The following is a 144179-nucleotide window of genomic DNA, read 5'->3' as shown; positions in this document are numbered from 1 at the left end:
TTCCAACAAACATTTTAATGAGTTCATACTTCTCTTTCTCAAGGTATTCAAAAAAACTAACAGGAAAGAAAGATTCCAAACTCATTCTATGATGCCATAATTGCATAATACCAAAACCAGACAAAGACACCACACACACACACACACACACACACACACATCACTGGTCAATATCCCTGATAAACCTTGATGCAAAAATTCTCAACAAAATATTAACAAACCAAATTCAACAATACATTGAAAGGATCATACACCGTGATAAAATGGGATTTAATCCAGAGATACAAGAATGGTTAAAGAATGGTAGATTACTAATAATATACCCACCATTTGCTTCAACATGGATGGAACTGGAGGGGTTTATGCTAAGTGAAACAAGTCAAGCAGAGAAAGACGGTTAACATATGGTTTCACTTATATATGGAACATAAGGAATAGTGTGAAGGACCACAGGGGAAGGAAGGAAACACAGAATGGGAAGAAATCAGAGAGGGAGATAAACATGAAAGACTCTGGACTCTGGGAAGCAAACAGAGGGTTACAAAAGGGAGGAGTGTGGGAGGATGGGGTAACCAGGTGACAGGTATTAAGGAGGGTATGTATTGGGATGAGCACTAGGTGATATATGCTACTACTAGTTGAATAGTTGAACACTACAACAAAAACTTATGATGTACTATATGCTGGCTAACTGAACATAAAAAATAATAATAAATAAAAAATGAATGAATGAATAAATAAATAGAAATGGGCAAAGATCTGAATAGACATTTCTTAAAATAAAATATACAGATGATGAACAGGAACATGAAAAGATGCTCAACATCACTAATCATCAGGGAAATGCAAACCAAAACCACTGTGAGATATCATCTTACATCTGTCAGAATGGCTATTATCAAAAAAACAAGAAATAACAGGTACTGGTGAGGATATAGAAAGATGTGAAACTTTGTCCACTGTTGGTAGGAATGCAAAATAGTGCAGCCACTGTGGAAAACAATGTGGAGTTTCTTCAAAAAAATTAAAAACAGAACTGAAACTAGTATAGTATTGTATGTCAACTACACTTCATTAAAAAAAAAAAGTTTTGTGAGATTAAGAGTCATTTATGGTTTGTCTCCCTCCCAATCCCATCTTGTTTCATTTATTCTTCTCCTATCCCCCTACCCCCCATGTTGCTTCTCCATGTCCTCAAATCAGGGAGATCATATGATAGTTGTCTTTCTCCGATTGACTTATTTCACTAAGCATGATACGCTCTAGTTCCATCCACAAAACAAACTGGGGGTTGCTGGGGGGAGGTGGGATTGGGAGAGGGGGAGGGAGCTATGGACATTGGGGAGGGTAAGTGCTATCGTGAGTGCTGTGAAGTGTGTAAACCTGGCGATTCACAGACCTGTACCCCTGGAGATAAAAATACATTATATGTTTATTAAAAAAAAAAAATTTGGAAGGGGAGGCGAACCATAAGAGACTATGGACTCTGAAAAACAACCTGAGGGTTTTGAAGGGTCAGGGCTGGGAGGTTGGGGGAACAGGTGGTGGGTAATGGGGAGGGCACGTTTTTCATGGAGCACTGGGTGTTGTGCAAAAAGAATGAATACTGTTACGCTGAAAAAATAAATAAAATGGAAAAAAAAAAAAGTTGCTGTGACCCACTACTATGGACACTTTTTTTTTTCCAAATAAAAGGAGTCAGCATTACAGATAAAACAATATGTCTTTTAAGATCTTTTATAAAGTGTTATCACTAATTGCATAAATATCTGTAGCTATCACAATCAAGTTGCTTCGGGAAATTTTAAAATTAATAGTAAGTTCTTAATTGGAATGATAAAATATTCCCTGATACATTTAATATTTATTTTAATGAAGGTACTATTTATAAAACTTATAAAAGATTTGGATACCCTGGAAAGGGTTTAGAGTCATGTAAATAAATGGGTTTACAATGAAGTCCAGGAAGATTTGTAACTAGGGTTTTAATTTTTTTTCATATTTGTTTTTGTTTTGTATGTTTTGTTTCAGTTCGAAGAAGATAGCTGTGATTATATTAATATCTATTGAAATATTTTGATAAAAATAATTATACTTGGAAACCATAAGAATATTTTTTCTGTAATGGTCTGGAAACTCATGTCTTAAAGTAGACCTCTAAAAGATGATTCTAAAGTTCTTTAGAAAAAGGCAGGTAATTTTTATAATAGTAAAATTAACACAGGCACTTGATTTTTCTTGCTTGATCTGTATGGGTTTTTATTTCTCTAGACTGTACATAAACATGAGGAAAGTCAATCATAAATATTATATATATATGTATATTTTGCAAAATCTTATTTGATCGTTACTGGATTTTTAATCAGAACAAAGTTTATGGAATTCTAAGGGCTTACATTTGGTTCCAAACACATTATACATTTACAGAATTTTCTAATGTTTTAAATAATTATTGCTAGTTTGCTTTTCTGAAACAGATGTATAGCTCTGATAGCAACACCAAAGAAATGTTTTAACTTATTAATTAAAATGCTATAGCTTCTTCAAGGCTGGTACCTAAATGCAAGCAAAAGCAGTGATCTGTGAATTAGTTTCTCTTCTCAGCGGTAGAGTTGCCATGGATATTTAAATAGGATTTAACTGCAAGAGAAAGTTCTATGGCTAAATCAAAGCATTAAAACATTTTAGTGAAGTTTAGATTTTGTTTCAGTTTCCAAACTTGCAAATGGATTTCCCTAAGCATGAAAGGCAGAAGTTGAGAAGGCTGGGAAGAATGCTGTCACTATAAAGCAAAACATAGTCCCTGATTTCTGTGTAAATGCCACCATTCCATTTCAATGCTGACTTCCAAAGTCTGATCATGATTCCCTTTGTGGTCATCTACAACGGAAAACATCAAACTGATAACAAGGTGGCATAACTGTTGTTTTCTTAACAACTGGATGGAAGATCATTCATTTGGCTTAAGAGTTTGGAGGAGAATCTGAAGAAGGAACTAAGGCAAATTCCCTTCCCATAATTACGTTCCAAGATGATCTTTCAAGATCAAACTTCACTGAGAAAATTCCAGACAGCATTGGCACCGTGCAAGGGGGCTCAGCAAATGGTTCTTGATAGGGTCAGTCACTCATTCTCTGACTAGATCTGGTCTAGATCAACTTAACAGATGCAGAGAGGGGATGACAAAAGATCTAGGCTAAATCTGTGGTATACTTATAGCATTTATCTCTTTCATTGTTGGTTTTATGAAGACTGACAGCTCTGATCAAATTCAAGTTGATGTTACCTTTCATATTCTTCCTTCCTCAAAGGACACACCTTAGCAAGCCAAGTGTGGGGAAAGAGTGCCAACTACCAACTACAATATGCATTTTTGAAGGTTTCTTTGCCATTCCCTTGCTATCTATAAATGTACTCCATTTCTTATCAGCCTCAGTATCTAATGCTTTTCTTTAACCTTAAAATGAGTGTTCTATTTGTGATTTAATAGAACTTATAAGTTCAATCTTTACAGTTAATGGACAAAATATAGCAGATAAAAATAGAGAAATTATTAAAGTTAAGTTAGTTACTGGGGAATCAAATGCAAAGATGTGAGGACATTGAGTTATGATAGATGCAAGTTGCTGTCCATAATACTTAATAAATATGACCTTGGAAAACACTAAAGACTATTTAATCATGTACCGCCAATTAAAATGACACTATAGTCAAAAAGAATCCTGGGGGTGCCTGGTGGTCAGTCAGTTAAGAATCTGACTCTTGGTGCTGTGAAGTATGTAAACCTGGTGATTCACAGACCTGTAACCCTGGGGATAAAAATACATTATATGTTTATAAAAAAAAAAAGAATCTGACTCTTGGTTTCTGCTCAGTTTGTGATCTCATGGGTTGAGAGATCAAGCCCTGCTTCAGCTTCCACACTCAGTGGGGAATCTGCTTGAAGATTCTCTCCCTACCCCTCCTCTGACCTGTGTTCCCTTCCATGTCTCTCTCTGGAATAAATAAATAAATCTTAAAAAAGAAAAAAGGAGAATCCTAGATTGCTAAAACACTCCTAAAGATACACAGTGTGAGTAAAACTCATCTAAAGTTTCAGTATATCAGTACATGCCAGAGATATACTGATATCTATATCTATACCTATATATAGGTATAGATATATATAGGTATATATATATAAACACACACATATATATATATACTGATATGTAGCTAGATATACCAGTATATCAGTATATACCAGAGAACTTACAAGTATAATGGTTTTGTAAAACTCTTCAAATTAACCCGGAAGAAATAGAAACTGATTATATTCTTTTTGATGGATTAATACAATTTATGAAGGAATCAGTTACATCTAGGAACAAAATTTATGAATCCGAGTCTCAGATCTGTATCTCTTTTTACCACTGGCTCTTCAGAAAATGGAGTCTGTGACCAAGCTCACTTGCTAGGCAGAACCCTAGAGCAGCAGGTCTGAGGAAAGGAAAATGAGGCAGGGAAAGAGGGAATGCACATACAAAAGGATATATAACCAAGCTGGCCATAGCTTCACAAGAAATACTGTTGATAGCTTGGTTCTACACACTATTTTCCCAGTGGGCCCTGCATCAGAGTTGTCCTTTTAGGGCAGGGATCCAAAAGTCCAAACAGTAAATACTTAGACTATACAGGGCATATGGTTTCATTCACAATTATTCAACTCCATTGTTATAGCATGAAAATTATCATAGACAATAAGTAAATAAATGAGCATGTCTATGTTTCAATAAAACTTTACCAAAATAGGAGGAAGGTCAGAATGGCCCTTTTACTATTTGACAAACTCCATCTTAGAGGGAAAAGGGAAAGGAATTTACTCACCCTTTCTTTTCTGTCTCCCCTCTTTCATTGGTCAAAGTTTACCTCATGGGGGACTAATTCTTCTGGACTTTGTCCCACCCCTCCCTATAATCACTGAGTAAATAGATTCTACATACCACAGCATGGTTGGTGCATTATTTGAGCTTGGAAATGTTGGAGGAGTCCTAGCCTTCATAGATCTACTCAGGTTAAACCTGATTCCAAGAACCACTGCGACAGCCACCATGGTAGCAAGGATGAGATGCTGAGCTGAAGCAATAGTGATGGAAGCTTGGGCTGTCTACATGGACTGGAGCCTGGAATCCTGATGAGGCTGACCCAGTCTTGGGAACTCCCTAATCTGAGTATGATAATGTGTAATATTCAAATAAGGATTCAAACTTTTCATAAAGAAAATGAAAGTGAGAAGGGTCGATGGACACATATTTGACCTATGTTCTTTGCTCTAATGTTTGTTACATTACCACCACTGAGAAAAGTGTTAAGAACATTCTCTGGAATGTTGCTGAACCTATTTCTTCATTAATGTTGCTGAACCTATTTCTTCATTAATACCTAAGCCTTAAATGGCTACTGAGAAAATTGGGATAAAAACAAAAGTTGAAAATAATATCCAAAAAGAAGCAGGGGTCCTCTCAGGTGTCTCTGGAACTCTTATTATAGGCAGGAGAGTTGGCTAGATGACCATCAGAGATCTTTCCTGTTTTTTACATAGCCAAGCCCAGGCACTGGTATCAGAGAGCCTGGATTCCTATCCTGGTTTTGTCTCACGGAACAGTGCGACTCAGCAAATTCATCCTTTGCTGAGCCTGTTTCCTTGATTGTAAAGTAGGAAAATAATACCTATTGCTGTAAAGATTAAATGAGAGAGTAAGTAAACTGAAAAGTATAGTGCCTGATAACACTGGGCATTCAATAAATGGAAATTATAAGCTACTTTGTGTGTATGCCTGATAAAGCTACTCTTACACTCATGGGACCTCTTGAGAGAAAGATTTCTGTGGATGACAGAGTTGGTCTCCATTCCTACCTTTACCATGTACTATTGTTGTAAACATGCATCTTGGGTGACTTCATCTTTGTGGGCCTCAGTTTTTCCATCTGTCAAATGAGCATATTTTATACCAACTTATAAGCTATTATTGGGAGCATAAATGATTTAAATATGTGTGTAAAGTGCCAGTACTTTGTTTGACATATAGTAGGAGTTAACTCAATGGTAGCTATTATAATTATATAGTTATTATAATTAATACTTCTCTCATATAGAAGTATAATCTAACAAATAGAGTTAATCACTAGTGTCTTTCCTAACTGCCTCTTCTTATAAAGATGTAATATATCATGAGCAGAGTAGGTAAATCTGTGACTTTGTGATTTTTCTGTTTCAATCTTTATGAGAATTGTCTGATAACATCAGTACTGTCCTAAGCACTGCCCTATGTAGTGGGCTAAATAGCAGACTGAAAAAATACAAGCTGGACCTCTAGTAGCTTTCACACCATGATGCTGTGATAGTGGAAAAGAAGTCAAAACTCCCCTATTTCAAGTACAAACTACCCCCAAACACTCTATTGTTTTCCTTTACATATAGTCAACAACTACAACAATGCTATAGGTAGGCACTCTTATTTTTGGTGTACTAATGCTTAGAGAATTTATGTAACTTCCCCTAGGCTGTAGAGTTATACTAAGACCCAGCTAAAACCCTGAGTTGTTTGTCACCAAAGCCCTTGCCTTCAATTATTCCATACTAAGTCCTTGCATGAGAATAGAAGTCACAAAATTTCCAGTTCTGCCTGGGCCATACATTTGATTTGTGGCCTTTAACAAAACATCAATTTCTAGGCCTCAGTTTGCTAATCTCTAAAATGAGATGATTGTATCGTCTTGACTTCGTTCACTCCAAATCTATAATTTTGTGCACACTGATTAGAAGAAATAATGATAATAGGTGCATCTGTGGTTGGGAAGAGGTGGTGGTCAAGATGTTCTGGAGAGAGGGGATAGACAAAGTATGCCGTTGTTAGCTGTCTTGTCCCTCTAGCGGGAGGTACACATGCCCTCAGCCAGCTGACAAGCTGACGCTTTTCAAACATAAGATTACATCACTCCAGTATCTTTCCATATTACTTCAATGGCCTATCAGACTCTACTTGATTTTCCTGTCACTCCATTATCCTACTAACCTCACCTTCTCCTCTGGTTCTTGCTCACTCCTCCTTACTGGTCCTGGAATACATCAAGCACACTCCTGGCTCAAACCACCCCACTTGTTATTCCCTTGCTTTGATATCCTCAAGACCAGGTCCCTCATCTCCTTAGGGTCTTTGACAAAATGACACCTGTATTCTGGGGCCTTTATGGACCATTTGTTTAAAATCATAAACCACTCCTTTTTCAGCTATCCTCATACCACCTCCTGTTTCATTGTCTTCATAGCATGTAACCATCTTTGATATATTTATCAATTACCTCTCTCTCCTCTTGTAGCATGGAGGAAGCTTTTGTCTGGATCTCCCATGCCTTGAACAATCCTAGAATATTTTTGAATGAATGAAAAATCAACACTTGAAAAATAGAGGATAAAGCAATATAGTATTTTATTTATATATATATAATTTGTGTGTATATAATTTATATGTCTATAAATTATACACATAATTTTATATGTATAAAATGTACATATTTTATGTACATATATAATATAAATTTTATATACCTCTGTGTGTATGGCTTATAGAAATAATTAATTGGCTCTGATCCAAGATGGTGACATAGAAAGATGCTGAACTCACTTCTATGAACACACCAAATTATACCTATTTATAGAGCAATTCCTCCTGAAGAACTGATGGCAGACTGAACAGCACTTGAACAACAAAACAAAAGATAGAGAGAATGGCAAAAGAGACAGAGGTAGAGTAACAAAAGGAACCCCCACCTTCAGTACTGTGAACTGCAGTGGGGAGGTATAGCACAGAGGGACCAGGAACAGACTCATTTGTCCTTGTGCATAGAAAAAAAAAGTTTAAAATAACTGGTAGTTTATAAAAGATCCAGCCCTAGAACTCTGCCAAATGGTGGGGGAGATCTCTGGGTTGGAGGAGCTGGTAGACATGGTCTCTGCTCTCATCTACCTTGAAAGTGCAGGCCAATGAAAGGTCTAGGTGCCCTAACCTGCCTGCTGCTTTAATAAGTCCCAGGCCCCTGGCCCACATCAGCCCCAGCCATCCCACCAAGGAGACCACAGGACTGTGTGCACCGGAACACCCTGGTCAGCACTTGCTATAGTTACAGCCTTTGTTCCAAGGTCACACAGGCACAAAGCACCCCAGAATACCCCAGGCCCCTACCACTTCTGCTTCAGATGGCTTGCTAGGGTAGCTCTGACACAGAGCTTTCCAGTACCTCCTGACTGATGCCTGCTCCAGATCTAGCTGCTCTGTCAGGATGCCCCCTGCATGGAACATCCTGAGAACCCCTGCCCTATGCCAGCCTCAGTTATAGCCACATGTCAGGGTACCCCCCTACCCTGTGCAGAGTACCCTGGAACACTTTCACCCATGCTGGGCTCAGCTTCCAGTGCCCATCCAGAGTGCCCTCTGTGCTGAGCACTCTGAAACATGCCAGCATATATCCACTCCAGCTTCACTGTCCTGCCAACGCACAATTTGTGCAGAGAGCCCAGGGACCATACCAACTCCTACTTTAGCTTTAGCTGTCCTTCCAGGCAGCTGCCTGTGTGGAGTACCCTAAGCTTGCACCTTGCCCTGGCTCCAGCCACTCCTCCAGGGAAATCTCTGTGTGGAGAATCCTGAAACACCTGCTTCAGCTATTCTTCCAGGGTTCCCTCTGCGCGCAGAACATAGGAGTTCCTGGCATGGACACTGCCTCAGCTCCAGTTGCCCTGCCAGGGCACATCCTGCATCAAGTGCCTTGAGACATCCCAGCTTGCACCCACTTCAGCTTCAGCTGTCCTGCAATGAGCATCTGCGACACAGAGCCCTAGGATTTCCTGGCCTGAGCCCTGCCTCATTTCCAGCGACCTTCACAGGACACCGTCTGTGCAGAGAGCCCTGTGATAGTCTTGATTACACCCATTTTGGCTTCAGCTATCTTCCTTGTGCAACTATCTTCCTTCCCCTGTGCATAGAGCCCCAGAACCACTTGGCTTGCAACCTCTTCAGGTTCAGCTGGCCTGTCAGGGCACCCACTGAGCAGAGAGCCTCAGAGTCACTCAGGCCCACATCTACTGCAGCTCTAGCTATCCCAGCATAACCCCAAAGAGAGAACAAGACAAAACCCACAGAAAAAGAACTAAATGAAATGGAGACAACCAATATGCCTAATAAAGAATTTAAAAATGATCATAATCATGCTTACCAAGCTGGAGAGAAGAAGGAAAGAATCAGTAAGATTTTCAACAAACAGATAGAAAATATAAAAAAAAGAACCAATCAGAGTTGAAGAATTTAATAACTGAAATGAAAAATACAGTAGAAGGAATTAACAGATTAGTGGATACAGAAGAATATAACAGCAATCTGGAAGACAGGATAATGGAAAATAGCTAAGCTGAACAGCAACAGAGAAAAGAGTAAAAACAAATTAGGTTAGGTTAAGCAATCTCTTGGATGACATCAAGAGAATAAACATTTATATTATAGAGATTCCAGAAAAAGGAGAAAAAGAGGCCAAAAAAAAATCTTATTTGAAGAAACAATAGGTGAAAACGTTCTAAACTTAGGGAAGGAAATATGCATCCAGTTTCAAGAAGCACAGAAAGTTTTAAGCAGGATAAACCCAAGGAGTTTCACACCTCAACACATAATAATTAAAATGTCAGATGTTAAAGGTAGAGAAAGAATTTTAAAAGCATTAAGAGAGAAGCAAAAAGTTATGTACAACACTGTGGAAGGAGCCGAGATGCCCTTCAATAGATGAATGGATGAAGAAGATGTGGTCCATATATGCAATGGAATTTTATTCAACCCTCAGAAAGGATGAATATCCAATATTTGCATCAACATGGATGGAATTAGAGGGGATTTATGCTAAGTGAAATAAGTCAAACAGAAAGCAAGTATATGGTTTCATTTATTTGTGGAACATAAAGAATAGCATGGAGGACATTGGGAGAAGGAAGGGAAAAATGAAGGGGGGCGATTCAGAGGGGGAGACAAACCATGAGAGACTAGAATAAACTGAGGGTTTCAGAGGGGAAGGGGTTGGGGGGATGGGTGAACACTGTGATGGGTCTTAAGGAAGACACGTATTCCATGGAGCACTGAGTGTTATGCAAACAATGCATCACGGAATACTACATCAAAAACTAATGACAGGTGGTGGGTAATGGGGAGGGCACGTTTTGCATGGAGCACTGGGTGTTGTGCAAAAAGAATGAATACTGTTACGCTGAAAAAATAAATAAAATGGAAAAAAAAAGAAACAAAACAAAACAAAAAAAAACTAATGACTAACAATATAATAAAAATTATAATAAAAAGAAATATTTTAAAAAGTTATGTATAAGAGAAAAAAATATAAGGCTATCATCTGATTTTTCAACAGAAACTAAAGGCCAAAAGAAAGTGGCAAGAAATATTCAAAGTGCAGAAAGGAAAAAAAGAATTTACAGCCAAAAATACACTATCCAGCAAGGTTATCATTCAAAATTGAAGGAGAGATAAAGAATTTCCTAGAGAAGCAAAAGTTAAAAGTGTTTATCACCACTAGTGCCATATCAGAAATGCTAAAGGGACTTCATTAAGTGGGGAAAAAATGGCCATACTTAGACATAAGAACATTATAAATAAAAAATGTAAATTATGACAGTATTTACACAAAAGGTGGAAGAGGGTGTTTAAATAATGGAGGCTTTTTTTTTTTTTTAAAGAATGTGTTTGAACTTAAATGACCATTAACTTAATATAGACTGTTACATACTTAGGATGTTATATATGAATCTCATAGTTTATAACCCAAACCCCAAACCTATGATAGATACATAAAAAATAAAGTGAAACATAAACACTACATAACATATACATAAAATAAAGAAAGCCAAACATTATACTACAGAAACTCATCGATCACAAGTAAAGAGAGCTATATCCTGCCTACAAGGGACTCACTTTGTATCTAAAGATACTTACAGTTTGAAAGTGAAGGAATGGAAAAACATTCACCATGCAAATGGGAATGAAAAAATAGCCAGGATATCAATACTCATATTAGACAAAATAGACTTAAAGCAAAGACTGTAACAAGAGACAAAGAAAGGCATTACATGATAAAAGGATCAATCCAATAAGAGTATATAACACTCTAAATATCTATGCATCCAACATTGGAGCACCTAAATACATAAAATAAATACTAAGGAACATAAAAGGAGAAATTTACAGTAATACAATAATAGTAGGGGACTTTAACATTCCACTTATAACAGTGGATAGTTAATCCAAACAGAAAATCAATAAGAAATTGTGTCTTTAAATGACACCTTAGACCAGATGGATATAACAAATATATACAGAACATTCCATCCCAAAACAACAGAACACACATTCTTTCCAAGTGCACTTGGAACATTCTCCAGAATAGTTCATGTGTTAGGCCACAAAACAAGTCTCAATAAATGTAAGAAAACTGAAATTTTACCATACCATTCACCTTTCCAATCAGAATGGTACAAAACTAGAAATTAATCACAAAGAAAAAAAATTGGAAAAAACACAAACTTGTGGATGCTAAACAGCATGATACTAAAGAACCAATGGGTATCAAAGAAGATATCAAAGAAGAAATAAAAAAAAATACATGGAAAAAATTGAAAATGAAAACACAATGGTCCAAAATCTTTGGGACACTGCAAGAGCAGTTTTTTTTTTTTTTAAAGATTTTATTTATTTATTTGACAGCGAGAGAGAGATCACAAGTAGGCAGAGGGAGAGAGAGAGGGAAGCAGGCTCCCTGCTGAGCAGAGATCCCGATATGGGACTCGATCCCAGGACTCTGAGATCATGACCTGAGCCGAAGGCAGCGGCTTAACCCACTGAGCCACCCAGGCGCCCGGCAAGAGCAGTTTTAAGAGGGAAAGACATAGCAAGATAGACCTACTCCAAGAAACAAGAAAAAGTTCAAATAAACAATCTAACCTTAAGCTAAAGGATGTAGAAGAAGAAAACAAACAAAAAAGAAGAACAAACAAAGCTCAAGATGAGCAGAAGGAAAGAAATAATAAAAATCAGAGTAAAAATAAATGGCATAGAGACTAAAAAACAATAGAAAAGATCAGTGAACACAAGAGCTGATATTTCAAAAAAATAAAATTCATAAACACTTAGCCAGACTCATAATGGAAAAAAAAAGGAAAAAAAAAAGAGAGAGGGCCCAAGTGAATTAAATCAGATGTGACAGAGAAGTAACAACTGACACCACAGAAATACAAAAGATTATAAGAGAATACAGTGAAAAATTTTATGCCAACAAATTGGACAACCTTGAGAAAATGGATAAATTCCTAGAAACATACAGTATTCTAAAACTGAATCAGGAAGAAATAGAAAATCTGAAGAGACCAATTACTAGTAGTGAACATGAGTCAATAATAAAAGAAACTACCCCAAAATGGAAGTCCAGAACCAGAAAGATTCACAAGAGAATCCTATCAAATACTTAAAGAAGACTTAACACCTATTCTCCTCAAATGACACCAAAAAATAAAATAGGAAAGCAAGTTTCCAAATATATTCTACAATACCAGGATACTAGTATTTTATCAATACTGTGATTTAAAAAAAAAACACAAAGACACCATAAAAAAAGAAAACTACAGGCCAATATCCTTGATAAACATAGATAAAAAATATCCTCAACAAAATACAAGCAAACAACTTTCAATAATATATTAAAATGATCATTCACCACAAGTGTGATTTATTTTAGGGATGTAAGGATATAAGGGATCTAGGGATGTTTTAGGGATGTAAATTTCAACATTAACAGATTAGTCAATGTGATACATCATACCAACAAAACAAAATAAAAACCATATGATAATCTCAATAGATGCAGAAAAAGTATTTGACAAAATTGAATATCCATTTATGATTAAGATGCTCAAGAAAGGTGTAGAGGGAACATACCAGAACACAATAAAGGCCATATATGAAAAACCCACAATTAATACAATACTCAATGGTTAAAAACTGAGAGCTTTTCCTCTAAGATCAAGAACAAGACAAAGATGTGCACTCTAACTGCTTTTATTCAACACAGAACAGGAAGTCCTAGCCATAGCAATAAGACAACAAATAAAAATAAGAGGAATCCATGTTGGTAAAGAAGTTAAACTGTCACTATTTGCAGATGACGTGATACTATACATAGAAAACTCTAAGGACTTCACCAAAAACTACTAGAAGTAAGAGTGAGTTCAGTAAAGTTGCAGTATAAAAAATTAATGCCCAGAAACCTGTAGCATTTCTACATAGTAATAACAGAGTAAAAGGAAGGTAAATTAAGAAACAATTCCATGGGGCACCTGGGTGGCTCAGTTGGTTAAGCCTCTGCCTTCGGCTCAGGTCATGATCTCAGGGTCCTGGGATCGAGCCCCGCATCCGGCTCTCTGCTCAGCAGGGAGTCTGCTTTCCCCCCTCTCTGCCTACTTGTGACCCCTCTCTCTCTCTCTAATAAATAAATAAATAAAAGCTTAAAAAAAAAAGAAACAATTCCATTTACTATTGCACGAGAGAGAATAAAATACCTAGGAATACACATAACCAAGGAGGTGAAAGACTTATTGTGGAAACCATGAAACATTGATGAAGGAAATTGAAGATGACACAAACAAATGGAAAGATATTCCCTGCCATGGATGAAAAAAATTAATATTATTAAAATGTCCATGTTACCCAAAGCAATCTAGATTTAATGCAACCCCTATCAAAACACCAACAGCTTTTTTCTCAGAACTAGTACAAAGAACCTTAAAATTTATATGCAACCACAAAACACTTCAAATAGCCAAAGCAATCCTGGGAAAGAACGAAACTTGAGGTATCACAATTCCAGATTTCAAGATATCCCACAAAACTATGGTAATTAAAATAGTATGGCACTGGCACAAAAATAGACACAGAGATCAATCAAACAGAATAGAAAACCCAGAAATAAACTCACACTTACATGACCAGTTAATATATGACAAAGAATGCAATAATACACAATGACGAGAAAACAGACTCTTCAAAAATCATGTTGGGAAAACTGGACAGCTACATGCAAAAGAATGAAAGAGTACCACTTTCTAATGTGATACACAAAAGTAAAGTCAAAGTGGATTAAAGACACAAATGTGAAATCTTTAACCATAAAAAGTCTAGAAGAGAACAAAAGCAATCATTTCTTTGACATTGGCCATAGCAATATTTTTCTAGATATGTCTCCTAAGGCAAGGGAAACAAAAGCAAAAACAAACTATTAGGACTACAATAAAATAAAAATCTTTTGCATAAGGAAGGAAATCATCAACAAAACAAAAAGGTAACCAATGTAACTGGAGAAAATATTTGCAAATGATGTATCTGATGGGGGTTAATACCTAAAATATAGAAAGAAGTTATATGACTCAACATCAAAGAAAGAAAACAATCCAGTTAAAAAATGAGCAGAGGACCTGAAAAGATTTTTCTTCAAAAAAGATGTCCAGATGGCCAACAAACACATGAAAAGATACTCAACATCGCCAATCATCAGGGAAATGCAAATCAAAACCACACTGAGATATCACCTTACATCAGTCAGAATGGCTAGAATCAGAAAGATAAGAGCGAAAAAATGTTGGCAAGGATGTAGAAAAAAGGAATTCTCATGCTCTGTTGATGCGAATGTAAATTGGTATAGCCACAGTGGAAAACAGTATGGAGGTTCCTCAAAGAATTAAAAATAGAGATACTATATGATCCAATAATTCCACTACTGAGTACTAATCCAAAAAAAAAAAAAAAGAAAAGAAAAGAAAAGAAAACACTAATTTGAAAAGATACGTGCACCCTTATGTTTACTGCAACATTATCAACTATAGTCAAGATATGGAAAAAACCCCAAGTGTTCATTGATAGATAAGTGGATAAAGATGATGTGGTTTACATATATTATGAAATATTATAAATATTATAGCCATAAGAAAGGATGAGACTGTGTCATTTGTGACTACAGGGATGGACCTAGAGGGTATTATGTAAAACGAAGTAAGTCAGACTGAAAAAGCAATGATATGAAACAATATGGCATCAGTCATAGGTGTTATCTAAAAAAAAAAATGAGTAAATGAAGAAAAAGCAGAATCACACCTATAAATACAGATAAGAAACTGATGGTTGCCAGAGGGAAGGGGGTGTGGGGATGGGCAAAATGGGTGAAAAGCAGTGGGACATACAGGCTTCAAGTTAAATGAATGAATGAGTAAGCATGGGAATAAAAGACACAGCATAGAGAATATTGTCATTGATATTGTAATAGCATTATGTGGTGACAGATTAGTCACACTTGACGTAAGCATAGTATAATATATAGAGATGTTGAATAACTATGTTGTATACCTGAAATTAATTAACATTGTGTGTCAGCTGTGTTTGAATAAAAATATTTTAAAAATGAAATAGTCTAAAAGTTCACATTTCCTAGTTAATTTTGCAATATAATATAACATTTACTCAATTATTAACAATCTGTAATATATTTACAAATTTTAGGTGAAGGATGAAAGACTTCTAAATTAAGAATTATCTGCAGATTTCAGTTTTTCCATCAATAATGCTCAAAACTAATTATAATTTATTTGTGAGTAAATGCTTAAAATTTTGAGTTTATATATTCAGAAGAAATTGTATATCATGGCTATCAAAATCATTAAAGCATCTTCAAACTATTACCATATATTATAGACAATCTTCATATTACAAAAAAAGAGAAAGGCATCAAAATTTTTTTGAGATAAATCACATTAAAATGATCTTGATGTATTGCTCAAATCAGTATTAGGGGACTGTCTGTTATGTATTTTAGTAGAAGTTCTGATTATTTTAACCAGTGCTTCCCAAACTTTAATATGTATATAAATCACCTCAGGTTTATGTAAAATGCAGCTTCTCATTCACAAGTTTTGGTACATGATCTGACATTCTCCATACCTAGAAGGCATACCAGTGATACTGATGCTGGTCCTCAGAGCATCTAAAGTGGAGCCAAATTTCTAGTGCATCTGCCTTCTCCTAATATTACCGTTATAGAGTCAAATGAACTCCAAATAGAGAACATTCTCTAAATAGAACATTCTCTTCAGAAAAAGCTTCATGGATACATTGACCAACTGGTGTCATTTGGTGCTGGAATGAAACAGAAAATCTTGCTATTACAGACCTCACATCAGCTGGAGAAACAAGAGGGAGAGGACTAATTCCCAGGCATTAGGTGCATCTGATATCTGAAGAAATGGAGTGGAGCATCTTGACTCTTCTTCATGAGTAGAAAGTTATTTCATTGCTATATCCTAGCCTCAAACTGGGTTTTTAAATTTTAATATCTTTAAACCATAATTCTCTTACTCTCTAATAATACAGCAGAAATGGAAGGGAACGGGAAACTTCAATTCTTAAAATATGCAGGAAAATTAAATAAGGGCTTGGAATGAGAAGAAGGACTACAGGTTTAGTTTTTAACACAAGCAGGTTAGGAATTGCACAGACAGGAACACAGGCTGCCTCTTTTTGCCATTGCTTTTGTTCAACATGGCTCCTTGAACTTTGGGGATATACTCAAGTGACTTCACACACCTAGGGCTCAGTTTTACAGGTGGAGTGATGCATAGTACAGCAGCAATTCTGTAAGATAAGCGTCTACCACTGGTCTCCCTGGAAGGAGTTCTGTTTGAAATGGGCACACCAAAACTTCTTTAAGTGGTTATGGACAGCACCCAGAATCCCGTTTCTTGTTTGGATTGACAGGACTCTGAACTGACAGGAAAATATGAGAGATAGTGGGGTAAAATTTGTCTTTCTGTGTCCAGAAAGCTCCATTGCTGGCAGTGGAGAATGAAGGGGATAATCAATTAAAATACATCTTTATGCTCCTCTTCAACTTGTGAAAGAGGGTTTTAATTCTGCAGGCACACTTTACTTGAATTATGTGGTATCTTGCCTTCCTCCTGGCTTCTTGCACTTGCTTTTGAGCCTTTCAAAACGTGTACCAGACCAAACCATTAGTAAAGAGAGAGGTGAGATGCAATCCCTCTATCTGCTTCTAGGTTGGGTGGCACCAAAGTCATTCTGAATTCACTGAATGTGCCATCTCAGATTCCTGCTTTCTCCATGTCCAGAGAAGGGAGGGTAGTTGTCTTCATTTTCCAGCGTTAACTATGATACTATCCAAACCTGGGGATAGAGTAACCTCAGTGTTTCTCTTTTCTTTTCCCCTGTCATGAAACCAGCTCCTCAATTTTGAGGAAAGCTATGATCTTAGTTATTGTTGTTGTTTTAGAGAGGGGAGGAAGGGTAGAAAGAGAAGGGGAGAGAGAGAGAATCTTAAACAGAGTCCACATTCAGCATGGAGCCCCACAGCGGGCTCAATCTCAGGACACTGAGATCATGACTTGAGCTAAAATCAAGAGTCAGATGTTTAAACCATAATTCTCTTTATGAAGAGAGCTGAGCCACCCAGGTGCTCCTAAGATCTTAGTTTTATCTGTTCCTTTAAGGAACATCAGAAGTGAAAACGAATTTGTTCCTTCTTATTTTCACATGCAAAACACATGTGATATATTATTTCTTCAGCAGAGCTGATCAGGGGTCAGTGTCAAACACTGCACAATTTGGTATATTTCTTCAAGTAGTCTTATTACGGTCATAACAAGTAAGCCAATATTGCCTGTGTTCTTCTGCATTTTCTCCTGAGTACATAAAACTTCTATTTGTTAAAATTTCTTAAATGTAAAGAACCAGGGCTGGGAGATGATATATGATTTTAATACAAAGCAGTGTTACTTCTTTCCTACAGAAATTTTCTTTTCCGTTTAGTCTCATCATTACCCTCCTCATCAACACAGTTAACACTCATTTAGCACTTATGATATATGAGGCATTGAAAGGATTTTTCATTTATTAACTCATTTAAGCTGTAAAACTTCCCTGCAACACAGATACTATTTATCCACTTTCCAGATGAGAAAGCTGAGGCTCAGAGATGTTGAGTAACTTGTCTAAAGTTACTCAACTTTATTGACTATTATGTGACTATTACAAGTGCTAGAGTTGGGATCTGAAACAGGCAACCTAACAGCTTAGTCCTTATAGCTCTTATCTGCTGAGCTATAACTTTTGTCACCAACTAAAACAAATACATGCACTTCAACTGCTATTTTCCATTAATTTCCTTGCTTTCTTTCTTGAGTCCTGTTTGGTTCTATGAAGTTCTGTGATTAAGTGGTAATTAAGGGATTTTTTTCAAACACACCAATGGCTTGTTCATTTGATAAAACTCTGGTGTTTATGCTGTCTCAGGTTTTCCCCCTAATTCTTAAATTTTTTATGTCTCAGGAAAAATAATTCTGTTTCTTGCTTGCTGATAGAGATCATGACCATATAAATGAAAAATATTAATTTTACTTTATTTTATTATTTATTTATTGAATTTATTCTCTGTGTGTGTGTGTTATGTTAGTCACCATAAAATTCATCATTAGTTTTTTTGATGTAAAAATAGGTAATTTTAATGAAAACCATAGAAAATTTATTCGAGTATGTTTCAGCATTTGAAAAGAGTCAAATAATTAAAACATTGGTAAGATGTGAATTGAAGGCAACACGTCTTAGGAAGGAGCCTGTGTAGCAGAAATCCTTTTTCTCTTTTCCAGGCAGCAATGGGCACACAAGCTTTATATGACACAGGAATATGTTTGCTTAATGACTTGCCAGATCCAACGCCAGTTCTGGTTTATGAGAATGGCCCTGTCTGTTGCTATGTAGATGATGAATTGTAATAAATGTGTTCAAGGACATAAGATAACATCAGCAGAAACTGTCAGAGAATATCTACTACAGAGTGTAAAAGAAAGTTGCAAACATTTCTGATTTATAAGAAGATATTTTGGGGAGAGGTATTACTTCATCTTTCTGTCCTTTAATCTTTAACTATTTGAAAATTAGACAATCAATTATTTTGTTATTAAATTAGCTTTCAAATCTACCAAAATACATCTTAGTATACAAGTGGTTACAGTTAGATGATAGCTACGTTTAATTTTACCTCATAACCTTTACTTTCTTTCATTTTATTTTCATCAAGCAGCATACTGAATGAATGCATTTTACAAAACAGTAGTTGTTGAGTGCTGTGTACACACATGTATGCACATATGTATGTTTGTATGTGTGTGTATGGACTGCATCTAGGAACAAACTGTGTTTCAGGGTGGAAACTTGGCATTCCAAGTTTCAGTTGAAATTATTTTTAACTTAGTTACAAACCCACAAAAACATGGCATTATAATGTAAATGCTGACATAATCTTTACATATACCCAGCAATAAATCAACGTGCTATAAAATATCACATTTGAAAAGTCAAAGTAAGTAAAAATACTGAGTTAATGTTTGTAGAGAGAAAGAGAAAAGTTAAACACTTCTAGTTTCAATTTTGAATAAAATATAGAACCTTTTGTGTATCTTCTATTAAAAAAATAAAATGTAAAGTGGCCATCATGAATAAGTGAAATTAATGTTAAAAGTACTCTCTATAAAAAATAAAGGATACTTCAGTTAGGGGGTTACTATTTTCTAATCCAAAAGCAAATCTATGAATGCCACCGAGAGTCACTTCCCTAAGGAATTAAATTTCAGTCACACGTGTTCTGCTGTGTGACTCGGTTGAAAAGGTACTCGGTTCCCACTGAGTACTGTGGAAGGCTAAGGAGTTTGTGGAGTCAAATGGAATATCATGCCACAGATTTCTCATTGAACACTTGATGTCATGCGTCATCTGACACTGGCTTTTCCATCAGGTCATTTCAGGATAAGGGAGTACTGAAAAAGCATAACCAACTTAGCTGGTGAAGTGCTGACAAGTTTTAGGGGTTTGGCTGGCATTCCAAAATTTATTTGAGTTAATTTTCATTTTCATTGGCTGGCAAAGCTCAGTGAAAACTGGGTTTTCAGGGAACACTTTCATTACTTCCTGATTATACTGGTATCAGAAACACCACAAGAAAAGTACTTGAGAGATGGGTTTTTATCAGAATAATTTTCAGGTGAGGAAGAACTTTCCGTTCAAAGGTACAAAGAATATCTGGTTTGTGTTTATTTGTAACACATGGCAACTGCAGGCAGCAGTATTTACCAAAGCGAGTGTAATTGGTGTGCTGATGGCTTGTTCCTGGACATTATTTGGAATTTATACTTTCTGTAGTAGGTGCCGAAGAATTCTTGTTGATTGGTTAAATAGGTAGACAGCACCAACAGATAAAATCAATTTAATAACAACACTGAATCTCCAGAAATATTAGTTGTATTTTTAAATTTAATGGGTGACGATTGAACAGAAAGAGTGTTAGTCTAAGTAGAATATATCACATTTTACTGACTCTTAGGGCCCGAGGGTTAAAGGACATTATAAACGATATAATGATTCTCAAATTTCCATATATTCTATCTCACCATTTGCAAGGAAAAGGCTGGCATTATCTTCTGAAGATAAAATGCACATACTTAAAAGATTTTGCTTCTGCTTTAGTAATCACTATGGAAAATCCAAGTTCTGCTTAGACCCATCTGTGGCAGCATCGGTTTGGTTGGGTTTTTAAGGGAGAGTTTGATAGCACATGTAAAAATAATAGCTAAGTGGAAAAGAAAGAACCAACTTGATTAGAGGCAGGACAAACAGAAACGTCCCTACTACTGGATTTTTTAGAAGATTTGAGAACACAGTTTAATTCTGGAAGCCTAGATGAGGTCTCTAGCTACCTCTTAAGGAAATTTTAAATCCCAAGGGTCTCATCCCTGCAGTATGACGGAGGCTAATCTGTTGTACCTACTTACCACAAGAGAAAAGGGGAAAGGTAGCACCAGAGTCCCCTACCCACTGATGGCTCATTTCAAGCTGGCGTATTCTATTTACCCCACTGCTAGGCCTGACTTCCTGTGTGGCAAGAGAAGAAGGGGAGCAAGGCTCGGGCCTGCTGACATATAAAGCAAAAAATTATAGAACAAGTAGGAAAGACCTGCTTTCAGCCGATATAGGAAGACAAAGAAGGAAGTGGGACATGCCCATTTCTTCTCAAGACACAGTAACACTACCCTCTGTTAAATGTGGTGCCAAAGACGTCAACTTTTATCCAATCCAATTGGAATATACTCCTTCCACAGGGCAGCCAAAGGAGCTGAAGCCCAGACAGATATTTTCATCTCTATGGGCAGAGATGGGAATACAACAAGAGGAAGGAGAAATGTTCCTTTTCCCCAATGCCACACTTCCCTTCTGACCATGGAATCCTTTGCATAATTTCTACACCAAGTGACTATGCAGAACTTGCCTGACTAACTCCGGAGCCTGGACAGCATTCCTGGCAGTTCAGCGAGATTCAGAATACTGATAGCAAGTTCTTGTATAGAAGCTAACTTGCCCCATGAGTTCTGTCATGTGTGTTGGTGTTTCCTTTGGAGCAGCAAAGAGCTGGTCTAATTATGCAACTCATTTCTAGACATTTGAGATAGTTATCTCTCTCCACAGAGCCCTCCTGACCTTCAAACAGCATGTCTATCCATGAAATCTAAAAGGGAAGTGGGAAGAATTTTTATAAATGTAAGGATATTTAAAATAAACTTCTTCTTAAGAGCACTTTCCCTTATATCATATGGAGGAGAAGTCCAACGTAGAGACTACGGGAGAAGCAACACTGATTGTCAGGGCCCCCAGTGGCACTCTGGGGAATGTATCATGCCTCTTCTTTACTCTCACTACACAGTAGTGAAGGCTCCTGTCTGTCTCTGTATGTCTTCTGCCTCTGCTCTTAAAAGTGAAATTCTGCATTGTTGGGAGGACTGGTACAGAGTTAAGACTCGTAGAGCCAAGAAAATAAAGAGTCAGATGTCCCAGCAGCTTTCAGTGCGTCCTGATTCTCACCACCCCCAGAGCAACCATGAAAGTGGGAGGGACCAGATGAAGACATTTAAAAATTGGTTCTGCTCCACAGTGATCCAGAGCAAGCTGGGGCTCGGCTGCTTTGAGGTAGTTTGAGAAGCTTCTCTCTGCGGTTGGGACATTAATGTAGCAGATTTGCTCCCCCTTTGAAACCTCCCTGACTCGCCCCCCCCAAAATAAAACTTTTTCTTTTTTAAAAACATATTTAACTTAACATACAATCTAATGAAACCAAATTCCATGGAAATCCAACAGAAGTATATATTCAGCATAGCCATGGCCAACTTCTGGTCTTTAGCATGGATCTGTAACAAGGGAAGTGTGTGGGTGTTTGTGTCGGATCTGTGCCATTCATTGGGTCTACAGCAAGATCTGTGTGAGTTAAGAATTCCATTTATCCCATACGTTACAAGGGGAGAAAGGAAGTGCACTTATGTGCAGTGTTAAGAAACAAACAAAACAAAACAAAACCCCCTACAATGTAAAGGCCCACATTTTAAAAACTGTGTACCAGCTTCTGGAGAGTGGATTACATAAACTTGGGATCTGAGGTGGATCTGAGATGGCATATACATTGCTATATGGTCACTTATGTAACAATCATTTTGTTGGGGAATTACCTACTGAGGGCTTTGCATGACTATTACACATTTATAGAAAATACCAAGTGTGATATGAAATGTAGAGAAAGTAAACTTACTCTTCAGCCTCGTGCATATGACTTGGCAAAGTGTGAACTTCTGTAATCACCTGGTGGGAATCTAAGATCTTCCAAGTTCTTTAGTAACCTTGGGAATTCATTAAGATCGTCAGGGTCTGTCACAGGTAAGCATTGAGTTGATAAGGTTGAAAGAGCATTAGATTAAACTTCCTTTATTTCGTTCTCATTACATCACACAAATGTCTGGGTTCCTGACCAAATACATTAAGAAAAAAAAAAATAGAAGAGGAAACTCTAAATCATGATTGATAAAATGCCATGCAACTTTAGAACTTTGTTGATATTTGCTCTCTTAAATCGTATCCTAATGCCTATATGTCATATAACTCTAAAGTAATGTAACTTTTTAAAAAACCCTCCAAACATACCAGGAAAAATGTTCATTATTTCCTTGGAACAGGAATGATAACACTTAATGGGATAATAACACTTAGCTCAATAATCCCAAAATTATTCAAAACCATTGCTATACTGTCTCTCTGCAAGCATCTAATCTTGTACAAGTTCCACCCACATTGCTTTGGATATCGGTATGCCTGGGCCTTACACTTTGGCACATGCATCTTCTCTAGCATCCTCATTATAGAGAAACTTAATCTGGAAAGTTCAAGAGATTTGTCCAAAGGCACAGAAAGCTAGAACCAGAACCAAAATCTCTTTTCCAGGATAACATTTTTGCCACAACATCCTTCTGCCTTTTTACTTCGTGGGTGGACTTAATTTTTGGGAAAAAAAAGAGAGAAAAAAGCATAAATTATTCAAATACAAGTTTAGTGAATAAGATGGATGATCAGCTCAATGCAATGTGGCAAGCATTAATTGGGCACCAACTAGATACAAGGCATTCTGACAAGTGCTGCACAGGATACAAGAGATTTTACAGTGTGGAGCATGACCTTAAATTAATTCTAATAGATGGATCTGAAAAATGAGCCTTGATTACAGTGTAACTGAGAGCAGTTTTCTTAAGTTCTCAATTCTGTATTATACCCTTTCAATCAATAGATTTGGATTTACAAAACCAACAGAGAAAGCACCTACTTCAGTTAAGTACCGATTTGTTGTGCCCTTCTTTCAAATTCACAATGAAAGGATTGGAATGAACAAAATTATTAGCTTATGAAAAGCATTATGAGCCTTTAAAATTAAAATGGGACCCAACATTTTAGGTAAGAGTACAATTATTATTTTCTGTAAAAACTGTTAGAATTTTTAGACTATTTATGTACTGCCAAGTTGCTATGTGGATACCTTCAGGGAAGCAAAATCAACACATCCAATCTGTGGTGACAGACCTTTAATCAATCCTGTGCTATTCTAGAGTCTTTCAAATATGGTCAGCTCCTAAACCTGCTGCTTTTTAAAATCCTGAAATAAAGATAATAAATACTTTGTTAATCTAATCTGTTTCAATTAATTTATATCATGGTGACCTAACTGGCCTAAAAACACAAGTTCATTGTCTACACCTTTTCCTGTGGTTTATGTAACAAAATAAATGTCTTTTCATATGAATATCTTACTATTGACCTGTCATCAATAGAATTTTGAGTTAGTTTTCCAGTAATAATGTATGCTTAGGAGATTAACAGTTGTTGAACATACATTAGATGTCTGTCACATTTTACAAACTACTAATTATACCATTTATACACTTAATCCTCATAATAACTTCCTGAAGTAAGTGTTAGTAAGGACATTAAGGTTCCGAGAGGCTAAATACATTACCTTAATACACAGAATGAAAAAGTAGGTATGCTGAGACTCAAGCTCAGATCTGTGAGTTGGTAAGCTGTGCTCTTGTGGCATTAGCTGTACATGCTTCTTGAAATCAGAGTGCTATGTGACCTTTCCCTTTTATAATCAAGGGTGTACATTGTATGATGCCTGGCCTTGGGGGAGGAGGAAGTTGAACATAAATGGTGTAGAAAGAAACAGTAATTAGTTAGGTGGTCTAGGAACTTCCAAAGTTGGTCCTTGGCCTCCCATACTGCCCTGAAAGAAATTTGAGGGATATGTATGCAAAGAAGAACATGTCTGGCAGACCTGAATGCTTTATTAATATTTGGGTCTTTGACCACACAGTTTCCTGCATTTTCTCAGGATCTAAGCTGGTCTTTATGAGGAACCTCCAAACTCTTGCTAAGGCCAAAAGCCATCCAAGTTTTCTCCTTTTTTTCATCAGCCTCTTTCTGATTCGCACTTGTATTCTGAGGGGAAATGGAGAAGAGAAGAGAGCACTTATTCTTCAGTGAGGACAGGGCCTGATTCTATTTTACTGTGCAGGCAGGAAGCAAATCTAGAGACAAGTGTTTGTGTTCTTTCCAAGAAAGCAAGTCCTAGAGCCCTATATTTCCCAGTTCTTGACTTTTGACACACTCATATTTTGTCTCCTAGATAACCTTGTGAAAATTTTTAGCCCCCAAACCAAAAAATGTTCTTTTTTTAATTTTAAAGATTTTATTTATTTATTTGAGAGATAGAGAGAGCACACAAGCAGGGGCAGAGGGAGAGACAGGTTCCCCTGCTGAGCACGGAGCCTGATGCAGGGTTCAATCCCAGGACTCCGAGATCATAACCCAAGCTGAAGGCAGACGTTTAACTGACTGAGACACTCAGGTGCCTCCCAAAAATGTTCTTGTCCCTCAAAACATCCATAGCAGATGGATTAAGCATAGTGGAAATGGAAATAGGCTAGTACAAAGGCTATTAGTTTCTCTCAGCTATCAAGGAGCAGTATGCATTGATTTGAAGGATATCTAGCTCATGATGCTATCATTATCCAGTGTCCTAATCGTCTGAGTTAACCAGCCTAGATCTACCTTAAGGTTAGGTGTTTCATTTCAATAGAGATAAGGATAGAAGAAATGTACAAGAATTGCATCTGACCATATCCTTTCTGTACTTGGTGGAGTTGACTTGACAGGCAATCTGAGAGCAAATATCTTCAAAGAAGGGAATCACTCACAAATTGCCAGAAAGAAATATTTTCTAAATCTGTGGTTAATGAATACAGTAATTATGGTAGTTCTAACCTTTTCCCCCTCAAACCTATCAATAAGTTTATGCCAAACTTCCAAACACATATCAAATCTAACTGATTAACCCATAAGAATAGTTTCTAATCTATATTGTGTAAATAGGGCTTCATGTGCATGTGGGTCTATGAAGCTAGGCCCATCTTTTCCATGTATAAGGATGGAGCTTCATTTATTGTCCTAGTCAGGATAGACAGGTAAGCACAGGTAAAGAGTTTTAAAGATGTCCTGATGACTTGAGGTAACTGTGTAATAAAATACCTATTTGAGTCCCAACAAAAAATTATAACTTTTTATCACCACACATAACCAAGTTTTCATTGCTCCTTTTATTTTACTTCCTATTGGTGTAATTTTTTTTAATTTTTTTAAAATTTATTTATTTTTTCAGCGTAACTGTATTCATTGTTTTTGCACAACACCCAGTGCTCCATGCAACACGTGCCCTCCCTATTACCCACCACCTGGTTCCCCCAACCTCCCACCCCCGCCCCTTGAAAACCCCCAGGTTGTTTCTCAGAGTCCATAGTCTCTCATGGTTCGCCTCCCCTTCCAATTTCCCCCAACTTTCTTCTCCTCTCCATCTCCCACTTTCCTCCATGTCATTTGTTATGCTCCACAAATAAGTGAAACCATATGATACTTTACTCTCTCTGCTTAACTTATTTCACTCAGCAGAATCACCTCCAGTCCCATCCATGTTGCTACAAAAGTTGGGTATTCATCCTTTTTTTTTTTTCCCCAGGGGTACAGGTCTGTGAATCTCCAGGTTTACACACTTCACAGCACTCACGATAGCACATACCCTCCCCGATGTCCATAACTCCCTCCCCCTCTCCCAACCCCACCTCCCCCCTCAACCCCCAGTTTGTTTTGTGAGATTAAGAGTCATTTATGGTTTGTCTCCCTCCCAATCCCATCTTGTTTCATTTATTCTTCTCCTATCCCCCTAACCACCCATGTTGCATCTCCATGTCCTCATATCAGGGAGATCATATGATAGTTGTCTTTCTCCAATTGACTTATTTTACTAAGCATGATAATATTTAAGAATATGTTTAATATTTTTATTTTGTAAAATCTAAGTGTGGCAAATATTATCATTTTACTGCCCAAAAGCTATAGTCTCTTCCTGGCTAACAAAATGAATCAAAGTTAGACCAATTTGAACAATTTTTTTCTGCATTATATTTGCCATATATTTGCTCTTCTAGGCTTTCTTGCAGTGAGGGATGCCATATGACAACCTCTGGCCAATGAAGCATAACAGGAGTTCTCTAATTAAAAAAAATAGTAGCCTCCTTCTACCTGCTGCCTTCTTCCTCCCTACTTGAGACACTGAAATAAGGATGTGATTCGTGATTCCTCAAATTTCTTGCTATCATAGTGTACTAAGCCTAAGGATGAGAGTCTATGTACGATGGCGGCGCAGTAATGCAGCTAAGCTTCTACACCCAAAATGAAACTGTAAGTTTCCAGAGTGGGAGAGGGTCCTATTAGTCAGATTAGAGATGTAGATAATAGCAACACATTTATTATGTGTCATATAGAGGAAGCCTACAAGGCTAAGAAAGCGTGAATGAGGGATAAACATCTCAGGCATCCAAAATATGGTGTAGGCAGGTCTGGAGTTATCCAGACCAAGGTAGGCAGAAAAATCCTATAAGGAAAGGAATCCAAGCAGAGATACCAGTGTGTGCAAAGGCAGGGTGATGAGCTAGAATATGACTTGGTTGCTGAATGTCTTGTCTGTAGTTTAGGAGTGTCACAAGCCATGGAGTCAATGGTGAGAGATGAGGTTAAAGATGGGGCAGATCCTAAAAGTACTTTTATGCCAGACTGAGGATTTGGAGACAAAGAGATATGTTGAGATGAGGAACAACATGAGAAATAGAATGGATTTTTTTATCCTCTAACAAAATGTGGAGGTTTAATTGAGTATTTTTTAAAGATTTATTTATTTTATCAAGAGAGAGAGAGAGCACAAGATTGGGGGAGAGGGGCAAAGGGAGAGGGAGAGAAAGAATCTGCAGCAGACTCCCCACTGAGCCCACAGGGGGAGGTGGGGGTGGGGCTTGATCTGAGGGGCTTGATCATGACCCTGAGGGAATTGATCATGACCTGAGCCAAAACCAAGAATTGGAAGATTGACCTACTGAGCCAACCAGGTACCCCAGCTATGTGTTATTCAGAGCTAGTGAGGTCCTAGGAAAATCTCCTTGTAGTATCAGTGGGAAGTTTTCATAAGTAAAGATTCAGACATCATTTCTCTGGGTATGAAATCCATGAGGAGATTCTTAAGCTAGAGCATCCTTATGAGCTGGGAGCACTGGCCTTTTCTGAGGAAGGGCTCTTCCCTCCAAATCCAGGCAAGTTTCCAGGCATCTAAGAAGGAGGCTTTACTGGGTCCATTTGGATGCTGACTCTGTGTTCTCAAGGGCCGTTGATAAGCAGAAATAGTATAACCACAAGAATGCCTTCTGATAACAGTAAAGTAGGCTGCTGCATTCCTGAGTCAAAGCTGGTGCTCCCTCATCCACTGCCAAGCTATAGAAAGAGACAAATTATTTAAACCTGGTCTACCTATTTCGGCTGGCAGCTCTCAGGAAATGAGAAATGAGTAGCAGCATATGTGTATGTGTGAGATTGAAGGAGAGAGAGAGAAAAGGGGAGAGAGAGAGAGAGAACATACCAGAGTTTAGGCACAGATCCTGGCCATGTATGTGGTGCTACAGTGTCTGGTTTCCTTACTCTAGAGGCTTGGGGCTGGGGCAGGATACCACTTGACCAGTTGATCACTCCTGTGCCAGAGATGGAGCCTGCCAGAAGCCTGCCTTTGCCTTTTAGTACTTTGACTCTCACAGCCTGAAAGAGCTATGGCCAAACTACTCACAATGCCTCTGCCCACTACTCCATCTTCCTTCCTGCGACTTCTCTAAAACCAAACTACCTACGATGAACACAGACTTGCTTTGCACATGCTGTCTTGCTCTTCCTGGGATCTCCTTCCTTCTTTGTCTGCTTGGCAGAATCCTATTTAGCCTTCAAACCAGATCATGAGTCACTTTGTCTATGAAGGAGATTCTCTTTCCTCTTGATACCACATGTGAAAAGTTGTTGTGCCTCCTTTTGGTTCCTTTTATCCCTTAAACGGTTTCCCTAAACCCTTTGGATGACTATGTCTATGTCTATGTCTGTATATATGTATGTGCATGTGTATGTGTATGTGTAAAAGAATATATTCATGTATATAAATTTTAAATTGTGGTAAGTCATACATAACATAAAACTTACCATCTTAAGCATTTTGAAGTATATGGTGTAGTAGTGTTAAGTACAATCACATTATTGGACAAAAAATTCTTCAGACATTTTCATCTTGCAGATCTGATATTTTGCACCCATCAATCAACACTCATTTCCCCCTCCTCCCAGCCCTCACAACCACCAGTCTACTTTTTGTTTCTATGAATTTGATTACTTTTATTGCATCATATAAATGGAATCATGCCATATTTTTGTGTGTATGACTGGTTATATTACATAGCATAATGTCTTCAAGGCTTATTGATGACATAGCATATGTCAAATATATCAAATCAAAAGGATTTCCGTCCTTTTCAAGGCTGAATAATATGCCATTGTATGTATATATCAGATTTCATTTATCTATTCACTCATTGATTGACATTTGTCTTGCTTCTGCCTCTTGGCTATTGTGAATGTTACTATGAGCATGGGGATAGAAATATCTTTTCAAGACCTTGCTTTTCATTCTTTTGTACATATACATAGAAAAGAAGTGCTGATTCATATGGTAATTCTATTTTTAAGTTCTCGAGGAACCCTCATATTGTTTTCCATAGAGGTTGCACCTTTTTACTTTCCTACTAACAGTGCTCAAGTGTTCTGATGCTCCACATCCTCATCAACACTTATTTTCAGCTTTCTTTTTAATTGTAACTATCCTAATGAGTGTGAGTGATATCACTTTTGTGGTTTTGATTTGCATTTCTCTGATAATAATGTTGGGAACCATTTCATAGCTAATTAGTCATTTTTATATTATCTTTGGAGAAATGTCTATTCAAGGCCTTTTTCTATTTTCGAATTGGGTTTTTGTTGTTGACTTGTAAAAGTTCTTTACATCATCTGAATATTAACTCATTATCAGATTGATGATATACAAACATTTTCTCCCATTCAATAGATTGCTTATTCTTATTGTTAATTGTATCCTTGGTACACAGAAGTTTTAATTTAGATGTAGTCTCATTTGTCTACTTTTTATTTTGTTGTCTGTGCTTCTGGTAAAACAACCAAGAGGTCACTGCCAAATCCAATGTCATGAAGCTTTTCCTCTGTGTTTTCTTTTAGAAGTTTTATAGTGTTAGGTCCTATGTTTAGGTTTTTAATTCATTTTGAGTTATTTTTTGTATGTGGAGTAAGGTAAGGGTCCAACTTCATTCTTTGGATATGAATATCCAGTTTTCCTAACAAGAAAATGTATTTGTTGGAGGTACTGTCCTTTCCCATTGAATTGTCTTGGCACCTTTGTCAAAGATCATTTGATCATATATATGAGGGTTTGTTTCTGACATTTTTATTCTATTCCATTGGTTTATGTGTCTCTCTTTATGCCATACCACACTGCTTTGATTATTGTAGCTTTGTAATATGTTTTTAAATCAAGAACTGTGAAATCTCAAACTTTGTTTTTCTTTAACATTGTTTGGCTATTTGAGGATTGCATATGGAAATATATGCAATCCATTTAAGGTGGATTTTTTTTTAAATTTCTGAAAGAAATTCCAGTAGGATTTAGTTAGGGATGTCATTGAATGTGTAAATAACTTTGGGTGGTCTAATAGACTGAATTGTGTCTGCCCAAAATTCATATATTGAAGTCCTATTAAATTTGGAGCTAGGGCTTTAAAGAGGTAATTAAGGGTAAATGAGGTCATAAGGATAAAACTCTAATCTAGTATGACTAGTGTCCTTATAAGAAGAAGAGGCCCTAGGATTGAATGTGCATAGAAGAAAGGTTGTTTGAGGACAGAGGAAAAAAGTGACCATCTATAAGGCAAAGAAAGAGACCTCAGGAGAAACCAAGACTGTCCAAACCTTGATCTGGCCTTCCAACCTCTAGACCATGACAAAATTAATTTTCGTTGCTTAAGTCACCCAGTCTATAGTGTTTTATTACAGTAGACATACCCGACTGATACAGGAAGTACTGATATTTTGACAGTATTAAGTCTTCTAATCTTTGAACAAGATGTATCTTTCCATTTATGTGTGTCTTCTTTAATTTCTTTCAACAATGCTTTGTTGTTTTCAGTGTACATGTCTTTTGCCTCCTTGGTTAAGTTTATTCCAGAGTATTTCATTTTTTTTTTAACGCTGTTGTAAAAGGAATTATTTTATTACTTCCCTATTGGGATTGTTCATTGTTAGTATAGAGAATACAACTGAATTTTGAGTGTTCATTTTGTATCCTGCAACTTTGCTGAATTTGTTTATTAATTCTAAGGGCTTTGGAGGTAGAATCTTTAAGGTTTTTAAGATCATATCATCTATGAACAGAGATAATTTCATTTCCTTCTTTCCAGTATGGATATCTTTTATTTCTTTTTTTTTCCTAATTGCTCTGGCAAAGACTTCCTATACTATGTAGAATAGAAGTGGTGATGGCAGGCATTATTTAGGGTTTTATATGTCTCTCTCTTGCATTAGATTTCACCCAAACCTCTTGAAAGTAGGAATGAGTCTTATTTATACCTATATCTTCAGTGCCTGGGATTGACTAATATATATTTAATATAATTCCCTAGAGAAAATTAAAGAATGAATAAATTTTTGGAGAAAATAAAAGGTTATTTTGAGATTGACTGGCAATCTCTTTGGAGTGACTTTGGGAATACAAATATAATCATTGATAAAACTTTTGTTTAAAATAGAGTTCATTGTAGCTCACCCAGGTTTAACATCAATAGTGACATCATACTGATAGTATGTACCTTAAATACAAGGCAGAAGACATTTCTTTTGGCCTGGTTGATTTCACAGTAATACTAGCATGATGAAATAGGGTATCTTTCTTATTTATTGATGTAGCCCTATTACTTGAGATAATCCTGAGATATAGTAGGTACTCAAAAAATGTTTTTTCACTAAATAATATGAAACAAACAATGTGTGGCAATGTGCTGATGGCAAGGAGTTCAATGTACATTGTCAGACCTGTGCCTCTTGAGACCAGTGTTAGGGATTCTCAAGGTCATAGATCTAGTAATGGGCAAAGTCAGAGCTTGAACACAGCTCTGCATGCAAATTTCATGTTCTTTCAGGGCTCACCTGTTGCTTTAATCCCTTTTGTGTCCTTAGAACTTTATAAGTAATAGGTATTCTACAAGTATTTGTTAAAATGAATATGTTCTTTGCATAAATGTTATTTCTGAGCTTTTATTTTTTTTTTTCATGTTATTTATTTTTTCAGTGTAACAGTATTCATTCTTTTTGCACAACACCCAGTGCTCCATGCAAAACGTGCCCTCCCCATTACCCACCACCTGTTCCCCCAACCTCCCACCCCTGACCCTTCAAAACCCTCAGGTTGCCCCAACCTCCCACCCCTGACCCTTCAAAACCCTCAGGTTGTTTTTCAGAGTCCATAGTCTCTTATGGTTCGCCTCCCCTCCCCAATGTCCATAGCCCGCTCCCCCTCTCCCAATCCCACCTCCCCCCAGCAACCCTCAGTTTGTTTTGTGAGATTAAGAGTCACTTATGGTTTGTCTGAGCTTATGGTATTTCTGAGCTTTTAGTAGATAATTTGTTCTGAACTTTTTCTGTCAATCCAGAGAAGCAAGTGTTTGTAGCTGTAATATTCTTACTCATTTGCTCATAACCACAGATCCTGGCCCTACTCAGTTACTCAGTTAAAGACAACAATGAACCTAATTAACAATTTTGGCCAGGGTATAATTTCATCTGAAGCTATTCATTTTTAAAATTACCATACTCAGTCACTGCTTTGTCACATATAAGACTTCAGCATACATAATATGAACCTATATATAATACATATATATGTATAACATGTGAACATATATATGTATATATATGCCTACATATAATGCATGTCTAAGGTATATGTGCATGTGTACACATACATGTGTATATATACAGTTTACACACACACACACCCCAACTGGCCATCTGTGTCTGACTTCCAGGACTGGTGGGCTGGGATCCCTTCAGGAGATACTGTTAGAACATAATCCTGCCTCAGTCTCTATAGATAGAGTGAGTAGGGGACACTTGCCAATGGCTCTGGTACTCCAAAGACTGTGGTTCTGGAAACCATGCATGTCCTTGGCATGGACCTTGAGATAACTAGAAGATAAGTTTAGTGAGTGCTGCAGTCCAACAGTTTTGAAGATGGGAGCAAAAAGCTGCTGTAGTTTGGAGAAAATGTTACTAAGACTTCACATAAGAAGGAGGCTTGGAAGTATTCAGATTATAGAGATAGCTATTAAACAGTGCTTAGCGTATGCACACTTGGACGTTAATACAATTACCACCAGGAAAGGCCTAGTAGGAAAAAAAAAAAAAACAAGCTTCTTTGACACAGGGAAAGTAACTTAGGGATTAACAAGTGAGTAATAGTCCTGGCTGGTTTGGGTTTACTAAAATTTAATGGGATTGGTGTAAATGTCATCACTTCATTTTCTTGGTAAGTGGTTGATAACAAGTATTAGCAAGAAAGTTTTGCAATAGTAAATTTCAGCGTTAAAAAATAGCAACCAGTCCTCTACACACCATTATTTTAAAATAGTGATGGTTTCTCTTGGTTAGGAGTACACCAAATCTTTGCTGGCTCTAATTGTTACTCTGAAATCTCTCTCTTCCTTTCAGGTGGTCATGGGACAAAATTATCCTGAATATGTTTTCTTCCAAGACCTTCCAAGCCAGGCAGTTGGGATTGGCTGGTGGTCAGTCACAGTCTGGAACAAGAAATTTGAGAAAATAAATTTTAGTGGGAGGTAGAGAACCAAAAGGAAATTAAAAAAAAAAAAAAGAACACAAACAAAACCACACATTCAATACATTTAAGAAATTATTTCTCATGATTTTCAAATCCTCTCTGAATTAAAAGGAGAAGAATAAATGAAACAAGATGGGATTGGGAGGGAGACAAACCATAAATGACTCTTAATCTCACAAAACAAACTGGGGGTTGCTGGGGGGAGGTGGGATTGGGAGAGGGGGAGGGGGCTATGGACATTGGGGAGGGTAAGTGCTATCGTGAGTGCTGTGAAGTGTGTAAACCTGGAGATTCACAGACCTGTACCTCTGGGGATAAAAATACATTATATGTTTATTAAAAAAAAAAAAATTGGAAGGGGAGGTGAACCATAAGAGACTATGGACTCTGAAAAACAACCTGAGGGTTTTGAAGGGTCAGGGCTGGGAGGTTGGGGGAATAGGTGGTGGGTAATGGGGAGGGCACGTTTTGCATGGAGCACTGGGTGTTTTGCAAAAAGAATGAATACTGTTAAGCTGAAAAAATAAATAAAATGGAAAAAAAAATATGGTTGATGGGTGGAGATTTAGAGAAATTAAGTAGTCTTCAAATTATAGCTTTATGAATCTTCAAATTCTGCAATGAAAATTTTAGGCAATTAGAATCAAATTGATTCAATTACCAGTAAGCTAGAAGTAGCAACTTTTATAATTTTCTGATTAAATGGTTATTTCCAATGTCTTTGTTTTGATAAGATATTTCCTTCATTGTTCTCATTGAGTTTTTTCCTTCTAGGCTGAAGGATTTTGAAATTAAGATCATTGTGTCATCTTTATAGGTTTCTCATTGCTTTATCTGTTTTAGGAATTTAGGGTACCCATCTGCAAATCTTTCTGTCTCACCTGGTTTGCAGCTCACATGGTAGGAATTCCATAACTGAGTGAAGGCTGAGAAAGTGGCAATGCTTGCCTTGTAGATGGTGAAATGCTATGGTCATTTCCTTTCTTCAATCCAGTATTTGATATATATATATAATTCTGAAATACATTAATTTTTATCTTTGGAATTACCAGGATGCAATGAACCAAATTTGGAATTGCTGAAATTTAGTTTATTAATGAGACACCAATAATTGCCTTGAAAATCAAAACTATTTTTGCTGTAACTCTACTTCTAAGATAGGGCAGAGGTTCCTCCATAAGATTTTTTCAATTATTATTTCAGTGATGTAAAGAGGTTAAAATAGGGAGAAGAAGCAATAAATATGGAGCAATATTACTTAACCAAGGGAAGTTGGGCACTGCTTTGAAAAAACCCACATCAAAAGTGTAAAAAAAAAAAAAAAAAAGTGTGCACTGACATTGCTTTATGGTCCCTGGCCATTTATCTCCGCTCTCTTGCACATAGTACATTGCTAAAAATATGTTTTTCCAAATTTTTATTTCACTCTCAAGATTGTCCTGGAAACAAGTTAATCATTACTTCTGGAAGAAATTGAAATTAATATTACTCTTGAGGATCAGGAGAGAGCAGGTGAAACCCAGAAAGCATAATGCGCTTCATATGGTCAGGAATCCAATACCAAACCAATCATGGTGTGGCATCTGAAATTAAATCTTATTGTTCCTTTTTGTAATAGAGTTTCCTCTCCTGTACTGCCTCTGTGCCTTGAATAAATGAGGGTGCTCACAGCTGAACTGATTGCTATGGTTACAGGCAATCTGTGTTACATCTCAAGGAAGTGAAAAAAGGGTAGTTTGAGGTAAACATTACCCCTCTTTTACAGAGGACAGTTCTCTCACAACTGCGCTCCTGACTCAGGCTTCTGTTGAAAATATACGAGGAGTGCATCAAGGACCGAGTTCTCACCCACCCTCCTGCCCCACTCAAAAATGCATACCCTTGATGCCCAATCCTATTATCATCTCCAGAGGATGAGCTAATTTGGTTTCCAGAGTTTGGGGGTTGGGACCATGTTTAAAGTTGCAGACACAAAGAAATCTGTGAGACCTATAAAGTTATATTTATTATTATAACATATTTAGTAAGCACTGGTATTATTATTGGCACCAGCCAACTGAGCCCTAATACTTCCGATGTTGCAATAGCTAGCACTAACAACCCTGGTACTAACAGTGGGGCATGCCTGTCCTCCAACATGCTCAGTCCCCAGGGCTAGATGTGGACTTGGGCTGTTACGTTCTGTGGGTAAAGGCATGGTCTCTATGACGTCTGTTTGGCTGAGTTCACCTCCCAGGCATAGATCGAGAGCCTTCTCTTGGCCAAGTGCTCTCCTAGGTTCTGGAAATGGGAAAATGAATAGGTCTTTTCCTTCTTGGAGAGCTGTCAGATAATTAATATAATTCCAAGGATGAAATCAGGCTATGAGAGACCGCTTTAGAGGTTTTTCTAGTTTTGTCTTGTTTTGCTTTTTGTTTGTTTATGTGTTTTTAGGTTTTCCAAAGAACTTGACTGTGACGGAGAGCTGATTTTCTGTGAAGAGAAAGGTTGCAGATATAGAGACGATGACCAATGGTAATATTTCAAAGACCCTACAGGCCCAAGCTAGAATCCTGCTTTTTACTGATACATTTTTGTACATATTTTAGTCTATATTTCATAGTTCCTTGTGTTTCTCTTTTTAGTTTAGTTTATTTTTTCCTTTGTTTCTCTTCTTGCCCTCTTGAAAATATATTTATAGATGATTTTAACCCAGCCCCCTTCTCTCTTAGTTTAGATAATTCCTTGATAATTGTAGCTCTGTTGAAATTGGAATTGAAATAGGGAAGTTAATTTTGTAATTCATTACTAATGAGTTCATACTTTTCTTTGCATAAGAAAGATATTAATGGCATGAACTAAGCTGACTGGTTTTGCTCTCTGGAAGGAAGAGGTTTTATTTCTTGGTTACAAATACAGCTTTGGGCAAGGGTTTCTGTTTTGTACAAAGCATATTTTAAGCCTGATTCGGTTGGACAGGAGGTGATCCAAGGAAAGCTCAGTATTTGAGACAAATTGGTCAGTACCAGATCTTGATGGAGATGTATCCATTCTCTATCTTTTGGTTTAGAGAGCGTCTGGTTTGTCCTGTAGCAACAGGTCAATATTCAAACTTGAGTATGAGCAGAGAATCTCACTGTTCCGACAGTGAAGGAAGAGCAGCTTTGGAGAACTGGGCACTTATTCCAACAATTTAGCTTCCATATCAGAAGGCCAAGATTTTTAAAGCTATCTAGGAGAATTTTAATATTGATTTAAGAATTTCAGCACATTTAACATTTATGCTAGTTACTTTCCTCTTCTAAAGTGGGGTAACTTCTTCTCTCTCTTTTTCCTTCCTTCATCCCTCCCTTCTTTTCCTTTTCTTTTCTCTGTTCTTTTCTCTTTTTCTTTTCTATTTTCTCTTTCTCTCTCCCTTCCTTCCTTCCTTCCTTCCTTCTCAGTCCCAAATAGCACATTGTTTAGTATTAGGCTGTTCAGGTAAGTGTGCCTCTGATTTCAGAAGGATCCTTCTGCCTCTTCAGTTCATACTGATATTATTTAGGTTATTTCTGGAAGGACGTGAAAAGAAAAAGTGCAGCATAAAATTGGTGCTGTCATAAACATTCTGCCTTTTTGGCGACATGGACTGCAACCCCAGCATTTGCTTGTGACAGTGCTCCTACTAACTAACTTACATTGGACAGAGCTATTTCTTCATGCAATGGAGGAAATCTGTGAAGATCATGAGTTTGGGCTGAATTATTAAAAGTACATTTTTTTTCTTTTTTTCCCATTTTATTTATTTTTTCAGCGTAACAGTATTCATTGTTTTTGCACAACACCCAGTGCTCCATGCAAAATGTGCCCTCCCCATTACCCACCACCTGTTCCCCCAACCTCCCACCCCTGACCCTTCAAAACCCTCAGGTTATTTTTCAGAGTCTATAGTCTCTTATGGTTCACCTCCCCTTCCAAAATTTTTTTTTTAATAAACATGTAATGTATTTTTATCCCCAGGGGTACAGTACATTTTTTGAAGAACTACTGTGGATCATAATTTTTGGGGCCGTAACACTTTACTGTGTCATCTCCTTGCTTTTTCAGGATAATGATTAAGAATGGTACTAATCAGTTTCAGAAATGGGAATATTTGGAAACCTAGTAGGTCTCTTGGGGTTTTATGCAGCAGTTAGTTATGCTTTAGGGCTCCACTTTTGCTCTTTCTCTTTCTCACACACACACACACACACACGTACACACACACACGTGTACACACACACACACACACGCACAGACATAAATACTATCAAAATACTATCAAGCATCTTAGAAAGCAACCCAGTATGAAATTTACTCCTGGCAGTCCACATGAACAGAAAGGAATTGGCAAGGATTCACTTCTAAGGAAGCTTTATAGAGATGTTTGGCTTTCTGGTACAAAATTTTTGGGGTGGTTTGTGGAAATGATTGAAGATTAGATATAATGACTTAGTGGATATTGAAGCAACTATGAGAAGACATTTCATATAAAAGAAAAAAATTATGTAATATTTAACAGTCCCTAAACATCAACATAAAAGAATTCTATATTAAGATTCTGGAGTTATATATTAGTTTCCCAAAATGAGCTCTTGAGTTGTGCCCTGGCTATATTTTAAAATTAAAACAGAAATAGTGCATCTCTTCTTCATTATTTCATTGCCCAAGCCAAAAAGATTTAGATGCCTTCCTTGAATATGGAATTCTTTCCAGCGCTCCCATAAACAAATTAAAGGAGATTATGGGTTTTGTGTGCATGCTGGTCAACCAGCCGCATCCTCTACAGGTTCTTTTAAATATTTTGTTTTTCTCAGGAGATTTTATTTTTGACTCTCAATTTGTAATGTGGACATTGGCTAGGTATCCCCAAATTGAGAGTAGGTAGCTAAAATATTCCGAAACAGGCAAACAAACAAAAAAGAAGTCTGAGCTGTTTTGTTTGTTGGTTGGAAAGGGAATTGTTTTGTTTTCCACCAAACACTTTATATTCATTCCTTGCTTTCCTCATTCCCTGAGTAACCATAAAGGGTGACTTTCTCTTTATAAATTTAAATGCTTGTCTTAAAACTTAATAAAGTGTTCATGAAAACTAGGCTTTTTCTTCCTGGTTTTATGTTTGTACTATTTCTTTAATCTTTGCTTTTTTGGTTTTACTTGACTCTACAATCACGTGTAAAACCAGAATCCAAATCAATTTTTTTTTTTCCAAATCAATTTTTAGTAGTGTCATTTTGACAAAAGGATAGAGCCCTACTTTTCATGTAGCCATTCTTAAGAGCCAAGTCTTCAAGTAACCACATTCATAGAAGAAACATGGTTTTGTTAAAATGGTCCTTAGAGACTAGTCAATAGATACAAATTCTAGAAGTGAAACTTCCATTAGATGTCTGACAAGGTGGTAAACTTTTCTAGGTCTCTGTTTTCTCATACTGACAAATGAGAATGCTGTGTTAGATGTTTTCTCTTTTTTTTTTTTTTTTTTTTGTTTTACCCTATTCTACGGTTTGGAAATTTATAACCCCCAGATAGTGATTAAAATAACTAAAATTCTCTATTCCTACCCAAAGTACTATTGTCATATTAACTACGATGATAGAAATATACCTCTGTGAAAGGAATATTCTTAATTCAGTTAAACTAAGGCTTTCAAGAATCCCATGTTTAATAGTTCAAACTGAAAAAACAATTCACTTCAAATTAAAAGAAAACATTTCTAAAAAGGCTGTGGATTTGTGGACATTTGAAATGAATCCCCTTCCACCTTTTCTTTTCTTTATTACTTTTTTTTAAAGATTTTATTTATTTATTTGACAGAGATCACAAGTAGGCAGAGAGGCAGGCATAGAGAGGAAGCGAAGCAGGCCTCCTGCTGAACAGAGAGCTCTATTCGAGGCTCGATCCCAGCACCCCAGGATCATGACCTGAGCTAAAGGCAGAGGCTTTAACCCACTGAGCCACCCAGGTGCCTCCCTTCCACATTTTCATTGCTTTTCTTCCCACCCGAGGAATCCCAAAGCCAGCATGCTCTTAAACTTCTTATTTCTGGATTGTAAATACATGGGTAATGGTGTTAGAGTATTCACTCTGAAACCCCCATGGTCACAGGGTCTTGAAGTAGTGTTTCTAACAACAACAACAACAACCCCATCTCTATTTAAAAATAATATTTTAAAAGAGCACTATAGAATTTTTTTAAAGAGATATCTTAAATAAAAAATTACTGCTAAAGGAACTCTTAAAGTAGTTGATAGTAAAAGACATTTTCTATATTTGTTAGGACAAAATTCCTTAAGTTATAATATTTGGAAAAAAGAAAATCTGATTTAGTTAACAGTTATATTCAAAAAGGGTTAATTTGGAAGATACCATGTTCTAGGCACTTTGGCAGATGCTTGATTTTCGTCTGGCTTAATCTTCACAATGGTACCGTAAAAAAAGTATTATATATATTTTTAGATTATGAAAGTGAGCATTGATAAATATACTTGCCCAAGGATTTAAACTGAGTCTTTGGCTGTAATTACCACAAACAATCATCACCTGAATTCTTTTTTCCCAAGAAATTAAATTACTCTTGTTCTTACAATTACTAATGGTGTGTTAACCAAGTATTATCTAAGAGAAGCTTTACACTAAAAAAGACAAATGATTTGGAAGCAATACATCAAAACAGCCAACCGATCTGTTGCAATTAGAGAAGTTGTGTATAATGGATTCACTTAGGTAAGCACTCTCCTTATGGGTTTGCCCATGCCATAGTAATTTGCTTAGCTAGCCCTTTTTTCAAGAGATAGTATAAAGATAAACATCAACTCACATCTCAGCAATTACTGGATTAATTAAGTCCATATCAGTTTGGATTTATCTTTATGTCATTATGGAAAATGCTACAATTATTATATAGTCGACCCTTGAACAATGTGCTGACACCCCCATGCAGAAAAAAATCTGCATATAACTTTTGACTCCCCCCAAATTTAACTACTAATAGCCTGATAACATAAATGGTTGATTAACACATATTTTGCATGTGATATATATTATATATTGTTTTCTTATAATAAAGTAAGCAGCAGGGCACCTTAATGGCTCAGTTGGTCAAGCGTCTGCCTTTGGCTTAGGTCATGATCCTAGGGTCCTGGGATCTAGCCTGCATCAGGCTCCTTGCTCTGTGGGGAGTTTGCCTCTCCCTTGCCCCCGCCTGCCACTCCCCCTGCTTGAACTTTCTCTCTCTCTGTCAAATAAATGAATAAAGTTTAAAATAAATAAATAAATAAATAAATAAAGTAACCTACAGAAAAGAAAATTTTATTGAGGAAACCATAAGGAAGAGAAAATACTGAAAATATAGTACTGCACTGTATTGATTAAAAAAAGACTGTGTTTAAGTAGACCAGCACATTTCAAGGGCCAGCTGAGTCTATATTCTAATATATCAGTTCGTCTTGGGTGTTGAGGTTGTATGATATTAGATCTATGTCTTGGAACATGTTAAAGTTGTTACAGAAAACACACTTGTCCACTTTTCAAAGTTCAAAATAAGAAAGCATTTTTCTGATTTACATGAACAAGTTAATAAAGCTTTACCATCTTAAAATATCTTTTAACACTCAGAGAACTTAGAAATCAGTGCCAAAGTTCCTATTTTAACATCGAAAAGTGTCCAAAAGTGTGGGCGCTAGATTGATTTGCTTCTCTTTAAGCCTGTCTGATTGATTAATGAAACATTTTCAAAGAGAGAAATGTCTTGCTGCGTGGTTTTTCTGGGCCCTGCCTGGAGGAAGTAAACCTTGGGAGGAGCGGTTTATCAGGAAGAAGAATGAAGCTTTTCACCAGCATTTCATCTTCTATTCAGCACCTTCCTGATTGCTGGAACCAAAATGCTGCAAAGGCCCAGGTACTTTGATGCGGACATGCAGGATCATATGCTTACTGTCCAGTCAGAGAGGAAGAGTCTTTTTCCCTTTATCCCCACACAGAAAGGCATGGATCAACAGTGTGATGGGAAAAACCAAGTCACAACTTGAAAAGCAAAACAGAGAAACCAATGGAGAATAATAAAACAGAGAAACAAACCCTCTAAAGCTGAGGGTTTTGGTGGGGGGGATGGGCTGGCCTGGTGATGGCTATTAAGGAGGGCATGTATTGCATGGAGCACTGGGTGTTATATGTAAACAGTGAATCTCGGAACACTACATCAAAAACTAATGACATACTGTATGGTGACTAACATAACATAAACAAAAATAAAATTTAAAAAATCACATTTTAAACTATTAAAAAAAGCAAAACAGAAAGAGATACCTTAATTAAGTGTGATTTAATAGACACAAATTCATATTCATCAGCACACCATAATTGTAGCTTATTTCCCTGCCAGCAAGAAAACGGATCTCAAGGAAAGTCTACCCATTGAAGAAGACTGGGTGTACTCTTCTCCTTAACTGACTGCGACCTGGATTGAGATGAAGCATATTCATCAAAAAAACCTCAGTTGATGGGGGTGGGAGGTTGGGGGAACTAGGTGGTAGGTAATAGGGAGGGCCCGTGTTGCATGGAGCACTGGGTGTTGTGCAAAAACAATGAATACTGTTACGCTGAAAAAATAAATAAATAAATTTAAAATAAAAAAAAAACCCTCAGCTGAGAGAGTTCTCTTTCTATTTTTTCAAAGATCTGTCTGATGCTTCGCGGAGTGACTTCATAAAAGTTTGATCCTCCACACACACATTCATTTCTCTATCCCAAAGGACTTTGGGAAACAAGAATGAACCAAGAAATCTCTTAATTTCATTGAAAGCTGGACAGGAAAAATTTGAAGGAATACCACTCTTTCTGGGTCTCTTCAGTGAATAAAAGAAGAAAACAAAATAAAAACAAAAACACATACCTCTAGGTTCAGTCATCCTCCTGTTTAAATCTCTGAGAATGCCCTCACTGATCTATCTTATTCCCCAGGAAACACCTGCCTCTCCAGTTGGCCCTTTGTTGGTTAACAACAGTGTGTCAAGGGGAAATAGAATTTCCTCTGTGTTAGATGTTTCTTTGTTAGAACTGTATCACATTCAGGTATTTTTCTTTCCTTTTTTTGATGGAGGAAAATGCAGGATGATGAGAAAGTACTGATTGACATCACCAGATTACCTTTGAATTATAAAGCCATTCCAGTCCGATCACTAATGCTGAGTATGCCTCAGGCTCAGAGACTTAATTGGAGTTTTCTCTTGCAGTTCCATTTCCTTCTTGAAGGTTACCGAATTAGAGCTAATAGAGAAAGAGTATTTCAGAACATTCCATTTAATTTGGTAAGATTGTCCATTTTGTAATATTCATGTCCCTCAGCCCCTTCACATGCACTTCTTCTGTTGCTTCATTTGCCATTTTGGGGGGGGGGAAGGAGCGGTGCATATAATTCCATTATCAAATTTTCTTTCCCCTGCAATGTCTTTTCCATTTTGGAGTTCTAGGGGATTGTGCTCATTTTTGTTTTTAAACTACATAACCATTGGCTTTTGGGTAATAATGCTTATAAGTACTTTTTTTAGTATAGTAAAACTTCGATAGTGCTTCCTAAAAACTTCTTGGGGACTGTAAGAGGAAAGATTTACACCCAATAGGTTCCCTTTCATACCTTTGCTTCCAGTGATATTTGAAACTCCCATGCTTATCCTCAATAATCAGAGTGCTGATGGCTTTGACTTTCAACTAATCTCCCTCGACTCTAGAGTCTGTGGTCATCTTTATTCCATAACCAGGAATGAGAAATTTTTGTGATGTGCAGCAGTAACTTAAAGAAGTTCCAAGGGGATAAAAAACACAAAGGGAGAATTAATGTACCTACATTAACATAATATAATGGATAGCTTGTTGTTGTTGTTGTTTTAAATGAGGCAAAAATAAATAACACCTCAAAACAAATTAGGGCAAAATGACAAAACACAGAATTCATTAGTTGACCTGGAAAACACAAAAGCAGACCAATAAAAATGATAGACCTGATTTCCTGTCCTCATGGAACATATGGTTAATTATTCAAATAATTAAAAAATAATGATTTAACTACAAACACAATAAGTGGTATAAAGGAAATCATGAACTAAAAGTGGTCTTTATATTTTTAAATAACTGAGAAAATCAAAAGAATGGTCTGTGACATATAAAAATTGTGTAATATTTCAAATGTTAGTGTCCATAATTATAGTTTAATTTGAATGCAGTCAAGCTACTATGACCAAGCAATTGCACCCTTTACCCAAAGGATACAAAAATACAGATTTGAAGGGGTAATGCACCCCGATGTTAACAGCAGCATTATCAACAATAGCCAAATCATGGAAAGAGCCCAAATGTCAATTGACTGATAAATGAGTAAAGATGTGGTAATACACACACACACACACACACACACACACACACACACACACACACACACACACGAGATGGAATATTACTCAGCTATCAAAAAGAATGACATCTTGCCATTTGCCATCAGCTAGAGTATATTATGCTAAGCAAAATAAGTCAGTCAGAGAAAGATAAATATCATATGATTATGCCCATATGTGGAATTTAAGAAACAAAACAGATTAACATATGGGAAGGGAAAAAAAGAGAAATAGAGGGAGACAAAACATAAGAGACTCTGAACAATACAGAACTGAGCTGATGGAGGGAAGTGGGTGGGGGATGGGCTAGATGGATAAAGTGTATTAAGGAGGGCATTTGTCATGATGAGCACTCGGTATTATATGTAAGTGGTCAATCACTAAATTCTATTCCTGAAACTAATATTATACTATATGTTAACTACTTAGAATTTAAATAAAAATTTGGAAAAAAAAAATGAATGCAATCATGTTCATTTGCTTGCATACTGTCTGTGGCTCATTTTGCACTATAGTGGCAGAGTTCAGAAAGACCAAATGGTTCACAAAGCCTAAGATATTTGTTATCGGGCTTTGTACAGAGAACTTTATAGACCAGTGCTCCAAGGGAATGAATTTAAAAGTTGGTTTTGTTCCCTTGGTAAAGGAAACACTGGTTGCAGTACTTATAAAAATAGAGTCCCTAGAGGTTGTAGACCTTATTTCTATAGAAATTGGAAGTGCTAGTAGAACTGAATGAATGGAAATGGAAGAAAATTAACAGTTTTTCAGGAAAGCTCATTTGAACAGCAGAGAAACCTAGACTGTGTATTTGTATTATTTTAATAAATTTGTAGTTTTTTTCTCCTGAACCATCTATCTATAAACACATAAATATGTATACATTTATACATGTATAGTTAAGTCTAATTTTGATATTTTTCTTCAGTTATCAGGTTCAATCTATAATAAATGAAATTGGTTGACAACTGGTAGATATTACCAGTCTTATTGAATCATTATTTTATTTAAATGTGATTGTGTTTATGCCATGTGCGGTTTTACATTAGTGAAAAGAAACCATGACAAGTTAGAGAAAATGATAAAGACATGGATTTTGGAGTCCTGGGTCTAAATAACTTTGAGCAAGTTACTTAACCTCTTTTAGCTTTTGTTTCTTTACTCTAAAATCAGTATATCATTACCTCTTTCATACTGTTATGAAGATCAGATTAGGTAAAACATCTAAACTGTGTGGCATAGTGAGTAGTACTTAGACATGCATCTTGAATGTGTTAGTTTTATTACCATTATCATCACCTTTACTCTAAGCCCCTTGAAGTCGGGAACATGTCTCATTTGTCTTTAAATTCCCATTGCCTATCATATAATAGGGGCTTAAGTTTGTTTGGTAAATTATAGGAATTTTTATGTCTCACATCTCAAAACCTTTATAAGACAAAATTTTTCTTTAGAATATATTATTAGTATTTTTAAATAAAGAACAAAACAGTATTCACTTTTTGGCAACATTTGCAGAGAAATAATACATTAAATGGTCATTAGAATGTACCAACTGAATTAAAATGCACACTGAAGTCTAGTAATGCAGAATTGATGCTGAGAAAAATCAAACCAGTGAGATGCAGAGGAAACTGAGAAATTCCCCCAGTGCATATTTTTATGCAAAGAAATGAAAATGATGAGATCAAGATAACAAATAAGAACGCTAATGGATAATCCCTGGACGAGAGAACAAAACAATTAGGAATGAAACAGTTATCAAAGATATACTGGAAGAAAAACGTTCCCAGTTAAAGAAACACCGATATAGCTTTTTTTTTTTCTATTTCTTAGTTTTCCTTAAGCCATCAGATCTTACTACCTTGCTTATCTCACTTGTAAAATTACATAAGATTTTCTGAGATTTCATGGATTATTGATTATGCAAGAAGTGTACAGCTTTCATAATTTTGGAAGAGTCAGGATGCTTTTAAATTTTATTTGTGTAAAAGCCAATCCAACTTTAAACACAAATGACAAAATCTAAGTTGACTTATAAATTTTAGTTAAATTTGAATTAAGTTTGAATTAAAGCACTAGATAAAGCATTGGTTTATTTAACACGGATAATAGTGATAAAAGTATGCATCCTGTTTAGGAATCTAAAATATTAGCCACTGAGATGTGTGGGTGGCTCAGTTGGTTAACCATCTGCCTTTGGCTCAGGTCAGGATCCCAGAATACTGGGATTGAGTCCTATATCCAGCTCTTTCTTTGCTCTGTGGAGTGCCTGCTTCTCCCTTTGCCTGCCACTCCCTCTGCTTGTGCTCTCTCTCTCTCTCTGACAAATAAATGAATAAAATCTTAAAAAATAAAATATTAACCATGGAAGTTATTAACATATGTGTTTAATAGTAATTAAACATATATATTTAACAACACTTCCTAGCTTGGGAAATGTAGGCTAACAGGTGAATAACACATCAAAGATACTGATAACCTGGTTGGAAGAAAATGTGTGCATGAACAATAAAGAAATGACCAAAGAAAGGGTTATTAAAATGAAAAACTTTGAATAAGTAATCGAGAAGATTCAAAATTTCATATTAGATCAGGAAGGGATGCTGTACTTTGTCAAATGCTTTTTCAGCATCTATTGAGAGGATCATATGGTTCTTGTTCTTCTTTTATTAATGTGTTCTATCACATTGATTGATTGGCGGATGTTGAACCAACCCTGCAGCCCTGGAATAAATCCCACTTGATCGTGGTGAATAATCCTTTTAATGTACTGTTGAATCCTATTGGCTAGTATTTTGGCGAGAATTTTTGCGTCTGTGTTCATCAAGGATATTGGTCTGTAGTTCTCTTTTTTGGTGGGATCCTTGTTTGGTTTTGGGATCAAGGTGATGCTGGCCTCATAAAATGAGTTTGGAAGTTTTCCTTCCATTTCTATTTTTTGGAACAGTTTCAGGAGAATAGGAATTAGTTCTTCTTTAAATGTTTGGTAGAATTCCCCTGGGAAGCCGTCTGGCCCTGGGCTTTTGTTTGTTTGGAGATTTTTTTTTTTTCATTATCTTCTTTTTTTTTTTTTTTTTTTTTTACTCTTTCTATTTTATTTATTTTTTCAGCGTAACAGTATTCATTCTTTTTGCACAACACCCAGTGCTCCATGCAAAACGTGCCCTCCCCATTACCCACTACCTGTTACCCCAACCTCCCACCCCTGACCCTTCAAAACCCTCAGGTTGTTTTTCAGAGTCCATAGTCTCTTATGGTTCGCCTCCCCTTCCAAATTTTTTTTTTTTTAATAAACATATAATGTATTTTTATCCCCAGGGGTACAGGTCTGTGAATCGCCAGGTTTACACACTTCACAGCACTCATGATAGCACTTACCCTCCCCAATGTCCATAGCCCCCTCCCCTATCCCAATCCCACCTCCCCCCAGCAACCCCCAGTTTGTTTTGTGAGATTAAGAGTCATTTATGGTTTGTCTCCCTCCCAATCCCATCTTGTTTGGAGATGTTTGATGACTGTTTCAATCTCCTTACTGGTTATGGGCCTGTTCAGGTTTTCTATTTCTTCCTGGTTCAGTTTTGGTAGTTCATATGTCTCTAGGAATGCATCCATTTCTTCCAGATTGTCAAATTTGTTGGCGTAGAGTTGCTCATAGTATGTTCTTATAATTGTCTGTATTTCTTTGGTGTTAGTTGTGATCTCTCCTCTTTCATTCATGATTTTATTTATCTGGGTCCTTTCTCTTTTCTTTTTGATGAGTCTGGCCAGGGGTTTATCAATCTTATTGATTCTTTCAAAGAACCAGCTCCTAGTTTCATTGATTTTTTCTATTGTTTTTTTGGTTTCTATTTCATTGATTTCTGCTCTGATCTTTATGATTTCTCTTCTCCTGCTGGGTTTAGGGTTTCTTTCTTGTTCTTTGTCCAGGTCCTTTACGTGTAGGGTTAGGTTGTGTACTTGAGACCTTTCTTGTTTCTTGAGAAAGGCTTGTACCGCTATATATTTTCCTCTCAGGACTGCCTTTGCTGTGTCCCACAGATTTTGAACTGTTGTGTTTTCATTATCATTTGTTTCCATGAATTTTTTCAATTCTTCTTTAATTTCCTGGTTGACCCATTCATTCTTTAGAAGGATGCTGTTTAGTCTCCATATTAGATTATTAGTTCTATGAAAGGGACATTTTAATGTACAGTATTATGATTGATTTGAAAAAAATTCTTCAGGTTCTAGAGACCTGAAATGATTTTGATAGAGAGAACTGTTTTAAACCTTGTCACAGTTGCACTTCTGGTTTTGGATCGTTATTATCTACCTTGGAATGAAGCCATTGGATCTGTTTCTCCTCTCACTCTACCTCTTCTGGGTTCCCTCTTCTTTTTCATCATCATCACAATAGCTATCATTTATTAGATTGTTTTCAAGTAGTAGATAATATTTGTAAATTCTGTATTCTGTACTGGGCACTATTTCAAGTATATAATCTAATGATCAGCATGCATTATTCAACAATCCTCGTAACAGCCTGATGAAGTAGGTTCTCTCTGTATTATCATTTTTCAGGTGAGGAATCTGAAGCAAAGAGAATTCAAGTAACTTGTCCAAGGTTACAACTTAAAAATGGCACATCTGGGATTTGAACCCAGGCAGCCTATTTCTAGGCTCTGTGATCTTAATTGTTAGACTGCACTGCCTATGATCAAGCCCTGCAATTGATGTTAGGGTAATCTTCTTGAGAACCTGCCAAGATAGAGATTATTGTCTTTATTTTCATAAGAGAATACTGAAGAGTCATTGAATCTCTTGAAGTTTCAGCATTAGTAAGTGACAAAGATGGGACTCAAACCCAGGTTTGGATAAATCCAGTGTCTATTTCATTGTTTAATACTACCTTTTATTGAATTTTAGATAAGATATACTTTAAGCAAGAATTTCAATCTAAACAAAAAATTCACACAGTAGGAATATGTAATACAGATAAGTGATTTTCTTTCAGGAGATTATTTTTAGACAGACTTTCAAAAGCAGATTATTTTTTGTGGGGGGAGGGATAGGAATACATTTAACGTCTGATAACAAAGGCTTTTGTTTATAAATACAGGATTGTAAAAGATACAGGTTTCTTAGCTTGCTCCCAAAGAGGCCTTTAAGAATAACAATAAAGTTCATCATAAATTTTTAAACCACACTCAACTTAAGCTACTGTAATTTTGGAGCAAATGAACTGTTAGACTTTTATTATACTTTGTTATCCGATATTAGAAAACTCCTTTGTATAAGTGACATATACAAACAAAGGAAATAAGCGTTTAAATCACTGTATCAAGGCAAAAAAAGCCTGTATATATTAGTAGGAGTGGTTTCTATGAAGAATAGGGTTTTTGCATCAGAAAGATAATTGTACTAGTGTTCTTAAATCGTGTATAAATGATTTTGAGAAGAAACCTTCATGTAGACTTGAAGCTAATAACCTCGTAAGATTTGTGCTATAAGCTTTTGCAGAGACAATAAAGGGGTTTGTAAGTTGTCATCATTTATACTTGGAGGCTACTAGTGTCATGGACTAGCCATTTGTATGACAGCTAGCTGACATTAAGTTATCTGTGGTAAACTAGATGAAACCAACTGGTTCGCCATATAGAACGATGTTTTAGTTTCACATTTTGTTCATCATTCTTCTAACTGAAGGGTCTATTTAATCAATTTCCTAATTTGGTTTATTCACTTTGGCTACTTTGTGTGATTATAAATAATTTTTTCAATTGTAACACTTTTTTATGTATAAATAAAGCAACACACTACTTTTGCTTATTTTGTGTCTTTGAATAGTAATTTGAATAAACACTTTTTTTTTAAAGTGTCAGGTGAGTGTTACAAAAAGATTTTTTTTTAAAAGAAACCACAGTTTGCCTGTTCAAGTTTGAGCCAACTCAAGTTCTTTGGGTAAAAGCCAACTCAAAATAGATCTCCAGTTCCTGACATGAAAGCAGCATTTAAAAGCAAGAAATTTAAGACCACCTAGTGATTTTTAATATCACAGGGAAAAGTTTCATTGATTTTTGGTATCTTTTTCTCTTTAGAAAAATAGATTTAAAATGCTAATAAAGCCCAGTCCAGTGTTCCTTTGAAAATGAAAAAGGAAATGGGGGCACGGTGTTCATTTAATGATGGATATATGAAAATGACAGCATCCAGGGAGCAAGAGCAATGATATAGATCTTTTAAAATGAGGATATTAAAGACTTTTTCTTGACATGCTAAAGGCAATGTGTAGAGGGAATAATTATAATGCCTACAAGAAGGTAAAAAAGCTGATTTGGTTTGCTGGAGTAAGTATTATCTTTTTTTTTCTGATTGGGCTCAAGTAAATGATTGATTAAATATGTCAAATATTGATTTTTGAAAAAAATATACACATTTTTATTTTTCAGATGATTCTTTTTTTTAGATTATTTTTATTAATATATAATGTATTATTTGCCTGAGGGGTAAAGGTCTATGAATCATCAAGCTTACACATTTCACAGCACTCACCAAAGTACTTACCCTCCCCAATGTCCATAACCCAACCATCCTATCCCTATTTACACCCCCTCCCTGCCCCACAAGCAACCCTAAGTTTCTTTTGTGAGATTAAGAATCTCTTACGGTTGGTCTCCCTCCCGATTTAGATGATCCTTTTTTGAAGAGATAATATGTGCCCACTGTTCTTGGAAATTTTTCTTTTATCTTATTTATTCCTTCCTAGCTTCACAATTATGCCATTGGTTTACTCTCACCCTTCAGCCATCTTACATGTTCCCAATACAGAGTATTGGGTTGTGATGTCTCTCATTATACACAACACGCAGATATGAGGATTGGAGGTTCATTTGTTCTTAATTCCTTTTTTAATAGCATTATGGATGTTGCTAAATAGTCTTTTGGGTGGTTATCTCTGAGATCTGTGCTTATCTGAGCTTATGCACAATTTGTCTATCTATAAGTAAATGCCTTCCATGTCCTTAACTTCTATCTGAAAAATTTTTATTTTGAAACTTGCCTTAAATTTCATAGGACCTAAAAAGCCTTAAGACCAACTGGTAGTTATAGAGTTTAAAAAAAACAATAACATGATGACCACATAATCTCTTTTACAAAAAGCAGAGGTTATTGAAAATATTTGGTGTACTCTCTATGCAAGACTGTAGTTCCACTTTGTCTTATAATATGTACCACATCTATCCTTGAGCTAGTAAATTCAGTTTTAGGTGATGCCTAACCCTGACACATGAAGAGGTAACACTGACGAATGAGTTTGAAATCACACTCCAAAATTGGAGGATGGGTTCTATAAACCCATTTATGCTGGAGGAAACAGGAAATGAGAAGCAATGACACACCGAGGTCAGTGCACACCACATACTCTTGTGTGGATTTGCAATTTGCAAGGGGTGGAGCGGCCAGATCAAGAGAAGGCGGTCAGCGGCTCTTCCATCCCTACTTTCACAGCAGATCATTTTGTAGGTTTGAACTTACATCACATCAAGGCTTTGTTAACTGTTAATTCTACCTGCATAGCCCTCTGCTTGACCCAGGTGTAAGCACATCAAAAGGGAAGCATGGTGGGTGTAAAAAGAAGAGCGTCATTCTTTTAATTTGCGTGAGTGTAATAATTACACGCTTGGGGGGGGGAGAATCTGGAGGAATATTATTTTATTCCTTTGTGAGGGCCTCTCAATTTTCTTATCTCTATAACACATATACTCTTTTACCTTTGGAAATTTCAGCATGCCATCACTTTTTATCCTTAGCTTTCCTTTGCGATGCAATTATTAGAAATTGAGAAAACTTTCACATCAGATTCCAAGTTGAAGAAAGTCATTTAAGTAAGCTTCACTGATGTAAATACTCATTTTCACTAAATATTTTTTAAAATTAGCTATTTCACTAAAAAGGCCCATGTTTAAAATATTATCAATGAATAGTCAGTCATACATTAGCAGGAGATTCTTCCTGGCGTGAGTCCAGGCTTGCCTTTGCGAATGAGAAGAGAACATTTTGTATTCTACCTGCCAGGTGAGAATCTGAGTCATACCTCCCAAACTGGTGTTTTTGGAGGCAGAGAGCCAAAGAAAAATTTAAAACGTAGCAGTTCTTCCTTCTTAATATAATGCATAAAATATTGACAGAGTGTGTAATATGGATGGTTTTTAATTTCAAGTTCTGGTTATAAAGTTCTAATAAACGATCAAGAGGAACACTAGCTAATTTAGAACATAATTCTTGGAAGAGTGTGTTATGCCCCAGGGCTTTGGCTTTGGAGAGACCTTTGACAATATTTAGCATTTCTTCATTGAAACTCTTGAGTAGCACAATCTAGGTAGCATTGTGTTAAGATATTTCATTTCATTAAAACATTTCTTCTCTATTAGCACTCCCAAACTTTTCTAGTGATTATAAGATGTGACTGGATTAAGAAAAGGTTTCCTAGGAGATTGTTCAATTCATTAACAGAATTTTTATCATCAAAACTAACATTTAAACATATTTTGAAACAATTTAATGTAATGAATATGTTAAAGTATATATTTTTAAACTAACATTTTGGTTTTAGTTTTAAAATTCAAAACTTCACTTTTTTGAAGTAATAATGCAATTGTTGATTCTGTCACTTATTTTCCTACTCTTATCCAAGCTTTAATCAAACTTTAACAGTTAAAAATACTCATACTGCTAGTCACCATTATTATGGGAATCTCTGATTCTGTAAACTGTATAAATACCTAATTCTTCCTGTTTTCATTGTGGTACTATAACCCTGACTCCAGTTCTAGTATGTGCCTTTTCCAACACCACCAAGCATCTTACTAAATTCTGATACTATCTGCCTAGAAATGGCATCAGATCACACAGGTCAAAGACTCAGTGCCATTAAGATCCTCCCATCAGGGTGCCTGGGTGGCTCAGTGGTTTAAGCCTCTGCCTTTGGCGCGGGTCATGATCTCAGGGTCCTGGGATCGAGCCCCGCATCGGGCTCTCTGCTCAGTGGGGAGCCTGTTTCTCCCTCTGCCTCTCTGTCTACTTGTGACCTCTCTCTCTGTCAAATAAATAAATAAATAAATAAATAAATAAAAGATCCTCCCATCCCCTACCTTCAGACACAATTGTAACTCTTGGTTGCCAGCTGTGTTCCAGACTAAGGTTTAGGAGGTTGCAACAAGTTCCTCCTTGGGTTTGGTTAGTTTGCTAGAGGGCCTCACAGAACTCAAACAAACATTTTACTTACTAGATTGTTACAAAAGGATGTAACTCAGGAATAGCTAGATGTGAGACATGCATATGCCAGTGTGGGGGGGAAAAGGCAAAGCTTCCATGCTCTCCCAGCACATCATTCTCTCAACATCTCTGTGAGTTCACAGATGCGGAAGCTCTCCAAACTCTGTCCTATGTAACTGTAACTCTCCAATTACATGGGCATGATTGATTAAATCACAGGTCATTGGTGACTGGACCTCCTTTCTGGGGGAGAGGGCCAGGTAGTGCTAAAAGTTTTAATCCTCTAATCACAAGGTCAGTTTTGCTGGCAACCAGCCTCCATCTTTGGATGTTTCTTAAAAGTCACTTCATTAATACAAAAAAAGACATCTTTATCATTCTCATCACAGGAAATTTCAAGAGTTTTAGGAGCTATGTACAAGGAACTGGACAAAGACAAAATATATATTTACCATAAATTACAATATCAAGGTACTTTGGCCTACAATTATTTACTCTTCTTTAGAAACCTTATTTCAACTCAAACAGTCTAGTAAGGAAACAAGTTTTGTTTTCCATTGCCTACATCAATGACCAATAATTCTTCTTAGGTTCTCTTCTATATTTCTTGCCCTGCTTGAAGCTCCCTATCGCCGAGAGCTTTAGACCAAGAATTATCCTGCCATTGAAAGTCTTCTAGTATATGGCCTTACTCTACTCTTCCAAACTTAACTCTTATGACTCTTCCTCAGGAAACAGACTTTCAGCAAAGCAAGGTATTCACTGGTGTTAGAGTACCATACATACACCTATACTTCTATTCTACATTTCCCCCAGCTTTCATCATCCTTCCTTTCCCCTTCATATTCTCATCACCTTCTTACATCCAGTTCAAAAACCATGTTTTATCTCATGTATCTCCACATGAATTCTGCTCATATCTCTCTCCCTGTGCACTTTGGACTTTAGTAGCATTCACTGTTTACCCAGCAAGAGTCACCAGGCAAATACATGAAACTTTAAATGTATCTTTTTTTTTCTGGGAGTATAATAAGTTTTTTCAGGGCAAAAACTGTCTCATCTTTCTTATTTACACATCACACACAATGTGTGCTCTATAAAAGGCTCTCATGGTTTGCTGAAAAAGAATGGATGGAAGGAAAGAAAGGGAAGAAGGTTGAGAGGGATAAGAAAGAGAGAGAGAGATAAATATACAGATAGAGCTTGACTTATCTTTCCTATCATCAGCAGAAATGTAAGTTTTTGAAAGATAAGACTATAGGTTTGTGGGAAAAGAAACCATAAATATACATCATAGTACTGTAGGTGCTCGAATATTCATTTATTCAATGATTATCACTTGTTACTCCTTTTCTTTTTCCGTGAAGGAGTTTCTCCCTCTGTAATCAAAGAAGGCACCTCCCTGCTTTTAGCCTTTTCAGCTCGACATTTTGGGAAATGACATAGTTCCTTCTCACCAGTTTTTGGAAATACCTGTTAGCTATGTTGTCCATGCCTTTATGGTATAAAAATGAATGTTTCCCTCATCAAATATTCTCATGTTTAAATAATTTTATTTAAGACTTCAAATTAGAATTTCCAAAACATCTTCTAAATATTAAGTATATATCACATAGCTAGACAGATTGATGAAGGCTCAAAATACCCTTAATCTTTCTGTGATGATAAACACCTACTCTTAGAGTGCTGCACAACAGCAATCTAGACTTATAGAGAAACATATATACAAAGGATGTATATTCTTATCTTAGTGGGCTGGTTGTTTGTGTGTTTTAATTCTCTATATTTTTTTCTTCCTCCATAGCCAATGCATAAGGAAATTGGAGCATAGATTCATTTTTTGTTGTTGTTGTTTAATGTCATCTATTACCAAGGCAGTGATGGATTTCCTAGCCAATTCCACTTATAAAAAATCATCAGAGATCAGGTATATTTCACTGAAATCTTTTTTACCAAACCTGTATCACCTTTTGTACCAAACCTGTATACCCTATCACATCAGCCAGAATATGCTAGAATTAGAATGTAACAGACTGTAATAAAAAACTCTAATACAAGTATGTGGTTTAAACATTATGGTGGCCAGGCTGATTAGTTTAGTAGCTCAGTGATGTTTCTTCCATTTTTCTGGATTACTGTTCTAGCCAGGTTGGCTAGCTCCTCTCCACATTGCTAAAGCTCTAAGTGTCAACATATTCATCAATGCCAGAGAAAGATAAAGAACAATTTCTTCCCTTGGTATTAAAAATTTTATTAAAAATAAGAAACTTCTCTGAAAAACATTTTCTATTAATTTTGTCTCTTGTCTAGTTAAAACCTGGGACTCGTATGGGCAGAGATGTTTCTACTTTGTCCACTATTATTTCCCTGGGACCTAGCGACTGCTATGTCGTGTGTAAATATTTGAGGAATGAATGGGTGAATGTATCCAGGTCTTACTGGCCCAAACTGGATTGCACGCCCTTTCCCCAAACCAATCGTATACAAGGAAGATGGAACTCTATAACTGACTATGTGCCCTTCACAGTTTATCTGAGTTAAATGAGTAAGGATAGACCCCAGGACAAACTGGGACTTACAACATGAAAAAAGGGGCAAATGGCCATTAGGTTGACATACATATGGTCTGCTTCAAACATCATAGCTAGCAATTTTGTGGAAGCAGAAGTCAGTATTTACAGTAGGTTTTCAGTAAAGTAGGTTAATGAAGAAAGAAGAACTATGAGCTAAGTACTATAGAAGATCAACCTAGGAAAAAAATGAAATACTGTATGTCATTATGTGACTGCGTCATGCAGCTTGAGATTGCCCAACTCTTCTGTATCTTTATGTACTATCTACTTAAGGCTTTATACATGTCCAGTGTAGTGTTAGCTATTTAATTAAACTTCATGGTAGAACTTTGCTTTGTTTGTCCTGTTTTTCAGATATTATCAGAAATGCTCAATCATGTCATTAGGAGGTATTATCCAAAGTTACTTGGGGAAATAAACTGTCTCAGGTATTTTACTTTTATTATCTACATTAAATTTGATCTTTCTAGGTTTAGGCCAGGACATCCTACTTAAATGTTTAAAGCCTGAATCTGCTACTTACTGTATTTGTTACAACTCATTATTAGAAACTTTAATTTTGGACATATTTGAGCAATTAACCAACAATCTACAGTTTGATGGTTGAAATGGTGAGACTTTGAGCAAATCGCATATCATTGGCCTTGTGGTTTCTGTCTTGTATACCTCTATCATGAAAGCTTTTACTAAAGACTTTGCTGTAAAATGGCAGGGACTTCAGCAATGCCCAGGTAAACTGGCCCATCACAAACCAACAAACAAACAAATACGGAAAAAAAAAGAAAAAATGAATTTCCCCCCTTAAATCTGTAGATCTGTCTAGAGATTTTTGCTTTGTTTTCATGTAAGAAATGGTTTTGATAATCAGCCCTAGAATTCTGCTCATCTTTGCTAAATATGCCCAGATAGAAATTTCCAAAATCTTTCTCCTCTTTGAGTATCAAATCTTTGTCTGTTTTCTACTATCATGTATTTATTTCATTCTCTATGATTTCTCAAAGATTTCAAATTTGATTCAACAGTCTTCTTTAGTATTCCTTTAGAAGAAAAATCTCAAATACATTTTGAAGGGCTAACTCTTCTCTTTACTTTGGACTTTAAGGCCTCCTCACCAATACTTTGCTTCTGACAATCTGAGAATTAGTTTCCCTGACAACTAAAATAGTTCCATTCTCATTGCCATATGTATTAACAGTTTCTATCACTCTAATCTTAAGATTTCTTCCTTGAACATTCAGAAAAAAAATAGATAATATCCTGGTGATACACATGGGCTCTAGAGAGTGTCCACCTGGATTGAAGCCTTCGTTCTGCCACTTGTTAACACTGATCTCTTTGAGTCTGCATATGAGAATAATTGCATTGATTTCCTAGCACTGTGAAAGCTCCATGAGTTAATGTCTGTAAGATACTTAGCATAGTACTGGACACATTACAGTTGCTCGAAAATTGTAGCTGAACTTCATGTTAAAGAAGATATGACATTGGAGAGAGGAGAAACAAAGTTTGGGGGGAGGTTTCCAACATATGTCAGAAATGCAGTGGTGCTAGGAGATTGAGTATTCTGTCTATGATCAAAGTGTTACTTTCATGGGACATTTCGCACTGCTATTTTTGTATATGGCACTTGCTATTAGAGTCTACTACAATAGTTGAAAATTCATGACAAGGGATGACTACAGTAATTTTGAGGGCGTGTAACCCCTAAGAAGCCAGTAAATTTATATGAGCTGTGACCTTTGCTTCCTGTAAGTGCTTGGGAAGTGTCAGAGTTTGTTTTCTGCTTTTTTTTTTTTTCTTCTGAATCTTACCTCAGATGGCCTTTGGTGTGTTTGATATTTTAGGCACTACCCTTTGAGATATTCATTTTTCTCCTCCCATTTATTCCCTCCCTTTATAAACATGAACTGTGGATCCTATCCTGTATCTAAATGGGCTCTTTCCTTGTTAAGAGTATATTAAGACCCACTGATCTTCAGGGTCTTCAAGTCATCTGTAGCCCACTGTATTAAGGTGCATGCTGTGTGTTTTAGTCCCTTGTAGGATGTTGCTCAGTTGTGTACTCTGCAGTTAAAACTTGGAAACAGACAGCGAAGTGTTTGTTAAGTTTGCGATTGTGGGTTTGTCAGATTTTTTAGGGGGAATGGTAAAAATAAACATGTCATAATAATTTATATACAAGGATGTTTATTACAACATTATTTGTAATTGTGAAAAATTGAAAACAGACTAAATGTTTATCAACCAGAGAACAGTTAAACAAATTATGGCACATCTATAAGATGGAATACTAGCTAGACATTAAAATAAATGAGGTAGATTTGTAAGTAGTTTTATAAAAATGTTTTAGTAGCATTGAGTGGATAAAAGCAAATTGAAAAATATTATGTATATGATCCTGTTTCTGCGTGTGTCTGTGTGTATGTAAAACCAAAAACGCCTAGAAGTGTAGCTATTAAATCATTAACAGTGGTACACTTGAGCAGCATGGGGTAGGGGCATATAAAGAATGAAACTTTAGCTTTTATTTAACACACTTCTATTATGTTTGAATGATTTACAGTGAGCATGAAATCCTACAATAATTTAAAAAATAAAACTAATCGAGTAAAAGCTGATTTTTTTTACTTTATCTGTTAATTATCAATTGCTTATTGATTAAAAATTAATGAGAAAATATTTTACATCTATCCTTTTCCCATCCATAATCCTGGAATCTGATGATAAAAATTAATCTAATGACACTGGAATTATCTATTCAATTTAATACTAACTTATATTTTAAAATACAGGATAAAAATCATAACTAAATAATTGAATAATTGATGTTATCAATTTATATTAAAGAAAAATTTTTTAAAGGAAAGTAAGGGGAAATATTTTCTTATACTATTTCTATATTTAAATTTTAAAAGGTTATTTGTTTGAAGAGAAATAGGTCAGAAACTAATTGTACAAAACAAAGGACTCTGTGTACAAGAAGTAAATTGGATATTGAGATGGAGTATGGGAAAACCCAGTGCCTGGCATATCATTGCCAGACTTACATTTTTTTTCTATTATTTTAATAAACTTAATTATGAATGCCTGAGGACAAGGACGCAGGCTATTTTAATTCTGTGTGTGTGTGTGTGTGTGTGTGTGTGTCTGTCTGTCTGTCTGTCTGTCTGTCTGAATGAGATAAGGGAAAGCAGAGGGAAAGGAAGGAAAAGGAAAAGGAAAAGAGTGGGAGAAGGATAAAGGGGGAGGGAGAGACTGAGAACTGAGGAAAGAGACATGGAGAGAGAATTGTCCTTACCTTTCAGAGTTTACCCTATATTCTGCTGTAAGGTTAGAGAAAGTGAGCTCTGAGAAAACCTAGAACATGAAAAATTATCAAAATTATCAAAAATTAAAGATCTGAGACTTCCAGTTTCTGGTCCAGCATGTGAAAAGCTTGGAAGTTGCCACTCTGTCCTAACAAGTAAAAAGCTGAATAAGCTGAAAAATCAACAATCCTTCCTAGAATCCATAAGAGAAGTGAGAATACAGGGCAAACCACTGTCCCCCAATATTGGTGTGACTGATAGGCAAATACAACAAATTAAAACTTAGTAGAGAAGAAACTCACAAGCTGAAACCTCTCAGAAACCAGTCCAGGGTAGAGAGACATGGACTGTAATTGATGAATTGATGGAGGTTCTGTGTGAACACCTCTGAATGTTAAAAACTCCAGGGAACACAGTCATGGTGGTCATGGTGGTAGGGAGACGCCCATCCACTCTTGAGTTCTACCTCCTGGATGTATCTACCAGGTTCTCAGAGTAAATATTGGAGATAAATCCCCTTGTTCTACTGGCAGGGAGCAGAGAAAAGAGCCATTTTGAAATATGCCAGAGAATTATGATCTCCCTAATAAGGTCTGTCTCCAGGAGAAATTAGTTAATGGGAACCAAAACTGATGGCATTCTATGAGAGCCTTATTAACCTGGGGGATGGGAAATACTCAACTCCTGCTGAGTCTAGTTTCCAAGTGAAGGAAAGGAAATACCAAACTCTAGCCCCCTCTCACCTTCCATGTGGGAGAAGGGAAACATCCAGCTCCACCCAACCCTAGCCATCCTTTCCCATCTAAGGGGAATGAGAAGATGGGGGAATTAAGATGCACAGTCCAGAATAACTGCTTCGCTAGAAGACAGAGACCTAGTCATAGGAGTAGAAAATACTTCCCTTCCACCTATACCCTACCACCACATTACTAAACAACTGTTTATATCAGTTCTTTTACCCAATATATCATGCCCAACTATCAAGAAAAAATACGAAATATTCTAAAAGGCAAAAAACATAGTTGAAGAGAAAGAATAAACATCAGAACTGGACTCAGATATGGCAAAGATGTTAGAATATCAGACCATAAATTTAAAATATTTATGATTAGTATGTCAAGGATTCTAATGGCTAAAGTAGATAACATTTAAGAACAGAAGGGTAATATAAGTAGAGAGATGTAATGTGTCTTCCATTTCTGATTTTATTTGAGTCCCGTCTCTTTTATTTCTTGTTAAGTCTAGCTAAAGGCTTGCCAATTTTATTTATTTTTTCAAAGAACCAGTTCTCAGTTACATTGATCTGTATTGTCTTTTTAGTCTCTATGTAATTTATTTCTGCTATAATCTTTGTTATTTTCTTTCTTCTACTAATTTTTATGGGCTTTGGTTGTTCTTTTTCAAGGCCTTGAGATGTAAAGGTAAGTTATTTGAGACTTTTCTTATTTCCTGAGGTAGGCATTTATTGCTATGAACTTCCTTCTTAAAACTGCTTTTGCTGCATTCCACAAATTTTGGTGTACTGTATTTCTGATTAAGTTTTAGAATATAAGTGAGGTTCAGTGGGGGTGGCGTCCAGAGCTGATGACCAAGAAAGAATTCTTGAGGTGTCTTTGGTGCAAAATGGTGGTTTGTTAAAGCATGAGGCCAGGACCCATGGGCACAAAGGGCTGCTGCCCTGGGGTTGTGAGGGGTGGCAGGTTATGTATGATGGGGTTAGGCAAGAAAGAAAAAGGGAGGTTTCAATAGAACTTTCATAGGCTAAATAAGACCTACAAGATACTGGATACCAGAACACTTGCCATTGTCAAGGTCGTTTTTTTTTACCGTCTTAGCAAGGTATTAGCATTAAGATAGTTGGGATATTCTTAAAGACTGTCACATATGTCTCACCCAGGAGTGGGGGTGGGGGGAGGTTGCAGGGTGTCAGCTTTTGCTTGTCCTCAGCCAGCCTTCTCTTCTCTCATCATGTCCACTTAGTCATTTATTTTTAATTGGAGAGGAGGTAATGGAAAAGTGTCTTTAATTGTATAGCCTAAAAGAATTGGAGAGATGAAAGGCAGCTTTTGGGTCTTTAAATCCAAATTTCCATCCCTACAAAAAATGTTTCTATAATATTTTTAAACATCACATTTCTATTTAAACATTTTCTGCAGCAGGGAATTCATTCCTTTATTCTTGTTTATTTATTTTTATTCCTTTATTTTAGACAGAATGTTCCAGAACATGGACTTGTCTTAGAGAAAAAATGGTGTCTACTCCAATCTCTGATATCAACTAGCAGAATAAATTCTAGCAAGTCATTTAAACTCTCCAGGCCTTATTTTCTTCATCCATCAGATGAGGTAGTTGGGCTCAAGAGGCCATTAGAGTTTCATATATCTTTAAAGGACTATTTGAACTTCTATTCTATGATTTTCATTTGGAGTAGAAATGTGGTACAGCAGAAATAGCATGGGCTTTGGAGTGAGGGAAACTTGGTATGACTATTGACTAACATTTTCTGGGTGGTGACCTTGGGCAGATCCCCTGATCTCTTAGTCTGACTTCCCATATCCTTAGAGTTAACAAAACCTACTTTGGAATGTTGTTCTGGCTGTTGATTGAAATGTTTTTAAAGCACTTTGTATCATACTGAAAGCCTGATAGGTGTTCAACAAATGTTAGTTTATTCTTCCTTTCCCTTAAAACAAGAAATGTGTAGATTAAAATGAAACAAAATGAATACTTTTTACAGAGAATAATTTTTTAAGATATAGCTATAATGATGTATATTAATTGGGTAAAATTTGTTACATGTTGTTTGGATTATTCTTGAATCCAGAAAGATTGGATTATATTGGAAATTTACTCCTCCTCTCTGATTTATCATTATTTTAATAGAGAACATTAAAATATAACATAGTGATACAAAAACATAATTAACATGTTGACATGACTCTATGGCCAAGATGGAGCCATTCCTGCCTGAGGGTGTCACATGAGCAGACTGAAACTTAGATACTTTCTGTCCCTAGAAATGCTATTCTTGATCAGAACTATAGTAAGTGGTCAGCCAATCCCCCAAACACTAAGGCAGCCTGGGGGCCTTCTAACTCCGAACAAGATTGACTATGTAGCCCCAACCAATCAGATGTTTTCTATTTTTCTCTTTCTTGTTCCTTATTCTTTATCCTGTAAAAGCTTCTTGCCTTCTACCCCATTTTGCAGTTCTCTGAATGGAGACTGCTTTATAAAGTATTAAGTAAAATTTGTTTGTATCACTTACACTGTCTTCTTTAATCATTTTTAACTACAATTACTAATGAAGAGTTAGGTACTTGTAATATAAAGCCTTTGCCATGGTCTACTGAAATTATTCTTCTATATAAGCTTGCTTTTCGAAACAGTCCTTGAGGAAGGAATTCCAATTAATTATTATTATTTTTAAATATTTTATTTATTTATTTGACAGACAGAGATCACAAGTAGGTAGAGAAGCAGGCAGAGAGAGAGGAGGAAGCAGGCTCCCTGCTGAGCAGAGAGCCTGATTTGGGGCTCCATCCCAGAACGCTGGGATCATGACCTGAGCCGAAGGCAGAGGCTTAACCCACTGAGCCACCCAGGTGCCCCCAATTAATTATTTTTGCCCCCACCATGCATCATGATGCCAGGCCTGTGGTAAGGATCATTACATATTTATTATTCTAAGTAAGTATTCAATACAAATTATACCTTCAAATACTTTAAAAGAAATAACTACATACGGAACCAATTGACAGCATATGTGATCTATTATTTCAGATCAAGAATCTTAGGTCCAAAAAGATTACTAGATTTGCCAAAGTTCAAAAAATGCCTTCCTAGCTGGTGACTCAGCAACCAATTGGACCACTCTGCTTTTCCTTTCAGGGGCTTCTTGATCCAATAGAGAACACTAAAACCAACCCAAAGAAAATAAAGGAATTCAAATGTAGACCACACTGGGAAATAATATAGCTCTAGGCATACTACTAATAAAAAGAATAAAGAGACAAAGCAAACTAGCAAAACAAAAATGCTCAGATATAGCAAGGGAAGAGAAAAAAGAAAAGTACTGGAGATTAACATTTTGCCAACTAAACTACAAAAAAAAAAAAAAAGAGTTGAATGAAACAATAAAGAACCAGTACTTAAGAATACATACAAGGAGAAGGAATATATAAAAGAAGAAAAGGACTCCCTGGGGCACCTGAGTGACTCAGTGGGTTAAAGCCTCTGCCTTCGGTTCAGGTCATGATCCCAGAGTCCTGGGATGGAGCCCCACATCAGGATCTCTGCTCAGCAGGGAACCTGCTTCCTCCTCTCTCTCTCTACCTGCCTCTCTGCCTACTTGTGATCTCTGTCTGTCATATAAATAAATAAAATCTTTAAAAAAAAAAAAAAGAAAACTCCTATTGCTTTCTATGAAGCAAAAAAAAGTATTCTGGAGTAAAATTTCAAAGCTAGATTCTTACCCCATGTAACTTACTGGAAATTCTCCACCAGAGTTATGCAGCACTGTAGTGAGGATGGCATTCACCCAGAGATTCCAGACCTCTGAGATATGCTTTTGTACCCATGTCACATTTGTACATTGCTTGTCAAAATTTGTCCATAGAATAGTGATGAATGAGAATGTAGACCTAAATATAAACAACCATGTAATACTAGTTATTACATTAAAAAGTCATTTTAGCTCAACATTCAAAACCAAAGGAAACTATGTTGAAAAAAAAAAGAACATCTGTTAAATTAGGAAATTTGGCTGCCTTGAAGAAAAATAGCAAAAATTAACTTTCTGTGGATTTTCATGGGATGAGGCTGAGAACTGTGTCCTTTGTGGAAAGACACATTACAAAATTAATTCCTTCATAACTAATCTTTAAATCCTCACTGAGAAAGAAATACATTTCTAATCATTGAAAAAGAGGAAATAAATGTGGGAAGTCGTAAATTTGGGGGTAATTACAACCCTTTCATATTAAAAGATTTCAAGATTATCCAGATGTTTGCACAGATCCCCAGAGAAAATTGAAGGCCATTTCCTGCCAAAATGGAATGAGTTATATAGTGTATATGTAACATTTATTCTGTCATTAAAAAAAAAAAAATCCCACAAGTTTATTCAGAAACAATGAAACATTGTTAATTCTTGGAAGATAGGAGAAGGCACCTGGGGGCCTTTTATAGTTAATTTATTTCACACAGAAGACTCCATTCACAGTTTACCTGATTCTCTGTAATGCCCTTTTACACCCCTTAGGGCAACTTTATCTTGATGGGACTTCAGTTTACCTAATCCAACCAGTCTGCAGGGACTGAGTGGAGGGTTGGATCTAAGTGAAAACTGGAGCTTGGCGTTTGAACACTCAGGTAAAATCAGAAGGAAAATATAATTACATACAAAGAATAAGACTCCAATTTTACTCTAAGAAGCACTATTCTTTAAAGAAGTTTAGAAAATAACTATGTTGCCAGCCTGTCTTCATATTGGTTTTAAAACACTGCTTCCACAATGTATGTGGAATAGATTTAGAAGCCAACACATGACCCTTTTTTTCCTCTTCACCTCATTAGACTTTAATGAGGTGATAAAAGGAGGGAAAGATTGTCCCACATTTTGAGGCAGAATCAGATCTTCAAAAACCCTGTGCAAAATGGGAAAAAAACAAAAAACAAAACAAAAAAAAAACCCTGTGCAGAGTAAGAATTGAAATTTGAATAGAAGGGTGAAATTTAAAAAAGCATGAACTGCATATTCCTATAGAAAGGGTGAAATTCTCCCAGATTTATCAGTTGAGATTCTTTTTTACGTTGGTACTAAACATTCCATAGCTTACTTATTATAGTTTTGAGAATCTATTCTCATAATGTAAGTAGTCTGATTTATGTAAAACTGATATGAAATAGAAAAGATAATGTTAAACAAAGAAAGTGTTACCATCCATGTAAATATATGGATTCAGTCTCAGGAAATGACACTCAGCTAGCACATGGTGGGAGGCCTGGCAAAGGGGGACTTACTCTTGACCATTTAGAGAAAGTTTCCATACATAGTTGCATTTCCTAAAGTTCTCTAAATGATGCCTTTTACATCATAGTATTTGACCCAATGTATGTTGAAGGAGCGATGCAACAGAGAGACCTATAAGGGGAGAGAACTTCTGTGAGGGAGAGCTGTTGGCTCAGTTGGGGTGAAGGTACGGGTTGGGGTGTGGGTGAGAATAACAGCCATGAACCAATGAACAACTGTGCTGTAGTTCTTACTATGAGTGCAGACCGAGTTTGTTTGTTTCTGTTTTGCTGCTTAGTTATGACATTTAGTGCATTTAATGCTTGTAAGAGTGCTGTGAAATAAATATATATTTTTTAAGGATTTATTTATTTTGGAGGGGGAGGGACAGAAGGAGAGGGAGGGTCTTTAGAAAACTCTGCACTGAGTGATTCCAACCCCAGAGCTCGATCTCACGACCCTGAGATCAAGACCTGAGCCAAAACCGAGTCTGACCCTTAACTGACTGTGCCAGCCAGGTGCCCCGTAAGTATATTACCTTTGTTTTAAAGAGGAGGAGAAAGGTGAGTGGGTGGCTCTGATTCTAGGGCAATCTCTTCAATGGGAAAACCTAGGCTCTTCATCCTGAGGCCTCTTGTTTCCCTCAAAGAAACTTGCTTCAGCAGAGTGAAACAAAAGACATGGGAGACCAGAGAGAGAGAAATTACTGGGCATGCCTACATGCCCAATATATTCACTCTCCAGAGTGAGCGTAACTTCTGCTCCCGGGCTTTTGGTATGTTTCCCTCATGTATTTCACTTTGAAATTTAATGGGAATGCAGAAGGTGCAAGAAAAATGAGAATAAAAGTGAGTCCAATTCACAAATGAGAATTGGAGAAAAAAGGAAGAAAGCTGAAAATGGCTGAACCCTTTCCCCAGTAGTGACAAAGTGCAGGGATTGAAGGAGAGATTTCTGGTCTTTTGGCTGCCATTGACTCATTTGACAGCAGTGACTGCTTAACCTCAGTTTCTGTCACCTTTAAAACAGTGTAAACAATATCCTTCGCATCCACAAATATTATAAATCTGGTGTGACATTACACGAATTAAGTTAATGACATTTCAAGAAATAATATTCCATAATTGCACAAAATAAACTCAGTGCCCTCAGCTATGTAAATGTCCATATGGGAAGTAAAAAAAAAAAAATGGAGTAAATGGTGTGTAGAGCCAACTGAAGTTCATAAAGTTTTGACAAGTTTTAATCTATCTTTGTGCTTTTCTATAAATTTTGGGAGGAGGGCTGCTCTAGGAACACAAAAAAAGTAAACCAAAATATTCAGGGGTTTGCCTGATGTTGACCTACTTCACAAAATGGTAGCTTCTAAATATAGTACATTGAGATTATACATTTTTCAGATTGAATACAATTATAGAATGCTTCCACCAGCATTTAACCCTGTAAATCTCAATTTCCCATGAAGGTTGATTTCAATGCCTTCCAATCCCTCTTATTCTACCTCTAGATGCTCCCAGCCCCTCCTCTGATTCAGGAGGAATCATATCATTGTGCAGTGGAGGCAAATTGGGACCAAAATTCAAGGAATCCAACCCGACATGAATAAAGTGTGATGCTATCATATCAGCACAAACCCAGTTACAGTATGATTGAAATGTGAAGGTACTTTTTGCATATTTATGGAATCAAGCAATACACAGCACCATGCTAGTTTTATTTTTATTGCTTCTTATTTCAGGGTCCCAAGATCTGAAACCATCAATGCAGATATTAATTTATATGCTAACTTTAAAACAGAACTATAGAATACATTTATAGATCTTAAAAGTGATTTTCTAAGAAACTATTCAATCATAGGAAGAGGGAATAATACTTTGTTTTTTCAGTGCCTTTTCTTAGAGAAATGCATGGTAAATTTGGTACTCTTTGTTGGCTGCGTAGATTACAAGTCTAAATAGCATTTTTAACAAAATATAAATTTGAGATAATGGTATGGTGCTACATGATCATATATTACATCAATGAATTTTAGTTACTTGTTCTATGCTTCTCTAAAATGGAAAGATAGGCATGAATGATTAAAGTTATAAAAAATAGTATGTCTTTAGTTTAATCTTAAATCATTAAAAAAGAAATACTTTATAGGATCTACATCAATACTGTCATTACTTTATTTGATAGGTAAAACTACTTATTCACTATCCATGATGCCATAAAATCCCCGAGATATTACTCATGTTACTCATTGGAAGTTGGTTTCATGTGACTGAATAGTTTACAGGATGGAAATTCATACATAGTTTCCTTGGTAGCCATTCTAATAGATTTAATCATGGTGACTCATTTTGGCACTGTGTGGCTATAATAAGTAATTCCATGAAATCCTAATGTAATTCAGTAATAATTAAAGTCCACTAAACAGAAAAACATTCTGGGCAGCATCAGAATACAGAGGTTAGTTGTCCTTAGGTTTAAAAAATTGTGATGTAAAAACGCAGAGAAAGCATGTGCATAGAAGGCCTTACAAAGAGGACGAAAGGAAGAGGTTTACCATAAATCTCTTTTCATAAGTTTGATTAGTGATTTCCACACCAAAAGTAATACTGATAACAGCTACCGTTTATTGGCTATTTATGCGTCTAGGTGTTTTATATAATGGTCTTACTGAATTCGGGGAGCAACCATGAGACAAATGTATTCTAGTGCTCATTTTACAAAGACAGAGGAATGATACTTAGGTTAATCGATTAACCTAAGTGGATGACCCCACTCAGTTAGAAGATACATACATGAGAAAGTCATGGTCATCAGTTCAACTATAGGTGCTGGGACAGAGGAAGATTTTGGATTCAGAAAGCCTGGTTTTGGATGTCAATTCTGCTTCTCACTGAGTGGGATCATGGGGCTGTAGGGATTTGGATTAGTTCTTTTATCCTGATTTATTACTTGTGAATCATTTGAGGCTAGGAACCACGTTTTAGTCTGTCTCTCAAGCATTTATCCCAGTGCCTGGTCCCATCATTAATTTCTAGGTTGAATAAGAGGGATTTTCAGGTCTTTTTTTATCAGAACAAATTTGGGAAGAGAAAGAAAAAGAATCTAAAAATCCTGAGTGCTTAGGTTAGGGGTAAGTTTCACCTGATAGGATTTTCAGGATTGGGGAAGAATAAAGAGAGACTTGAAGTATAGGATACAAGTAACAGTAAAATATAGTTATAGGACAATTCAGGCAAAGATTTTGGAGTCAGATAGAATCCCGGTCTCCCTCCAATAAACATAAGGCCTTGTGCAAATTATTTAATCTAGGTCTCAGTTTCTCATCTCTAAAGTGGGAGTTGATAATTCTATCCATCCTTGCATTCATCCATCCATCCATCCATCCATCCATCCATCCAATTATTTAGAGGGTAGTTGTGGACAATGAATGAGATAATGCATGCAAAATAATTAATGTCATACCTGAAACATATAGAAAGCACTCACAAATAACTATATTTTAAATCTTAATCCTCATGTTGTGTCTGTGATGGGGACGTTATTATTTCCACTAAACAAATTAACTAACACTAAGAATGACTAATTTTCCCAAGGTCACATAACCAATACATATGATGGGTCCCCCCCTATCCCCACCCTAGGCTCTAAACCAACATACTATATTGATTATTTGAAAAAGACAAACTGCAAAGACCTCACAATAGGGAAAGGCCTCGTATTGTAGTCTACAGCACTATGGGTTATCGTAGCCATTCACTCACGTAGGTTTATTTATGATAGAAGTTACTGACAATAAATTTCAACTTTAGAAATAAACTTGTACTTGGACTTCTATTTTCTGATTTTGTATGTTATGATAGCATGGCTGCAAATGCTCCCTTGTATTTCCTGAACACATGCCAGGCAGAAAGAGGCTTAGATATTAGAAGAAATCTGTGTTATTATCAGTTACATGTTACATGAATTTCTCTCTTTGCTCACCGAGGCATTGGTAGCTCCTTTGCTTATTTTGAGGCAAGTTAGTTTAATTTTTCATTATGGCAGGTTTTTGTCTCCAATTCTTTATTTAGAGCATGGTTCTCAAATTTTTTTTCATTCTGTAATCCCTTTGAGGGTTCCCACAACCCACAAACATAGCTTGAACCACTTTGCTATCAAAATAAAAGCATGGAAGAATAATTCAGCTGTTGGGAGGGGAAGCGGATGACAGTTTTTCCTTAATATTGAAGAAGGGAGGAAAGTGCTCAGGAGAAGGTGGGAAAGGCACAGAATGTAGGGTGGACAGGAGATCAGCCTTATGGTTCCAGTAAAAAAAAAGGAAGGTGTTTTGTTGCAAATCTGAAACTGTCCTTGCTTAACAGATGTTAGGGAGGATGCATCTCTGGTCCTGTGACTCCCTCGGACTATCCCTGGGGAAAGGACATCCTCTTTGAGAAGTACTGATTTGAAACAGCAGCTTTTTCTCCTTTTGTCTACATTCCTTGCCTTCCTTCTCAAAATCCCCTCCCTTTCCCTACTTTCTCTCCTCCCCTTCCAACTCTGGCCTCTCTCCCTCTTCATCCTCAGTCACCTACTCCTATATGGAGAAATCCAAGGATTTGATCCAAGGGTTTTTCAAATGATCTCACACTCATGACCCCATTGATTCCTAGAGCTAACTTTGACCTCTGATACAGAAAACCTCAATTCCCAATTCAGCTTTTGCCTTTCACACTAAATATAGAACAGTAACACTGGGTTTTCTGTCGTGTGTGTGTGTGTGTGTGTGTGTGTGTGTGCACATGCATGCAAAATTTAGCTTGCAGCAAGTCTGAGTTGGCTTTCTCTTTCACTGGCTCTCTTTATTCGTACCTGCTTTTCTTGAATTGATCAAGTTGCAGCTGTTTTTCTCTCTAACTTCCCGTTCAGTTTCAGCGAAAATAAACTACTTCCTGACTTCAGTGCCTGGCCATAGAGTGATGTTATCCTGAGTGAGTAGCTTAACTGTAAAGTTAGAGGAAGTGAACTCTCAGCATTGTTTGCCTATTGGGTAACGTTTACTTTTTCCTTTGGTACAAAGAACTTAAATCGACTTTTGAGAGCATCAGGCTTATGTTTTGCCCCCATGGAAAGATTGCGTGTGGTCACCAAAGGTTCAACTGCCACCCAGACTATACATGTTTGCGCTGGCCCTCTGCCACTTGTTCGTTCCAGCATCCTCTCTGATGTCTGGTTCTCATCTGGTCCTTCCTAAGGCCATTTGCTATGTGATAAATCACTGCAATTTCTGTCATCACGTGCTCTGTGATTCCCTCTTCTAACTGCAACTACCATCTCATGCTCAGTGACAAATCAACACGACATCAGCTTTACTGCCTTTCTATATCTTTATACAGTTTAAAACTGTTCTTCCTGTTTATTTCAAAAGTCTGTGGACTTGCCACACCCTCAGCTTCTATCTACTTAAATTGACTTCTTTTTTTTTTAAGATTTTATTTATTTATATGACAGACAGAGATCACAAGTAGGTAGAGAGGCAGGCAGAGGGGAAGTTGGGGAGGAGGCTCCCTGCTGAGCAGAGAGCCTGATGCAGGACTCCATCCCAGGACCCTGAGATCATGACCTGAGCCTAAGGCAGAGGCTTAACCCACTGAGCCATCCAGGCACCTAAACTGACTTCTTCAATATTCTCATTTTCTATATTCTTTGTCTTCTCTCTTATAGACCTCAGTCGGATTGTGTCTCTCGGTCTGCCATGTAGGCAGTCTGGCCTCCTTTTCCCTACTCTGAACAACTCAAATTATTTCCTCTTCTCCACACTTACTTTTGATCTTTCTGGGATAAAGGCAATGTGTAATGTGAGAAACTTCTTATTGCTTGTTCCACAGGTAATTTATTTTTTTCATTTCTCTTCCTTTCTCATGTCTCCTTTTTTCCCTTCTTCCTTAAAAAGAACTCTGTCTAGTCATTTCTGTCCTTATGTATATACATTAATCCTACAATGTAATCTAACATCCAGATGTGGTTTATCTTATGTCACATTCAATTTTAAAGTCTAATATTTTAGCAACAGGCATCAAGCGTCCAAATACAAAACTCTAAATCAGCCTTAAAAAATAAGAACACATTTACCATCTTACAAATTATTTCCACTCATTTTCTGCTTACTTATCCTTAAAAATGATCAATATGCCAAGATTCTAGCTGATTTGTTTGGCATAAACCATTACCTGGGTGGATGAATGATATTTTCTCTCAAATATCAAACCAATCCATTATCAAGTGTACCTGGATGTTCTTTAAGACATTGGCTTAAATGTAGAATGTACAAATCACTCATTTCCCTTTTTATTCCTGAGATGATGCAAATTCTTGCATCTGCTCTTAGAAGATGACCCAGAATGTGATTCTTGCCAGGTCACTGCAGAGAATTTTCCTGCCAAGGGAAGTTTATGGGGACATACTAGTGTCCCCACAACATTTGAACTGATAGCATCATTTTCTCCTAGGTAAAATGGGGATAACAAGTCCTAACTTTCCATCAGGATTATAGGATTGAAGATACCATATGAAAACATCTAACATTGTCTGGGAAATAAAATATATGAATCAAATATTAGATTATTTTTATTGAGTTATACTACCCATTTTACTCATAAACTGATACCTACATCAATATTACAGGTTTAGGCACAGGTCATATCCTTATATGATTTCTGGAATACTTGAAAGCTCCAGAAAATGTCCAGAAATCCCTTAATGACTTACTAGCCTAATGTCTCTATTCCCACCCTCACTGTGTTCTTTCTTTACTGTAAAGTTAAGTTCATTGTTGAAATGTAAACACCATTAGGAAGATTAATCTACAGTTACCTTTTGATGTGAGTGGATTTAACAGGGATCTTTTCAGTGGGATTTGATTAGGAAAAAAATTAAAGACAAAGCAAAGTTCAAGGCACTGGGATTCAAGGCCTGGGGGTTAGAGAAAAGTATGTGGGTGGGGGGATTAAAACAGCAATGCTTGAAAGATATAGAGGTGAAAGTATGCCTTGAGGTGTCTCCTACATCTGACCACTGTGCTTATCAGAATCACTGAAGTTTTTATGAAATACCAAACCTGGGACCCATACCTCGGAGATTAGGATTTAATCACTTGGGGAAGGCGTCTTGGGTGTTTAAGAACTCAAATAATTCAAATGCTTAGTTGAATTGAAAACCACAGAGTTGGAACAAAGTGGTGCATGGGGAAACACTTTTATCTAGTCCTCCCTAACCTAGCCACGGGTTCTGACTGAATTAACCACTTAAAACTCAACCTCTTAAAAAAGGATTTGCTATTGGTTTAATTATTTTTAAGACCAGCTTTTTTTTTTTTTTTTAAAGATTTATTTATTTATTTAACAGAGAGATCACAAGTAGGCAGAGAAGCAGGCAGAGAGGCAGGCAGAGAGAGAGAGGAAGGGAAGCAGGCTCCCCGCTGAGCAGAGAGCCCGATGTGGGGCTCGATTGCAGGACCCTGAGATCATGACCTGAGCTGAAGGCAGAGGCTTAACCCACTGAGCCACCCAGGCGCCCCTAAGACCAGCTTTTTAAAAAATTAATTATTTTTATTAACATATAATGTATTATTTGCCCCAGGGGTACAGGTCTGTGATTAAGACCAGCTTTTTAAAAACAAAATGTGAAGCCATCATATTTGACTCAATCTTGACATTTTGTTAAAGACATAAAGTTTTAATAATAACTAAGAGGGGCTCCTGGGTGGCTCAGTCAATTGGGCAACTAACTCTTGGTATTGGCTCAGGTCTTGATCTCTGGATTGTGGGACTGAGCCCTGTGTCAAGCTCCAACCTCAGTGGGAGTCTACTTGGAATTCTCTCCTTTTCCTTCTACCTCTCTGCATCCCCCAACTCTCTTTCTCTCTCTCAAAAAATAAACAAAATAAATAACTAAGAGATTCTAGGATCAATTCAGCAATCATCAGTGCAAGGTAGAGAATTTTGCAAGATTGTCCTTATAGTTCTTGAATTTAGTAAGCAAGCTTCCTGTTTTTCTCTCTCCATTTCTCAAAGGAAGAGAATCATGAAAGAATCTTCAAGAAATTCCCCAAATAACTAATTCAATTAACTGACTCTTGTTTGTTGCTTTATAATGTAGAGTGCAACTGTTTATATATCACAGTGATTGGGTATATGTTATTATTATTATCATCATTATCATTTTTCCCACTTTCAGAGGAGTAAACAAAGGCTTAGAGATTTTGACTTGCCCAGTTACATGCAGATTTAAATGCAGAGCTAGAACTTGACCCAGGTTTTGATGTTAAAATTTGCATCCTTTCCACAAGTTTATTATTTTATTTTATTTTTTTAAAGATTTTTATTTATTTACTTGACAGACAGAGATCACAAGCACACAGAGAGGCAGGAAGAGAGAGAAGGAGGGGAAGCTGCTGAGCAGAGAGCCTGATGTGGGACTTGATCCCATGACCCTGGGATCATGACCTGAGCTGAAGGCAGAGGCTTTAATCCACTGAGCCACCCAGGCGCCCCCCACAAGAGTATTATTTTGAGTTTCATTCTGTGTTTTTAGTTGTTTAGTAGTATCTGGTTAATTTTTTTGGCTTCAATGATTTTTTTCTGTAATAGCTAGGGATTTTGAGGATTTATGACACTGAAATCCTAAAGTTGTAGGGTTAGCTTTTTTCTCTATCTCTTTCATTTTAGAATATCAGAAATCAGAATGTGGTAACAAAACGGTGACCCTAAATCCTGATTCAGCCTGGGATGGTCTTTGTTTATGCTTTTGTCTTGGAGTCATTACTAGTCATGCCCCCTTCACTCTCCAAAGGGTCTCAATTAGGATGATAAATTATATGACCATCCTCCCTAATAAGCATGTATCAAGCGTTTTCTCTTTATCTTGTAGAAATAAGTTATTTATTTGGTTGGGTTTTCTTTCAATGCAATAGTCAAGTTCTCATAATTCCTTGATACTACCCCCCGCCCTGCCCACCCCATCCATATTTTACTTAGAACTTCACTGAAATTTGAATATGTAGGGCATATAGAATAATGGTGGTGATAATAACAATAATAATTTGCATTATCCTCATTGATATATCTAAGCACCAAGTTACATGCGTTATACCCATTATCTCATTTAATACTTACAAAACCTTGTGAGGCAGGTACTGGTTTTCTCTTCGTTTAACAGATGAGCAAGCTGAAGTACAGAGATGCTAAGTAACTTGCCCTGGGCTCAGGGCTGATTGACAATCAGGACTTTAGCCCATATGTGACTTCAAAGTCTAAATTCTAAATCAATACACTAAAATCCATGGCCCTCTTACCCATTCTACAAAACTATTAGAACCATCTTCTTTTACAGCCACACAACAAAAGTTCTTATTCCAGATTATTTGCCAGATGAAATAGGGAATAAAGGAGTGTAAGTAAAGGAAATTGTTATATTCAATATACTACTGGAAACTTTAAATCTCCATATATAGTTGTGTCTATAGCCACAAGAGTATGTGTAAAGAATATAAATTTTTTTTTTTGTAAAAATCTATATCTTTTTTTTTTAGTATAGACTAAATATGAGGAAGATTGATGTTTTATTCTTCATCCATATGTTTTAAAGTAGCCTGAAACATTTTAAGTCAGTAACTCGGCCAGCAATTTTATAACTCACAACATTTTGAGATGAGGCTAGACCTATCTTTGATTATTCACATGAACTTACTATAAGTAAGAGACCAAAGGACTGAGTGTAAACAAATAGTGCTCAGCGTGGATAGTCAGATTTGTCACAAGGTTGAATCACTGTAGGTGGGCAAGTATACAACAGAGATGGAATTTTCATCAAAGCATTTGCTACTGAGCAGAAGTGCTAGAAAAGGATAGAATTTTGAACAATGGAAATGGGCAGGGGGATCTCTAAAATTCTATCTCAGTAGTACCACTACATGAAAAAGAAAATCAAAATAGTCTGACTAAATCAGTATTGTAAATCCAAGTAGAATAATTTAGTGCTCAGGCTAATGGACCCCTTATTAGATATTAGGGATTTAGGAATACTGAATGTGAACCTTGCCCCTAGAGAGGCCAGAGTAGTGATGAATAAGAAAGACAAAATCAAATAATTGTGTTATTGACAATTTTGAAAAGTTTGAGGCCATATTATTTTGGGGGGGTAGAGTTGAGAGAGCTTTCTAAATGTGTTAGACTAAACAATTACAAAGATTAAGGGTGTTTGTTTTGCAGACTGAAGGAATGTGACCATACTGGACAGTGATAAAGGGTCACTAATGTGTCAGGGGCCAAAAGAAGGCAGCTTTTGAGTTTGTGCAGGGAGCTAGCCTAATGGTGGCAGTGTAGTGGTTGGAAATCACATAGAGAGGCAGTCTCAATAGTAAAATTATTTGAGGCCAGCTCTGAAGACTAAGTAATAAAGCAGGAAATGGTGGTGACAAAATCCATATGGTGAATGTGAAATGTTCCTCTTGTAGATATTGAAGACTCTGAAGGGGCTGGAAGATAATCTGAAGGTATAACTTGAATAGACCTAGATCAAGAGGTTTTATAGAGGGTGCAGCAGGAGAATCTAGAAGAAAGATGAATATGGAAGTGCCTGAGATTAGGAACAAAACAGATGTACAGCCTTTATGTAAGTTAGCACAAATCTAACTCTTCTTTTTACAGAGGTGAAATAGAAAGCAGATTTTCTTCTATTCAGCCAAGCTAAACACTAATAAAATTGGCCAGCATGAATGCAGAAATAAATCATCCCAAACATGATTAATGTGCACACGTAAAAGAGTTTCTGAAAACAGGTACAAAATACATTTTTTTCCACCATCACATAAACTCTATAGCATTTACATAATTTGAGGTTTTTACAATAAGAAAAAAAACAACAACTATAAATGTTGACTTCTCCAAAGAGCAGTCATTATAAATATATTTGGAAAGAAAAAAATATTTTGAAAAGATTAGTTGATAGTGAAAAAAAGTAATTTTTGAAATTTCTTTATTTTTCTTTTTAAAAATTATAATTAAAACTTTACTTTTTGTGTAGTTTAAGGGTCACAGCAAAATTAAGAGGAAAGTACAAAAATTTCCTGTATACTTTTTGTCCCCATGCATGCATAGCCTCCCTCATTATCATCATCCCTGCCAGAGTGATACCTTTGTTACAAGTGATGAACTTACAGTGACACATCACAATCACCCAAATTCATAGATGACATTAAAGTTCACACTGGCTGTTGTATATTTTTATGGTTTGGACAACTGTATAATGGCAGGTATCCACCATTGTAGGATCACACAGAGCAGTTTCACTGTTCTAAAAATCCTCGGTGCTCCATCTCTTCATCCTTGTCCCTTACTCCCAACCAATGAACTTTTTACTGTCTCCATAGTTTTTGGTTTCCCAGATTGAAAATACAGTTAAAATCTATAGTACGTATCATTTTTGGATTGACTTTTTTTCACTTGGCAATGTGGATTTATGTTTCCTTTTTGTCTTTTCATGGCTTGGTAGCTCATTTATTTTTAGCACTTAATAATATTCCATTGTCAGGGTGTAACATGGTTTATTAATCTATTCATCTACTGAAGGATATCTCGCTTGTTCCCAAGTTTTGGCAATTATGAACGAAGCTGCTGTGAACATCTATGTGCAGGTTTTTGTGCGGACATTAGTTTTCAAATTCTTTGGGTAAATACTAAGTAGCATGATTGCTGGATCATATGATAAGAGTATGTTTAGTTTATAAGAAACTGCCAAACTGTCTTCTGTAGTAACTGTGTCATTTTGCATTCTCACCAATAATGAATGGGAGTTCCTTTTGCTCCACATTCTCACTAGCATTTGTTTTCGGTGTTCTGGATTTTGGCTATTCTAATAGGTAGCTCATTGCTGTTTCAATTTACATTTCCCTGGTGATATACTATAATGGAGCATCTTTCCATGTGCTTGTTTGCTATCTGTGTATCTTCACTGGTGAGGTGTCTGTTAAAGTCTTTGGTCCACTTTTTAATTGTGTTGTTTACTTTCTTATTGATGAGTTTCAAAAGATTTTGTTTATTTTGGATAACAGTCCTTTATCAGATGTGTCTTTTACAAATAATTTCTCCTAGACTGAGCCTTTTCTCATTCTTTTGACATTGCAAGAGCAGAAGTTTTTATTCTTATTTTTTTTAAGCTTTGTTTGCTTATTTGAGAGAGAGAGAACATGGGCAGAAGAACAGAAGGAAATATGAGGGAGAATCTCAAGTAGATTCCCTGCTGAGAAAGAAGCCTGACATGTGGCTCTATAACAGAACCCTGAGATCATGACCTGAGCCTGAATCAAGAGTTGCATGCCTAACTGACTGAGCTACCTAGGCACCCCAAGAGGTTTTAAATTTTTTAATAAGATTTTATTTATTTATTTATTTGAGAGTGAGAGAAAATAAGCAAGAGAGAAAGCATGAGTGCAGATGAGGGGCAGCAGGTGAGGGATAAGCAGACTACCTGCTGAAAAGGGAGTCCTACACAGGGCTCACCCAGAACCCCAGAATCGTGGCCTGAGCAGAAGGCAGAAACTTAACCAAATAACCCACCCAGGCACCCCAGAAGTTTTTAATTTTAGTGAAGTCCAGCTTATCCATTATTTTTCTCATGAATTGTTCCTTTAGTGTTTTATCTAGAAAGTTATTACTATACCAAAGTTCATCTAGATTTTCTTCTATGTTATCTTCTAGAATTTTTCTAATTTTGCATTTTACACTAAGGTCTGTGATCCATTTTTAGTTTTTTCTGAAGAGTGTACAGACTGTGTTTAGATTCACTCTTTTGCCTGAGGTTGGCCAGTTGTTCCAGCGTCATTTGTTGAAAAGACTAACTTTGCTCCACTGTATTGTCTTTGCTTCTTTGTCAAAAACCAGGTAACTGTATTTGTGTGGGTCTATTTCTAGGCTCTCTATTTTGTTATTTTTCTTTACCATTAGAATTTAGTAGGCTTATATAATTTTAAAATTTGTCTTTATTAAAATAAAAACGACAGTGTCTTCTTCTGTATATAAAAGGTCAAGATTGTCATTACAATGGTGATTAAAAGCCCATGGGTGTGAATAGTAACTCTCCTTGGAAGGTTGCTAAGATGTTAGAAAACCTATCCACCATAAGAGACTATGGACTCTGAAAAACAACCTGAGGGTTTTGAAGGGTCAGGGGTGGGAGGTTGGGGGGAACAGGTGGTGGGTGATGCGGAGGGCACGTTTTGCATGGAGCACTGGGTGTTGTGCAAAAAGAATGAATACTGTTACGCTGAAAAAAAAATAAATAAATAAAAAGGGAAAAAAAAAAGTATTAAATGAGATAAAATGCTCAATAAAAAAAAAAAAAAAAAAAAAAAAAGAAAACCTATCCACCAAAGGAGAGTCACAGAAGACTTCGTCAAATTGTGGTGTTCTCTCAACTCATGTGCTCTTTCTTCTTTCAACTCCATTCCCAGTTTTGTTCCTTTCCCAAGATAGGGAAGGTCCCCAGGGCCTTTGCCTAAATGTCCTTAACCCCTTCTTAAGCTATGGACCCTCTCTGACTTCCTTTTTTTTTCCTTTCTTCTGTGGACAGAAAAACCCAGCTCATTTCTCCTTCCCCTGGGGGCCTTATGTTCTTTCCTGTGGAGATGCTAATGGATGAATAGCCTTAATGTGTGTGCAGATAGTATTGGTTCTCTGTCCATATCCTCTTCAATCTTTGTTCCTATTTTGGGGGCCCTCCTGGCTTTGTGTGCTTTAGTTTTCAATAGCTTGTGTCTGTTACTTTGGGACCCAAAGAATCCAGGGATTTAATCCTTCTGGAGTAGGCTTTAAAGAACAGCTGAGGAGTGTAGGATTATGAAAGCCCAAATGTGTCACTTTGGATCAGAGACAATACTGAGGCAAGCCTATTTTTCAGTGTTTTCCTGTTGAATAAGGCTAGAGCATATTTGGCCTCCTCTCTGTTCCTCTTTTTTTCCCCTCATCCCTTACTGATATCCCCTGAAATGTACACAGATCTTCCACATGAATCCTTGTCAGGGTCTGTTTCTGGCACACCTGAACTGAGATAGTGTGTTACCTGTTTTGGAATTGTTTGTATTTTAGCAATTATTACTGAAGACATGATACTTTAGCTCAAAAGACTTACTTTCTAATGATAGAATAACACACTCAGGTAAGGCAGGGGTGTGTTTGTGTGAGTTTGGGCCTGTATATAGTGCCCTTGTTTAGGGATAAGGCAAGATTTAGTTATAGGTATGGACTAAATTGTATCTTTAACTCTAAGTTCCTGTTTTTCTCATCTTTAAAATGGGAAAAATCTCTTAATAACTTCTTCATGGGGTTATTGTGAAATCCCAATAAGAAATTGAAATTACCTAATGCTTAGCCTGAACTTAACATATAGTAATCATTCATTAGAATTTGCTAATTTCCTGTGAAGTAAACTGTATACAGGTTAAAACTTAAAATTTTCAATTAAATTGTACCAAAATGTATTTAAATTATAACTTACCACCTTACTAAAGTATGACTTTGAGTAAGTACTTTACTTTCTCTAAATATCTCAGTTACCATAGTCAATAGAGTGAAAGTCCTCAAATCAGAGGAATTCAGTTTGAAGTAGACCAATGAGTAGAATTAGAAGTAGCAGACTTGTAAGAAAGCATTAATTAATTTTGTTTAAAGATAGAGGTCTTGAAATTAATGAGTCACAAAATATAGTAATTGGTGGTGGTAAATCACAATGTGTATCCTATGGTACTGTTTATGAAGTCAAGATCTACCAGTTAGATATTAGAAGTGTTGAGTTTACCTTTTCCTGGGTTTCTGTCTTAGGACAATTGGTTAGCTTTATTAATAAGGACATTAATGAGACTAAGTTGATTCATTTGATCTCAGTGTGGGCCAGTGAGCTTTGCTCTCTTCCTGATCACAGACTGATTTTTAATCCTTGCCAGTCATTATGTGAATTTGTAATGCTCAAATGAGAACACTAATGAAACTGGTCAGTATGAACACACTGGTACAAATCTCAAAAGGCCATTTCTACATGTGTGTATGTATATATGTATGTATATAATATAGCACATCAGATTAGGTCCTCAAAGTGCACATTTGGCTTTAAATGAGAAGATTTGTTTTCTGAAACAAAAGATGGCATGATTTTTATTTGATCTCATTGGGCCTTCATTCTACATTTATAAAATAAGAGAAATAATATCTTTTCCTCATATATTAAATTCTATCATTTGTTTAAGGAGATATAGGAAAAAAATGTTTTAGTTTCTTTTTTTTTTTTTTTTAGATTTTTTATTTATTTATTTGACAGAGAGAGAGATCACAAGTAGGCAGAGAGGCAGGCAGAGAGAGAGGAGGAAGCAGGCTCCCTGCAGAGCAGAGAGCCCCATGCGGGGCTCCATCCCAGGACCCTGAGATAGTGACCTGAGCCGAAGGCAGCGGCTTAATCCACTGAACCACCCAGGCCCCCCAATGTTTTAGTTTCTTTAGAAGAAAGGCACAATATTTAGCTAATAGAGTTAATTATTTTTAATGACTATCTTCAGAAAACCCTTAAATATACGGTAATTGTGAGACTAGGGAAAATATATATATATATATTTTTAAAGATTTTATTTATTTGACAGAGATCACAAGTAGGCAGAGAGGCAGGCAGAGAGAGAGAGGAAGGGAAGCAGGCTCTCTGCTGAGCAGAGAGCCCGATGCGGGGCTCGATCCCAGGACCTTGAGATCATGACCTGAGCCGAAGGTAGAGGCTTTAACCCACTGAGCCACCCACGTGCCCCAGGAGAGCATATTTTGCTGTGAGATAGCAAGCAATAGAGATAATCAAAGGTGATTTGAAAGTTGCCAAATATAGCTAAAAAAGAGCCATGTAACTCCTTGGTGCCTAAGTAGGTTGAGACTAGAGGAACTCAAGGACTATTCTGGTGCCACAATTCACTATTCTATTATTCTGTTGTTTCACATACACATGGAGTGCCAAGTGGAATTAATTAGGTCTTTCTTCTGTAAATGACTGTTCATTCTACCTACCTCGTTCTAATGAAATTAGTTCTTGATCTTGATTATTGGCCTCTTCTATAAGTTCTTTCATATAGAATTTATAACTTCTGTGTCCTGAAATCTTACCAAACCAAAATGGTCCATTTGCTAGTAACTAGGAGATTATCTTTATTTTTAGAAAATATTCCACAGTCAGATTTGCCTAGTATATTTCTTCAGGGTGCAACTTTACTTACCAAGGAGTACTAATACTATGGGAAATTTGAAATTTTATTCTCCTGAATATAGTTGATAAAAACAAGATCATAAAAAGAGAACAGGTCCATTGGTCTTTTGAACTTTCAAAAATGTGGACACAAGAAACTGGAAAAGAATCAAACACTGGTTGATATTATTCTTGGTTAGGCCAAGAAGCCCCAAATGGAGCAAATATGTCAGATGAAGTAAAGGAATTGACGGTACACATGCTGCAGAATCCTTCTTGCACTCTTCTTCCTCACTTAAGTAAATGACATTTGTTAATGACTAGACCTTGTGGGAGAATATTCAGGTGAATCTGGCCTCAAAATAGCTGTAATTTTCATATGGTTGGTGTTATGTTGGCCATAGTCACCATCCTGAAAGAGACCATTTTGAAAGAGAAATCTAGTGGTTTTCTCCATTGCTTACTTCTTTCTAAAAATCAAGTATAGCATGTGACTAGAAACAAGTGGGCTCATGAAGCATTGCCAATGCTGTAGATAGTATTGTGAACAATGAGAAACTTTAGCAGAATACAGAAAAGAAAAAAAAATTTTGGATTTACTTCTATTATCTTTGTTTCTAGGTTAAAGGGTTTTTTATGGGCTTTTTTTTTTTTTAGAATTTTAATTTAGAGATAGAAACATACTTTCTTAGTTTAGTGGTGTTTCACTGGACATAGTACCAACCACAATTGCCAAGTAGCTGGAAGAAATGGTTTCTCAAATAGAAGGGAATGTTATTAATTCCCAAGATAGAAGTGTGGTAAATTCAATGGAATTAGTTTGTAAATTTGACTTGGTAATGAACCACTAAAGAAAAAAAATGCCAGAAATTTCCCCTAAATCAATAGCTACCATTGGATACTTGAAATGCCATGACACTTTCATAAAACATTTTAAGTAGATGGTGGAAATAACAGTCAATTATATCATAGGACTTGACAAAGAACTACAACTCTTGAGTCCTGAAAGTATAGGTTTGGAACATAAATTCAGGAAAAAGTCCTTATAAAAGTTGGGAAATAAAGACCTTTTGTGTTTGGACTGGAGATCTTAGATTTTAGAGGAAAATCCATGAATCCCATTATGTAGCCCATATTTTCCCAGTCCAAATCTTATTTCTCATTCAGAGTACTCAGTAACCAGGAAAGGACAATCTCATTTTCCAAGTGAGAAAGAAAATAGAAGTGAATTTAGAACAGGGTAAGAACCAGCAGAAAAATAAATAAACATGAGAGTTATTTGTTACATTACATCCACAGGACTGCATAGAGAGTGGGGAAATTATCCACCAATGCCTATCTGGAGGTACTTGGTACTTGAATTTGTATAACAAAACAATGATGAAGATAATTTTTAGAGAAATAAAAATGTTAAACTATAAACTTATCTATAAAATCAACTTAGAAATGTAACAGGTTTTGTGGTATGAAAATTAAATGACAAACTCTAAGCTATTATAGTTGGAAAGCTAAAACACGTGTACATATATATGACTTATTACATAGTATATCATAAGATATATGTTTGTACATGTGTGTGTATAAATATACATACACATATACATATGTGTGTGTATATACATATATGGATATCACCTCTCCCATTTTAAAAATTTTATTTATTTTAGAGAGAGAGAGAGAGTGAGTAACAGTGAAGGGAGGGGCAGAGGGATAGAGAGTCTTAGGCAGATTTCCTGCTGAGCATGGAACTGACTGGGGGCTTGATCTCATGGTCCTGAAATCACAACCTGAGTCAAAATCAAGAGTTGGACATTTAACTGACTGTGCCACCCAGGGTGGCCCACCTCTCCCATTTTAAATAAATTAAATATCAAATTTCCCCATTTCCATCTATTTTTCTTTTTTAAATCCTATTGCCGGATGAAATATAACATCATCATCTGGTGTTGAGGGCTCTTCAGTGCTGTCGTACCTTCTTTGTGGAGCCGAGAGAAAAATGTAGCCTCTGTCCTCATAGTAAACAAACAAATATACAATAGTAATTTCTCCCGTAGGTCATCTTTTGCTGATGACAGGTAAAGGTTCCTGCCTTTGTTAGCTTGTTTGAAATATGTATGTCATTGCCATTCAATTATATAAGGGGAGTTAGAGAGGAAATGGAATTGAAGCTGCATTTTACAGCAAGAAAGAAGCTGGCGGGGGGGGGGGGGGGGGAAGTACTATGTCCTCTCAAAGCATGGCTTTGGTAGAAGCATAGATCTGGGAGTGAAAGCAGGGCCAGTGATCTACATAGACCTGGAAGATGAAGTGAAGAGGGAGTGCTCTCAGGCGATGCATAGATCACTGCCAATTTATACTCTTAAAGCATTTTAATACAAGGGAACATTTGATTTCAAAGGCTCAGGGACACTTCCACTTTGGTTCCTTGCCCATTTAGCAGTTTAGGATTACCATTTGTATACTAGATAGATTGCAGAGTTGAAAGTTCCTATTATATTTGGCTGTTTTATGTGTGGTTGCTAAGGTAAATGTTTAATAAGCAATCACAGGTCGGTTATGGGTCCCTATTGTTTTATGCTGATGTGGTTGTGAGCTGCTCTGTGAGGAAAACAAAATATAAGCCAGAGGTTTCAAAATGAGTTTCATTGCTTCATTAAAGTTTTTACATGGTTTTCCCTCCAATGCTACTGAATGAAATAAAGGGAGACGTTGTCTTTGAAGAAGGATATAGTCACTTCCTTTCCCCAATCTTCTTTGTCTAATTCTTGTTATTCATATTTTCTTCAAAAGATAAAGTCTCTTCTTTTTCATATGTATTGTTTGGCATCTTTCAGTTGGACTATATTAAATTAAAGGGTTACTTTGCCCTGGATTAAAACAACAAAAATGGACAAGTGGGCTTTTGGGATTTTCTGCTCCCATGTCCAAACCCTTTTTCTAACAAAGGATGGCATCTTCTTTTGAACACGTTTGCATGTTTTTCTTTAAACTTTTGCCCCTTCTTTGCCATAATTAACCACTTTGGCTGGACCTTATTTATTGTGGTCAGTTACTGAGTGATGTAGATATTCTCCTAACATCTTTCGGCTAATGGACTCTCTTTCTTTCTTTCTTTTTTTATTGAAGTATAATTGACATACAATATCCTAGTAGTATCGGGTGTGTATCTTACTGAGGCGATATTTTTATACATTTAGAAATGATCTCTATGATAAATGTAGTCACCATCTGTCACCATACAGTTTTTACAATATTATTGACTATATTCCCTACACTGTACAACCCCATAACTTATTTACTTTTAACTGTAATTTGAACCTCCTAATGTCCTTCGCCTATTTCACCTGTCCCCCTCTCTTTCCCCACTCTGGTAATCAACATTCGTTTCAGGTATCTAAGTGTCTGTTTCTGTTTTGTTTTGTTTATTTTGTTTTCTAAATTCCCCATGTAAGTGAAATTATGCAGTATTTGTCTTTTTCTGTAGGACTTATTTCACTCAGAATAGTACCTTCTGGGTCCATCCATGTTGTTGCAAGTGACAAGATTTCATTCTTTTTTTGGCTGAGTAATATTTCAGTGTGTGTGTGTGTGTGTGTGTGTGTGTGTGTGTGTACATTTTCTTACCCATTCTTCTATCAGTGGATGCTTAGGTTGTTTCCATATCTTGGCTATTGTAAATAATATCACAATAAACATAGGGGTTCTTATATTTTCTCAGATTAGTGTTTTCATTTTCTTTAAATAAATACTGAGTAGTGGAGTTGTTTGTTAGTATGGTAGGTTTATTTTTAGCTTTTTGAGGAAATTTCATAATTTTCTGTAGTGGCTACACCAACTTACATTCCCACCAACAGTTTACTTCACATCCTCACCAACATTTGCTCTTTTGTCTTTTTGATAATAGCCAATCTGACTGTGTGAGATAATATACCATTGTGGTCTTGATGTGCATTTCCCTGATGACTAGTGATGTTGAGTGTTTTTCATTTGCCTATTGGTCATCTGTATATACTCTTTGGAAAAATGTATATTCAAGTCCTCTGTCCATTTCTAAATTGGGTTCTTCGAGTTTTCTTTTATATTGTTATGTAAGTTCCTTAAATATTTTGATATTAATCCCTTATTGGTGTTCTGATTTGCAGATGCTTTTCCCATTCAGTTGTTGACTTTTCATTTTGTTGATGATTTATTTTGCTGTACAAATGTTTTTTAGATAAATGAATATGTATTTAGTTATTTTGCTTTTGTTGCCCTTGCCTGAGGAGATTGGTTCAAAAAATATACTTAGACCAATGTCAAAGAGCTTACTCTTCATGTTTTTTTGTTATAGGAGTTTTATGGTTTTAGGTGTTATATTCAAGTCTTTACTACCTTTTGAATTTATTTCTGTATATGATATAATATAGTGAGCCAGTTTCTTTCTTTTGCACATAGCTATCCAGTTTCTGCAATACCATTTGTTAAACAGACTTTTTCTCATTATATAGTTTTGCCTCCTTTGTCATAGATTAATTGACCATATATGAATGGGTTTATTCCTGGGCTATCTATTCTAATCTATTGACCTATTTGTCTGTGGTCATGACTATACCATATTGTTTTGATAACTATAGTTTGAAATATAGTTTGAGATCAGGGAACATGATACCTCCAGCTCTGTTCTTCTCCAGATTGTTTTGGCTATTCTGGTTTTTTTGTGGTTCTATACAAATTTTAGGGTTATTTGTTCCAGTTCTGTGAAAAATGCCATTGGTATTTTGATGAGGTTTACGCTGAATCTGTAGATTACTTTGGATAGTATGATATCTTAACAATATTAATTCTTCATGGGTGCCTGGTAGCTCAGTGGGTTAAAGCCCCTGTCTTTGGCTCAGATTATGATCCCAGAGTGCAGGGATCGAGCCCCACATCGGGCTGTCTGCTCAGTAGGGAACCTGCTTCCCCCTCGATCTCTCTGCCTGCCTCTCTGCCTACTTGTGATCTCTGTCAAATAAATAAATAAAATCTTTAAAAAACAAAACAAAAACCCAATATTAATTCTTCCAATCGATAAACATGGTATATTTGTGTTGTCTTCAGTTTTTTTCATCAGCCTTATAGTTTTCAGGATATAGGTTCCCTTTCAGTTAAATTTATTCCTAGGTATTTTAATATCTTTGTATTAATTATAAATGAGATCATTTTCTTAATTTCCCTTTCTGATAGCTCATTATTAGTATATTAAATCCAACTGATTTCTATATGTTAGAAAGTTCATATCCTGGAACTTTACAGAATTTATTTATTTTTTTTAGTTGTAGTAATTTTTTAGTAAAGTCTTCAGGGTTTTCTATATATGGTATCATGTGATGGTTTTACTTTTCCTTCCAATTTGGATGATTTTATTTATCTTCTCTTGCCTAAATCTCTGGCTAAGATTTCCAATACTATGTTAATAAAAGTGGCAAGGGTAGACATCTTCGTCTTGTTCCTGATCTTAGAAAAAAAGCTTTCAAGTGTGTCACCATTGAGTATCATGTTGGCTCTGGATTTGTTATATATGGCTTTTATCTTGTCGTAGTACACTTCTACACCAACTTTTTTGAGACTTTTTAGCATAAATGGATGTTGAATTTTTTCAAATGTTTTTTCTGTATCTTGAGAATTTTATCTTTTGTTTGGTTAATGTGGTGTATCATATTGACTGATTTGTGGAGATTAAACCATCATTGCATTCTGGGGATAAATACCACTTAATCATGGTGTATAATACTTCTACTATATTGTTGAACTTAATTTGCTGATGTTTGGTTAAGGGTTTTGCATCTATATTGGCCTGTATTCTTTTTGTTTGTTTGTTTGTTTGTTTGTTTGTTTTTGTGGTGTCTGTATGGTTTTGGTATCAGGGTGATGCTGGCCTCATAAAATGAGTTTGGAGTGTTCCTTCCTCTTTGAGCTTTTGGAATAATTAGAGAAGAATAAGTACAAATTCTTCTTTAAATGATTTGTAAAATTCATCTGGGAAGTCATGTGGTCCTGGACTTTTTAATTTTTGGGTGTTTTTAAATTACTGTTTCAATTTCATTGCTTCTGTGCAGCTGATTCAGATTTTTTATTTCATTATGATTCAGTATTAGAGGGAAATTTATCCATTTTTTCTCTATTTTCTAATTTCTTGTCATATAATTGTTCATAATGTTCTTTTATGAGATTTTCTATTTCTGTGATGTCAGTTGTAACTTCTCTCATGCCTGATTTTATTTATTTGGGACCTCTTTTTTTTTTTTTTTTTTCTGATGAGCCTGGCTGTGGGCTTATTGATTTTATTTATCTTTTCAAAGAATGAGCATTTACTTTTATTGATCTTTTTAAAATTTTTTAGTCTGTATTTTATTTAATTCCACTTTGATATTTATTATTTCCATCACTCTACTAACTTTGGGTTTTATTCTTCTTTCTCTAATTCCTTTAAGTATAGTTAGATTGTTGATTTAAGATTTTTCTTGCTTTTTGGGGTAGACCTGCATTACTGTACACTTCCCTCATAGGCCTACTTTTGCTATGCCCCATAGATTTTGGAACATTGTTTTCATTTTTATTTGTCTCCATTTATTTTTTAAAATTTTCTCTTTGATTAAACTTTGGTTGTTTAGTGACATGTTGTTTATTCTCCATGTATTTGTGTTTTTTCCAGTTTCTATCTTTTAATTGATTTCTAGTTTCATACCATTGTGGTCAGAAAAAGTGAATGATTAATCTTCTTAAATTTATTGGACTTGTTTTGCAGTCTAACACATGATCTGTACTGTACACTTAAAAAAGAATGTGTATTCTACTGTCTCTGGATGGAATCTTCTGTATATATCTGTTAAGTCTGTCTGGTGCAATGTGTTATTCACATTTCCTTATTGGTTTTCTATCTGAATGATCTATCCATTAACAAGTCAGGTGTTAAGGTCCCCTACTGTTATTGTAAAACTGTCAGTTTCTCCCTTTATGTCTACTAATATTTTCTTTATATATTTAGGTGCTACCATTTTGGGTGCATAAATATTTATAATTTTGTATTTTTTTGTTGGATCAATCCCTTTATCATTATGTAAATCTTTCAAATTTCTCTTTGTTTATAAGTTTACTTTGTTTGATATAAATATTGCTACCCTAGTTTTTTTTTTAATCTTCCATTTGCATGAAATATCCTTTTCTATCCCTTCACTTTTAGTTTATATGTGTTCTGAGGTCTGAAGTGAGTCTCCTATAGATAGCATATAGATGGGCTTTTAAATTTTAATCCATTCAGTTACATTATGTCTTTTGATTGGAACACTTACACCATTTACATTTAAAGTAATTGTTGATAGATATAGACTTACTGACATTTTGTTGATTGTTTTCTTGTTGTTTTGTAGTTCTTCTATATTTTTCTTCTTATCTTGCTCTCTTCCTTTGCGATTGATGACTTTTTTTAGTGTTATGGTTGGATTCCTTTCTCTTTATGTTTTGTGTACTTATTATAGATTTTTGGTTTGTGGTTGCCATGAGGTTCAAATATAACATTCTGTGAATCTACATTAAATTGAGAGTTGCTTAAGCTTGAACATATTCTAAAAACACTGATTTTTTTCTTATCCCCTTCCATTTTTATGTATACGATGTCATATTTATATAATTTTGTGTATCCTAACCTAATTTCTAAGATATAATTGATTTTACTATTTTTGTCTTTAAACCTCCATTCTAGCTTTTTAAAAAGATATATATATCTTTTAAAAAATATATTTACATATCATATATATTTATTTATTTTAGTAAGATATATATATATGAGATATATATCATATATGTATTTATTTATTTATTTTAGTAAGAGAGCAGTTGAGCAGGGGGAGGCGGCAGAGGGAGAGGGAAAGAGAGAGGATGACTATAAGACTCTGCTGAGTGCAGAATATGACACAGGACTTGATCTCATGATCCCGAGATCATGACTTGAGCCAAAATCAAGAGTCAGATGCTCAACTGATTGAGCCATTCAGGCTCCCCAACCTTTATACTACCTCTACAAGTGATTGATCTACTCCTTTCACTATAGGTTTGCTTTTATCGGTGAATTTTTTTCCTTTCATAATTTTCTTACTTTTAGTTATCATCTATTCTTTTTTTGTTGTTTAAAGAAGTCTCATTTGACATTTCTTATAAGGCTGGGTTAGTGATTATGAACTCATTTAACTTTTGTTCATCTGAAACTTATCTCTCCTTCAGTTCTGAATGATAACCTTGCAAACTACATTGTTCTTGGTTGTAGATTTTTTCTTTTTAGCAACTTGAATATGCCATGCCACTCTCTTTGACCTGCAAAATTTCTGCTGAATATTCAGCTGAGAGCCTATGGGGTTTCCCTGGTGTTTAACTAGTTGCTTTTATCTTGCTTCTTTTAAAGTTCTCTCTTCGTCTTTAATTTTTGACATTTTAATTGTTATGTGCCTTTGTGTGGACTTCTTTGAGTTCATCTTGTTTGGAATTCTCTGTGTTTCCTGGACCTGAATGTCTGTTTCCTTCTCCAGTTTAGGAAATTTTTCATCTGTTGTTTTTTCAAATAAGTTTTTTGTACCTTTCTCTCTCTTCTTCTGGCATCCCTCTAATGCAAATATTAAAATAGAATGACCAATGTTGGCCTTGAGGTCCCTTAACCCATCCTCAATTTTTAGTTCTTTTTTCCTTTTAATTGTTCAGCTTGAGTAATTTCCATTACCCTGTATGCCAGATCACTGGTTCTTTAATTGCAGAATAATCTAATCAGCTGTCGATTCCTTCCAGTGTATTTTTTCATTCCAGTTATTATATTCATCATTTCTGATTTTCTATATATATCTTATTTCTTTGTTGAAGTTGTTACTGAGTTCATAAACTCTCAAATTCACTGAGTATCTTTATGACTCTTATTTTGAACTCTTTCAGTTAGTTCTTTTTCTAAAGTTTCATTATATTCTTTCATTTGAATCACTTTCCTCTTTTTCTTCATTTTGACTTCTAGTGTTTGTTTCTATGAATTAAGTAAACCTTCTACCACTTCCAGTCTTGAAGGAGTGGCTTTATGTGGGAAGCCCCTGTGTGGACTATATATGCCACATATAGCTAGCTGGATAGAGTTGGAGTAGTTGTGAGCTAGGCTCTCTGCACCACTGGGCACTCTGCACCAGTGCCATTCTGATGGGACGGATGGAACAGAAATGAGAATTGGCTAGGTGATATTGGGGTGCTCTGCAGTGGGGCCACCCAAGTGGGATAGATGGCATTGAGGCAGGCATGCTCCAGGACATTCCAAGCAGGGCCACTTTGGTGGGATGGCTAGAGCTGGATTGGGCATGGTCTCATGTCCAGTGAGTATGCTAGAGGTTCCTGGAGTGCTTTATATCTGGGTCATCTTGGCAAAATAGCTGAGCCTGTAGTGGGTGGAAGTTGTGTGTGTCCTGATGTGTGCCATGACAGCCATGGAGGGACAGCTAGAGCTGAGGAAGTCACAGGTGTGGGGTGTATTGGGAGGCTAGCTGGAGCTGGTATGGCTAGGGACTCTGCTCCTGTCTGTGCTGTCAAGGTGGAGGAGATATGTAAAAAAGGCATTCTCCAGCACCTATGACCCAGAAGAGAGTTTTAGCAGTTTCTTCACTGTTAAGTGAATGCTCTAGGGTTATTAAACAGGTTTTGTTCACTTATAGTCTAGTTTGACTTTAAGCCACTATGTTATTTTGTTTGTTTGTTTCTGTTGTGTTCCAGATCAGGTGAATATGTATGTGGACCCCTCAGTGCTATCCCTTCCTATTGCAGTTTGTAGAATCATGGATGGGCTTCCTATTGTTACTGTGTCTCTGATTCTCTTGTTCTCTATGTGATCTCTCTCACCTTTGTTGTGCAAAAGCTGTTCAATTGACCCTCAGTTCTTCTTCAGGAGGGTTTACTGTGTATGAAGATTTAGTGTAGGGTGCCTGGGGGGCTCAGTCGGTTAAGTGTCTGCCTTTGGCTCAGATCATGATCCTGGGGTCCTGGGACTGAGCCCCGCATTGGACTCTCTGCTCAGAGGGAGCCTGATTCTGCCTCTGTTTGCCTCTCTGCTTACTTGTCTTTTTCTCTGTGTCAAATAAATAAATAAAATCTTAAAAAAAAAAAAAAGACTTGGTATGTCTGTGGGAGGAAGTAGGTTCAGGGTCTTTTTTATGATGTCATTTTGGACCTGCCTTCAATACCCACATTTTTTGAGCTAAGAAATGACAACCTTGAGTTTGAGTCAATGGTGAACTAAGATTTTAAGTTTTTTCAGGCAGAGCCTTGTCTTTCTCAGAACCTTCACTAAATCTGCCATACCTTTGATAGTAGTTTCCAGTGTACTAGGCATGGACTGTGCACTTTAAATATATTAGTTTATTTAATCTTTAAAATACACCTGAGTTAAATTTCATAATTATCCCCATTTTTATAGATGAGAAAACTAAGGCATAGAGAGAATAAATAACTACCTCAAAATCATTGAGTAAGTAAATAGCAGAGGTAGGCTTTGAATTCAGGCATTCTGACTTCAGATACTGTGCCCTTAAGTACTTTGAGGGATGAAGCATATTAGGGGCAGAATGATTCTAGGAAATTTCTTCTCTCACCAATTTTTTTTAAATAGTTTTCTTGAATAGGAATAGGCTTCCAAAGTGACTCTGTGAAGCCCAGAGGGCATCCCATGAATAAGTGTTGAGATTGTTCCAAAACACTAAATGTAGTATATTAGCTTAAGATGGTAATTTATTCCTGGGTATCTGGGATATACACCAGTGATTTAAGGGATTTAAGGGATGAGTGCATGGAAAACCTTGAGCAGAAATTTTTCCTGAGTGTGCATAGCTTCTCTGAGTACAGACAGCCACGGTTAAAAATTGGGATATTATTTGAGGATAGTAGCACAATATTACTTCATGGAAACTATATTCATGTTGTCCTGTGTTTCATGTGTTGCTAGCCTCTGGGATGTTGTAGAAGATATTTTGTGGGACATATGAAAACACACTAACATTTTGAGGGGATAATGAAATATGTATGAATGTGTATAAATATGAGTAAGTACTTATTGTGATTTATTCAAAAGGAAAATACTAAGAGAAGTAGGATAATACCTAACTTTTGCAAGTGAATTTCACATTATCTCACCTAATCTTATTTATAGACAAGGAAGGTAAGCCTTACAGAGATTAAGTAACATTCTCAAGGTCCAGCTATGATAAGAACAGAACTGGATTTGAAATCAAGTTTATCTGATAGCAGAGTCCTTGATCTTTACCCATCACTGTGTGTGTGTGTATTTGTGTGTGTGTGTGTCCATTTGAGAAGTAGAAAGAATGTGCTGAGTAGAATATAATAAAATGTTTTCTTTTTGTAGTTCTAGTAAAAGCTGAGTGGTGTTAAGTTCTATACATACATTATAGAGGTCATTTAGTTAAGAAATGTTGTTGAGAATATGTGTTATTAGAATTATATGAAATATTCTGCTAAAAACATTATAAGATATAAAGAGCAAATGGTCAGCTCTACCTTATGCCACTTGTGGTTGAAAATGTCTTTATATTACCTATTGATTTCTTGTTCAATGTTTCCTTCCTGCTTTTTCTTTGAATATCAGCTTATTTAATTACATTAAGACCATTTTCTTCTTCCAAGTTCAAGTGATAGTAGTCCTACACCAAAGAGCTCTCAGTAGGAACTAAATGTTAGAGAAAATTGTAAGAAATATTTTTAAAAATACCAAAAGGCATGATTACTGATGATGTAAGTCTGGCAGGAGTGAGGAGACATGAGGAGTGCAATGTTTTTCAAAAAAGAAAACCTTCTTTTTCCAGATCCTTTTGTGTCTGGGTGACAGCAAAGTTGCTGAATCATTGCTTAGGAGACACACGTTAAGATTATGTACAATGCGCTAAAAACACCCACTGCTGCTATTAGGACTAATGGTCAAAATAAATGATTGCAACTTTGGACAAACTGTCTTCACAAAGGAAGAAGAGATTATCAGGCCTCCATTAAGATCATTGATATAAAATACTTTCCTAAGGAAGGTGGAATTTCTGTTGATTTTTATTACGAATGGCTATGAGGCTTAGGGCTGAACCTGTGGAATAGAATATAACCCACCCAGCTATAGGTCAACATAGGTTTAGAATCCAAAATTTCTCTTTTCTTACCTGGCACATCCATCAGAAGATTCATATAAGTTACATATTACTGAATGCCTTTCTTAGAAAAGGAAGTGTTAACTTTCTCTACTCCCCTCATACATATACCACAACTTTATTTAGTTCAAGAGTGCTTAATCAGAGAATAACTAAACCGGTAGCACAGTAGTCCCACCCCCCCATCTGCCGTTTCACTTTCCACAGTTTCAGTTACTTGGAGTCAACTGTGTTTCAGAAGCAGATGATCCTCCTTCAGACAGTATCAGAGGGTCAGTAGTAGCTTAATGCTATGTCACTATGCCTGCCTCATTTATTTTACTTTGTCTCATCACATAGTCATTTTTATCATCTTACATCATTACAGGAAGATGAGTGTAGTACAATAAGATATTTTAAGAGAGAAAGGCCACATTCACATAACTTTTATTACAGTATATTGTTATAATTGTTGCATTTTAGTATTGTTGTTAATTTCTTACTGTGCCTAATTTATAAATTAAGCTTTATCATAGGTATGCATGTGTAGGTAAAACATAGTATATGTAGGGTTTGGTACTCCTCCATATCAGACATTTACTGGGGGTCTTGGAACATATTCCCCAGGGAAAAGGGAGGACTACTGTAATAAGTCATTATCAATGTGATAGGGTAGTGATGAGTACACATTGAGAGTTCAATAAATCTCAACAGCCGGTCAATAAAAATAGGAGGGACAGTAATTAAGATGGATCGCCACTTGGAAAAGGTAACTGGAGAGGGAGGAAAGGTGATAAAGAGTTATGCTGCCCCCAGGAGTCAGTTAAGCCCTCATATTCCTTGGAAATCCTCATGAAACATGGACCTCCCTTTATAAGAAATAAAATGACATTAAGGAAATACATGCTTCAGGTATGACAAATTGTGATTGCTCAGATTAGGGAAAAAGATGTGAGTGACTTAAAGACAAAAAAAACTGTGGCAAGGCTGCTAGGAAAGCCTTAAAATTCTCAAGAAGGAAGCATAATGCATGAATAAAGAATGAATTTAAAAATGAAGTCTGAGAATCAGAAGGCTGTGTCTTCTTCAGTGAAGCTTGGGCTCTACATCTAACTTTAGTTTCCTTGTCTATGAAAGGTGAAGGGGGTAGGCTAGGGTAGTGCCAAGGCTGCTGTCTTAAAGTCCCATGGTTCTAAGCTTGAGTAATTTCAGAATCTGCACAAAACTGACACATTGAGGGGAAGATGATAGCAGCTCCTTTGGAGAAAAGAGATTGAGAGGGGTGGGGGAAGAGGGTAGGCAGGAGAGACATTCCTGACAGTGAAGACAAACCCTTCACTCACCATTCATTACCAACTCTGCTCAGTGCTGGAGGTGTCCTAGAATGAATATATCACCATAGCTACAGAAATTGGTTCTCTTCCCTGTTTTTTCCATATGCCAAGCTTCCAACACCAAGTGCCTCCACAACTATTGTATAAGCGACCTGATTTTGCACAGCAGCAAGGAATGCAACAGCTTATCTTTGATGCAAAACGGATGAGTAAAGAAGTAAACCGAAAACCATAGACTATAATCTGTCTGTAATTAAGTACTTGGAGAATAGAATATGGCAAAGAGACCAGAGAGATATGTGGGCAATTCAGCCTGCTGCAGGTTATTATAATGATATAGTCCCATCTATAGGGATGTTGAATAATCCTATGAATGCAGTAATAACAAAATTTGTTCAAACATCAACAAATAAAGTGTCTGGTATTTGTTGTTAGGTAAACTCGAGAAGGAAGATGGTTGGTCACTGGAGCTTCCAGTGGAGAATTCACCTTGTGGAATGGACTCAGCTTCAATTTTGAAACAATATTACAGGCTCATGATAGTCCAGTGAGGACCATGACTTGATCACATAATGATATATAGATATTGACAGCAGATCATGGAGAATACGTGAAATATTGTCAGTCAAACATGAACGAGGTCAAGATGTTCAGGAACATAAGGAGGCAATTAGAGAGGCCAGGTTTATATACAATATACCATTTTCTGTAGTCCCTATTGTCATGGTTAAATTATTCTCTAAGTGTATTCTGGGTGCAGAGATGCATGGGTTCTGTCAGATTCTGGGATACTTTCTGCACCCTATAAACACAATATTTTTCTTTACTTTCACACACTCACCATTTCGCTGGCACTCTTTGGAAGTAGTGTTGTCCTGGTACCAGCCTTCACAGTATATTAGGGATGTATTGTCTGCAGCATTTTGCACTATTTTTCTCTTTACATTTATGGTTAATAATATGTATACATTATTCCTTTTTATTAGCTACTGTGTAAGACAAGAATCATTCATTCTGAATAAAGAATTTAGCCTTTAATTATACAACTGGGAAAAAAAAAACCTGACACATTATCCTTGATCCCCAGTGAAATGTTAGGTTGCTTGCCTGATCACAACATCCCGCTGCCTGTTCTATAACCACTTCCCAAGGAACATAATATATTCTGGCAGTATCATTTTGTTTTAAGAATGTTCTTTGGGAGTAAATTTGCATTTTGATATAATTTTGAGCATATGAAAAGGATCTCCAATGATGATCTTCCCAGATTCACCAATTATTTACATTTGGCTTAATTTGCTTAGTTATTCTCTGCATGGGGCATATATGTATGTGTCATATATATACTTATGGACAGAGTACCATTTGAGAGTAAATTTAAAACACTGTTCTTAGTTTATTGCATATTTCCTAAAAACACAGGCATTTTTTAACACAATCATAATCCAAGGAACAAAACCAGAAAATTTAACATTGATACATATTATAATCTAATACATAGTTTATACTGAATTTCAGTTACCTACATCAGTAATGTCCTTTATAGATATTTTTCCTTGTTCAGGATCCAATCCAGAACCACTTACTAGATTAGTTGAAATGTCTCTTTAAATATGGAATGGCTCCTCAGCCTTCCTTCACCTTCTTCGATCTTAATATTTTTGAAGAGTACAGGTGACTTGTGGTATAGAATGTTTTTCAACTTCAGTTAGTGCAATGTTTCCTTATAATTAGATACAGATTATGCATTTTTTGGAGGTAGCTGTATCATTGAAGTTGTATTGTGTCCTTAGTGTAACATTTCACTTGGCACATGATATTGGTTTATCCCTATATTAATAATGCCAACTCTGATCATTTCATAAAGCTTCTAACTTTCTTTGCTATAATGTTAATATTTTCCTTTTATAATTAATACACTTTTCATTCATATTATAGGATTCTAATCACATATAATTTAGCCTATTAGATATTGCTACTCCATTGTTTCACTTTTTTCTGCTAATATTTAGATGATTTATATTGATCTGTTTTCAAGTTTTGTCTTTTTATTGATGTTTCTAGTCTGTTGATAAGTCAATGTATGAGCTTTTCATCTCAGATATTATATATTTCATTTCTAGAAATTTCATTTGGTTCTTCCTTTGTAATAGTGTATATTTTTATGCTAAAATTACCTATCTGTTGGTCGCCTGGATGGCTCAGTGGGTTAAAGCCTCTGCCTTTCGCTAAGGTCATAATCCCGGGGTCCTGGGATCGAACCCCGTGTCGGGCTCTCTGCTTGGCGGGGAGCCTGCTTCCTCCTCTCTCTCTCTCTCTGCCTGCCTCTCTCCTTACTTCTGATCTCTATCTGTCAAATAAATAAATAAAAATCTTTAAAAAAATTACCTATCTGTTTACTTACCTTACACACCTTTTCCAATATATTCTTTTAGCAAAGTTATTTTAAAGTCCCTGTCTCATCATTTTAATCTCTGGGACAATTTTGAGTCTGCTTGTATTTCCTTTAATTTTTTTTTCTTCATGTGCTTTGTAATTTTTGATGTGTGTAGACATTGTGTGTACTAAAACAACAAAAACAAGAAACCCCAGACCAAACACATAAGCAAACAAGACACAGTGGAGACTGTAGTAAATGTTATATTTGCTCAGGAAAGGAAACACCCTTTTTTCTGTCAGAAGTCCATCTAAACTGTAGTTGAGCTGAGAGTGGAATTTACTGTTGTTTTAATTAGATTTAGTATACCATTAGGTTAATGATTCAGGGGTGAGTCAGTTCTTTACCTTTGGCAGAGCAAGCACTCTTTGTACAAACAAACTTCAGCTTTCTAAACAAACTGAACTTTCATTCTGCTTTATAAACTGGCTTCCAGCTTTTTATGTTGTGAAGGGGTTCCCTTTGCCATCATGTTTTGCCCTCTTGCTTTCTGTCTTTGAAGAGATTTCTTTCTTCTCTCCTGTCTTGCCCTTGTCTTTGGACTGCAGAGAATTGCAGCAGTGAATGCTCAGAGTACCTGTAAGGGATTTAGCATGGTATATCTGACAGACAGGGCATAAGAACTCAAAGAGACTCAGGTTCTGGGCACCTGCTCCTCAATGGTGTCTCTCTTTCTTCTCCTGTTCTTCCTCCAGCTGTGGAAAACCTCTGAGAAGTATGTAATGAGAGTCTGCAGTTGCCTTGGAGGATCTTTCTCAGTTCTCCTCCCCTACTCTCAGCATTCAGCAAGTGCCTGTGTCTTAGGGGTTCTATCTCAACTCTCTTCTCTCAGAATATTTTGCACGACATTTAGTGAGGGCCGGTGGGAAAGATCTGATGAGTAAACTAGGTGTAGATTCTCTTTGTGCATAGCACTCCTCAGAATTCTGAACATCACATCAACTGTCATTTAGTCTTTAAAATTCTTACAAAGTTCAGTCGGTTTATCCTGAAAACTATTAATAGTGGCTTCTTCTTGTTCCCATTTTACTACAAAAGATAGTAGAAGTTATAGGACATTATTTTTTTTTACAAGGGGCTTGTCACATTCTAGATTGTATTTCACTTTGCTTTATTTAATCATAAGCTATCTGATGGGTTTACAAAAGAAAAACTATGACTTTGTAGGTTATTTGGCTTGTTTTTGATAGAGTGAAAGTAGAAGTAGAAATTAAAATTTGGTGTCCTTTTAATACATTCCCATCATTCTATGACCACTTTCTGGATTTTTGTATAAGATGTTACAGGATCATTTTATACTTTCCTTGCTCCAGTTCTGTAATTAGCCCTTTCAATGCCCTGGCCCTTTTTAGTGCAGATGTCGCTATTAATTAGAAACCAGTTATAAGTACTAGATATACTCATCGCTACAGGTCTCATCAGTCCTAGTTCTCTTTAAGTGGACAGAGCTGAAAAACTATCATCTATCTATCTATCTATCTATCTATCTATCATCTATCTATCTCTCTATCATCTGTCATCTACCTATCCATGTATTTATCATCATCATCATTATCCATTCATCAATTAAGGACTGAGTTAATACTGATGACTCCTATTCCAATCCAACAACATTTTACACACTATAATTTTCTCGTTTTCACATTTGTAACTTTCTTCTACAGCAATGTTAAACTTGAACCTCATTATCCTTAATACATTTACTCATTTGCTCAAGATTGGAATATATAGAATTCAGTTTAAGATGTGGTACATATATGTAATGGAATACTATGCAGCCATCAAAAGAAATGAAATCTTGCCTTTTGCAATGATGTGGATGGAACTAGAGGGTATTATGCTTAGCGAAATAAGTCAATCAGAGAAAGACAATTATCATATGATCTCCCTGATATGAAGAATTTGAGAGACAATGTGGGGGGTTTGGGGGGTAGGAAAGGCAAAAATGAAACAAGATGGGATTGGGAGGGAGATAAACCATAAGAAACTCTTAATCTCACAAAACAAACTAAAGGTTTCTGGGGGTAGGAGGGTAGGGAGAGGGTGGTTGGGTTATGGACATTGGGGATGGTATGTGCTGTGGTGAGTGTTGTGAAGTGCGTAAACCTGGTGATTCACAGACCTATACCCATGGGGCTAATAATACATTATATATTATATGTTAATTAAAAAAAGGAATTGCTAACCTGGGGTGCCTGCGTGGTTCAGTTGGTTAAATGTCTGCCTTCAGCTCAGGTCATGATCTCAGGGTCCTGGAATCGAGACCCACATTGGGCTCCCTCCTCAGTGGGGAGCCTGCTTCTCACTCTCCCTTTGTGCTCTCTCTCTTTCTGTTTCAAATAAATAAATAAAATCTTAAAAAATAAGAAAAAGGAGAATTGCTAACCCAAGCCACTGGGATAAAACAAAACAAACCTAGTAACTAGACTTCAGGATTTATTTACTATTACCAAGAAATATTAACTATATAATTCAATGATTTTTGAGAAATGCATTTGTGTAAGCCATACCCTTTAAAAGATACTGAACATTTCCATCATCCCAGAAAAGATCCCCTTCCTAATCAATTCTGTCTCTCTCTCCCTTGAGAAACGGCAGTTCTAATTTTTTTCATTATATATTAGTTTTGCCTGTTTTACATATTCACAGAATGAATAATACAGTATGTATTCTTTTGTGTTGGGCTTCTTTTATTCAACATAATGTCTGTGAGAGTCATATGTGCTGTGTGTATCATATTTTTTGAGAAACATATTATATGTATATATTTTATAATTTGTTTATCCATTTTCATATTGATGCACTTTTGGGATTTTCCAGTTTTTGCTATTATGAATAAAGCTTCTATGAACATTCTCATACAAGTCTTTGTGTGAATGTATATTTTCATTTCTCTTGGATATACAAGAATGAAATTATTATGGCATGATATGTGTCTATATATAAATTTGTAAGAAATTGCTAAACTTTTTGTCCAAATATTTGTATCACAAGTCTAGTTTGTTTTGTTTTGTTTTTTACCTTCACTTTAATACCTGTCTTTTGGAACTAATATGGGTTTTTTTTGCCGCTTCCCCACACTATATGTTTTTCCTTCCTCCATGAAAGAGTTCTAGCGTTGACTTTGTTTAAAGTCACACAGGAAACTCTGAACCTCCTGGAGTAAGCTAGTTAAGCTTCTAGCTGGGCTTCGGTGAACTGGCAATAAATCTACATTCTCATTCCAAGAGTTCCTGGTCTTCCCCCAATTCCCCTCCTTCTCTCTTCAGTCATGCAGCAATTCAGTTCTCAACATCTAGTGGACTTATACTTCAACTACAGTTGGAGTTACAATACTCCCTGAGACTTTGTAATTTGGGAGCTTATTTTATCTTCTACAAACCGTGAGGTGTTGTGATGCTGAGGAGTGGGTTGGTGGGCAGGGTGTCTCTCTTGGCTGACTTGGCCACTTTGCTCTTCTGCTCATTTTGTGTCAGAGTAAATAGAGGCTACTTCAAGGTTGAACCTGACTCTAGTCTTTGTGATGTCTGGACTCCATGAGCTCTGTGTTTAGGTAAGAATTGTCAGAAACAAAATGACTAAGGTATTTGAAACTCTGCAGTGTTCTGAAGTACAGTAAATCATCTGTACCCCAAAATAGCACTCACACAACACTGAGAGTGTGCCTTCCTTTTATCTCTCTCTCTCTCTTTATGGACACTTTTGTTGTGTTTTCTTTATTCACAGTAGTTTATCCTATTACCTCAGCCCTTTCTTTGAATGCAGTTTGTGCTGTAGTTTTCTTACCAGATTCAGACACTTCTTCTCCCTAGCAAACTCTTTTGGTTCAGATTCATTCCTCTTCTTCCCTTTCAGGTTTATTGGTGTCAAAGGTCATTACCATGTATTATTGCTTGGCTGTGTCTCCTTAAATGGAGGAGACACTAAACCCTTGATAATTACAGTGCTAGCCTTGGGAAGGACTTTCATGATTAAAATGTTTTATCATCAGTGGTTGTTGTGCATGATTTTTTTAATCTGTCTGCTGTCATGAACATTTATACTGTAAACAGAGCTGTGATACTCAGCTAAAAAGAGCAGTAAAAATACATTTCCTGGTGAGTCAGTTCATTTTAGGTAACAAACCAGGCCCTGGGTTATAGTGTATGTAGCAGGGATGGGCAGATTCAGGGAATACGTGTCAGAAGAAAACTTCTGTTGATGACGAGACCAGCCAGGCACTTTTCTTTTGGGCGATGGAGAATGTGTCAGGAGCCCTGGTTCTCTTCAAAGAGAGAAACTGTTTCCATTACTAATTTGGACTCTATCTTTTACTTCCTGAAATAAGAACGACATTATTATCAGGGAACTCTGGAGGGCTAGGTTGGTTCTTACAGCCCCACCCAAGACACGCTTTATCCCTTCGTGCCTTAGAAGTGATTTCTTAAGTGAACTTCTTCATAATCCAACTAGGCACAAGTTTAAAGAGCACTTTAAACCACAATATACTCATCTCCCCATTTACTCATCTAGCCTTTCATCCATCCTTCTACCACACACTTATTGAACAATCAAGATTTAATGTGCTCAATAAACATATTAATCACTGTGGACAATTAAATGTGAATAAGATAAGATATCCTTGTCCTCCAGGAGATGATAGTTTAGAAGAAATGGGGAGCCAAAAAATGCCCACCTATAAATTGCTTTACTAAAAGGAAGAAAGCATCATTGCTTTCTACAAAAGATGTATGAGCAGTGCTTTGTTAGTTCAGAAAAATGATCCCCACACTTTTTCATTGTGCAGTCCATTAATAAATTTTTTACATATATACATATAATACATGATATTTTTATGTAAATAATGTATATACACTCAGTACATAAATATATACATTATAGTCACATATAAAACCGGAAATTAAAGAGGAAATTAATGTGAAGATGAAACAGGTAGTATTTTAAAAAATTATTTTAATTTTATTGAACAATACAAAACTCTTCCTACTTTCTTAAATATGCCATGAATAATTTTTTGATGATGGTAATATGATTATATGTCAGATCTGATTCAACAGTCGTTTTTACATCTAGTGTGGCTGATGTAAAGCTCATATTTGGGAGAGGGGAAAATTATATCTGTTATTTAACTCTTGTTTGTTGATGCTTACATTATAATATTATTTTTAATTTACAAGTTCCTTCAGAAAAAATATTAAGCAGGTTGTGAGACTTAATTTAAATATAAAGTAGGTGAGACCAAATGGCTACACAAACAGCATTATGTCATAAAATGCTAAAATAAATGATAGTTATGTATCATAGTAAATGCTTCTTCATTGTGAAACTCCAGACTTTTCAGACTACCTGCCATAGCATCCATATATGAAGGATAGGCCCAGTGAGGGTCACAGTGTCAATTTGTATATTAAATTATAAAAGTAACTCAATTTCTTGTTTATTTCTTAAGCTAGCTAAAAATCGATTTCAAATATTTTCTTTCCATATTCTAATAGATCATTTGCACTTCTTTTGGCATGTGTATATACTAGTTTGGAGACCCTTAGTTTAGAGGATGTGTTGGAAATGAATCCCTCATATCTGAACACACTGCAGAAAATGCCACATAAAAACGTAACATTGAATGATGAGTAGAAACTGGAGAATGTATATCAGAAGAAAGTGAATGACATGAACACTACTGTGGAAGCACAGGGTGTGAGGGAGGAATAACAAAATGTCCATTATTTTGGAGCATCAAAGGAGAGATGTGGGGAAACTGGAGCTAGAATGTGAAAGACATTACATACCTTACCTAGGATAAGAATTTTAACTTCATTCAGTAGGCATTAGAAAGCATTTCACATGTGTATATTCTTTGAACTGGGAGGTGTTTAGAGGAAGCAACAGTTTTGTTTATTTTAACTTCTCTCTTAATTTCTAAGAAACTGGGCCATTTTCTTACCTGCCTTCCCTCTCTACATAACATGCTGTGGGAAATGCCAGTTTAGACTAAGATAGAGTCTGGGATGCATTGCTGGTGGTGGCAGTGAGAGAGGAGGTCAGCAAATGAAGATGCTTGTTATGTGACTAGTGATTTGTTTAAGTCAGAGATAAGGAAGCCTTAAAGGAGGGTGACAGTGATGAAAATGAAGGCAAAAATCAGTTTAGTGAAGATGATTTAGTGAAGGAAGAGAAAAGCCATGTCTCTGTTGATAAAGTTTCCAACCTGGGTAAGTGGGAAAGTGGGAATCAAGAGAAATGGAGATGCCTGGAGAAGGAACAGATTTAAAAGATGTAATAATGATGGGGGGCGGATATTTAGCTAGAACTGCCCAAAATAAAGCTGAGAACACAAGTATATAAAGATAGAACTGGAAATAGTGTACACAAAGGGAGCATTAAAGGAATTAATAAGATTCATGAGGGAAACAAGTTAAAAGGAGAAGTATCAAAGACAGTTTTGGGAAAACACTCTCCATATATCAACCTTGGAGGATCCTTTGGAGCTGATACTGGGCAATCTGGGCTTAGTCTCTTAATTCAATTATTAATGTCTTTGTTATTGTAGCTACTTCACAAATTCTTTTCTATAAGTGAATTATAATTAATATGTTTCAGAAATCAGACTTCAATAATCTTAGGGAGTTAGTTTGAAGAAAAGTCTCTGTACTAAGAGGACTTAAGGAGCAAAGCAATCCAAAAGAGCTAAGCATACTTTGAGAAAATAACATAAAACATAATGAAAGATGAAAAAAATAGAACTTTCTGAACACAGAACTACATTTGAAATGGAAATAATTATGAATACTATCAAGGCTGTATTTAAGGTGACTGCCTTAAAGGACATAGGCACATTGATGATACAGACCAATCAACTCTGCTAAGAGTGAAGTTTGTTTTTTCCTCAGTGAGTTGCTCAGTTTGAATGAAATGATAAGTTGCTTTGCTGTCATAAAAAAAGCAACACCAGAAAGATGTTCAAAAGAAACATAGAGAATTAGTGGAGCCTTTAGGGCAACAAAAAACCCTAGATTGGGGACTGGGAAATAATTGAGGGGTAAAAAGTAGAACAAGACAGAGAAGCATTTGTGGTAAATTGTCAGTAATATTATATCTAATGGAGGAAGGAAGACAGTAAAGGATAAGTATGTATTTTGTTATGGGCTAAACTATGTTGTTGCAAAATTCATGTGTTGAAGTCCTAACACTCAGTACCTTAGAATGTAACTGGATTTGAAGAGGGTCTTTGAAGAGATTATTAAGATTAAACAAGGTCATTGGAGTTGGACCTAATCTTAATATGACTGGTGTCCCTCTAATACTTGAGAACACAGACTTGCACAGAAGGGTGACCACATGAAGATATAGGGAGATGTTGGCCATCTATAAACCAAGTAGAGGCCTCAGAAGAAATCTTCCCTGCCAACACCTTCATCCTGAATTTCTGGCCTTCAGAAAAATGAGAAAAAAATTTAAGCCATCCAGTCTGTGGTACTTTGTTAGGACAATTCTAACTGGCTAATATAATTTTTAAAGTTAAAAAGGGTGACTTCGATTAAAGACTATTAAAAAAAAAAACACTTGGACAGATTATTTAGTACTCTGAAGAATAAAACCTTGTCAGACTCATTCATTATGACCTAGAAAGGTGGGTCTGAGAAATATTTGATGCAGTCTATCTTGGTTTCAACATGTTTAAAATTATATCCCATAGGAAACGCTTATCATTTCATAGGGAATCAGATTACAACCACTCAATGGAGGCTCACTGTACAGAGAATCAAACTCTGAACATGGTTATGAAGATACATGCTAACTTGGAAGGGGGTAGTCAGGACAAAGTGGCCAGCAATCTAGAAAAATAAAAAGAAGACATTAAAATTTGCAGCTAAAATGGTGTCAGTCTTAGAGGATTGAACCAGCATTCTTAATGTGGATTCCTTACTAATATGGACAAATAGTAAGAGATTCAGAGAGAATTCTGATTAAGACTGTAAGAGTGCAAGGGACTTGGGCAGAAGAATAGTTACCAAAATGGAATTCTTGATCTGTAATCTTCATTAGTCTAGCTGATGGCTATTTCGGGGGAGATTATCAAGTAATGAAACAAAAAAAGTAGCTATATAAGGGGTGGAGGCACCATAATGAGAGGCAGGAATAGAAGTACAGAAATCAGGAACCATGAGGTCATCTTCCACTAATGCCTCCCACTAGCCAGACAGTCCCTGGGCCCCATTTTTAAGCTCTGGATTCTCCAAAAAAGAATGTAGAGGACTTAGAGTTTAGTAGTGAAGATAAAAATAATTAGGAAGTAAGATCTATGAGCATAGGTTAAAATTACTATGACTATTAAAATAAACAAGAGAGGCCTGGGTTATTTAATAGTATTTTAAATTTTAAAAAATGTTTAGTCATAATCTACGATAATCAACCATTCTCCATTTACACAGCAGGGGTCAAAACAAGAGGAAATGGGCCCCAAATGCAATGTGTGGGATTTAGATTAAACATAGGGAAGAGGTGGCTGAGTGGGATGAATTACTATGAAAGGATATGGAATTTCCTATGTGGGAGATCTTTTTTAAAAATAGTTTCTCAAGTGTCAAGGCTAATTTAAAAATTAAATCCTGTCTGAATAGTGGGGCTGGAGATTGGTGAATTGGAAGGTGTAGGAAAACAACATAAACACTGAAGAGACCTTCTAATCTTAAAATGTAATGATTATCTTGAAAGTAATACTGGTTATGAAGTAGGATATTAGAAAATCAGTGAATGCTAATATATGTGTTGTGATTTACTCTTATTATTTTATCTTTCTTCCTCCATTAATCTGGACAGCAGTTTGGACATTTGCCAAGCAAGCTATATTTATCTATTGTTGAGATTTAAATCTCTTGATTATGCAAAAAGCACCCAGAAAGACCGGATAGAGGGGTTGGGACAATTTTGCTTTAAGGAATAGCAATAACAACATATTCTACTGCTCCTAAAGCTTATCAATTTATCAGTTTTTATTCTAAAGTAAGTTATATTCTATGAGAAACTTCTAGATGCTCAATAACTGAATTAGACCCTGAGGGAATATAGAAGGGGAATAGGACATGCTTTTATAGGGAGATTAGACAAATACATGTGAAAAATTATTGCCTGATATAAGATAGGATTATTGAATTATGTGAGAAGGGTCATTTGAGCTGGAAGAGTTGGATAGTGGGGCTTATAGGCTGGAAGTGTCACAAAGTAGATTTTAAAGGATGGGAAAGAATTAAAAAAAAGAGCAGAGGTATAAGAAGGACATCCTGAGAGCATTCTCGTAGCAAAGGGAGAATGTATGTACTTGAATCATACTTTGGATACACTGAAGGGCCTTGCATAATTATAGCTTTTGGGATAAGTTCATAGTTGTTCATATGTCACAAAAAGCTTTTATGATTTGCTGTTGTTACCATCTGTGACCTTAACTTATCCAATTTTTTTTTTTTGTTCACCCTTACTCCCTTTTCTTTGTCACTACCTTGAGTCCATCTGAGTTCAAATGCAAGTTCTGCCACTTTATAACTCAGTGACTTTGAATCTTGGTTGTTTCATGTATAAAATGGGGACACTAATAGGACCTACCTTCAAGGGTTGTTGTGTGGGTTAAATAAATTAATAGATGTAAAGTGCTTAGAATAGCACCTGGCATGTGGTAAGCATTATTATTATTAATCCTGTAAGCCATTAAATCCGGGTATTATCTTCTCCTAGAAGTTTGTCCTTTCCTGAGCAGCCCACATCAACATCATCCTTGTTCCTGCCACTCACTCTTTGTTCTCACTTTGCTCACAGCACCGTGCTCTGTGCTATAATCCTAGTCTGGCATGTCTGTATCTTCCTAGATTGTGGGGTTTGGAGGCTGCCATGTCTTATTTATTTCTGTGTTCCAGAGTTCACAGGAAGTCAGCCAATATGTGTTGAATAATTAGGTGAATGAGTGAATAAATGATTGATAAGAAGACATTACATCTGTGAATTCACACATTACACACCTCACCCACCTCCACTATGCTCACTCAATCCATCTTATTTAGTTATTAATACTAAAAAAGTAATATGAGGGTCAACCAAAAATACACAGTGAAATATGTAATGAAGGCATATGGATCAAAATTTAGTGATTTGTTATAGTCAACCTCACTCAAGGAAGCGTTACAAAATGGATTGGTATTCATATGTCAAAACTTTAAGGCTACCACTATTATGTAATCTTAACAAGGATACTGTACTTGGAAGATTTGTCCAAGATAATCAAGACATGAGATATTTCCATAATCTAATTAGTTATAAAATGTACTTTCCATTTTTAAAGTTTTTTGTAAATTCTTAGACTGCAGAGATAGAAAGATCCAAGGGTTAGGAATCAGGAAATATGGCGATGAATTTCTCTAGGCTTCAGATCCTCTCCTTTCAGGGTTTGGACTAAATCGTCAAAAATATTTTCCCCTTGACCGTAGATTCTCTGAATGTAGTGAATCTATGATGTGGCTGGGATTACAATCTAGTGGACTAGTATAACACTAGTAGACTAGTGTTCTTTCTACCAAAGTCATGTAGTTTTATTAGTCACAGGATTAGTCACTTTTAAAAATTATTTTATAGACAGAATTAATTTTACAGATAGAATAGATAGAATTATGACAATGGAGAGTTATTAATGTCTTAATAAAAATAAACTGGTAATACAAAAGCATTTTATCTAAAATAACAAGTAAAACCCTACGAACTATTAGTTAAGAATAACCAATAACTCTTGTAAATTATCAGCATGACAATTCAAAGGACTCCAGTGTACAAAGTAATAACTTTTAAAGGCAATTTATTTTATTGTTACACATCCTTCATATTTAGAAATGGAAGATAAAGAACAGATTTATTTCAGTTACAGAATTCATTATTATAAAATATATCTATAGGGGCACCTGGGTGACCAGTTATTAGGTTTCTGCCTTCGGCTCAGGTCATGATCCCAGGGTCCTGGGATTGAGCCCTGCATCAGGGTCCTTGTTCATCAAGGAGCCTGTTTCTCCCTCTGCCTGCTGCCCACCCCCCCGCTTGTGCTCTCTCTCTTTCTCTGTGATAAATAAATAAATAAATATCTTTTAAAAAATATCGATTTTAAAAATTAAATAGGCCTGCTGTATATGCTTTCATCCCAGGGCTGATTCTTTGAGAAATAGTCATTTGAAGTCCAGAATTATATTATTGAAATAGTTGGACCACCACAGACAATATTCTAAGTATCTTTTAAAAACCAAGTGGATTAGGTACATGATGGATCAGATCAATTACTAAAAAGTCAACAGGTAGGGATGAAATTAGCCATGGTACATTCAGGCTGCTACTTACTCTCATCTATTAATTGGATTGTTTGGTAACTGAACTGACCCATCATTTGGCATTCTGAGTTAATTAACATAGCCAGCCTGACTATACTATCTTCTGGTTAACTGAGACATAGATGGGTTTTCTGTTTTCTTGGTTTAAAGGGATAGCAAAAATAAGATGATGAAGGCACCGATCTGGTTAGATTATTAAATTCCCAAATATCCATTTCAGTTTTGCCGTCAATATACTCTAAGGAAAAATGCTCTTTTCTCATAATTTTCTATAGTCATTATATTTAATTGATTCATGTATTTATTTTAAGACTTTATTTTTAAGTAGTCTCTATACCCAACATGGGGCTCAAACTCACAAACCCTGAAATCAAGAGTCATATACTCTACTGAGGAAGCCAGCCAGGTGCCCCTCTATAGTCATTTTAACGTTAGCATTTTTTATACTAGAAGTCTGTAAAACATACTTTTCTCCTTTTCTTATAATAACATTTTGCCTTCTGTTGATGAGGCGATACAGTATACTGCCCATATTCTGGGACTAGAACATAGTGGCCAAAAGCTTTGGAGTTAAATGGACTTTGACTGATATCCCATCTCTCTATAGTAGAAAGTACAATATCCACTTTCTAAGGTTGTAGGGATGAAAGGTTCATAATAAACATGAAGGCCTTAGCACGTGGTGAGTGATACATAGTAAATAATTAATTAATGTTATCTCTTGTTACTGCGGGGTGACACCAGAAGTCAATAACCAATTTTTTCTCCCCCCATCATCATTTGGTGGAAAAATTTGATGTAACTTTTGCAGGATTCACTGTTGCCTGAACTAGAAAATGGTATCTCTAGAAGAGAGACAACCTGGGAAATGGAGAAGTACAGTATTGTTTGGAATAAACTTATTTTCCCTCTTTCATTGCCTAATTATTAGGTGCTAGTAGTAAAAGGGAAAACAGCCAAGAAGATAGGCAATGGAATAAAACACTGGTCCTCTGTCTTATACGTGTCATTATCTGAAATGTATTTTATTTAAAAACAGATATACACTGAATTGCATCATGTTCTAAGCTTTGACAGACTCCCTCATTGTACCGTAGAGAGTGGTAGGTAAAACGTAAAATCTACTTGAGAGGTTTCATCCAGTTCTGGCTTTTACAACTGAAAGGGAATAACGATACCATGTGGAATGCTCAGAGAGAAAGTATGAAGATGCCAAGAGGCTGGAGAGTGAAGCCTAGGGAGAAATGCTAGTAGGGTTGGGATTATAAAGGAGAAAAGGTTGGGTGATAATGATACTGAAATTACGGAAAGAGTGAAATGCAGCAATGCCGCACGGTGATCTTCTGTGCAGAGGCCACAGCAGACCAACTAAGACAAGGTGGGCAATGGGAACCCTGTCTTCCCTTTGGGCCTTTAATTCTTCTCCCCTAAAGGGAGGAAGTCTTTCCACACATCCATCTTTCCCTTTCTTCTCTTTTTACTCCTCCTCCCCCATTGCTGAATCTTTGCTCTAGTGTGTCTTCGTGGAAATAATATCTGATATGAAGCTAGAAGCTCTGAAAGTGAGGTTTCAGCGGGTAATTACTGGAGGTATGGGCTTGAGCTGGTTCTGAGTTTCATTTTTAGAAAAAACAAAAACAAAAATAAATGTTTCCTAATTTGTAAAGGAAGATAATAATATCTCCCTTGTAGGGTTTCTGAGAGGAGAAAATAAAATAACGGGCACAATATTTACATGTTACATTGTCGCATGTAAATATGGATGTGGGTTTTTAGTATTGTCAATGTATTTCTCCAGCCTTTACATGTTTCTTCTCCTCCCCCTTCCAATTCCAAGTAACAGGCAGCAGAGAAAAGAGAAAAGAGAAAATTGCCTTCTTACCTTTCTTTATAAGGTAGCTTCTTATCTTTAAGAAAAGGCTTAGTGATAGAGGGGTGGATCCCATGCTCTGTTAGGCTTTATTCCAGTCTTACGATTTCATGACAAATAAATCTTTGTGGGGTTGCTTATTGAGTTTTTTCAAGGCCCAGAGCAATCACTATCATCTTCTAAATCTATACTTTGGGACCCTGGACGTTGTTTAAAGGGAAAAACTATGGAAAGGAACAATTTCAGAGGCATGATTATATTGGTATGGATTGTGCAGTGAGCCTTTGCAGGTTTACCACCGCCAAACCTTGTTCAACGCACCCTGCGGCCAATGTGGATTTAATCCTGCAGTGTGTTGCCTTGCTGAAGGAGACCAAAGAGAGTCCTAACCCCTCTGCATTGGTCATGGCTGCGTTTCCATGGTGATCCCAACAGAGACCAGACCTCTGCTTCCTGCTGTTTGCACTGCACTACCTGAGAGACTCAGGGCAGAGCCCTAACAGCACTCTCATTTCTGTCACGTCTCTAAAATCACAGTGAACAATGCCTATGCTCAAACCGTGTAACATGCTGTCCTGCCCAGACCACATTCCTTTATAGCAAGACCTGGGATCTTTTGAGCAGAAGCTGGAAGTTTCTGTAGTTTCCTCACAGTCCAATGCAGAGTTTCACAGGAAAGCGAGAATCACATTTACCTTGTCCTTCGTCTGTTTCTGTCATTAGGGACTATTCGAGTTTGTTCGGGCTGCCATAACAAAGTACAACAACTGGATGGCTTACACAACAGAACTTTGTCTCACGGTTCTAAAGTGTAGAATTTGGAGAACAAAGTGTCCACAGGGTTTGTTGCCTCTGAAGGATGTGAGGGAGAATCTGTTCCAGGTCTCTTTCCTAGCTTCTATGGTTTGCTGGCAATTTTCAGTGTTTCTTTGGCTCTGGCTACATCACCTCAATCTCTGTCTTCGTTTCATGTGGCGCTTTCTCTGTGCATGTCTATATTTGAATTTCCCCTTTTTATAAAGATACTGGCCATCTTAGATTAAGGGTTTTTACTTCAGTATGACCTCATCTTGACTATTTCCCTCTGCAAAAAACCCTTTTCCAAATAAAATTATGTTCTGAGATAATGAAGATTAGGGCTTCAAACTATGAATTTTTTAGAGAGACAGTTCAACCCATAACAATGAGAAACTCTTAAATATGTCTTGATTAAAGTTTATTGAATGCTTGCTATGTGCAAAACATGAGCTGGTACTGTAGACATTGCTTAAAGATATAAATTACGGATGATCCCTACTTACTAAGAATATACCTTTTTAGTTAGAAGTCAACTTGTAGTTGAGAAAAATTAAACAAATATATGGGAATAATCTGACCAAAATTAATAGATTTCTAACTTTTTTTAAGCCAGAGAAAAATTTTGAAGTTGGAAATCAAATATAAAAATTAGAAAAAGTATATTTGCTCTGATTCAAATGAGGATTTAGAGTTCTTCCCATCCATTTCTTTTCATAGCAACAATTGAAGGTTCATGAAATAAATAAAATTGAGTTAGAACTCCAAAGAATGGTTTGAGATAGAAAGGCATATGTGAGGAGAGGGAGGTTTTCAGAATAAGACCCAACATATGAGTAAGAGTTTGGGGATAGGGATATGGAAGAAGTCATAAGAAATTAGAGATTTGAGTTTCAAAGAGTTTCAAAGAACAGTGGAAGCAAGTATAGAAAAGTAGATTGGCTTTGTAGCATGGAAGATTCCATCATGACTTGACTGATGTCAGATCTTTGAAAGAAACTCAAGGGAACTTGAAGCTTTGCTGGCCTCCAATGACCCCGATATTCCTTAAATCATCATATTTGCTTGCCTATAACTTATTCTCGTTTTGATGGTTCCCAATCTCTAGATAACATTTTTTTTCTTAGAAGGGTACTACTAAAGCAATTTTAGAATTGGAAAGGGGTTTTATGGATTTGTTTCTTTACTTTTGTGCTAGATAACAGCATAATTTCAAAAATATTTACTATCAATTTCGTGCATATAATGGATTTATAGCTTTGACTTGGATCTTGTGACAGAATTATGAAATGAAAAGAACTATATGCTAGGTACTATCCCAGAACCTTAGGTACAGTATTGTATTTAATCTTTACAAATTTCTTTTTTTTAAGATTTTATTTATTTATTTGAGGGAAAGAGGGTGAGCGAGAGAGAAAGAAGGAGCTGAGGGAGGGACAGAATGAGAGGGAGAAGCAAAAGCCCTGTGGAGTATGCAGCCCAATGTGGGGCTCAATTCTGGAATTCCAGGATCATGACCTGTGCTGAAGGCAAACACTTAACTGACTGAACCATCCAGGCACCCACATCTTCACAGATTTCAAAGAAAGTTCTAACTATTCCTGATTTACAGATGAACGAGTAGAAGTTCAGGTAAAGTATTTTTCCCAATCTCACAGTGAATTAAGTGTGAAAGCTGGAATCTGAATGTAGATCTGCTTGACTATGATGTCAATGCTTTTTGTTTCCCCTAGGATTTTTATCCTAGAGAACAGATAATACTGAAATCTAAAGGTATTGACAAAAAAGTCTGTAGTCAAATCTTAAATCAGAAATAACAAAAGAATGGAAGTTTTGGGATCAGGGGAGGCCTAAATTGAAACTGTTCAGTATTGATTGGACTTTCCTTAAAGACCAAGACAAAGGGACGCCTGGGTGGCTCAGTTGGTTAAGCTGCTGCCTTCGGCTCAGGTCATGATCCCAGCATCCTGGGATCGAGTCCCACATCAGGCTCCTTGCTCGGCAAGGAGCCTGCTTCTCCCTCTGCCTCTGCCTGCCACTCTGTCTGCCTGTGCTTGCTCTCTCTCTCTGTCTCTCTGACAAATAAATAAATAAAATCTTTAAAAAAAAAAAAGACCAAGACAAAATCAGATCTTTACCTAAAGATGTAGACTCAGCCCTCCATGTTCATTGCTGAGCCTGTGGAAGAATTCTCCTATTCTGAAATGCACATTGAATAAGGAGGAGTCACTTCCATGTTGTCTCTGTCCCATGATATGGATGGTCCTCATGTGCTTCCATCCCTGTTGGCCAGTCTGTCCTGCCTACATTATTGTCTCCTTCATGCTGATCTTCACTAAATACACTGTATTTTATTTTAGTTTTATGCACATTAATAATTTATGCACATTATTTTTGTATGTGCATATATAGTCTACACTACATATAGCCAAAAATAATTTAATAGAAATACAGGTCAACTGCTTCCTCTCGGATAATGCTCAGTGGTGTCAGGAGGAAGTAAGGAAGTAGGTCATGGAGTTATGCAATGGACTTCAAATAAGAGCTGGCTTTTCCTTCCAAAGGGAGTTTAAAATGTCCTTCCATTATCAAAACTTGCCAAACACTGACCTAACAATGGAATGGAGCCTCTATATAAAAACCAAATAGAAAAGCCAGGTATGAGAGAAAGTTTATTTATGTGAAGTAATAAGATAAGACACTAGGATTTTACAAAGCATTTTGGAAGAGCCTGTCATAGAACTTAGTCGACCCATTTCCACTGTTCACTAGTTTCAGCAAACCCATCAATAAAGAATAGATACTAAGGGAAAATGTGGGGTTACAAAGAAAAGTAACTATACACATGAAACTTTAAAAAACAAAAAAAGAACTTGCTTCCAGAACAGCCTGAACGGATATAATCTCATTCAGACAGGCTCTATAGCTTATAGACATAAGCAGAATGCTAAACTTGTAAAGAACCTAGGTTCTGACTATTAATGAGAAATTGGGTTGTGGATTCATTTAGTGTGGGTTTAGTGGAATATATTTATGTAATTCTCTGTCACTTCCATGAATATTTATGTTACTGCTAGCTGTCCTAGTATAGGAATGTCTATCAGAAATGCAGTGGCCATCATTTGTGTTGACCCACCCAGTGCCATGGCACAGATGAGCATCTGTATTAGGATAGGAATGTGTCTTCCAGTGGTAGGCATGTACAATCAGTAATGGAGGAGAAACAAAGTTTGAAGTGTGTGGATCCAGGAGATTGAGCTGTGGAAATTTTTTCCATATCTTACAGTTTGTATAAATAAGTAACTTTTTAGAATGCTTCCCCAGTTCGATAATGTAAAAATGTACATGATCATATCAGTAATAACTTGTGAAGTTGTTTGAAATGTTCTAAAACATCACTAAGTAAAACAATTTTGATCAGTCAGTAATGTTAGAAATACTGAATTATTTTTCTATACTCAATAACAATTATATTAAAAATTGTTGTCCTAAAAATGGTAATTAATAAGTATGCAGCCAAAAGTATGTAGTGAAAAAAGACTAATGTAATTGTGTTGCTCAGTCAGTAAAAATACTGTTCTTCTGAGTTTTGTGATGTTTATGTTGTCAGACTTTTAAAACTTTCAAATGTTATGTCATTCCTCATTTTAAATAAGTAATCATTGAGTACTTAGTTTTTGTATGATTCTGCTATTTTTTAATTTTTTTTATTTTCTATAAACATATAATGTATTATTAGCCCCAGGGGTACAGGTCTGTGAATCACCAGGTTTACACACTTCACAGCACTCACCATAGCACATGCCCTCCCCAATGTCCAAACCCCACTACCCTCTCCCTACCCCCCTCCCCTGGCAACCCTCAGTTTGTTTTGTGAGATTAAGAGTCTCTTACAGTTTGCCTCCCTCCCAATCCCATCTTGTTTCATTTATTCTTTTCCTACCCCCAAACCCCCCACGTTGCATCTCCACTTCCTCATATCAGGGAGACCCTATGATAGTTGTCTTTCTCTGATTGACTTATTTTGCTCAGCGTAATACCCTCTAGTTCCATCCATGTCATCACAAATGGCAAGATTTCATTTCTTTTGATGGCTGCATAGTATTCCATTGCATATGTATACCACATATTCTTTATCCATTCATCTGTTGATGGACATCTAGGTTCTTCCCATAGTTTGGCTATTGTGGACATTGCTGCTATAGACATTCAGGTGCACATGCCCCTTCGGATCACTACGTTTGTATCTTTAGGGTAAATACACAGTAGTGCAATTTCTGGGTCATAGGGTAGCTCTATTTTTAACTTTTTGAGGAACCTCCATGCTGTTTTCCAGAGTGGCTGCACCAGCTTGCATTCCCACCAACACCAGTCAGAATGGCTAAAATTAACGAGTCAGGAAATGACAGATGCTGGCGAGGATGTGGAGAATGGGGAACCCTCCTACACTGTTGGTGAGTACTTAATTTTATATTTATGATTTTTATCCTTTCTCTTAAAGAGACTTTCCCTAGTAGATCAGTCTCAAGCCCCACAAAACCTGAATTCTTTCCTGAACCTAAGGAATAATTGTAATGGTTTATAATAACCAAGATATTTAAAAAGAAATGAATAGACCTTTAAATGTGGTCCTTGTAAATCTTAACTCAGTGTTATCAAAAGAAACCTTAGAAAAAGGATTCTCTGAATTCCCAGTTTAAGCTTCTCTTTTTCAAAAGTTTATCTTATATGCTAAGAATGCATCAATTTATGTCAAAGTATTTTCCAGGCTTCCGTGTATTACTTCCTGATGCAGTTTCTCTTAGCCTAGATGTAGAAGAGTGGAAAATCATACTACAATACTAAAAAGTAAAAGTAAATGCCAATCTATGGCCATAACTTGTGAAGAATTTCCAAAAATTATGAAGCCATTATGATTTCCACTCTGGCCAGTAGTCTATGCACTGTTTACTTTTTCTAATAGAGCTCATCTAAGCGTTCCTAGGAAGATGGAATTATTTTAGTCTTATGAATGTCAGGCTCTTGGCTCTGAGTCCCTGGGCTCCATTCCAGACATTAAAAAGGGCAGCTGTCAGCTACCTAGGTATTTTCTTAGAAGTTTGCTGAGGCACCATCCCCTCTTCCTCTCAGCACCAGTAGTTCTCTTTATACACATTTTATAACTAAAAAGCAAAGTGAAAAAAGAGCACACAATAGGGAGGTGTAAAAAGAAAATGGGAGGGGCTCATTATGTAACAGGGGCAAAAATCTGTCAATGGAGGAAGATCAGGAAAAACCTTGTTAGGGGGGCAAACTGAAAATTTGATTATTCCATATATTGTGATTACAATAACTGGTACAGAATCAGGGAGAAGATGAGCACATCCATACTGCCTAATGGCTTGGAAGATATAGGAATGGAGCTAGAAGTTTTATACATAATCTTGTTCTTCAGATGGGTGTATGAGCCTAGGAATCCACTCATCCAAAAATGAATAAGAAATGGAGCTGGAGAAATTTGGATAGTGGGGGATTCATAAGGGAAAATTTTTTTTTAAGTATTATAGTATATGGAAGTGAAACACCATCGTGAAGATTTATCATTAAAAGAACAGGATACAGAAAGTGATTTATTGCAAGGAACAGAAGAAAATTTAATATAAATTTAATAAAAACATGCTGTCTCAATGCTTTCATTTTACTGGGTAAACATGCAGTTTACAAGAAGATAAAATTCTTATTAAACAGGAGCCAAACCCGTCTAGAAAAATAGTACTGTGAAAATAAATATTGAGGGTGGGATTAATTTTTTTTAAAAAAGCAATAGGTAATAGTATAATAACAGAATAAAAATATGCTGGTAAAGTGAAGAATTGGCATTCCAGAGACCAAATAGGTGATGTCAAGGGCAAATGTACCATGTGCTCCCCAGCATGCAGAGGCATGGGACAAAGAAATGATAGTGATGAGAAAGAAGACAGTAGTTAGGAAAGATAGAGAGCAAGGGTCCAACCTAATAATTACATGCAAACTTAAGGAAAATGCCAAAACAATTAGGATAGAGACAATAAACAAAGGCAAATTGAACTATAATGTCTGGCCTAAAAAGTAACAAACAGAAAAGTCCCCCAAACCTGGTAAATATGTATCGGAAAAACTCATCAGTTCTGAAAAGAGATGCTATGCCAAGCTATATCCTGGTCAAATTCATGATTAATCAGTGACAGCAGTGTCCCTACAGAACATAGATGGACACTCAGAATAACCTGCCGATAGTTTATTTGTCTAGAGACTAATTGCAAGGAGGTTGCTGAGATGTAGGAAAACCCAAAGAGAGAAGGTAAGAATCCAGAATTAGTAGCAGCAGACTATCCTACTCTTAGGCTCGAGGGGGAAAGATGGTGGAGAGGTCATCAAATCCCAAATGTAAGTATGTTACATAGAGAGGCCACTTTAAGATTATCAGTGGCTTTCTGTTAAGGAAAAAACCAACTTGAAGCAACCTCACAAAGGGAATAATACACTAATTTCTCTCCTTTCTTTTCCAAGCTCTTGGCCCCATGGCCAAATCCAACAGAAAACCACAGGGCAGGCATCCTAGTGGTGTAATTATTCAGGCCAATCCTTCAGAATAGAGAACGGGATGGAGAAGGAGCATGATGGGTAGATGGAAGATACTTGATATAGCAATCAGAAAAAAAAGTCCTTCAACATTTGATAATGGAGGGAATAAAGTGAATAAATAAGAAAGGAATGTTAGGCTTAATAAAAATTTGGGGCACCTGGGTGACTCAGTGTGTTAAGACTCTGCCTTCGACTCAGGTCATGATCTCAGGGTCCTGGGATCAAGCCCCACATTGGGCTCTCTGCTCAGCAGGGATCCTACATCCCCCCCTCTCTCCGCCTGCTTCTCTGCCTATTTGTGATCTCTGTCTGTCAAATAAATAAATAAAATCTTTAAAAAATTTATTTACATATTTATGACTACTCAATATATTGAAAATAGAACATGATTCTAAATAAACAACATATACATATCGTAAAATAATTTGAATTATGATAATAACTCATGTCTCAAAACCGCAGATTAGAATAAGATAGGAATGGGTAAATGGATTAATTTCTGATCTCATAAGGTGTATGGAAAAGATAAAAGGCATTATTTCATTTTCCACCCTGATATTTAGATAAAAGCTATATGTGCATGCTTGAAAAACTTAAAGGTTAATTTGAATAGGCACAAAATATTCTTTTAAATGATTGGAGAAAGTTAAAATTGCACATAGCAAAAGGTAATGTTTGAAAAAGGTAGAATTAGAAGACTAGAGTAGCCAAAAAATAATTTTAATGATAATTATATGTTCTAATTTTAATAAAAGTTGAAGATACTCTGACTAGTTTAAAAAATCTAATAGCATGCTGTTTTAGCAAAATACAATAAACAAAATGAAAAGAGAAATAAAATAATATTAGTTATCATGACCTTATAATAATGGTTCTCAAGATTTTTGATCTCAGGATCTCTTTACCTTCACAAAAATCATTGAGGATTCAAAAAAATATTATTGAGGATCCAAAGAACTTTTATTTATGTGGAGTATATCTATCATTATCCCATGCATTACAAATTTACACTGAAAATTTTTTTTTAGTCAGGTCGATTGTCATTTGCAAGTAAAATTCACCCTTTCAGTATGCAATTCTTTGAATTTTGATAAATCTGTATACAGTTGTAAAATACCATCATGATCAAGATATAGGCTATTTCCATGGGTTTTGAGGTCAAATCCTTCTCTCCACTCCAAGTCCTGGAATAATCTATTTTCTGGCCTTATGATTTTACTTTTTGCAAATATCTGGTAAATGGAATAATTCTTCATGTAGCCTATGAAGTCTGGGTTCTTTCACTTAGCATAATACTTTAAAAAAAATTTTATTTATTTGACAGAGAGAAATCACAACTAGGCAGAGAGGCAGGCAGACAGAGAGGAGGAAGCAGGCTCCCTGCTGAGCAGAGAGCCCGATGTGGGGCTAGATCCCAGGACCCTGGGATCATGACCTGAGCCGAAGGCAGGGGCTTTAACCCACTGAGCCACCCAGGTGCCCCAAGCATAATACTTTTAAGATTCATCCATGTTGTTACATTTATCAGTAATTTGATCCTTTTTATTGTTGAGTGCTATTCCATTATTTTTTTTTAATCCATTCACCAGTCGGTGGATGTGTGAGGATTTCCAGTTTTTGGCTCTTACGAATAAAGATGCTATGAACATTTGTGTATGGGGTTTTGTGTGGGTATATTGTCTCTATGTCTGTTTCTCTGGGTAAAGACCCAAAGGTGGGGTTATTATACTGTATGGTTAGTGTATGTGTAACATTAAAAGAAATAATAACTTAATAAAAGCAATTCCAATATGATTGAATAATTTTACATTTCCACTAGCAATGTATGAGAGTTCTATTTACTCAGTATTCTCACCAGTACTTGATATTGTCAATTAAAAATTATTTTAGCTATTCTAATTAAAGTGTAGTATTATTGTAGTTTTAATTTGCATTTCCCTAATCGTTAACGATGTGCAACATATTTTCAGTGCTTATTTGTTACCCCTCTTCTTTGGTAACATGTCTGTTCAATTCTTTTGCCCATTGGGTAGTTTGTTTTCTTGTTATTGAATCTCAAGAGGTATTTTTATATCTCCTGAATACTGGTCTTTTATCTGGTATGCTTTGCAAATGTTTTCTTCTACATTGTGGCTTCCCTTTTCATTTTTCATTAAGTGTCTTTTAAAGAGCAGAATTTTTAAATTTTGATGAACTCCAATTTATCAATTTTTATTTATGGTTCATGCTTCTGCTTCTGTATTCTATCTAAGAAGTCTTTGCGTAACCCAAGGTCAGAAGGAATTTTTCCATGTTTTCTTGTAGAAGTTTCATAAAACAGAAATTTTTAAAACATAAAAGCACAAGCACACATACTTTTCCCTATCAGAATGTGATGTATGTATGTCTTGGAGCCATACATCATGTAGACTGGAATGTTTCACTGTGCAATCCTGAGAGAATGCAAGTGAAGAAAGCAAATAGTATCTTAGAATTATTCTGAAAATATTGACCTCATAAGTTTTCTGAAAGGGTTTCAGGGATTCCCAGGAATCCCTTTAGTCCACATTTGAGAATTGTCCATTTAAAATGTAAAGACTATCAAACACGAATTATGAATGGCAATATTAAATTTCAAACGGAGTAAAATCCAGGCAATACATTACAGAAGACAAAGAGGGGGATGTGTTTGGATAACTCAGTCCATTAAGTGTCTGCCTTTGGCTCAGGTCACAATCTCGGGGTCCTGGGACCAAGCCCCACATCAGGCTCTCTGCTCAAGTAGAGTCTGTTTTTCCTTCCCCTCTGCCCTCACCACCACTTGTGTGTGTGCATGTATGCTCTCTCTCTCTCTCTCTCAATAAAATCTTTTAAAAAATTAAAGAGGACATCTTCTTTATCCATTCATCTGTTGATGGACATCTAGGTTCTTTCCATAGTCTGGCTATTGTAGACATTGCTGCTATAAACATTCGGGTACTTGCCATTTGCGACGACGTGGATGGAACTAGAGCGTATCATGCTTAGTGAAATAAGTCAATCGGAGAAAGACAACTATCATATGATCTCCCTGATATGAGGACATGGAGAAGCAACATGGGGGGGTAGGGGGATAGGAGAAGAATAAATGAAACAAGATGGGATTGGGAGGGAGACAAACCATAAATGACTCTTAATCTCACAAAACAAACTGGGGGTTGCTGGGGGGAGGTGGGATTGGGAGAGGGGGAGTGGGCTATGGACATTGGGGAGGGAAGGCGAACCATAAGAGACTGTGGACTCTGAAAAACAACCTGAGGGTTTTGAAGGGTCAGGGGTGGGAGGTTGGGGGAACAGGTGGTGGGTAATGGGGAGGGCACGTTTTGCATGGAGCACTGGGTGTTGTGCAAAAAGAATGAATACTGTTACGCTGAAAAAATAAATAAAATGGAAAAAAAAAATTAAAGAGGACAAAAGGGTATTTTCATATTAACAAACTCTCTTTTACCCACTGAAATCATAAGAGCTCTAAGTTTTATGTATCAAATAACACAGGTTTTCAATATATTTTAGAAGTCTAGAAAATAAAGATATATTAAAGTCATTACAATTATACTTGAAGAACTTTTACCTCTTTAATTATTTAGAAGATAAAAGAAATCAATAATACATATATAAAAATTTTAAAGAGAAGATATTATTTTGACAATATGAAACTTCTTATCTTCACAGAAGATACAACTTCTTTTTGAGCATTTATTGAACATTTAGAAATATGATTATGCCAGATCTCAGTATAGAAATGCTGCAGGTGCATTCTTTGGATAAATACAATAAAATTTAAAAATAATCACTTAAATTAAAAAACAAAATAAAATTTATAGAACATTATTCTAAATAATTCTTATATCATTAAAGAGATCAATACTGCATTAATAAGTCATTTAGAAAATAACAAATAAAAGAATATTATATGCCAAATTTGTAAAAGATTGAAAAAATCCTACTCAAAAGCAAATCCAGAGCCTTAACTTTTATACTAATTAATTGATAAAGAGGGATTATAAATGAACCTTGCACCATTCAAAAAATAGAACAAGAGCTAAATTAAGTAGTGAAAATTAAATAATAAAATTATAGTAAAGGAAATATTTAAAAACTACTTTGAAGGTAATGAAAACACTAAGTTGAAAAGATCTCTATACCACCATATTTATAGCAGCATTATTTATAGTAGTCAAGACATGGAAACAACCTGTGTCCATCAATGCATGAATGAATAAAGAATTGTTATATTGGGGTGCCTGAGTGGCTCAGTCATTAAGCATCTGCTTTTAGCTCAGGTCATGAACCCAGGGTCCTGCGATGAAGCTCTCCATCAGGCTCCCTGCTTGGAAGAAGGCCTGCTTTTCCCTCTCCCCCTCTCCCTGCTGTGTTCCCTCTCTTGCTGTCTCTTTCTGTCAAGTAAAAAATAAAATCTTAAAAAAAAAAGAAGTTGTGGGGAACCTGGGTGGCTCAGTGGGTTAAAGCCTCTGCCTTCGGCTCAGGTCATGATCCCAGGGTCCTAGGATAGAGCCCCACATCGGGCTCTCCACTCAGTGGGGAGCCTGCTTCCTCCTCTCTCTCTGCCTGCTTCTCTGCCTACTTGTGATCTCTGTCAAATAAATAAATAAAATCTTAAAAAAAAATAAGTTGTGATATATGTAATATGTGTGTATGTGTGTGTGTGTGTGTATACATACATATGTATATAAATATATAAAATATTCATAATGGAACATTATTGAGCCATAAAAATGAGGAAATCCTGACATTTGTGTAACATGAATGGACTTCGAGGGCATTATGCTAAGAAATGAGTCAGACAGAGAAAGACAAATACTATATGATCTCACTTCTATTTGGAATCTAAAAAAGGGATCACTACCTGAGCCAAAATCGTAGATGTTTAACCAACTGAGCCATCCAAGAGCCCTCTGACAAAAGTTTTTAAATTAATTTTTGTTGTTGTTGTTGTTTAAATATTTTATTTATTTATTTGACAGAGAGAGAGAGATCACAAGTAGACAGGGAGGCAGGCAGAGAGAGAGAAGAAGGTTCCTGCTGAGCAGGGAGCCCAATGCAGGGCTCGATTCCAGGGCCCTGAGATCATGACCTGAGCCAAAGGCAGAGGCTTAACCCACTGAGCTACCCAGGTGCCCCTGACAAAAGTTTTTAAAAGTATTAAGGATGTGTATAAAAATTTTCTATTAATTTGAAAATAATTATGTAGATACTATTTTGAGAAAACAATTTCTAAAAGTGCTTGTGAAGAATATAAAACCAAAATATATTAAGGATCCTAAAAGAAACTGAAAAAATAAATACAACAATCATTAACAAAAATCACCAGGACTGGTTAATTTCATAGGTGCATTCTTTCAGACTTTCAAGGAATAAATTATATGTTTTCCATTTAAGCCGTTTTAGAGAATAGGAAAAGACAGTTTAATTTTGTAAAACTACATAAAACTTATGCCAAATACAGAACAAAAGAAAACTATACCCTTTTCAAAATGTCATCTGAAACACTTGAATGTCCTGTCAGAAGTTAATAGTTATTCTATACAGAAAGCATTCCATATAGTTAGCCAAACAAGTTTAATAAACCAAGATAAAACAAATCTTAACAGAGTTCTTTAGTACAGGGCATCTTAGGATCTCAAATACACAAAAATGCATGGTAAGCCTTTGTAATTTATTTAACTATAAGAAACCCCTATTCTTATTTTTTTATTGCCCAATATGCCTAATAATGGTTTACAATGTTGGGCTCCCAGGTGTTCTGGGAACTGGTGTGTGCAGCATTCTCAGCTACTGGACAGACTTGTCAGAGACCAATCTCCCTAATTAACATAGGTGTTGAAATTGTAAATAATGAAGATGAAACTGACACTAGCAGAATATTCACAGAATTCATCATCTTGCAGATTTTATTCTAAGAATGCGAGATTGATTTACTATCGTTAAACACATTAAAATAAACGCTTTAAATGTTTAGATTTACAAACGTGATCATTTAAACCAATGACAACATGGGCTCTAATAAAACAAAAGAGAGGAATAAGTTACTTTATGAAACTGGCGAAGATGGAGAAATCCTGGTTACAAAGGTGCCAGGAGTGCTTAGAGTGGGCTGTCTCAGATCTTGCTGGTGGGAGCGTCTCTGGGACAATCTTTCTGGGGGACATTTGGTGATGTGTGCTTAATATATAATAAATTCTTCAGAAGTTAAAAATTCTTCTGCTGGGGGGAGGTGGGATTGGGAGAGGGGGAGGGGGCTATGGACATTGGGGAGGGTAAGTGCTATCGTGAGTGCTGTGAAGTGTGTAAACCTGGCGATTCACAGACCTGTACCCCTGGGGATAAAAATACATTATATGTTTATTAAAAAAAAAAATTTGGAAGGGGAGGCGAACCATAAGAGACTATGGACTCTGAAAAACAACCTGAGGGTTTTGAAGGGTCAGGGGTGGGAGGTTGGGGGAACAGGTGGTGGGTAATGGGGAGGGCACGTTTTGCATGGAGCACTGGGTGTTGTGCAAAATGAATGAATACTGTTACGCTGAAAAAATAAATAAAATGGAAAAAAAAATTCTTAGAAGCCGTAGATTCTAGGAGAATTGAGGAAAAAGAGAGATTGGCCAACAGGGTCGTCAATAGTGCCTTTATTTCATAAACTTGTCCAGTCCTTTGGAACCAGACATCCTCTGTCCTCCCTTGTTGACACTCCCATAGCCAGGAGGCTTTCATGTTAAGGAAGGTGAAATTAAGTCTCCAACTTATAATCATTACTGACCCCCAAGTAAGTAGCAGCTAAATGGTTATCTGTCGTTGTAGACTAAAATATTTGCTCCAGAATATGGCTCCAGAACCATATCAGGAAGACGATCTTTGGCCTGGCCGGCTGGGGTGCAGTGGCAGGATTTCCTCAAACAGTTGTAACTTGAATTGCTCTATCACCCAGGTTCCTGAGAACTGACAGTGCCCAAAGGAGAGGCTAGTTTACCAGCGGCTTTCTTCAAAATCCACAGGAACAAGGGACAGGGACAACTGCGGTTCTTCAGTCAGAAGTTTTTCCTTTGGGATTCTTAATGTCAATGCACTTGTGGAAGTTTCAAAGCTTATTTTCTTATCTCTTTGCCCTCTGATTTCAGAGTGCCAGTCAAAGCTGTAATGCAATAATATCCAAGAGGTGAGTTTTTGGTTCCTCTGTTGTCCTGTAGCCACAGTGTCCTGTTAATGCATCTCCAGTATGATCACAAAGAACTCGTAATGCCCACAGTGGAGGGGCCTGGATGTCTTTTACACCTATTTGTTACCTTCAAGGTCAGCAAGGATGCACCTGGAAAACACAGATGCGGTAACCTAAATCCCATCTACTCACCAAGACTTGTTTCTGATTAGGTTATTTGAATAAAACATTATTTGGAATCTCACATTATATATTCACACATGCTTATTTTAAAAATCTGGGTTTTGTGAAATATGCTGTATTTTAAAAGATTCACTATGGTTTACCAGTTACATGTTTTGCTTCACTTTTTACAGATTTCTGATAACAACAGCAGTAAGACTACTGAGGAATATTCCATTTGTATTAAATGTAAGCATGTGGATAGATGTATCAGCACAGAAAACACGGAGTTATGAGTGTGTGTGTGTGTACACATGTATGTGTTTTAACTATGTATGTGTTTCCATAGCAAAAACTTGAGATGAAACAAAACAATTAACAAAATTTGACAACTTATTTTAACCAACACTTTGCCATTTTGAAAATTACCATGATTTGTGCTTAGTTAGATTCTTCCTACTACTGTACTTTTAAAACTTGATGCTTATAACAAAGTATAGTCAATTAAATACTAAAAAAAATTCTAAAGCAACTTTATCACTGGTATTGCAATTATGATTAATTTTTTCACTTGGCCCTCATTTAAGGGACTAGAGCAATTTTTTTTTTTTCTGCTCTTGTTTCATGAGCTAGAGTAAGTGAGTTGTGGAAGATATTTCTATAGCAAAAACTGTATTAAAATAAAACATTCTTTAGCACATGGTTTAAAGAATGTAATTTTTTACTGCCAGCACAATTAAATAATGTCATTTACACTACGCTCAATGGAATGGCAGCATCAGAATAGTGGCACACACTAGAAAGGCATCAAGCTAAATATTAAAAATGTTGTTTTATACTTTTAGGTATATCAATAATTTATAGTATATAACTGAAAAATCTGGACCAGAAGCAGGCAATGGCTGTGAAAAATCTCTGGCCAGTGCAGATGTAGGGTCTGAGTGCTGTTAACGTATAATTCTGGGATTCATTTCTGGCAAATTGAAGCAAATGATGATAAAGGAGTAAAAAAGGTAAGTTCTAATTGAAGGGTCACTAAATGTTACTTGGGCCAGTCACATCCTCTCAGTGTGTAAATTTTATAATCTGTAAAATGAGCTCATTTGGACAAGAACGATACAAAGACAATCTGAGAACACTGCTATCAGAAGAAACAAGGGAGGTGAATTGGACCATGGCCAGGTGAACCACATAGCCTTGCCATCAATGTTTATGAGGGTTCAGCTGTGGGATGTAGTTTTTAAAATAAAATTGTATATTAAATAAGGTCTTAGAGGAGTATTCTATGCTGCATATCTGTTCTTTATGTCTGTTACAGTTTTCTCTCTTAACTTACTTTTTATTCTTACTAATTTTTATGCCTTCATAATTTTACCATGTATGTGTCCCATCATATGCATCTCAGGTTTACATCTCACTCATATCGTGCTCATTTTCTTAGTGCAAGATTTTGAGAAAGGAAACATATTGGCCCAGTTTGTCTTTCTATGCCCAGCAATAGGTCATATGTCATTAGCCAGGAGGAAGATTGGCTGTTATTGAGATAGTGTCTCCCTTGGTTTAACCAGCTCTGTTCAGTGGGAGGATCCAAAGTTTATAAGATACAAAACATTGCTAACTAGGCAGCAAGATACCCTAGGCATAGAAATCATGAGCTTGTGAGCAAATAGGTACTCCTGGGTATCCTGTGTTCATCCAGACATACTGAACTACTTCAATCTTCTTAAAGGTGCAGTGACCTTTTTTTCTGTGTCTTTGTAGATGCTGATTTTCCTATTTTCACTTCTATACAGATCTTGAGCTCTATCCAATAAGTAAGCTCACTCCCTTGATTTGATGCTCTACTATTTCTTCCAGTCTTGTACCCTCTTAGCACTCACTCAAGATGCTTGCCCATGCATTCTTTCATTGTGGGTTGGGAAATAGAATTTGACAGGTGGGATAGAGAAAGTTAACATGAGTTAAATGTAAATACTTTATTTTGATTGGGTAAAACCAGTCTTTCAACAACATCAGGCTATCAAGCAACTATTCCTTATACCTTTTGATTTTGCAATGCCCAAAACCAAACCAACCAAACTCTGAAAGGAAGTTGAAAAGGTATACTGAGGTATCTCTTTCATTAGTGTGAAACTATAGGAAAGGTACTTGGCAAAAGAGGAGACCAAGTCTAGCAAACAAGCTGCTCAGAGAAACTTTGCTGGAACAGGCTTGAAGTTGAAGAACAAATTGCTGGTAAATGATTTCGACTGTGAAGAGGTAGAACTTCAAACTTCAAACTGGAAGCAAGGAAGCTTCAAACTGCCCCTTAGAGTTTTTCTTTTTTAAAATGTATATAAAATATTTTCTAGCATGATAATTTAAAATATATTCTTTTTGATGGAAAAGGCAGATAAAATTTACTTATCTCTGTCAATCAAATTAGCCAGTAGTATAAAGCTTTAGAGTTTGGGTCATGTGATTTACACTCTACTGCCACCTTTTGGAGGTTCACCTATTTTGTAGGTACAACTTTTTCCAGTCACTACTAAAGTCAACTCAGAATCTATAAAATTAAAGTTATTTAGTAACAGTACAGTAACTAAAGAGAAAACAGTACAGTAACTAAAGTAACTCTATCCCACCTGTCAAATTCTATTTCCCAACCCACAATGAAAGCATGCATGGGCAAGCATCTTGAGTGAGTGCTAAGAGGGTACAAGACTGGAAGGGATAGTAGAGCATCAAATCAAGGGAGTGAACTTACTTATTGGATAGAGCAGTAGTGGATGTGATAATGGAAAGAACTAGGGTTTCATTTTCTTCAGAAAAAAAAATGAAATCATTGGCTTTGATGTCTGAGAGGGCTAAATTAATCCAAATTTTAATGTCTACATTTTATGCAATCTCAGCAACTTATTCCATTCATTTATTTCTTCATCTACCAGATGCAAAATGAGTGTTTATCATGTGCCCACAATCATACTAGATGCTAAATGTAATGGTGAACAAAACAGGTGAACCCACGTCCTCCTGATGTTTAATCCAGAGACTACTGTGCACTTGTATTTTAAATATGAATACTTCTCCTATTTTTGGATTAAGAGATGTATAATTAAGTAGTTTAATTATTTTCCCCAAATTTGAAGGGTTATTGTGGAAATTAAATACTTTATAAAGTGCTTAGTGTAAGTGTTTAATACATTATAAATATTTATAATAAGTGGTATTTATTATTTCTGCAATGTCTTCTAAAATGTTTAGTATGGGATTATAGTGCTACTGGTAATAAAAAATTGGTATTAAAAATATAATGAACTGAAATTTTTATGTTGCTTAAGTCAGAGAGATAAGTATAGTAGGTATTATGATACAATCTCTGTTATATATAAGAAGAATAATTTTTCCCCAAATGACTATATATGCCATAATTCTTTTTTGGAAGCCATTGGGGAAGAAACTATAAATACATAATATTAATTGCTTTAGAAAGGGCTTTATGGAAAAAATAGGTTTTTATGAGCTGTTTAAATAAGGAGAGGAAAGCAGTGGATGAGTTTAGACAGCACGGAGTGGGGGATGTGCTGAGTTTAGAGTGAAGCTTGGAAGAAGGTTTGGCTGTGGGTGGGAGAGGAATGCAGATAGGAAGAAGGCTGTTTGCACATGTGCTCATAGAGGCAGTTCAGCTCCACAGAGAAATAAAGGAATCTAAGGGGAATGGAGAATAAAGGAACAGTGATTAAATAGATTAATTATAATCCAAAGTGTAATCAATGACTCCAAAGTGAAATAGTGTACTCCATTGTTAAAGTGATGGGCACAAGTGGAGGGAAGGAGACTTCTGAAGTCAGATGGTACCTTGCTGGATTATGAGACGAGTTTCCTTTTTTGAGATTAAAATCAGATGTTGCGAATGATAGGAAAGTACCAGTTCTTGGGAATGCTGCCTGGTATGACAGCAATCTACTTGCCTTTTCTAAACCCTTTGAAGAATTATAACTAAACAGAGAAGAAGCCTTGGCAATGGAAACAAGCATAAATTTTCTTCCTTAAATGAGAGGGTACTAGATCTCAACCTGGACAGCAGAAATTGCAGGGCAGAGGGAAGGATGAAGTGATGGAGGGAAAGCAAGCTGAGACAAGGATCAGGTAATGTGGATCATGCTTGGAAAGTACACAGACTAGAAATATAATCAGAAACCACCAGACAAAGGAAATGGAAACCTTTTATAGTGTGACTCTAAGTTGAGTACTGGGTCTGTAGAGTGAATAGGAACTCCCAATGGGGACAGTCTAGTTTGGACTTACGCTATTGAACAGAGAATCTGAACAGCATATCTTTTTTTTTTTTTTTTCACTTTAAAAAAAAAATTCTTTTCAGCGTAACAGTATTCATTGTTTTTGCACGACACCCAGTGCTCCATGCAATACGTGCCCTCCCTATTACCCACCACCTGGTTCCTCCAACCTCCCACCCCTGCCCCTTCAAAACCCTCAGGTTGTTTTTCAGTGTCCATAGTCTCTCATGGTTCACCTCCCCTTCCAATTTCCCTCAACTCCCTTCTCCTCTCCATCGCCCCATGTCCTCCATGTTATTTGTTATGCTCCACAAATAAGTGAGGCCATATGATACTTGACTCTCTCTGCTTGACTTATTTCACTCAGCATAATCTCTTCCAGTCCCGTCCATGTTGCTACAAAAGTTGGGTATTCATCCTTTCTGATGGAGGCATAATACTCCTTCATGTATTTGGACCACATCTTCCTTATCCATTCATCCGCTGAAGGGCATCTTGGTTCTTTCCACAGTTTGGTGACCATGGTCATTGCTGCTATAAACATTGGGGTACAGATGGCCCTTCTTTTTCTTATCTTTGGGGTAAATGCCCAGTAGTTGAACAGCATATCTTTACAACAGGCCATGTAAAAGACTATCTGAGGGCAGAGACTGAAGAGTCCTAAGGAAGAGTACAAAGGAAGAGTGGACCAGGCGATGTGGGAAATGCATCAACTGTGAGAATATTAGGAAAGAGCAATTCCCTTCATAAGCATCTGAGAATTGGGCTGCCTGGGTGGTTCAGTTGGTTAAGCATTTGACTCTTGGTTTCAGCTCAGGTCATTGTCTCAGGGTCATGAATGAAGTCCCAGGTCAGGCTCTGCACTGAGGATAAGTCTGATTGACATTCTCTCTCTTCCAGTCTCTCTGCCCCTCTCCCTTCTCTAAAAAAAAAAAAAAAAAAAAAAAGAAAAAGAAAAGAAAAGGAAAGGAAAAGAAGGAAGGAAGAAAGAAAGAAAGTAGGTGGTGTGAAGGAAGAAAGAAAGTGGGCTGGAAGCACATGTATCCCAAAGAGTTCACTGGAGAACTTTTAAATGGGAAGTGACACCATATAATTTCAGAGGTACAAAAAGAGGTCAATTTGATATTCTACAACTAGAAATGTATTTCTCTGTTTTCTTTCTTGCTTCCTTCCTTGGCTTATCAAAAATTTACCGAGACTCTATCACCCATTCATCACTCTGGTGGGGGCCAGTGATCGTAACAAGATTTCCGGCTCTAGGGATCTTCTAGTTTTATGATGGAAAAGACGATTTACTAATACTGGTAGAAGTTTGAGCCAGAAGAATTTTTTGGGGGGGAAAAATAAATCCATCTTTAGGAAAATGCTTGGATGGGCTGATTTTGATTATAAAACACAAGGTCTCAAGGAAATATAATGGCAGAGATTTGGAGAGAAGAGAAAAATGATTCAGATAATAAAATGTCAAAAATTTGCAGTTTTCATACCAGTTGCCAGGACTTGGGACAAAGTAGAAAGAAGAGTGGAAGAAAGGATTTCAGAGGTAGAGGGGCTCAACATGGCAGCAGGCAGCTGGATGTGCTCTTGGGGGGGAAGACCAGTGAAAATTCTTATGATTGGAGAAATTTCAAGGAACATGGGATGTGGAGTTATTTCTTGCTCTGGGCTGTAATTATACCCCATTATTTGTGACATTTTTTGGAAAAGTCTGTTACATATAACAGCCTTCTATTCCTGATTAAGTTGGAGGAATGCAGAAGAAAAGTGCATATCTTTTGTTGGGGGTTAAATGCTCAAAAGAGAAGAGGTAACTCTCAGAATGGTAAATGGGAACAGGAAAGCAGAATGAGTGGTGCTAGAAATTTAAGTCCCTCAGAAATGTCAGCATATAAGGGTCGACTGCCTTTAGCTTTCTAGCTGAGCCATGTTAATTAGGTATTAAAGGAAAAGGTGATGATCCAGAGGGATTGAGGACTTGGGGACTTTGGAGTAGCAAATATATGAGTTACATAAAAAGTCATAGTAGAGAATAATAAACACAAGGATTTTTTGCTGAAGCCTGGGATAGAGATGGTTAAATACACATTCCTAAGAAGGGCAGTAGGAGTTAGCTGTAAGCCTAATGTGGGCTGAAGGAGGAGGTTTCTTATGCCAAGGAAGGTGCAAAAGCCCACTGCAGTTCAGACAGTTGCAAGTGTTTCTAGCCTCTGAGATATAGGACTGAAAATGGTGGGAGGTTAATGAGCATCGAATCCCAGAATACTTTCTAGGCTGTACTCTGGGCCTTACCTTACAGGAGGCTGGGCAAGAAGGGGATCTGAAAGATTTTATCAGGAAATCACACACAATATTTTTTTATCTTTTAAAATCCCTTTATGCAAATGATGGCTTCCAGCAGATTTAGAGTTGATTATGACAACATGAGTGCAGGCGTCTTTGAAGGCTCTTCCCACCTCTCCTTCCTCCTGTTGTAACTTCTGCTCATCCTAGACTCCCAGACTCTCAGGCTACATCCTGGGGCCAGGGTGACTTCTGTCCCCTGAGGGCATCCATGACTGTGGTCTGGTCTTCCTCTTCTTTTCTTCATCAAAGATCACTGTCTTATTTCTCACAGTCTTGAGATCCTATTCTCTGCCAAAGCACAGCAGATAAAGCACGTGTGTTTTCTGATGAGCATCTACTCCTGATGGCCAAGGGAAAATGAGCTTACACATGCTGTGTACCTTCCCTACCCACAGACCCTGCTTCATGTCCAATACCTGGCAGTTTGCCTGGGGTGCAGTATTAAACCACCAACAAAAGATCTCGTTACTGCAACCAACTCTATCTCATTCTGATTTAGCGACGAAGAAATTAAAATTCAGGTAGATTATTAAACTTATCCAAGGTCACATAGCTGCTGAGTGGCCCTTTGAGGATTTAAACCAAAGTAGTTGGCCTCCCATGCTCATCCTTTTGTCATTCCATCATGATGTGCCACCCGTGGAGACATAATTAATATGAATTTCAGAAAAGGAGCTAGTGGTTTGTGTCATTTCCATATTCTTGTAGAATGTTGCAGAAATATGCCATGGAGCTGGGATAATTAAATGGATACGTAACTCGGTGAACAACTATACGTAAAGGCACTGATGGATTGATTGGTGTGGGCTTGGAGCAAGATGTCTCCTGCCTACCCCAGTGTTAAGTCCTCAATCACGTCTTCCTCAGCAGTTTTGTTTCTGGCTGGAATAAACATTAAATTAAACTATAACTTATATAAATATATATAATAAAATATTTTATATTGATATATTATAAATTAAATTAATTTAATTTGTAAAGACACAAACACTGGAGGATAATAGGAATGACAGATTCATAATTCAAAATGACTTAACAAACTAAAATTTTGTGTTGAATTTTCTCCAAATTTTTAATAAGAAAGATTCCACACATAAAAATAGTTAACAAATACTATATGAATACTCATATATTGGGGTGCTTGGGTTGCTCAGTCAGTTAAGCGTCTGGCTTTGGCTCAGGCCAGGATCTCAGCGTCCCGGGATCAAGTCCCACATTGGGCTCCCTGCTCAGTGGGGTGTCGCTTCTCCCTCTGCCCCTCCCCTCCATTTGGGCTCTCTCTCTCATGCATTCTCTCACTCTCTCAAGTAAATAAATAAAATCTTTTAAAAAAACGAAAACTCACATGCTGAGTACTTATGTTAAACAGTTGTTGATATTTTATTCATTTTTTTTTTTTTACCTATCAAAATATCTACATTTTTAATCACTAGGAAGCAGGTTGCAGACCTCATAAAATCTGCCTGCTCTCTCTCTCTCTTTTTAAGATTTTATTTACTTATTTGACAGAGAGAGATCACAGGTAGGCAGAGAGGCAGGCAGAGAGAGAGGGGGAAGCAGGCTCCCTACTGAGCAGAGGGCCTGATGTAGAGCTCTATCCTAGGACACTGAGATCATGACCTGAGCCAAAGGCAGAGGTTTAACCCGCTGAGCCACCTAGGCACCCCTACCTGCTCTCTCTCTCTTAAAAATATATTCTTCTATATTACTCTGCTTGTATTGATCATATCTAAGAATATTAACTCTAATTCCCTAAGATCATAATATCCAGTCCAGAATTAAATTTTCTCAATTTTTTATTATGGTAAAATATTTATAATATAAATAGAATTATTCTTTGGACTATTTTTGAATGTACGGTTCAGTGGTGTTATGCACATTCACATTATTATACAAACATTACTATCATTCATCTCCAGAATGTTTTCATCATCATCCTCAATTTTTGATTCACTGAATTTTAAATGAAATTTTGTAGGGAGGGTGCACAATCTTACACTTGGCTCTAAAATCCAACTTCAAATAAGCACAGGGCTGAGGAGATGGGAGTGTATCTTTAGCTTGAATAAAAAACAATTAACAACTTCAGTCAACAATAAGTTCAATTGTGATTGTCAAAAAGGAAGTGCAGGCTTAGGCTAACATGTAGTCCTGGAAACCAGGAGAGAGATTCCTGCTGTTTTCTGTGCTGCTCACACCTTACTTAGAGTAGGGTGTCCAGTTCTAAACTGCACACCCTAGGATAGTCAGAAGAATGATACTAGAAAGGTAAAAGGATTTTAAAAAGGCATCATCTGATAAAGAAAGGAATAGGGGCGCCTGGGTGGCTCAGTGGATTAAGCCGCTGCCTTCGGCTCAGGTCATGATCTCAGGGTCCTGGGATCGAGCCCCGCATCGGGCTCTCTGCTCCGCAGGGAGCCTGCTTCCTCCTCTCTCTCTGCCTGCTTCTCTGCCTACTTGTGATCTCTGTCTGTCAAATAAATAAATAAAATCTTAAGAAAGGAATAAATTGGATATTAAGGGCTTTTGGAAAAACAAAAGTTAACATTTTTTTTAAATATTTTATTTATTTATTTGACAGAGAGAGAGACCACAAGTAGGCAGAGAGGCAGGCAGAGAGAGAGAGAGGAGGAAACAGACTGTCCGCAGAGTAGAGAGCTCGATGCGGGGCTTGATCCCAGAACCCTGGGATCATGACCTGAGCTGAAGGCAGCGGCTTAACCCACTGAGCCACCCAGGTGCCCCCAAAGTTAACATTTTGAATAAGAGATGTTATTTTAACTATCTTAGAATATTTAAAGAACTGCCATTTGGAAGGTAAATTTTTCTGGTCTAAGAGGGTATTTCATGGGCTAATAAGAGGAAAGTGCCATGGGAAAGGCTTCAATTCTGTATAATAATTTAATACTAATAATGGCCAGAATTGATTGAAAATGCTGCCTTAGGAAGTAGCTAGTACCCTGTCATAAGAGATATTCACCGTAATACTTGGCGGAGGAAATTAGATGCATTGAGTGTTTTGTTTTTGTTTTTGTTTTTATTTTGACTTGATGTCTTTAGAGTCTCTTCTATGTTTTGTTTAGGATTCCTTCAGTTGCAAGTAACAGACCCAAATAGTACCTTCTTAGGTAAATGAGGAATTTATTGAAAAAAATGCTTGTAGTATTGTATATGATCAGTGTTAGTATTGAACACTGGAACTTAAGCACTCCTCTCTCTCTCCCCCAAAATCTGCCTTATCCCCTACCCCCCTCCCTTGCTGTAACTCTCTTATACTTTCTCCATCCTCTCTTTAGCTCTGGCTTCAGTTTCTCTCATTGATTCAGATGCAACCTGTTTAGAAAGGAAGGCTGCTATTTCTGAATCCTAAGACGGTTGGTTCAAAAATTCTGTAGAAAGGTTCTGTGTTACCTACCAGTCAACTCTGGTCAGGAAAAAAAAAAATGATGATGAAGAGATTTGCTTGAGGTGTTAAATTGTGAACTGTTTCGGGTAACAAAGGACACTTGTGAAGGGAGATTCAAACACACGAAGGACAAGGGTGGAATTTTAAGACCCCATCCCGCCTTAAATGCCATGAATGGCTGGTCCTGAAGGAAAAACCACCATCTGCAGAGTCCTTCATGGTAACCTCAAGCCACCCTGGAAGAGAAAATGCTTGAAGGTCACCTGGAAGTGCCACATTAAATGTTATAGCATACTTGGGGGCTACTGGGAAATCCCTGCTACCCACAGACTGGCCAGGAATGCAGCAAAAAAAGTAAGGTTTCTCTTTTCTGAGAAATTATGGGAAAGATCTGAGACAAAGGAAGTGGTGCATACCAGCTTAGGCTCTTCAAACATTTGCGTTGTGGTTGAAAGGTAAGGGTGAGGCCCAGGACATATGGCACTATAGACGCGATTTTAGCATTTTAGCAAAAAGTCCATTCTTTCTTTACATAAATGCAGGAGAACTGAAGGTCCTCAAGGTAAAATAATTCAGTTATAAAATGATCCTTCTTAATATGGGAGCTCCCTGGCTCCTGATATTTCTTCTTTCCTATATACCACCCCATCTCCAAGAAACGACCTTATCTCTACAGAGGACCAGTGTGATTTCCTGCACATTCATGGTCTGAGAAGGACCAGGCTTAGCTCTCAGAGGTGGACAAAAATCTCTAAGCAAGAGTTTATTGTGTCATTGCAAGGACACCAACTGAGGAAATTTTAATTTAAAACTTTGCACTAGCTATTTTCAAATTTGCTGAATATCATGTGTATGAACACTAATTTTGCTGTGAAATTGTTTATTTCTGGGGAAATTCTATGAGTTGTAGCAGGGAATTGGGGCAGGGAACATGAACATGTTGCATTACAAGCTCCTATGTGCTCACTCCCCTCCCCCACCCTGGGGCCACTGCCCAGCTCCTACCTCCTGGTTTTCTGAATTCTGTCTCTCCATCTCCCTCGGAGGCTGACTTGGGACTGAGACAGGTCCAGGAGTGAATGAGGCAGGGTTCGGAATGGATGGCTTTAGTACAGCCCATCTGGCTTTTGTATAATCCTCCGTGGAATTGGAAGTTGAATGATGATGATGATGATGATGGTAGTGACGACGACGACGATGATGACAATGATGAAAATAGGTTGCCCCTGCCAACCGGCAAGTGCAGGTGGATCTGCTTTGCTATTCTGAGAACGTTGTCGAGTGCCGAGGTAACTAATGAAATGAAAGCTGAAGCTGAAGCGTGTGCACGCTGTTGCTTCTCTGAAAACCCATAAGGAGAATGTCAAATGTTTGAATGTTTCATTACATTTTATATTTCATAAGATGCTGCAGGGTACAGAAAGAATAAAAAGTAATGGTTAAAAAATGGAGAAGCGGGAGTGATGAGTCCTGGAACTGAAAATAATCATCACTCTTGGTTACTGAGAGTAAATAATACACTGTAAAATCCTTGGGAGGAAAAGGAGAGGAATGAAAAAAGTAGCCCCAACATGGATCTAAATAGGTCTACCAAATAAATAAAGAAAGAAATAAGGAAGAAGAAAGAAAAGAAAAACAAAACACTTAGGACAAAAGAGAGACAGCCTTACTTTCTCTTTCTGAACACTCATGCCAGAAAAGAGAAAAGGAGACCATTTGGGAGACTGTGCTACACAATGTAACAGTGGCAGCAGTGACAACAAAAATGTCCTGGCCTCACAATGAGTTATGGATGAAACCTATGTCTGTGACAAATGTGCCTCCTGTGAAAGCTACAGCACTTTAAAATATATGGAGTTTTTTTTTTTTTTTCCTCCCTGAACCTTTTGATATGGAACACATAATCTATTGGAGACATATGCATGTTCATGCACAGAATAAATCAAGAGTGAGCCCCGCAGCCTTGGGATGTGGAACACTGGCCAGTAAAGAGGGCCCACTGCTTTGTTACAGCAAACCATGGGCCTCCAAAGGTTCTATATTGGTCTGTATGAATACGTGCTTTCCAGAGTTGGCTTCTAGAGGGGGGCAGGGTGCCTTTTAATTTGGTGATCAATATAACCTTTAGACAACTCCTCGATTGTTGGAACTGGGTCAAGGTATGGGAAGATGCCACAACTTTTCCCCATGAAATGTGTGTTTTGAGCACAAAAGGACACTTGTTGGATAAACCAAACACCATTTCTGTGAAGAGTATTGCCACAGGTTCCTCAGAGAGGATGAGGTGGACAGCTTGCATTTTTTAAGGCAGTGCCTTTTGTATTTTTAGACTGTGACCTACGCTTAACACATTCTATGCTGGAATGAATTACACACACACACACACACACACACACACACAGAAACAAAGGTTTCATGAAATACTTATTACCCTACCTATGTGCAATGCTCCCTAACTTTTCTATTCCATTTTTTTCTATGCTCTTTTCCGCCCTCCTTCCCTTCCTTCTTTCCATTGTTCTTTTCTTCTCTATTACATTGGTTGTGGCTTACTGTTTGAATAGTTCTGAATTAGAGGATAAAGAGACAATAGCAGAACAATTGTGCTCTATCCAACAGGCTGACCATAAACCCTAGGAGGGTAGAGGCATTCCCAATACTTAGCACAGGGTATAGTGCATTACAGTTACTAAACAAATGTTAGTTCTCATCAACACCATCACTAATTATTTGACCTTGGGCAAGTCATTAACCTGCTCTGTGCCTGTTTTCTTATCTATAAAAAGACACCAATAATACTTACCTCTTGACGTTGTTATGGGGATGATAGGATCTACAACAGCGCTTGACACATAGGTAGCCATCATTTTTATTGGTAATGTTATAATTAAATACTCTATGGCAAACACTACCAAGTGTAGCCAACTTACTTGGCCCATTCTCTCATTCATTCCTGTCATGACTCCTCAGTTCCTTGAATGATGCTAAGCATTTTATACTCATTGTTGTTTTCACAACAACTCTATGAGATAGGGAATATTAGTCTCATTTTATAGATGAGGCTTAGAAAGATGAGCTAGTTGTCTAACACACCATATCTAATTCTTGACACCCGGTCTATATGAGTCTAAAGGCTGAGTCATTATCCCTAAGCAAGTGGAGTCAAGTAGAGGTATTTCAGGCAGATAGATTGGGAATTGCGGAAATTTGGGGGCAAAATCCTAATACTTTATTTCATATATGCCGTTTTCCTTCTCATCTGTGTAAATACTCTGAATTGGATTAAGTATAAGGAGGGTAGACAAAACATAAGCACTTACGACTTTAGAAAGGAATAAGGGAAGTTGGGTTTGTTTCGAGTTCTCATAAAACTACTTTCTTTCAGAACCTGCTTCTTCTCCTCAGTGCTGTGGGAATGGGTTAGAATCAGTAGGGGGGATTCAAGCTCCTATTTGATAGAGATTGAGGAAATGTGGCAAGATAAGTTACGTAAAAATCGGGAACTAGAGACAGCTAAGGTCAAATAGACAAATCTAAGATAAGTGAGTATCAAGTAAATATGAACATATAAATGGGGAAAATTCTGGAGCTGGTGTCAGGGAGTATAGGCAGGACAGGCAGTGACTCATTTCTTAGAGTAGTTTTTGTCTGCTCAGTTGCCACTTTTGAAGGGCTGAAACTATCTTATCTTTGGCCCAAGCCTTCATTTATGGAACCCCGCTTTAATAAAGGTGACCATTATAGCCACCAAGTTCAGGAGCTAGTGGCTCTTTCTTCATGCAAAATCCTACTCCTTATTAATTATAACTTAACTGTTTATTTAAAATTTCTTTTCTAATTTATATCTTCAGTGAAATGAAGTACATTTTCATATTTTACTGTGAAATATTTCACGTTTCTCCTGTCTGGTTCTTCAAGATGAGATTAGAAAATACTTCATTCCTGTTTGTCTTGGAGGAGACCAAAGGCTATCTACTTGTTGATAATTTAGTTTGGTATCAAAGGCAAAGCAGTTGCACATAATGCTGCATGGCCTGTTTCTGAAGGAAATGGTTGAGGGGTTCTTAATTTACTAATTGCACCATTTGTAGAGTGAGAAACCCTGTCCTGTGGAAATCTGAGGGAATTTTCTTTATAGGAGTTGTCTTGTTATAGACTTTCCAACCTATTCCACCTATCCTGTAAAGTTTGCCAATTTCTGTCATGATGAACCATTGGCCCATCTTAGATTATGTCTGTCCTTGCTTGGAACCCTAAGATTGATTCAAGTTTCTTTGACATGAATGACTCTCATGATCTGGTGTTTTCCATACACCAGAAAGCTCAGCTACTGTCGAATGCCCTTTTTCATCTCCTAGACTGCTTCCAGATAGCCTCTCACCATTTTTACTGAATCATCAAATATCCACACACATGTGTGTTCACATACTTAAAATATTTAACCTGCTACACCATGGACCATGGGCGCTGGTTTAACAAACTACTTTGCCTTGATTATATAATAATCTAACTCACTACTGCTTCATATTAACATTCCAAATCATACATATCTGGGAAAAAGGGGTATTTCTTATATGAGTGAAGTATTACCTATTGTTAGGAATGGGGGGCTTGGAACCAGAAGTCCTAGAATGTCTTTGAATTGCTTGCTGGCCCTAACACTTTCTTTTATGCTGGGACCACATCTCATTCAGCTGGCAACTCACAGACTACCATCTTCTTTGTAAAGCTCTTCTTTCTACACTGCTCACTGATAACTTTAGCAGTCTTTTATCAGTTTTTCTGAGCTGATGTTTCTACCTGGGAAAAATCCTGCCTCCTTGACTGCTTCTTTTTTTTGCTAACCTCTTTTATATCAGCAAAGTTATGTGGAATATATACACCTAGTAAGATGGCTGGGAAAACATGGCAATGACTTAGGAAGGGTACGTGCTATTATTGTCTTTTAAATAGGACCTTTATCAGAACCTCATCCATTTTCTAGGGGAAAACAGTAGTTAACTCTTCAGAAAGAGTTCAGTCTAGCAAGGTTTCCCAACATCAGCACTATAGACATTTGTGTCCATATAATCCTTTGTTGTGGGGGCTGCCCTGTGCGTTATAGGGTGGTTAACACCATTCTTAGCCTCCACTCACTAGATATCAGTAGCACTTCCCTGGTTATGACAACCAAAATGTCTCCAGACATTGCCAGATATCCTCCCACCACATCCTGGGAGTCTGTATCACTTTGTTGAGAACTGCTGACCACTACAGACTTACTCTTCAAAATGTGTTCTGCAAACTAGCAGCATCACCATCAGGTGGGAACTTGTTAGAAATGCAGATTCTCTGGCTGTGCCTTAGATATACTTAAACAGAATCTGCATTTTTACAAGATCCTCTTATCTGCACCTTAAAGATTTTGAAGCTCTGCCTTGGAGAATACCTCCATTTGTTGCCTTTTCTCCTCTTATTAGATCCATCTTTCTCTCACAGCTCCTTCTAATCTTTCCTGGATAAATTTTCATCTTTGGGGAAATTCGTTAGGCTGCTCACATATATTTGTTGACTCAAGTGCTATAGCATTCCTCCTTCCTTCCAGCAGTTCATTTCCTCAAATCTGAGTTATTCGGGCTATAACAATGCTCCAGAGGCTCTAGAATAATATTTTGGAAGATAAGCCTGGGCTAAGAAGGGGAGGGGGAATTCGGGTCTTCAAGTTTGGAAGAATAGTTCAGATAAATACTGACAGCTCATGTCTCTCCACTCTAATGTTTATTTGCTTGTGGGATTTGAAATTACACCTAGTCTGGTTCTGTAGTTAACACTATCATACTTCATCAATTGATATCACACTTGATAATCTGTGAGGTTCAGGATCTATGAACTGGTGTTAGGAACATCTGTCAATGTTTTACCAATGACTCTTCTCATTTTCAGTAGTCTTTAGGAGTTAGAGTCCAATATCATTGCTTAACACCCCTCCCCAATGAATTAACACTTGAAAATTATACCAGCAGTGCTAACATACCTGACCTATTTTGACACCTAATGTCCAATTTCCTTTTAAAATTGTTGTTTGGCCATCTGTATTAATGTTACTGAAATTAAGAACTGGGGCATAGCTTCCACACACTTCCATATATTACACTCTCTGTATCTCAATTCATAGGTAGTTATTTTTTGGTTAAGGCAATGAGTGGGGTCCATACACACAAGTGCCAGTTGCTGGGAGATAATGTGCAAACTGGTAGTCATGTAATTATAGATATAACAGGGATGGGCACAGGGTGAAGCCAGACAGTTATCTTGGGCACAAACACTCTCCCAGGTTCATCCAACTCCCAATTCTCTCCCCCAGAGATCTAGTATTTTCTTTCTGCTCTGGCATTTCTTTTTCCAGAGTTATTTCTCTATCACCAAAGTCATGGATAACAATGAATCTCCCTGTTGTTTCAAGATTCGTACTGTATTTTTTGTTCTCTGCATGGTTTTCCCAGTCTCATTGCCTAGTCTTTTTATTCCATAAAATTGGATCATTCTAGATGCCTGTCTCTAATGGAGGTATATTCAGTAACTTGAAGATTAGGGAAACTGTGATTCAGAAGATCAGACTTGGAATTTTGTTTCCCAGATCCATTATCCTCATCTTCCAGTTATCAGTTTGTTGACTTATTAATCCAAACCCACTCTCCTTTGTACTGTTTTTTTTTTTATTAAACTTTTTTTTTTAAGATTTTATTTATTTATTTGACAGAGAGAGAGATCACAAGTAGGCAAAGAGGCAGGCAGAGAGAGAGAGAGGAGGAAGCAGGCTCCCTGCCGAGCAGAGGGCCAGATGTGGGACTCGATCCCAGGACCCTGAGATCATGACCTGAGCCGAAGGCAGCGGCTTAACCCACTGAGCCACCCAGGTGCCCTGTACTGTTTTTTGATACTGAATCTGGATCCTATAAAAATTTCTCTTTTGCCAACTAGCTCCATGTTAAGCCTTTCAGTAGCATGCGCTACAGGAAGTCTGTATGCACTCCTAGTTTTGTTGCTTTCCTTCTTTCTTCTGTAGTGCAGTGGCCACAGCTACCTTCAAGTGGGAGAAGGTGGGAGACAAACTGATGCACGTTTTCCAGCAAGTCTTACTGGCACTCCAGCCAGCATCTTCCCAGTGAGTTTTCAGGCATGCCAGTAGGTTTTTTCCTGCTTACCAATCCCTGCCTGTGGCACATTAGTGAACTTCAATATTATCCAATGGTCTGCAGCCATTCCCTCTCCAACCAGGTATAAATCTCAGCCTTGGTGGAGAGATTAGTGACTTCCAAGTTTGGTTCTTCCTTGAACATTCTCCTTCATTCCTAGAGGTGGTAGTTATTCCCTTCATCTGCTATTTCAGTAATCTCTAGAATTCTTTTTACTTCTTTTAGTATTATTTCTCTTTTGCCTATTTCATATTTCTATATGTTAAATTACTAGTGTTGTTTCTGGCTCCTGCTTGAATCCTGAAGCAGTTACCTTCCAGTCTAAGAGAGGAGATCTACAGAAAACTGAATGTATTCTACTTTTAGAAGGCATCTGCAGGAGATACAGGGCTCTTTTAAGGATCCTCATCTATTTTCTTGTAGATAGCTTAGAAACAGCCTTCCCTGAGAAGTCTATGTTGTCTCAACTTCTCATTCCAGGTCTTTTCCTTGTTACCTTCCATTCTCTAGTTCTTGCTGTGGAATAGCTACTACCAATCTGTTTGAACCCTATTTGCTTATGTTTAAGCCTTAGGTTTTCCTTGTCTTTTATATATATGTTACATATATATATATATATATATATATATATATATGAAAATATATAAGAAAATAAGAAAAAATATATATAAGAAAATATATATATATATATATAAGAAAATATCATTTTCTTATTTTTAAGCCTTAGGCTTTCCTTGTTTTATACACACACACACACACACACACACACACACATATATTCATTATATATTTATATATACTTATATGTAATATTTTTATGTCTATAACTATATAATATTTATACCTAAAATTTAAAATATATAATATTATATGTAAATTTTAAGTATGTAATACATTATACTGTATTATATATATGTAAATATATATGTATATGTATATATGAAATCAGGATGTATTATGTAATATCAGGATCTCCCTGGAAGAAGTCACATTTTCTAACTTTATGGTTTTTAATTTTGTTTTGTTTTTGATAATAGAAAGTCACTGGAATTGCCTTGAGACATGATTTTCTACTTTCAATGTAGAGTCTTTCTGAATAAGTGCTTGCTAATATCCATTGTGAATGTTTTCATGACTAGCCATTTTGAGATTGATAACAACCATATTGCTTATGAAGATTAATGGGAAAATATAAGATTTTGATAAGATTTTTTCCCTTTTCAACTATAATTTTCCTGCCAGCTGGGCCAAGGTGCCATCTATGGAATTGTGATTAAACTGATTGGCTTGAAAATATACGTTGTCTTTACCATGTTTTTAATTCTGATTTGAATGCAGTTAAAAGAGGGGACAGTAATACCTTTTAGTTTGCATGCTTAGAAATAGGCCTCTTATACTCACTGTGCATATTTATGAAGAAT

The 144179-nt window shown here is 36.6% G+C and overlaps 1 pseudogene; it reads left to right on the top strand.

Moving 5' to 3' along the window:
* The first annotated feature begins 27243 nt into the window (after positions 1-27243).
* Positions 27244-96179, top strand: LOC123936909 (annotated as a pseudogene).
* The last annotated feature ends 48000 nt before the right edge of the window (positions 96180-144179 follow it).

Source organism: Meles meles, chromosome 2, assembly GCF_922984935.1.
Source record: "Meles meles chromosome 2, mMelMel3.1 paternal haplotype, whole genome shotgun sequence".
Lineage (NCBI taxonomy): Eukaryota > Metazoa > Chordata > Mammalia > Carnivora > Mustelidae > Meles > Meles meles.
This window is presented reverse-complemented; position numbering and strand designations above follow the sequence as displayed.